Raw genomic sequence first — 144,179 nt, forward strand, 5'->3', positions numbered from 1 at the left:
AACTAATACAAGATCCATCCTTACATTCTTAGACGGATTCTAAAAATCTGTCTGTTTGGTAAAACTTTTTAGTTGGGATTTACAACCAAAATCAATGAACTCTATAATTTAGGCAAATATCTGAATATCGAAACCGAACTATATTGTCTAATGTCTAAACCACAAACTGAGAGACAGTTATCTAGCTTCCTTCTTAAAATTCAATTCTTAATGTTGGCTAATCCTTTCCTCCCTCTCCTGTCCACCCTAACCTGAGATGATGATGATATACAGGCTTTAACAGATCATTCCGGATAAGCAGAAGTTTGACAACTTATTTTCCAGAAAATACAGATTACAATCTCAAATTCTTCTACTTTCCTATTTTTGAACTAGACGGTAGATTGAAAACAGATTCCAAGAGAAGCTATCTTGATAGAAAGGTTTTATTTTAAGGCTTATCATTTGAAACAAAGTATTTAAATATTCTTTAAGATCTGTATATACATACGTTTTTCTTCTAACTGACTTCAGGGAATTGATGTTGCATTTATCTCTTAAGGAACACACACAAAATAGGGGCTTGGGAGTCAGAATTCCCAAATTCCATTCCCATTTCTGTCACTGTGTGATCTTTGGCAATTCCCTTAATGTTTCGGTGCCTTAATTTAGCCCTCTAGGAAACAGATAAATATTATTCCTATCTGACAAAGGTATTGTGAGAATTCTTATCTCAAGACATTTTACAAACAGAGAAGCCTCACAAGTCCTAAAAGCCCATCTGGTCCCTTTTATGATGCTGCTGTATGTAAAGTCCCAGAGTGAGGAAAGCCTGTGGGCCCATTCTGACTTATCTATCCTTCCTCTAAGCCACTTCATTCAGTGAGAGGAGCTCTCAGAGGGTGTTGCAGGCTGGAGGGACCATGTAGAAGCTGTGAAGCAAACTGGCATAGAGGGCTCTTTTTGTTTTTAATCCTGATTGAGTTTGCCACTGTCTTAATTTTGACAAAACAAGTCTTTGGGGTGTAGAAACTGTAGCCATGTGGGTTGCATGCTGCATAGTGTAATGTATGTGCTTGCCTGTAAATTGTAAACACTGCATGCATCCAAGCATGTGAAATCTAGTGTACGTGCTCGTGCTCCAGCATATGCAAAGCCTGGCCAAGAATCTGCGATGCTGTTCTGCCTTGCTTGCAGGTACAGTAAACCCATGTCACTCTATGCTGTAAGGGCTGGCCTGCACTGTTTTTACATTGGGGAGAAGTACAGTGGAAACATCCAAGGGGATACGTCTCATTAATAGAACCAAGAGTTTGAGATGAGTGTAATTTGGAGAGTTCTGGTCCTGCAGGCTCAGTTCTCAAGTCTTTCTTGTAATTGCTATGTTCTTGGCTGAAAATTTACAAAGCCACTGCATACAAGCAGTCTTGGGAGAGGGATAGTTAACAGGGAAAAATTTGTACAGCAGATAACTGGACAATGGACCTTGAATACGGTGGCAATGAGCTGCTAACGAGTTACTCTGCTACTTGTTAATTAAAACAGAAATAACTAGCTTCCCTCAGCTGGAACTCACAGAGAGGCAATCACATTCTTCTCTTGAAATCAGTTGTGATTAAGAGATGCAGGAGCCATGAAATTATGTACCAGAGATTTCTTTAATAGCTTTGTGATTATTATTGTACTGTCTCAAATCACTTGTTTAAGTTGGAGACTAAGTTCATATCAGCGTATCTGAGCAAACAGCAATGACAGAGGTAGAATAAAGTGTTCCTATCAAAACTGGCGACTCAGCTCTGAAGATTCACTGTTTTTGAGACAAATGTGGGGTGTATTTTTAGGATGGAAGAGGGGTGTTAAGATTTTGATACGTGTGATTTTGTTTTCTTCTGATCACTAGGAATATAAATGTCTAGAGATAACAGTAAAAGACTGAGATCTGGTTTCTGGTTCTGGTTCTGCTGCTACAATCTTGGGCAAATCACTTACCCTCAGTGCATCCCTTTCCTCCATCTGTCTAAATGGGGATTTTGCTTACCTTACAATGGTATTTGTGAGACTTAGCTAATGATTTGTTAGATTGTTTGAGACTCTTGGATGCAAAGCGCTACCAAAGGGCAAAAAGTAAATAAATTGAGGGCCCTTGTTCTGTTAAATCACCTTAGGCATCTGCTGCATGGCAGCAAGTTCTCAGTTCTTGGAACTGAGATGCACATTGTCTCCTAAAGGAGATGCTCTTTTCGTCTTGAATCTTAAATGTCTTCAAGGAATCTACCCCTCCACCCCCCCCACACACCCTATGTCCCAGTTTCATAACTACAGGGGAAATCTTGGAAATCCTTATCTGTTCTTGTTTTGCTTAGTCCCTGCCGGCCTATCACTGAACTAATCAGCATAGAGCTTTTCTATGTCCATGAGTGAGGTGCTTTAAATGTGCCTGGTTCAGTAGGCATTGGGTTAGATATTTCCTTGGCATATGTCCACAGAAGTCATCAGGGGTTAATTTGACTCCATGCATTTTTAAATCACAGCAAAAAGAAACAAAAATCCTACTTGATTAGGTTAATCCTTCTCTCTCTGTAGCACGTGAAGCTGCTGACCTCTACTTCACAGATCGCAGCACTTCACAGCACCGCTGATGCACCTCATATGGTTGTCAATCTTTTCCCTTTCTCCCTCTTCCCTTCCCCCCCTCCCTTGAAAGATTCCATGTTATAACAACTCTTCTTCTGATAGAGGGCTGGATTCACCTCCCTCTGGTGTGTGTTTGTGAGAGAGACTTAAATTACAGCTCTCCTAACCTCTGATAGCCCTTCCACAGTTTTGCTAGCGCAATAGCCTTGGGCCAGAAAAAATATGCAACTCATTTAAAATAAGAATTACAGTGCTGGTAAAGTACTCCATACACTTTGTCTGTGGATAGCATTACTGAGCTGCACTTGGCAGTAGCATCTATCTTATTTTTTAATAGTGAGTCTGTATCATCTTGGTCTCATCCCCCTTTTGAGAGGAGTGCCACAGAACTGCCCAGCACTCTGCTAGAATCATAGGGCTACTTTCTGATTTGGAGTTCTTATAGCTGTGGCTGCATTTTTTTTTCCTGAGTCTTTTTGTGACCAGAGTCCCCCAAGGAAGGGGGTTTTCCTTTGTGCCTTTGCTTAGGAGCACAGTCGTTTTCTCATGTTGGATTTGTAACTGACCCAGGCAATAAGTCCTGGGTAGGAACATTTGTCAGAACAGATGAAAGAAGTTGTAATGAAAAGAACATTTGATGGTAACAATGGCTGTCAAACTAAATCTGTGTCAACTTTAGCTGTAAGCATATTGACTACTGGTTCCCACAATGACCAGTGGGCAGAGCTCCATCCTGACCTAAATGCTGGAGGACATTTCAAGGAGCAGGAGTAAAGACTGCTGGTAATTCTTCTCCATCCCAGCCCTATCCATCACTGAGGACAGGTGCAATAGAAAATGGCAGTTCCCCAGTACAAAGCCACGTAGGAGAGAAGAGCCTTCTTACCCCGTCTGACCTACCAGAGGAGAAGCATTCCATGCATCGATTGCTAGAGGATCTCTCTTAATTCTAGACTGTGCTTAAACTGAAGGTGCAGTTAGCAAGGTAATGCTTTACTGATGTGCCATGCCAGTGAGGGCCCAGCAAACTAGTTCAGGTAAAATAAGAACCATGCTGAAAAGTGAAACTGAATGTTGGTTTGTTTTGTTTTGTTTTGTTGAGAGCCTTAGCATTCCAGATGTGTTGTCCCTGATCCACCAACTAATCTGGGACCAGGAGATAGATCCCATGGCAAAGGATACCTCATGGAGGCCCAGTGTGCTAGGAGAGGGAATAAAAAACTAAATGCTGGAGAAGTGCTGAGCAGCTCCTGCTGCTCACAGAGAGGCCAAATGGCAGGTATGTGCAGGAAGCTGCTGCAGAAATCTCACAGTAACTCCTGCAGTGCTTTCCCTCTATGTGTTCAGGGGCAGCTCTGTGTTTTGCTGCCCCAAGCACGGCAGTCAGGGAGCTTTCTGTGGGAGGTCCGCTGGTCACGCGGATTCGGCGGCAGTTCTGCGGGTGATCCGGTCCTGTGCCTTCGGCGTGCCCGCCGCTGAATTGCCACTGAAGCCACAGGACTGGCGGACCTCCTGCAGAAACGCCGCCGAAGGCTCTCTGACTACCACCCTCACGATGACCGGCAGGCCGCCCCCCCGCGGCTTGCTGCCCCAGGCACGTGCTTGCTGCGCTGGTGCCTGGAGCCGCCCCTGCATGTGTTCATCAGTTACTGCTCCCAACGAGAGAAGGGAAGAAACTTACTTAAAAAGGGAAAACATTGGGGGGGGGGGGAAATTAGCTCTCCAGCTCCTGGAGTAATTTTTCCTTGGTGACTAACGAACCAGAAATGTTGTGTAAAACATTCTCGAAAGCTGCAATAAAGACTTCTCTCTGAATGAAGGGCTGCTCTGATTCAGCGCTTGCCATTTCTGAGGGGTTTGTCCAGAATGACCCAGCTGCCAACCAAGTAACTTGTAAAATATGAGTTGGGAGGCATAATTAAGGTGAGCTCATTTGATCAGTGAAGCAGTTGCCAAGGCAGGGTAATAATAATTACTTCATCTCAGAGAGGCACTGCGTCTTGCCTAAATCAAGAAGACCACATTAAATTGGAGTGAAAATTGAAATTGGGCATCATAACTCCAAGTGGGAAAAAAAACTGAAGGAATGTCATAACTTGGTGAAGAAGGAGAAATAATAAACAGTGGAAAACTGTTTCTAAAAGGAAAATATGCTTTAAAAGTATATGAAAGCATGGAAAACCACAGTTAGTCTCACAAATGCCCTTAACTCGGCCCTGTATCATCACCCAAAATGAAGAGACAACGTAGTCCTCAGACAAAGCAGCTCTTCAACACACACAAGCTGCAGGACTGCACTTTATCAGTGGAGTATCCTATAGTGAATTTGTATCTGTGTCTATAGGGCACCTGTGATTCACCTTCCATCTGCAAAAGGAATATGAAATTTGGCATATAACAAGTCCCATGAATGGCAGCAAAGTGGTCAAAGTATTGCCCTCCCCAATACCACTTCCAGAAATTCATAGATTCCAAGGCCAGAAGGGATCATTGTGATCATCTGGTCTGACTTCTGGTATGGCACAGGCCATAGAACATCCCCAAAATAATTCCTAGAAAAACATCCAATCTTGATTTTAAATATTCAGTGATGGAGAATCCACCACAACCCTTGGTAAATTGGTCCAATTTCTGCTAACAATTTACACCTGATTTCCAGTCTGAATTTGTCTAGCTTGAACTTTCAGCTATTGGATTGTGTTGTACCTTTCTCTACTAGATTGAAGAGCCCATTGTTAAATATTTGTTCTCCATGTAGATACTTATTGAACTAATCAAGTCACCACTTAACCTTCTCTTTGTTAAGTTAAATTGTTCCTAGATGAATACATTTACGTTTAGCTATATTAAAATGCATATTGTTTGCTTGACCCAGTTTACCAAGCGATCTAGATCTCTCTGAATCAGTGACCTGTCCTCTTCATTATTTACTACTCCCCCAATTTTTGTATCTGCAGACTTTACCTCTGAAGATTTTATGTTTCTTCCATGTCATTGCCTCTTTTGGTTTTTCTCAGACTTTCAAGACCTATTATACCCTGGCAAAGGAGCCCCCTAACCAATTCTCATGGATTCTGGGTATCTTTTCATGAAAGGTAAAGATGTGGAGGCAAAATCTGCCTTATTACTGAAATTGGAGTTCAGCCTTACCTAAGCTGTCACTACAGTGTCTGCAAAAGAACCCAACACCTTGATTTCTCTTCCAGATAAAAAGTTTTTTAAAAATCTTGAGAGAAAACTAATTATCTTCAGGTCTATAAGGGACACCACCACATTAGAGAGAAACTGAGAACTGGGTTAGAGACTGACTCAGGGAACTAATAATGGCATGCTGACACTTGCTTTCAAACCACTGGATTTAATCCATTCCATCCCAGTAGTGACTAAAAGCTGTTACCGGCTGGAGGTTGTTTTGTGCTCTGTGTGAAATGAGTTGTGGGAGTGAGGAGGGGTGTCAGTCCATGTCCTTCTGGGCAGACAGACACATAACAAAATTCTACCACAAGATGAACAGGAGAACTTGTGGCACCTTAGAGACTAACAAATTTATTTCAGCATAAGCTTTCGTGGGCTACAGCTCACTTCTTCGGAGATGACCCATAGATGATAATTGAGATGACCCATAGAAGGTGTGAGGAGAACTTAACATAGGGAAATAGATTCATTTCCCTATGTTAAGTTCTCCTCACACCTTCTATGGGTCATCTCAATTATCACTTCAAAGGTTTTTTTCTCCTGCTGAGGATAGCTCATCTCAATTGATTAGACTCTTCCTGTTGGTATGCATACTTCCACCTTTTCATGTTCTCTGTATGTATAAATATCCCCTGTCTGTGTGTTCCATTCTATGCATCCGAAGAAGTGAGCTGTAGCCCACGAAAGCTTATGCTGAAATTTGTTAGTCTCTAAGGTGCCACAAGTACTCCTGTTCTTTTTGCGGATACAGACTAACACGGCTGCTACTCTGAAACCTACCATAAGATGGTGTAGCGGGGTGGTCACCCACTCCTGCCCTGAAGAGCTTAAAACAGCCCTGGGAGAGGGCTGTGGCAGGGCAAAGCAGTGAGCCTGGGCTGATTGTGGAAGCAGCCGCAGCTGGGCCATGCTCCAGTGAGGCCACATCTGGCCCTATAAAGGGGCTGCTAGGCTCAGGGCTTGGCTACACTTACAAATTTGCAGCGCTGCAGCAGGGTGTGAAAACACACCCTCTCCAGCGCTGCAAATTGCGGCGCTGCAAAGCGCCAGTGTGGTCAAAGCCCCAGCGCTGTCCGTTATTCCCCACAGGGAGGTGGAGTACGGACAGCGCTGGGAGAGCTCTCTCCCAGCGCTGGCGCTTTGACTACACTTAGCGCTTCAAAGCGCTGCCACGGCAGCGCTTTGAAGCGCTAAGTGTAGCCACAGCCTCAGAGTCTCTCCTCTAGCTGTGGAGGGAGACAGGCCTGGCTGCTGGGGAGTGTACCAGGATGCCTGAGGTGGAGCAGGGCTGGGGAAAGGTGAGAGGAGCTCCTGCCTGGCAACTCCCCAGGCTGCTGGCCTTGTGCAAGGCCAAATAGGTTCTGAGGTTGCAGGGGGCAGCCCAAGGGTAGGCGGAGGCAGCAGGTCCAAACCCCTCTTGTCTGTGATGAGTGGCTTGTACACTGCAGTCTGCCCCAGTGAACGGGGGCTAGATGGTGACTGGCAGTAGCCTTCTACTGAGGTGAGGTAGTGGGTGGGGGTCCCCTGGATGGGGAGACCCAGAAACTGTGGGGATACTGACAGGGGGCAGCCCCCAAGAGAAAGGGGCACCGGGGTCCGGGAGGGACATGGGGGCTAGCGAAAGGCGAGACAGCGGGTGAGAGAGGGCGCTCTGGAGAATGGAAAGCTAATTCCCTGGACGACCATCAGGATGTGCCGCGCCGGTGAGTCGTTGCTCTGTTACAGTGGACACGTACTGTGACAGTTATACGAGAAGCCATAGACCAAAAGGGACCAGAGGATGAATCACTTTCATGCTCGAAGAAGCAGTGTCCAGGTCTGGGCTGAGGCATATTGTTGAGTGAAGAGCACTTTGAGAGAAGTTTGCGCTAATGCTGATGTGTCTGAGCCTGGTCTGTGGCTTGAGGGACTGTCACTACCAAATTCACTAAAACCTGAGAACTGCCCTCCCCAGAGAGAGGAGATTCTCACCCCCTGTTGGATACAAGGTGATAATTGTTTACAGAGGACTTTCTGGGGTTTCAGTGCTGTATTCTGCTCCTTTAGGGCTATGATCAGAAGACTAAACTCAGTGTTGTAAATTCAAGCCTATATCTGTTATTAATAGAATCAAATTGCCCATCCTGGGAAGTGGAAGCTTTTCTAATGCAGACACTTAGTGTAGAGACCCTTTCATTAGACTCTATTCTGGCCCGTCATTCTTTGCCTCTTCTAAAAACATAACTAGTAATAGGCCAATCTCTAAAAGGCTTTCAGATAAGATCCGCAGTCCCCCCAAGACTGGGATTCTGATCCAGAGCAAAATAGCCTGGAAATTAGGCTTTGCTGGGAACCAGTTTTTCTGACCATTTTACTGTAAGGGTAGTCATATTACTACTGATTATTGTTAGCACGTCACATCTACAAAGAGCTGTAGGAGCATAATCCTATGTGGATCTACACAACCCCACAGTGATGTAAGTATGGTATTGTACCTGTGTCACAGATAGAGAAAATGAACTTACTTGCCAGTGTCACCTGGGGAGTCACTTTGGGAGTTGGGATTAGAATTTGGCAGTTCCTAGCTCCTAGTCTTTGTCATCACAGTTGATTAGATTTCCAGATCATAAGGGACCATTGTGATAATTTAGTCTGACTTCCTATATAACACAGGCCATAGAACCTACCCACAATAATTCCTAGAGCAGATCTTTTGGAAAAACATCTAATCTTGATTTTAAAATAGTCAGTGATGGAGAATCCATAGTGATCCTTGGTAAATTGTTCCTTTAGTTAATTACATTGTTAAAATTTTACACCTTATTTCCAATCCAAATTTGTCTAGTTTCAGCTTCCAGCCATTGGATCATGTGTTAGCAATTGAGTCCTTGGTGATGAACTGGGGACATTACATATACTGGAATGGGACACAACGGAATGGGTTGGGCAAGCTGAAGCCAATGTAGAAGGAGAACTTTTGTTTTCACACACAAGGCTGGGGCAGGGAATGCATGGACAAGAAGGGAGGGAACTCAATAGGGAGCTGAGAAAAGGCCACATTTTTCCAAGCTGTATCAGAGACGGGGAGAGAACTTGCCCTGTCCTGCAAGATGACGCATGAGTTCTGTGAAGTTCTGAGCAGCCTCTGCTTCCATTGACCTCAATGAGAAATGAAATTGTTGAGCTCCTTGCAGTTTCAGACTCTTGTGTCATGGAACTGCACTTGTGTAGCAAGGATTGTGTTGGGGTCAAATAAATGAAATTACCTGGGTAACCTCCAGGATATAGGAAAACGATAAAAGTGCTTTTTTGTGCAGTGAAAACTGCTAAGACATAGTGTAATCATGGTAAGGATTTCATATAAAGGTGTCACTGCTTTCTAAAGAATTCTTTCCTCAGACTTTTCTGAATGGGATAATTTATCACCAGAGATTAATTGCACTTAATTATATTAGTACAATGAATGGCTCACTGCACTTGTCTCTCTTAATTCTCCTGAATCCATTTCATGCCACCCAAGCTGCCTCACTGCTTGCCTCCTTTGTGCTTCTCCCACTTATGCCTCACGCAGCCCCCCATATGCCTTGAAACCCCACCACCTCGACCTAATCTGCCATGCCTCCGTCCTCTCCTCCGTCTTTCCTTAGTACACATCTCTCCTGCTGGGCGGCTATCTACCTTTTAGTGCTGCTTCTCTCACTGCCCAGTACTTAGCAAAGAACTGAAAATAATTGCAAGATGGCAACAAGCTAGTGATGAAAATCATGATACTTGCGCAACGTGCTTAACTACACTATTTGTTTGAGTTACTTGTTGCCTGCCATAACTCCTCCTCTTGCCTATGGATTGTCCATTTAGGTGTAGGCCCTCTGGAGCAGGGGCCTTGTCATGTTTTTACCTATCTATAAAGTGTCTAGCACACTTGACACTATATAAATAATAGTAATCTATTCACTAATTTAGTTTCTCTAGTTTGAGTAATTGATTACATTGCACATCTATAGTGCTATATAAATCATATTGATTATTGTTCACCAGCTATTAAGTCCCTTTGTAAAAGGGTAGATAGAATGTATAAAATTTACATCCAATGACTAATTTGGTATTCACCTGAGCAACAAGAAATGGTATTCAGATTAATCAAATTATAAACTGCTGAGTGCATAGAGCCATAAAGATACTGTACAATCGATTTATATTTGATTTTTTTTTGGCAGCGGGATATTGGTAATAAAAAAAAATCCCCAAATGAGTCTTCTTCACTAAAGAGAACATGTCTGATTATTTTCCTAGTTTGCTAATAATAGTTTGCTAATAATTGTATTAGAGTTGCCTTAGCACAGGATGACAATTTAAATCTATTCAGAAAAAAAATGACTTTTTTTTCCCTTTTCCAAAATTATTTTTTTTAAACTAGTGTATTCTGGAAAATCTAATGACCTTAATGTGAATAATCTTGGGTTTATGTAATTGACTACAGCTAGTTTTTAATTTAAAATGATTTGCACACGTTTTCCAATACAGCATAAAGGGGTGAATTTGGTTTGCTGTGATTTGGGGGGTCATATGTAGGGATGATTACTAAATATTCCATGAAAATTTTTGTGAATCCTAGTAGCACCACAAATTTAGGGCAAAGGATTATTGTCCAAAAGCTTATCCTGGATGTGCTGGGTTTTTTTGTTTTTTTGTTTTGTTTTTTTTACTGTTTCTAAAACATTTCCCATGCAGTTGGAAAGAGAAGAAACAATACCGTGTGACTTAGGTGGCCAAGCATACAAGAAGAATAGTGACTGGTCACAATGAACAACCCCTAAACAACCCATAGTCTGAAAATGACTCGTTCAGCAGGTTATTTGGTGAATATTCAGGAACAATTAATCCAGTTGAAGAAAATGAGCTCTGGCTTGTGAATGCCTTTCTAACTTAATAAGGAGAAGGCCAGATTTTTCTAACTTTAGGCACTCAAATAAGTGGTGTGGTGTTTTTGTGCTTTTTTGTTTTGTTTTGTTTTTTTCTTTCCCCCAGACATCCAGAGCATGTAAGGTCCCAATAGCCTTCTGTGAGGACTATGGGTAAAATCTGACTGGCAATGCAGCCCTCGTTGGCAAGATGCAGTCCAGGGTGCTTTGCATCAACTAGACAAAGACCATAACCACTATTAAAATTTACACTTAAATACAGGCACTTAATAAATGTCCGTGTTGTGTTTAGGCAAGTAAGTTCCACTCCTCATTATGCCTCCTGAGGCATTTATGAATGAACATAATGATGATCGCGTTACTGGCTGCTCATTTGGGCTTCTGGGACATTTGTCACAGGAGAGTGACTCATTTGCTCGTCATCAGAAGCTCACCCTGATCAGCGTTTTGCTGGGTTTTGTCATGAGCTCTGATCTTCACGAACGTTACTAATATGTTAGTCGAGCAGAGGAGCACCTGGAAGCATGCATTGGCCAATAAGGTCCCCAGGCCCTCACATAGCTCATGTTTATGAGAGCAATATTGTCATGCTTGTATGTCTGAGCATGGTTATGATGTGCTCCCATTAGTGACCCCTATTCTGGGTGGGTTAGTTGCTCAAGGCAGAGGCCTGATGCGCAAATTTTTCTTCACAAACATTTTAAATGTTTCGAATTATAGGAAGGAGTACAATGCTGGCAGAGGGAACCTTAAAGTGCCGTGTTCTAAAAATGTAGAGTCTGATTCTGTTCATGCGTACACTCGTGTGAAATGCAGGGCAATTGATGAGTCACGTTGATGTAATGGAAAGAATCCAGCCCAGTTTTCTTTAAACTCTTGTATAATTAAAAACGGCTTCATATTTTTTTTTGCCAGTTTAAAATGATACTGTGCAGGCCCTTGGCTTCTCCCCACCCCCACAAAAAAGATTTGGATATGTGAAGGGATTAAAAAACAAAAAGGGCCGTTAAAGCAGCCAGGGTAAAATTACAAGGGTCATTTAATCCTCATGCTTCAAAGCATAAACTGATCAACAGCTGCGGTTAGATGATGTTTCCCCACCCTGTGTTAGAGTATTGCACAATTAGGTTCATGCTGCTGGTTTTATGCCTTCTGAAACATCCATGCTGCGCCATTCTCTGAGATAGGATGCTGGGCTAGATGGACCATTGGTCAGTTACAGGATGGTAGTTCTTATGTTCATAATTCAGCTTTTGCTAGTTTGATGTTTTTAAAAGACCACAAGGGAAAATGCAGGCAACAAGATGGGCCCGTCAGAGCCACCTAGGATGCCTGCTACTTAATTCACTTGGCTTCACTATTGTCACATTAATCATCAGTGACCAAATGTAGAAACTTCTCTTCCTGAAACTCTGAGTAGCTGGCAGTCGGTGTCTGTGCAATGTGCAGAGGCAGATCTCTTTGGGGGGGGAGGGGGTGGAAAGGCAGGGAAGTGTGCTAGATGTTGGAGCAGCTGCCACCCAGAAGAGACAGTAAGAGGGGAAAGTTCAGCCCCTGCTTTGGAGGAGCGCTTGGACCGTGTCAGCTGAAAACCCTGGGTTCTCTTGGCCTCAATTTTGGGATCACAGAAGCTGCTCTTGGCTAGAAGTCCTTTTCCAAGAATCAGAGGGGTAGCCGTGTTAGTCTGGTTCTGTAGAAGCAGCAAAGAATCCTGTGGCACCTTATAGACTAACAGACGTTTTGCAGCATGAGCTTTCGTGGGTGAATACCCACTTCTTCAGATGCAAGTGGGTGAATATCCACTTCTTCTTGCATCTGAAGAAGTGGGTATTCACCCACGAAAGCTCATGCTGCAAAACGTCTGTTAGTCTATAAGGTGCCACAGGATTCTTTGCTGCTTTTCCAAGAAGGCTCACTGATGTCCCTGCTCATTGGAAAGGTTTGTTTGGAGGTAATGAGTCAGAAAATGAGCATCACTCGTGACCATAACCTTTTCATGAAAATCTCCATACCATGTCAGACAGGTTGTGTGTTTTGCATTGGCCGTCTTCTTGGTTGTTCTGAGACAAACATGCAACAGAGGCTCTTTATGATCATGAAACTCAGGGCAGCCCAGAAGGGGCCCCCGAAATTGCTTTGCCCCAGGCCCCCTGAATCCTCTGGGCAGCCCTTATGAAACTCTGAATTTCCTTCTTCCTCTTTATATAGGGATCTTGACAGGACTGTTTTAGTACTTGCAGGGTAGATCTAACTGGGCTACAGCTGTGTTTTTATTTATCTAGGCTGTCTGTGAAGCAGCTGGTTTAGCTCTAAAGTACCTGAGACTTTTTTCTTACAGAGTGTATATGGGTCCCTCTCTGAAGTGATGCAGAAGTGGAAAGAATATCAGCTCCAGTGCCTGAAGTATCTTGTTGAGACGCCTCCTCTTGTGGCAGGTAATGCTTGGCAGGAATGGGATGTTTACTTTATAAAACATCTGCTAATTGGGGCAAGGAAACACAAAGTCCTCCCTTTCCATAACTCCATTTCCATTTCCAATCTCTCCAGCCCACTGCTTGTGTTGGGCTGCTTCCTGGGATAACAGGTTTCCCTGCAGGCTGTGGGAGAGGAGATTACATGGAACGGTTCTGCTATAAAACTTTGCATGGTGTCAAGTACCACGGTGTTAGTCTGTAGCCACAAAAACAACAAGGAGTCTGGTGGCACCTTAAAGACTAAGGGATTTATTTGGGCATAAGCTTTCGTGGGTAAAAAAAAAACCCACATTTTTGCATTGTTGCATCTGAAGAAGTGGGTTTTTTACCTACGAAAGCTTATGCCCAAATAAATCCCTTAGTCTTTAAGGTGCCACCGGACTCCTCGTTGTTTTTGTGCTATAAAACCATTCATCTCCATGGCCCAAAGTATCTTGCAGTGCCAAGCTCATGTTTGGTTCCAAGGCAGGTGGTATTGTCAGTGCAGCCTGCAGGATGAATGCCACCCATGGAGTTCTGCAATGTGCCCTGCAGCCTTTCATGTGGAGGAGCAGCCCAAGGGAGACAATAGGTCCTAGCAAGGAGTGTTCTACAGGGATCTTCAAGGAGAGTCCTGCATTGGACATATAAGGCCATATTCCATTTACACTCGGTCCCCTTAATATACACCCACTTTAAGTGCCCTTTATTTGTCAGAGTGGTGTAAAGGGGCCTTAGTGTAAATGAGAATGCAGCTGCCCTCATCTTCAGCAAAACATTTCAGCCTATAGAGACCATGAACTGCAATCTGTTCGGTGTTATGCTTGGCAAATTGCTGGGACTTGCTGACAATGCAGCCCACAATTGGACATGCCGTGGGAGCTCCTAGAGTGCCTGTGTGCTACAGTAAAGCTCTGAAAAGAACCGCGCGAGTCTCAAATTACATTTATAAAACACTGTTTTTAAAAATGTTATTCATTTCCCCATAGCTGCCTCTGTTAGTTGTATTGCTGCAATGGCGTGTATAGTGATAGCAGTAGTGGGAGGGAGACATTCATCTCCCTTTGTTCCATTATGCTCAGAGTGATCACCTCCAAGACTGACGGTTTAATAAATGTGAAGCTGTAGTGTTAGCACATTGAATAAGCTGTAATGCTGATCTATGGTAATTTATGTGGGCATATCAGCAATGTATCAATGTATTAGTTTAGAATTCACAACATCATGATAGCAACCAGTTCTCAGAGAGAGATTATATACAGCATTCATAACAAGAAGATGAGCTGCTGAGAGAACCAATGTGAGAGACTGGGCTATACAAAGGCAGAGAGATGAGGAGGATACCTGGCACCGGGGCAGGATGGAAGCTTCTAGCTTCAGGTATTGTGGCACCATGGCATGAGATCTTTGCGATGTCACCTCCACAATCATCCTGCCCATTTGTTCAGTCAGTGAAAGAGCAGCCTGGGAGGTTCAGTCCCTTCCCTTTATTCTTGTAAGGGGTGAGGATAAATGGTATTTACTTCCCCTTCCTAAAATAAAATAAAACCTTTTACAGTTATGTGGTGCAGCTGCTTTGCCTTCATTCCTTCTGTTTTCCAATGGTTGCTCTTCACAGTGATCATGGTTCAAGGCCAATGCTTGATCCCATTCTCCATCTCTCTGCAGAAGGCAAGTTCTGCAGCAGGACATTGGATGACTATGCCTGCTGGCCTGATGGGCTACCTGGGACCTATGTGAACGTAAGCTGCCCTTGGTATCTTCCTTGGGCCAGCACAGGTAAGGACCTGTCCTTTCTGGGCAAATCCATCCCCAAATGTGAGATGTTTGCCTCGCAGCAGCCTGTTAAACTTTTACACAGCCATTGCAGCTGAGACACTTAAAAGCTTTCGATACAAGGATACTGATCCTAGTCCATCCTAGCTAAATACTTGGCCATTTTCCTTTTGCGGTAGGCGGTAGAAGAGGAGGGTGGCATTATGCTGTGATTGTGTGCCAATCAGTGTGGGTACCTCAATGGCAAGGAGCTAAGAATCAAGTAATATCTTATACAAACCAGAACCAAATGTGATGCCTCTTAGATGCAAATCTAAAAACCTAGATAAAAGTTGTTAAGAAGAAAGATAGAGCAACATACAGTAGATAAATTGAAATGGAGGAGAAAGTGTTTTAATGTTCCTTCCTTCATTTTGCATTAATTTCTGGGATTCATTGCTCTCTGGTTTATTAGAATGTGGTTTGTGAAGAGGTTGTCACTGGGAAAATTCTGGCCTTAAAAATCTATGATGGGACCATTATGATTATGTTGTCTCATCTCCTGCATAACTCAGACCATGGAATTTTACCCAGTGATTCTTGTATTGTGCCCAATGAGTTGCAGAGCATGTCTCTTTAGAAAGACCTCTAATTCTGATTTAAAGAGCTTCCTTTGTGTTCCCCTCCTGCTTGATGATGACTCTGTTTACTGCTTAAATGCAAATTAAGTAGAGCACACATTTCTTTGTTTAGGACAGACCTGTTTGCCAGCTTCTGTTTGGCTGGGGCGTGGGGTTTAGAACATCATAAAGGGGAATTTTATAACTTCACATATGATGCTGCCACACCTATTTTACCAGGACACTACTGATCAGCAAACTGAGTTTTCAGAGGCATGCCTTTTACCAAGATTATTACAGGAGAGATATTTTCTGTCACACAGTTACTCACTCCTTTTTCCCTTGCTGTCTGTAATGACCTGTATACTTTTCACATTACTCGTTTACCAGTACCTTGCTCACACTAAGGCCATGGCTACACTTGCAAATTTGCAGCGCTGCAGCAGGGTGTGAAAACACACCCTCTCCAGCGCTGCAAATTGCGGCGCTGCAAAGTGCCAGTGTGGTCAAAGCCCCAGTGCTGGGAGTGCGGCTCCCAGCGCTGTACGTTATTCCCCACAGGGAGGTGGAGTACGGACAGCGCTGGGAGAGAGCTCTCCCAGCGCTGGCGCTTTGACTACACTTAGCGCTTCAAAGCGCTGCCGCAGTAGCGCTTTGAAGTGCAAGTATAGCCATAGCCTTCATATCCATGTTGGAGATAATCTTTTCCAAGTTGTTTATTTTGCATTTGTCCAAGGTGAATATCATATTCTTACTCTGTCTATATTTCTGATTTCCTTACAGCACTTTTGTAGTATTTCTCTGCTGTTGGTAGCAACTGTCAACTTAGTATCATCTGTGAATTAATATGCTGTTTGTTTAGCCCCTCGAGATCATTAATAAAGATATTAAACCTTTCAAGCTGTTTAAAGATTTTCTTTTTCTAATGCACAGAATCAATGTTTACCTTCCAATTACCTGACCTAAAAGCCCCTCAGATGCTCCAGAACTCTTTCCAATAGCTCTAATCTTTTTGGATATCTAATAACCTACTTATAGGATTAAACGCCTTCCCTCCAGCAAACCCATTTATTTTCAATCTTTAAGACTCTACGTGCAGTCATTTGACTGCACTTGAAACCATCACTGCAGGAGAGTCAGAATTTAACGCAATACTGTGGGGAATAAGTTATCAGAATGTGCAATATCTTTCATATACTTTTGCAAATAAGTAAAAAATGAATTACTCTGAAAGAGTATTTGAGTGAAAAAAAATAGCAATGCTTCGGACTTCTATGGAGTATTGCACAGGAAGGTGGCAAAAGGACGTTAGACACAAATTAAGCCTCCCAATCTCCTTCCCTCTTCATTGCTGGTTATCCCCATTTGACATAAGGGAGTTGGGGGAAGGAAGGGGAACAAAGAAGTAACACAAAAAGTGACTGTGAGAGCTGGAAATGTAACCTAGGAGTCTGAATTCCCATGGCCTGATTCATCACTGCACTGCACCTTGTGGAGTCATTTACAGCACTGCCAAGTTGGGGGTAAAATGCTGCCAGACTAGAAGGGTAGTGTGCTTATGCTTTCTTTTCCCTGGAGAAAAATGTTTCAAAAGATGCAGTGCAACAGTGAATTGGGCCTTCAATTCCCTTCTATAACCACTGAACCACACTCATTTTTTATTCTTACATAGCAATGCATTCCCATAAATCCAAAATAGACTCCAGCACTTCTGGGTGTGGACCCCTAATTTTCTATTCTACACATGCTGAGAAGGGAGACAATAACGTTACAAATGAGGCTTTGTTCAGGAAGCATCTCGAAAGGCTCTTTGGTGAGGTGTGATGTTACTGAGTGGGAAGTGCAACAGTTAACTGTAGCTAGAGAAGTGTGAATCTTAAGCTATGTCCTCACTAGAAATGCTGCCGTGGCACAGCTCTAGTGCTGCAGCTGTGCCCCTGTAGTGCTTCAGGATAGACACTCACTACAGTGGTGGGAGAGGTTTTCCCATCGCTATAGTTGATCCACCTTCCCAAGAGGCAGTAGCTAGGTCGACAGAAGAATTCTTCTATCAACCTAGTGCTGTCTACACTGGGGGGTAAGGTCCACCTTAACTACATTGCTCAGCAGTGTGGATTTTTCACACCCCTGGGTTGAACTAACTTTTTAGTGTCGACCAGGCCTTAAGAATATGCTTGACTTTATGCCTGGGGGTGGGGGTCAGCCCATTGATGGAGGTTAGGATAAGCCTACACTTAATGCTACAGCAGCACAGCTGTGGTGCTTCAGTGTAGACACTCACTACAAGGATAGAAGGGGTTCTCCTGTGCTAGGTCGAAGGGAGAATTCTTCCATCCTAGCTACTACTTCTCAGGGAGGTGGATTAAGTCAGCTTAACTAAGTCTTTCAGGATGTGATATTTTTTTCGCACCCTGTGAGATGTAGCAATGCCGCTGTAACTTTTCAGTGTCGACCACTCCTTAAGAAGTAACTTCTCTTGTCAACAGCTCAGTCAACTGCAGGATTTTCTTCATCTTTCTCTCAACATCTGCTATTGGCTACTGATCTGGTATAGCAATTTTTATGTTCCCAATTTGTGAAGTGAGGCTGTAGCCATTGCAGATGCTATGGAGAGTGTGAATGCTGCTCCTGCTGGGGATAGAATATAGAAAGCAAAGTAAATGGAAAAAACTAGCAGTATTGTTTGACCTGGATAGTTATCACATTAGGGCTTGGGATATATGTATTTTTTCAAGTAATTGCTTAATATGATCATTTTGTGTTAAAAGGTAATCAGATTCCATTTAGCCAGTTACATTAACAAGCCTGAACTGGTGCCAGTTGGCATAGAGGGCTGGAAAAAGACCCCACACTGAGTGCTTGCAGTGAGAGATTTTGTAATGCAGGAACTCTTCTTGTTCGTACTGCAGACTTGGCCAGCTTTGTATTTGAGCAGCTACTCAGTCTCTCATTCACAGGTCCCATTCTCCCTCACTCTGTTCTGGTGGTCTATCAGTCTTAGCACCAGCCTGACTCATGGCTTTGCTGTCAGATGTAGCTCTGCAGGGTGACTAGCAGGACAGGAAGTTGAAAATGATGTGAAGATTGTCTTTTCATCCACTTAGCCATGAGCCCAATCCCTGATGCTGTCAGCAGTCTCCTCTTCCCTCTATCTGCAGCCACCGACTTTTCTCAGGGAGGTGTAACTGTGTCCCCCAGCATGGTAGCTTCTGAAACTGTCTGCATCAAACTGGTAGCCTATACTATAGTGCCTTGACCAGGGAGGGTCTGAACAGGCCTCTGTTCTATTCTAGAGTAAATAGGGGGAGTCAGAGAAAATTCTCCCATCTTTAAGGGGAGGCAAAGACCTGCATTTTCAAATCCATGTTCCTAAAATTAGGCACTTAAATCCATATTTAGATACCAAGCCAGGAACATTCAAAGGAGCTGAAGAGAATTAGGATACCCGTTCCAGTGAATTAAACAACAATGGCCTGAATCTGAGAAGTGCTAAGCCATACTCCATATCAGTTTTTTTGCCTGCTGCCAGACTTAGACCAGCAGTTTTCAGTCCCAAGCTGTCTGGGCTGACATGTGAGTTGATCAGCTAAGGTCCTGGCTGAATCTGCTGTAACCCATAGTGGGGGTTTGTCACTCATGAGCCTGAGACCGGAGGAAGCACTAGGCCCTAGGGTTTAGTGCTAGTCAAGGACTTGGGAGACCTGGGGTTTAGTCTGTGTTCAACCACAGACTTCCTGTGTGACTTTAAGCAAGTCATGCAGGCCTGGATCCACAAAGGGACTTGAGTGTTGTGACACCCACTGTTGCAGTGCCTAGAAGATCACTAGTACAACGCTGCAATCTGCAAAGCCTGGGATTCCTATACGATGAATGGAGAGAAATAAGCACCTAAAAATGCAATCCACCATAGCCAGCATGCTAGGCGGGAAGTCACCTAAGCTAGCCACTAGAAGATGCCAACAAGAGGGGTATGTCCCAAGCCCTGGACCTCTCAGGGTTTGGCACCTAAGTCCAAGCACCTATCTTTGCATTCAATCCCCAACCAGAAACCTCTCTCCTGGAATCAGGTGGCTTAAGTGTCTAAGTAGTTTCTTGGGAGAAGGAGTGAGGCACCTGCATCATGCCATACGAAATGAGAAGGGGTTAGTGATGCCTGCCTTGTGACTTTTAGCTCAGGGGTTAGCACACTCACCTGGGATGGCGGTGAATCCAGGTTCAATTCCCCACTTAAGAGCAAGTTAGACAAACACCTGTCATGAATGGTCTAGATAATCAGTCCTTCCACGAGTGCAGGGGACTGGACTAGATGACCTCTCAAGGTGCCTTCCAGTTCTGATTCTATGTGGAGCTCCATCAGTCTCTCCTGTTGAAGCTGTTCCACTTTGGATAAATAATTAGTCACTGGGCCAGACAGAGTGCAAATTACTCTATAGCTTACTCGTTAGCGTACCCATCTAGGAAGTGGGACGCCCAGGGTCCAGTTCCTCTGCTCCAGGAACTGTTTAATTATTGATACACAGTGGAACAACTTAAACAAGAGAGTTTGAGGGACCCTATGTCAGAATATCTCATACCTCAGTTGATTAGGGCACTCTCCTGGGAGGTGTGGGCTTCTCTTGTTTGAGTCCTTTCTCTCTTTCAGGTAGAAGGGGAACTGAACTTAGATCTCCCACATCCTAGCTGAGTGCTCTAACCACTGGGTTACAAGGAGGGCACTACCACCACCTCCTCCGTCTCAGGCTGCATTTTGAATGGCCCGGACCCAGTAGGTGCTCAGGGCATACTTACCAGACCAGGTCCCCCAGGGAATGTAGGTGTTTGCCTGCCTATCTTCCTCTGGTTTGTGCATAGCTCTTGAGCTTAGGTGGGAGATAAGTGTCTGGATGCCTAGAGTGAAGCAGCAGTGCACATGTGCATGCTGAGAGGCAGAAACGTAGGCACCTAGGGAATTTCTACAGCAGGAATTTAGGTGCCAAGTGAGTGTAGGCACCTACAGGGTTAGGTGGCAGGTGAGCGGGGGGGCATACTGGATCACAGTGGAGCCTAAAACTGGGAGTTAGATGCCTAAGTACCTTTGTGAATCTGGGCTGTAGTGTTTCTGTAGCTCAGTTCCCCATCAGTAAAATGGGGATAGTAGTGCTGCCCTACTTCCCAGGATGCTTGTGAGGATAAAATGCATTAGACTGAGAGAGGATCAGATGTGGTGACGGAAGCCATACAGGTACCTTAGCTAGACAGACTGTGGTTTAGAGCAGTTCATGCTTCATTGCATGTTGAGTGGGAGGTGAGCAGCTGCTGTGCACCACATTCCAGCAGAGAGGCTCAGCATCACAGTAGGGATGAGCAGGCCAGCGTACCAGTCACTAAAGTACTACCTTATTCCCGTCTTCATTATATGAAGTACCAAACATCTGCGTCCCCTGGTACTTCGGCACAAGCTGGCACTGTGTGTGTTCTGCAGTTGTCTAGATAATGTTTCCAAGACGTACTTTGGGGGATGCTTCCCTGTTTTCTATTCTTGTGGGCAAGTCTCGGCATTCTGCTATGGGGAGAATTTGCTGATTGCAGCATTTCAATCAAAATACTTTAAAGAAGATGTGAAATTATTTTTTTCCTGTTGAGGCTGTGTAGCAAATGTTCATCTGATTTACATGAAGCAGGACTTTTATATTCCTGCTGCATGAAGCTCAGATTGGGCCACCTGACACCATATTGGAGTCCTTCTACCTAACTGTTTAGTTGCTTTGATAACCCGGAGCCATCTCCATTTCCTATCTGCCATAGGTACTTATATTTGCTCCATCACCATAGCAGCTGAGCACCTCATGATCTCTAAGGGATTTATCCTCACAATACTGCTGTGCTCCAGGGAAAGACTATTATCCCCATCTTAGACATGAGGAACTGAGGCACAGGGAAGCCAAGGTCACACCGAAAGTCTAGAGCAGAGCAGGGAATTTAATCTAAGTATCTCAAGTCCCAGCCTAACACCCTAAGTGCTGGACTATCCTTCCTCCTTCCTGTGATTCATTTTCAGTGCTCGTGGACACAACCTGTTCATCTTCTCAGGAGCCCAGTAACACAATGCTTAAAGAGCCATTTCAGATGAAATAAAGCCTAACCTGAACTGTTGCTCAAAACTTAATCTTCAAAGTCTGAGGACCCTGGGATAAATTTTTCTGTTTTTTATTTCCATAGCCTCTGCATCTCCTGGTCTCAGACAGGGCTGGGTTGGAAATGTTGAACAAGTGTGAAACAGTTCTCTTGTGGTTTTCCTTAGTCCTGACAGAATGTTCTAGAGAACCTGTTCCCATGAAGTTTCCAGCCCACTCTCTGAAGTCCAGAGAAGCCAAGGTTAAAGCTTTGGATCAGGTCTTTTGTGAACACAAAGGCTTCAGAGAAACTTCTGCCTGAGCCAAAGCTTTTGAGATTTGATCACTAGTAAACCTACAGAGTGACATTTTGCACTCAGTTACATACAAGTAACCCTGCGGAAATCTGGTAACCATAAAACATGGCTGAAGATACTGTGACCGTTTGTATACACTGAAGTCAATCATTTGAATGGGTGCAATTGGGGGGGAAACAATGTACCTTGACGTACTATCAGTTAGGAATATTACAGGAAAATAGCAGTGCCCCTTTGAGAGAAAGCATCCACTTCCAGTTACTGTCACTGGCTATGCATCTCAGTATTGTTACTTTTTTAAAATTTAAGGCCAGTTGCCAATAATGCTGTATGGACCTGGAAAGCTTGGAGCAGCAAGTACAATTCATTTTACATTTATGTCCTTTGGGGTTCTGATATTTTATTGTTTAATGGCACTAAATCCTCTTAAATAGAAAATCTTCCAGAGATAGTGGTTCCAAACACGACTTATGTGCACAGTAACCACATCAGTTGTTTTTTATGTATACTGGGGCACATAAAGGTTAGCTGCAGCCTGGTGGAGCGTAGCCATGTCTGAGTGCCATATGACAGCTAATGTGTTCCCTCTCTTCTTATTGTTTCAGGTAGCTCAGAAGTTAGTGGCTGTGGGTATGTGTCTGTTCATTTAAATTACATTATTTGAAACATAAGCATTAAGTAGATTATAAGGAAACACTATGTCCAAGATCTTTGGTTACTACTGATACACACATTTAGTAGTTATAAATAGAGATGACACCAGCTCACAAAATTCAGATCCGGTGCCAAACTCCCCCGAAGTTTGTGGATATTTGTATCCAGGGTTTTGGTTCAGGAGCCATCCCTAGCTATGCTGTCTGATTCAGGTGACCTCCTAATCTACTATGATCCTGGATAACTTTCACTTAATTCAGTGGGCTGCCCAGTAGCAGAAGGCTGTGCAGTGGCCTTGTAACCAGTCAAGACAGTGGTCCCCAAACTTCTTCTGTCACCTCCCTCCACCCTTACCAGTAGTGGAATCTATCCACGCCCCTGCCCTCCCTCCATGAGCTGTGGTTGGGAGCTGGGAGCCAGGGGCCAAGCCACAGCTATACTCAGGGCCCAGGGCAGGGAGCAGAGCCATGGTCAGGGCTGGGAATCAGGCTAGGGTGGGGGTAGAGCACCCTGCCGCAACCCCTTGAATGTTCCTCTGCTCCCCACCTAGGGGGCACGTGCCAGTTTGGAGACCTCTGAGTCAAGATGATAGCATAAAAATAGAACTCTCACACAGTGCCTGTTAGAACACTTTTATGCAGTAGAGACCAAACAGATTCCAAATTGTGGGATTGGAAGGAGCAGGATATTTCCCCCAAAAGTTTCTTTGGTTTAGGCCTCCACAGCAGTAAGATCTCCTTTATTATATATAAACACCCTCTAAAAGGAGTTTCATGTAAAATGTGGTATAAAGTAAAGGCGGGTAGAGGGTTCACTACACTTTTCTTTCCCTCTTACACCAAAATTAAGTTTGTAGTAGGCTTTCAAATATGCTAACTTGATCTCAAAAGGGGCTAGAAGAGATGTTAATTTGCATTTGCCAACCCTGTAAAGCAATTCAAATTTTAAGTTTCCTTCCCTGGACTAAAAGTTGTCTCAATCTAATCAACAAATTCACTTTGCAAATAATATGAAAACTCACTTACTGACAGGACGTTTACCTCTGACTGTATCAACTACATCTGTTTATAAGATGATAAACTCTAGAACATATGCCACTCTTGTTTCAAGGACAGAAATATGGACTGTTGAAATAAACAGTCAGAAATTTCATTATGAGAGATACAGTGGAGGGATGTATGTGTCACAGCTCATGGCAACTGCACCAACTGCTTGTATGTGTGGGGTGGGGAGATGTTGAAATGTCAGTTCTTTCTTATATACTTGGTAGGACTGTGGTGTTATCCAGGATTATTTTTCAGAGTGGTCTTTCCAGTTAAAATAAATACAAATATATTATAGTTATTATATTATACAGAAGTACAACTCCCCACCAGGGCCGGCTCCAGGCACCAGCATTCCAAGCAGGTGCTTGGGGCGGCAATCTGCAAGGGGTGGCAGTCTATGCGTTTTTGGCCCCAAGCAGTGCACCGAATTGCCACAGCGGATGGCGGGGGCAGTCTGTGCGCCATTAGGGCGGCACGCGCGTTTCTGCGGCAGCGGCAATTCAGTGGCAGCTTCTATGTTCAGCTGTCCATGGCGGCGCAGCTTCTGTCTTCCAGCTGAAGACAGAAGCTGCCGCCGAATTGCCGCCGCCGCAGAAACGTGCGTGCCGCCATAAAGGCACATGGACTGCCCCCACCGTCTGCGGCAGCAATTCGGCGCGCTGCTTGGGGCGGCGAAAACAGTAGAGCCTGCCCTGCTCCCCACCAAGATGTTTTTTCATTAGAAGTCTTAGGTGAAGAAATATATAGCATCTCATTACATGGGACAATCAACTTTACATCTTTTAATAGAAACAAAGTATGCCCTTGCTAGGTATTGATGAAAGAGAATGTTAATCCAGTCATTAGTTAGTAACTAAGGTTCTGAATTAAGCATTAATCTTGTATAGCAAGTGCTTTGCTGAAAAAGGGACTAAGGCTATTATCTAAATATCCATTTTCCTTATCTGAAAGTTACCAGCTAGTTGGAAGATTCACTTTCCAAGCCCCAAAGACTAGATTCTTTTTTTAATTATGTAAACTTAGTATTTATCAGCAGTGTTTCCCTGTTGAATTCTAAGAGTTTGTCTTCCTCTGAGACAGACAGACACACACACACATTCTAATTCTGATCTCTTTGGTGTAAATCAGAAGTAATTCCATTGAAATCAGGCAGAGTTACATACATGTAAGAACAGAATCAGAGCCCCTGTGAATATAGATTGCCAGGATTGAATGAGTTTGGAATTCTTTGCCTTTTTTATTTGTGTTATTCCTCTTAATTTTTTTGATCCCTTACATATTAGTATATAATCTTTATTGAAAAATACAAAGATTTTCTGAGACAAAAATCTCACTTTTCATAGAAAGATGTACACAGACGTATATGTACAGGCAGTCTAGGACATCCTAGTAATTGTTTTATTTTATATATATATATTTAAAAATCCATCCCCCTTCCATTTCAAAACAGTTTCACAAACACAGTTTTAACTTTAAAAGTGCTAGGCTGTGCAAAATGGCTGCAGTTTTCCTTTAATCTCGCACACAGACTCTCTTATTTATCTGCATTGGTACCCTTTCCCTCTAATATTTTGCTGTGAACTTCCCACTGAGAGTTTTCTATGATAGGCAAAATCCTCCATGCCCCCCTCACCCCCAAGAGATCCTGTCACTTATTCTGGAATTATGGCAAATAAAGACTCATCCTCAAACACACTCAAAATGGTGACTTTTAGAATTTGTGTTCTTCCTTCTTTTTCAAACAAAATTTAAGGTGAAGTCCTTATGGGTGGCATGTTTATGAGAAAACCCAGTTTTATGGCTCCTTCCATGAAGATAATGACAGTGGTGCTGGCTTCTTGCCAGCCTCATTTGCCCTTTCTTGCGCTAATTTATTCTGCTTTCTGACAATCAGAATAACAAGATGTGAGTTAGGGAAGAAGAGGAGCAAGTGCTCAATCAGCATAATTGGTCTTTCAGCAAAAACTGGCTTGCATATACACAACCTGCTTGATGACTGTCCCTAGAGCTTAGTGAAGTGGGGCAACAATCTCTGTCAAGTGAATACAAATGCAGAGACTCCTGTGAGATTGTCCTGACCCTCACTGTGGATGAGTGACAACAGGCCCTTCCAAGTTTATACAAATGAGCAGTCAACTAGCTGTGGATTTTGATGTTTAAAGAGTGTATTTTAACCTCAGCAGGAGAAGAGGAGCTCTCAAAGCCATAAAGAGACTTTTTACCTACAGACAGTGAAGAACACGTGAGAGGAAAGGCAAAGAATGCAGGATACACTGACTGTAGAATCTTGTAGGAGACTCCAAGCTTACGATGAGGCTATGGGATGGAAACCTTTAGTGAGATAGGTTTGAGTTTAGTAAAGTTGGGTTGGAAATTAAGTTTGTAATAGATGTGTTAGTACCGTCCATAACGGTAGTCAGCGTAGGTAGCAATACCTACAGTTAAAGCTGCTTGATGCTTCCTAAGATCCTATATTCAATTGTTTATAACTTTGCCAAACTTTAACTGTTTGAGTTGAAATTTTCCATGCTGAGCGTCTGCATAGAACTGAATTATTTGTGGAAGTTTCAGCCAAAAATCTTCAGCTTCTTCCCAGACTGAGATTAAGGAAAATGGTGTTTTGCCCCTATTAAAAAGAAAATCTGTACAAGCTTTTTGGTCAGAAGCTTTAGCATCTCCCTGCTTTGGAGGATGGAGTTGAAATTTGGAAAGGGGTATTTTGTCCTGATGTCAGATGTGCCATGACATCCTGTGACAGACCATGAGACCTCTGCCTTCTTCAGCATGCATGATGGATAGTATTCTGGGAATTAAATCAGGGTTGTGCAGTGAAGGAGACTGTTGTCTTTAGGACCCTACCTTGTCTACTGCAGAAGTTGGAAGGTGACTAATGAATGAGGCAGGGGAGTGCTGTAAGAGAGAGGACAATCTCATGGTTTAGGCAGTTGAATGCTGCAGTGGAGAACTGGATTCTATCCCTGCCTCTGCCACAGAGTTCCTAGGTGATGCTGGCAAGTCACTTCAGCCAAAATGTTCAGCCAAAATGTTGACAGGTGCCCACTCATTTTCTGGGTACCCAAATGGGGATGAAGATAATGCAACTTCACTTCACTGGGATATTGTGAAGGTTAATGCATTGATCTTTGTAAAGAACTAAGATACTAAATGAGAGCACCACAAAACGGTCCATGAGAAAATTACTAATTCTGTGTTCAGTGCAGCAGGGCCGCCCAGAGGATTCCGGGGGCCTGGGGTCTTCAGCAGCGGGGGGCCCTTCCGTTCCGGGACCCGCCACCGAAGTGCCCCGAAGACCCACGGCAGGGGCCCCCCCGCCACCGAATTACCACCGAAGCGGGACCCGCTGCCGAAGTGCAGCCCGGTCTTTGGCAGTAATTCGGCGGCAGGGAGCCCCCACCACGGGTCTTCGGGGCACTTCGGCGGCGGGTCCTGGAGCAGAAGGGCCCCCCGCCGCCGAATTACCGCCGAAGACCGGGCTGAACTTCGGCGGCGGGTCCCGCTTCGGCGGTAATTCGCCAGTGGGGGGTCCTTCCGCCCCAGAGCGGAAGGACCCCCCGTCGGCGAAGACTGGGAGCGGGAGATGCTCCTGGGTCCGGCCCAGCAAGAGTTTTCCGGGCCCCCCAGAGCGAGTGAAGGACCCCGCTCCAGGGGCCCCTAAAATCTCTCGTAGGGGCCCCGGCGGGACCCGGGGCCTGGGGCAAATTGCCCCTCTTGCCCCCCCCTCTGGGCAACCCTGCAGTGCAGAGGTTATATGGGATGGTTCAATAAGGCCTAGAGCCACACACTGAGTTGTAAGGATAAAAGAAATAGGGAATAGCTACCCATTTCGTGAGCACTATTCATCTGGGGCACTGAATGAGGCAGGGAGGGCCTTGTGGAAAAATAGTGAATGATTATGTAATTAAAAATTGTATGATGATATATACAGACAAGGGGGCTGAATTAAAATATTGCATTGGCGACTTTAATACTGGCATTTCCTAACTCTGGAGTGCTTGACTTTCTACCTTTAATGTAGTTTTTGAGTATAATAATAAATATTGTCTGCACACATAAAATACAGGATCCACTGAGGAACCAAAACTGCGTCCTAATATAAAGGGAGTCTGATGCCCCATTTATGGGGAACAGGGTTAGTAGTTAGCTTACATAGAACAGAGAATGTTCCAGCATGGAGCTCCACGAAATTGTGGAGGAGGCACTGCTGCCTTCCTATCCACAGCAACCGCCTCTTGATTATGCAGCACGATTCCTTTCTCCCTATCACCTACCCCTTTAGAGCAGAACTTTACAATACACAGACAGAATAAATAGAATACAAGATTCAAGGGAAAACAAATGCTTACTGGATATTTAAAGCCAGAAATACGTGATGGGAAATTCCTGGTGGGTTATATGATCAATTGCACCTGTGTTGACCAGTGGAAGATTGTTCCTCAGCATCTGTTCAGCCCAGTTTTAAATATCCCTGGTGCAGGAGCTAAGAATATAATTTAGGATACTATGGTGATGAGCCCACTGTAAATATATGGCTGGTTAAATAGGTTTGCAGTAAAAGCTGGAGCCCCTCTTCCCCAACAAGTTGAGACTGCTCATGGGTTTCGTGCTGCTAGCTGCAGTTTGGACTTAGTGCATGTTTATTGCAAAGAAAACCAAGTATGGAAGTGAGACATTTAAACAGTAACTTCCCCAGCAAAGAACTGACTGCATGTACACATCCAGCCAGCTGTGCGCTCAGGCCACATTGAACGATAAACTCAGCTAGGAATGAGCTGAGACGAGTTCTTTAAAGGAGAAGAAACTCTCCATTAAAATGTATTGTCTTCCCCATTGAAGGTCAAGTCACATGATCAGGGATCACATCAATCTGTGGCAGCAAATCATTCTGTTGTTACTCATTCACTACAGAGTCTCTGCTGCCTTCGAGAGAAAACTGTTATCTTTTCCAGAACATTGGGAATTAATGAAACTGGCTAATTCTAGAATGTCACATTCTTTGTGGAAGTTTAAATATGAAAGGTCTACACTGCAGTTCAGAAGTGTGATTCTAAGCCTGGGTAGACAGACCCATGTGAGCTCTGCTTGAGCTAGTATGCTAAAATTAGCAGTGAGTATGTTGTGGCATGAGTGGCCAATCAAGGTAGCCTCCTGAGTTTGGATCCTGGGGTTTGCATGGGCTTGGGTGCAGCCAACTAGCCCATGTCATCACCAGTGCCACTACTGCTATTTTTAGTGTATTCCCAGCTGCGTTGTAGACATACCCTTGTTGATCTTAAATTCTATATAATTACAGTACGAAAAAACGGACCCTGAAGAAGCAATAAGGTATTGCCATTTAGATCTAACTTTTTTAAAAGATGGTGTACTGAGCTTTGGGTCAAGGCTGATCATTACACGCTGGGTCTCATAGTCTCTGCATCCCACAGCGTGTGGTATTAAAAACAAGAGGCGCCTGGGCCTCATTGTAGGACTTCTTAGCCTCCTTTGGCCTGTGGATGCATCTTGGTCACCCCACATTTTAACTCCTCATCTTGTAAATGGTTTGGGTAGAAAAGTTTTGCAATAAGCCAATGAAGTAGACACACAGCGGTTAAAGTATAAAGAGTCGTATGGTCCAGATTGGCTTATTACTGCATTTTGTTTTGTAATATTTTAAAGATAAACTTGTAGCATCTTAAAGGTGAACTGCTAAGATGGCCTTTCATTTGAATCCAAGGTTACTAACACTTTCTGTGTAGATTCAAAGCTTTCCTTTATTTCAGCCATTATTCTGACTTCTGGAGTAGATTTAGTGGCTCTAACATGAATGTCCTCTGCAGCAATTCACCTGCCATATGTGTCATCCACTAAATCTTGAGGAAAATTAACCCTTTTTGTTCACTACTGTTCACCTAACAAGCAATCTCTGGCAATGCAGCAATATCCCCTACAGTTTTCACAGGTTATAAATAAAGGGAGTGGATGATGAAGCATTCAAACAAAGTGGTTAATGAATATGAAATATATTACATGCACAGGCTGCCTCTTTCATAGACACAGAGAGACACACACACTTACTGAAGAAAATTCTCTTCCAGCTTATAATTTTATATTCTAACTATAATACTAATAACAAAGTACTATACTCCGATTACCAACAAGCAAGCCAGTTACCAATTTCAATACCAGTTACAATACTAAATGCTGATTAGAATACCAATTCCAATACTTATTACAATACCATTTATCAAGGCAATTACCAGTTGCAGTGCAATCACTATATTATATTATTTTGTATTATGTTAAAATAATTTTTAAACTCTGATTTTAAAATCAAATTTAAAAAGTGAAAATTGAAACATTTTGGTTTTATCAAAATGTTTTGATTAACCCCAAATGATTTGTTTTTGTTAATTTTGTTTTACAGAAAATGTTGACTTTATTTTCCAATTTGGAACTCTCTTTTTTTAAATGTCAGAATTTCCCACAGAACAGAAATTTGGAATTTCAATCAGCTCTAGTTTGTAGTAAGCAGGAAACTGGTTGGCTTGGTATATTGATAACAGGTTATAGGTTCAATCTGGATCAGATTGATAGTTAGTGAAAATTGTAATCAAAAGGGTATTTGATGACTTTTGTAAAATGAATTAATGCTCTCAGGTCAGTTTCTAGTGGGTCCATGTCCATGTTGCACTGCTGTCTCAGCAAAGGGCAGGGGCTGAATTGGCCCTGGTGATCAAACTATGGTACCTTCTCAACCAAGAGGTAGTCTAGATTGAGGCTGAGGCATGTTAGCAAGCTACAGTGTTTGGGAAGCAGTTTGCACTGCTGCTGTACCTGTTTTGTGGATAAGTGTTGAGTCTCCAGCATGTTTTCATACCATAATGAGAGAGTCTGTTCTAAATACATGGATAAGACTTTTACCAGCACAAAGTTCCCTTTATTACAGTGTATCTGAAAGCTCCCCCCTCTTCCTACTTTTATTTTGATGGTTCAGTATAGTTCTATTTTATCATGTGTCTTTTAGTCTTGTCTCATAACACTAGGCTTCTAACAGCCTCTGAAGGGCTCTCATTTGTTGTTGGTTTTACTCTTTGCATGAGTAAAAAATGTGTGGGCAGCTTAGAGAGATTTGTGGCTCAATTTTTAGAGCAGAGGTTTGGCCAAGCATCCACATTTTTGTGTGCGCATCTTAGCATACCCCTTTCAAGTGTTCCCTGTTATCACTGTTACTAATTTTGGGACTAATATAGGCAAAGAGCAGAGGGGATCTGTGGTTTTTGTGTTCCTCCATCTCCTGAGCAAATCTGGGTATTTGCTTACATTCCTGGTAAGGCAACTTCATACTGGCTCAGCTTACAGGGAGACCTTGGCAGGAACCTGCACATATGCATACATACTACAGACGGGCTTAAGTCACAACGTTCAGGATCAAACTTTCCTAAAGTTCTGGGGTGTTTGAATCTGGGCATTCAGTTTAGATCCATTTCTTCTCCTAACAAATATACATGCAGTTTCCTCACCAAACAGAGGTTTGTTTTCAGCCACAAACTCTGTGGGTTGTTGCTGCTGAACAGTTGGAGCGGTCTTTGGAGTACTCTTTGTAATGTTGTTCTTGGAAGCTGTACACAGTTGGCTGTGAGAATGAATGAATTGCAGTCTTTGTTACAGGAAAGGAGCAAGGTGAAGAACAGCTGTAATAAGGCGACAGGTGACGGGGAGAGGGTAGGCTAAGCTTCGTAGTTGTTCTATTCTTCTCCCCAGTAAGTCTACGTTCTTTCCCTCCTTGTTGTTGGCAGTGCTCCATGGACAAGTTTACCGCTTCTGCACTCCTGAGGGCACTTGGCTGCTGAAGGAGAATTCCACCCTGCCATGGAAGAACATTTCTGAATGTGAGGCATCAGATGGGGTAAGGAGAAGAGATTTTGCCTATAAAAAATGGAAATAAGTCAACACTTATGTATTATTCCTACTGAAATCAGCTTTTTCAATCTGATCTCTCTAACAGGCCCCAGTGAGTCTAACAGTAAGAAATTTTATGGCTCTCCATTTAATCTCGCTTAGTGTTTGGTGTAGATAAGAGCATTGGAAGAAGTAATGCAGATAAGCACAGTGCTGATCCAGTAAACAGATGCTCAGTTCAGCCACACAATGGTACCAGACGAGGAGCTGCAAAGCCTTAGAAGAGAACTGAGTTGCCTTTAGTTTTCTGCACAGGGATGAAATACAGTAGTGTTAACTCACTCTGGTGAAGACATTTAATGTTCATCTCTTTTGTTTTCTTCCCACAAGGGAACGCTGTCAGGGCAAAAATAATGTCCTTTCCTGTGTTGCTAATAACAGCTTGCATGATTAAAATTAACTGAACTGTTAAAAAATAATCCTTTCCGCCATTTACCTTGACAAACAGGAAGGAACTGGTTGAAAATCTGAAGTTGGAAAGCAGCGTGGGTAAAAGTGATCATGAAATGACAGAGTTTATGATTCTAAGGGGAAAACAGGAGAATAAAGACAATGGACTTCAAGAAGGCAGACTTTAGCAAACTCAGAGAATTGGTTGGTAGGATCCAGTGGGAAGCAAGTCGGAGAGGGGGTGGGAAAAAAGAGTTCAGGAGAATTAGTAGTTTTTTAAAGAGACATTATTAAGGGCACAAAAAGCAAATGATACCAATGAATAGGAAAGTTAAGTAGTATGGTAAGAGGCCACCCTGGCTTAACCAGGAGACCCTCAGTGACTTGAAACTAAAAAAAAGTGTCATACAAAAAATGGAAACTAGGTCCAAGGATACATATTAAAAAAACCACAAGTATGTAGGGACAAAATTAGGCCAAGGCAAAAAATGAGATTAAACTAGCTAGGGATATAAAGAGTAAGAAGAAAGCATTTTACAAATACATGAGAAGCAAGAGGAAGACCAAGGACAGGGTAGGCCCATTGTTTAATGAGGAAAGAAAGACAATAACAGAAAACACAGCAATGCCCAAAGTGTTAAATGCCCTTTTTGTTTGTTTTCACTAAAAAAGTTACCAATGATCGGATGACAAATATAGCAACATCAGTGTAAATGAGGTAGGATCTGAGGCTAAAATAGGAAATTACTTAGATAAATTAGATGTCTTCAAGCTGGCAGGGCCTGATGAAGTACATCCTAGAATACTTAAGGAACTGGCTGAAGAGATCTCTGAGCCATTAGCCATTATCTTTGAGAATTTGTGGAGGATGAGAGAGACTAGAAAAGGGCAAATATAGTACTTATCTGTGAAAAAGGAATAAGGACAACCCAGGGAATTATAAACTGGTCGGTTTAACTTTGGTACCCAGAATGGTAATGGAGCAAATAATCAATCTGTAAGCACCTAGAAGAAAATAAAGTAATAAATAGCACTCAACATGGATTTCTCAAAAACAAATCATGTGAAATCAACCTAATATCCTTCTCTGACCAAGGAACAAGCCTTGTGGATAGGAGGGAAGCAGTAGATGTGATATATCTCAACTTTAATAAGGCTTTGATATTGTCTCACATTACCTTCTTGTAAACAAACTAGAGAATCATAGCTTAGATGAACCACTATAAGGTTGGTGAACAACTAGCTGGAAAACTGAACTCAGAGCGTAGTTATCAATGAGCCACAACTGAGGCAGAAGAGCATATTGAGTGGGGTCCTGCAGTAATTTGTCCTGGATCTCCTTCTATTCAATATCTTCATAAATGATTTGGATAACAGCATAGATAGAGAGTACACTTATAAAATTGGCAGATGGTACCAAGCTGGAAGGGGTTGCGAACAGTTTGGAGCACAGGATTAGAATTCAAAATGACCTTGGCAAACTGAAGAAAAGGTGAAATTCAATAAGGACAATAATGCAAAGTATTCCATTTAGGAAGGAATAATCAATTTTACAAATACAAAATAGGAAATGATTGCCTAGAAAGGTGTACTGCACAAAAGGAGTTGGGAGTTATAGTGGATCACAAACTAAATACGAGTCAACAATGTAATACTGTTGCAAAATAAAACCACATCATTCTGGGATGTATTAGCAGGAGTGTTGTAAGCAAGACACGAGAAGTCCTGGTAATTCTTCCACCTCTACTCAGCTCTGATAAGGCCTCCTGTGGAATAGTGTGTCCAGTTCTGGATGACACGCTTCAGGAAAGATGTGGACAAATTGAAGAAAGCCCAGAAGAGAGCAACAAAAATGATTAAAGATCTAGAAAACATGACCTACAAGGAAAGATTGAAAAAACTGGGTTTGTTTAGTCTGGAGCAGAGAAGACTGAGAGGGGACATAACAGTCTTCAAGCATCTAAAAGATTGTTATAGAGAGGAAGGTGATACATTTTTCTCCTTAGCCACTGAGGACAGGCCAAGAAGTAATGGGCTTAAATTGAGATTTAGGCTAGACATTAGGAAAAACTTCTTCTGTAAAGTTAGTTAACAAATTGCCTAGGGAGGTTGTGGAATCTCTGTGGTTTTTAAGAAGAGATGAGACAAACAACTGTCAGGGATGGTCTGATACTTATTCCTGCCTCCATGCAGGGGACTGGACTATTGAGGTCCCTTCCTGTTCTACATTTCTATGATTTGTGCTCTTTGTCTACTTTTAACTGAACTTGGGCAGCAAAGTTAGACTGGTCAATTTCACTTCCTGGCTGTAATGCACTAGCTCTTGGGAGAAGTTAAGAGCTCTCAACATGTTCTAGGACTAGCCCTTTGCCTCTGACCTATTTATTGAGTGCCCAGTCCCTGTCTCAAGGAGCTCCACACTCTAGTATAGACACGGACAAACAGTCCAGACATAGGAGATCCCCAAAGCTATCAGGGGTTCCTGTTCTCCCAGAACTCCCTGTTCTGCAATGCCACAGCCCTTCATAGGGAGCAGGAAGATTGTAAATTGGAAAGGGTTATGAAAGGGAAGAAGGGAAATTCAATACATCTGAAGGAAAGTTTAGGAAATGTAAGTGGTCCCCTAAATTGCAGCCCCATCCCTTTTCCCACTCCTTCAAAGCTCTGTGGCATCGAGAGACAGCTTTAGCCTAACAGACTGCATGCCTGGTCATTTTTAATTCCACTTGCAGTTTAAGGCTTCTTCCTTAACTATATATTGAGAGCTGCCAAGTAGACACATGCCTTATGGCAGCACTTGGCCATTTGGTACATAGCTCATTTCCATAAAATACAGTGCTTGGGGGGGCAATTATGTTAAACCCTAAATACATTGTGTCACCTCCTGATATGGAAATAGCTTGCAATTTTTATTTCTATTTTCCACTTTAGCAGATGCAGAACTCCTAATTGCCTGCTTTTCAAATATGTTTATGCATTTGTATTAAAGTAGATGGAATATATGGGCTAAAGGTGTTAACATAACCCAGTTATTGTCCAACATAAACTGTGTTAAAGAAGGTTTGGGTTTGGTTTACAGAGACCTCAGTCTGCTTATTACCCCAGCAAACACAAAATTAAAAATCATGTTAATCTCTTATTAAAGATAAAGAAAAGAAGGAAAAACAATTAAGGCATTTGAAATGTAAAGTATTAAGTAAGGCTTTTATTTTAACTGCATCCCTTGTTCCCTTTCTCTGTAGCTGGAGAGTGTTTAGAAGGAAAACCCCTCTTGTTTGACAGACTCTTAATGAGTATCAGAGGTGGTAATAACTGTCCTTCTGGGGAAAAGAGAAGAAGTTAGTTGAGATGGGCTGGAGCTGCTGCTGCTGTTGAGAATCATTAAGAAAAGGATCGATACTAAAACAGAAAATATCACGGTGCCTCTGTATAAATCCATGGTACTCCTGCATCTTGAATACTATGTGCAGATGTGGTCACCCCATCTCAAAAAAAATATAATCGAACTGGAAAAGTTTCAGAAAAGGGCAACAAAAATGATTAGGGGTATGGAATGGCTTCCATATGAGGAAAGATTAAAAAGACTGGGACTTTTCAGCTTGGAAAGGAGATGATTAAGGGGGGATATGATAGAGATCTATAAAATCATGACAGGTGTGGAGAAAATAAATAAGGAATTTTTCACTCCTTCTCATAACACAAGAACTAGGGGTCACTAAATGAAATTAATAGGCAGCAGGTTTAAAACAAACAAAAGGAAGTATTTCTTCACACAACCTGTGGAACTTCTTGCCAGAGAATGTTGTGAAGGACAAGACTATAACAGGGTTCAAAAAAGAACTAGATACATTCATAGAGGATAGGTCCATCTATGGCTTTTAGCCAGAATGGACAGGGATGGTGTCCCCAGCCTCATTTTTGCCAGAAGCTGGGAATGGGCAACAAGGGATGGTTCACTTCATGATTACCTGTTCTGTTCATTCCCTCTGAAGCACCTGGCATTGGTCAATACTGGGCTAGATGGACCTTTGGTCTGACCCAATATGGCCTTTCTTATGGTCTATGTTAAAGTTTGATCCTGTTTCATATCAGATGGTGTTTGGGACTCAGCTGGAGTTGGTAAGGGTGGGAGTGTCATCTGAGTCCTTCTCTCGAACCCAGTCTGGTCAAGATATCTCTCAGGATCAGGATGATGAAGTCATGGGGTCCCACAAGGTGGTGGTGGTGGGGTGATAGTGAAGTTCACTCCAGTAACCCATTTTTCTCCCCAAAGTCTCGTAAGGACCCACCAAGGGAATGGTGGGTGGAATAGCCTATCCCCTCATTATTTTGTTCACGAATTAGGCCTAGTTTTCGAAACATGAGGTTTGGTTCACTGATTTTTGGTTCCACGCTTTTCTTGTTTATAAGGGATGATCTTAACACAATCCTTGAGTTATATTGGTATGTTTTTTTGTTTGGACTAATTCAGTCTTTCTGTCTCCCTTTCATCCCTTTTCCCATCAGTACGTGTTGTTATAGGTTATTGTGACATCTTATGAACTTTTATGTACTTTTTACAGTTGAGCTCACAATTTAAGGTAAATTTTAGGCCCAATTATCACAACATGTATCCAACCACCGAGGGCTTAGTTTGGGTAAAAATCACTGTCATGTTGTGGCCATCCCCCAAACACAAACCCACTAGGAATGTTGGAGGGAGGCTCTGCACAAGGATCACAAGCTGATAGGGTAATGGCAAAAAGCTAAGGTTTGTTTTAATGTAACATCCTCCAAGATGAGAGAGGAGGCATCATGTCCTTTAAACATTAAACATCAGTTTGGGCTGCATTGATGTTTCAAACTGTTGAGTCTCAGAAGTTGTGCCAGGCTGTGACCCTGACAAAGTCTTTCCTCCTGGACTAAGCAGTCTTCAAATCCTTCCTTTTAAAACTCTCTTATTCCACAAAACCTGTCCATGATGGCCTCTGCACTCAGTCTGAACCCTTACATGCTGTGCCGTGTGCCTCTGAATGGTTTTATCTATTTCTGAAGCAGGGAGAGTGTCTTCTTTTGTACAGCACAGTGCACATTGCTCACTAATTGTAGTGTCATCAACCCAAAGTGGCGAAATAAAATGGATGAGTCTTGGAAATAGGTTTGTGATTAGAGATGATTCAGAATACAGGATCTAAATCCTGCCCCACAACCCAAACATCATGATTCAGGCCTATCTCTAGCTATTGCATGTTCTACAAAAATCTTTTCTCCCCAAGACATGGACCAAAATTTTCAAACTTGGGTATGAAAGAAGCCACTAAATATGGCATTAAGGAACATAGCTTTAGGCATTCCCGCTTGAAAATGCTGGCTTCAGAATTTATATCTGCTATTGCAGAATTGATGTGTCTGTCTGTATGGCAATATAGATAGGAAGGACAGTGTCCTTTGGATTTGGAATTCACTTCCTTCCCCACTCCCTTCAGCCTTGTTCTGTAATAGCCACGTTTTATTGACTTTCTGGGCTTGCTGCAAAGCTCTTGTATTTAATGGGAGTTGAGGTGGGATTTTTGTTTGTTTGGGGAATGGGAAAGGTGGAAGATTCTGATTTGTAATGTGTGCCTCTGAGTACCTAATAAAGGGATGGAAAAATAGTAGGTGTCATCAAAGTAGGGTTGGTGGGAAGGTAATGCGGAGATGGGAGAAGAGAAACAGGTCCAACGAGTGCTGTCTTTTCTTTCCTTTTATGCTGTCAGGATGCACCAGAGGAACAACTCCTATACGTGTCAGTCATCTACACCATTGGATATGCTCTTTCATTCTCTGCCCTGGTAATAGCAACTGCCATCCTTCTTGGATTCAGGTAATCCTGATGCAGTTCAAAGCAGAGTGGAAGCAGCCACGCTGTTCTTCCAGTCTAAACAGCATCAGACTTTTGAAACATTCAGCTTCTCCCTTCTACCATCTCCCTGTTCTACTCCTTTCATCCTCTCACCCTTCCCTGCTCCCCTCTTGCACCTTATCTCTCCCAAACATATTTAGCTTCTAAACTACTAGGAGTGCTGGTTGAAATATTTTCCACAAAATGAAAATTTGTCAAAATATGCTGTTTCACTGAAGCTGAAATGCTTTGCGGAGGTGTATTGGTTTTGACAAAATTTTCATTGGAAGGGATGAGAGGACAGACTGATTCTATCATACGCTAGGGTGGTGAGGGGATTGGCATCGGAGGTGGGGAAACCCATGTTCAAGTCCCTGCTCTGCCTGATTCAGAGCAGAATTTTTCATCCCAGATCAAAATGAGATCAGAATCAGGGACTCGAACCTGTCAGACGAGCCTCCCCACATGAACACCTCAAGGTTTTGATCTGAAAACAGACACTTTAATGCAATTCCATTTTTGCCAAAATATTTGAAAGATTTTTGTTCCACTATGGAACAATTCCACACACACCCCCCCCAAACCTGCTAATGGTGCCATGAAACAGAATTGCCATCCTCTGGTCAGCTCTAGGTATTCGTTTCTTCTAGGTATGACTCCATCAAATTCTGTGGAAGAGCATAGAAATTAACAGAGTTTGGTGACTGAGAAGCCATTGAAAGGACCCTGGAACATATGTTAGATTGCTTAGGTTTGGTCAAAAAAAATGCTGGCAGCCTGACCTAGATCATACATCTTTCCATAAATGCACCATGCATGCCTGCTGCAATTTCATTGACTCTAGCCTGGTTTGTCTGAATTTGGGGGATACTGAGCACAACAGGTGCAAATATGGGGGCATTCAGAATGACAGGTAGAAAGTGCAGGAAATGCAGATATTTGATCTTGGTCTATTGTATTTTATCTTTTTTTAGCTGAGAAACATGGGACCAGTGACTGCTCTTTGCATTCCAAAGAGAGCTTAAAATGACCACAACTGAGTTGAAATTTGTGGGAAACCCAGAAAGACAAGTTCTGCCTCCGTCAATGCCATGGGAGGATTATGATGATTCACATGTTTAGGCATTAGTACAGTTTAGGGATTCAGAGTCACTGCTCTCTGGCTACCACTAAATCACCCCTGCCAGAGATGACTTCTCCCCAGAATTCATAAAAATACTCTGGAGGAGCAATTTATTTTGCTGTTGAAATGGTGCAGATTGAGCCAACATGGCAGGTGTTTTCAAAATCTTTCTGGAGGAGGATGTCCAAAACTCCCAACCACAGTTCAAATCTCTCCAGCTGAGCACTGTGTTCTGCTGTCAATCCAAGAACAAATAACTTCAGTTTCAAAAGTGCTAAGTGACAAATGTACTTGCCTTTTGCAACATTTATGAAACTTGAGCACAGTAACATAAGAAAATGAAAAACTGAATAGCAACAATGTTAGAGGCTTCACAAAAACATGAAAAAAGGAGCCATTTTAAAGTCTTTAAATTTCAAAAAATGTTTGTTCAACTTATAATTATCAGGACAAATTCTAGTTGTCAGAAGGACTTTTCCCTTGGAATTAACATCCGCATGTTGTTGGACTCTGACTGCAGCCTCAGCTTCTAACTATCCACAGCAACCTTGCGTGCTTACAGAGCTGGGAGCAGAAACCTGGTTCCAAACCACAGATTTTTCCACCTTGAGCTGAAGGAAGATCTCTGTTCGCTATAGACTATCCTTTATATTAATTCTAAGGTGCAACCAGCCAAGAGAGGGCAACGTGCTCACAAACAAGTAGTGTCCAGTCCTGCTCCCACCGAAGTCAATGGTAGAAACCTTCTATGCTTAACAATGGAAACAGGATAGTCCCCATACCGCCCATTGAAATCAATGGGAGCAGTATTGGACACCTAAACTACCCACAATGCAGATAATCAGTAACTGTATTTACTTACAAATTATTTTCTTCATTCACCTCTCTCTCTGTGTGTGTGTGTGTGTGTGTGTGTGTGTATGTGTATGTGTATGTGTGTATATATATATATCTGTGTATAGATGGTGTCTGACTTTTCAAGCAGATTTAAGAATATGGAAAGTTTGAAGGGGTAGCAACAAGCTAGTTTTGAGCTAGAGGGTGACCAAAGTTAAACATGGTTAAATTGTGAAATGACCTGTAACTTAAAAGTGGCTTAATGAATCTTCTTCAAACTTTGCAGAAATGCTCTTTTTTTGCCTTCTGAAGAAATCTAGAAAATTTCAGGCCAAATCTATTTTCCAAGCCAACGTTGCAGAGCTGAAAAATTAGGACTTTAAAATATAGGCGTAACAACAGTTCCTCTATAATATGCTCAGTATATTTTTCAGAAATAAAAAATAATCACTTCCAGCAGAGCATAGCTTAATATGAATTTTCTAAGTGGCGCTGCCTACTTTCTTGATCCTAGTTGTGAGAATGTGTCTTTGTTTAAATGGAAAAACAAGTTAATAGAGTTCCCCCATCTCTCCCCTCTGCAGCATGTGTGCTTCTGCTTACATAGAGTTTGTCACAAGCTGAGGGAGGAAATATTAGTGGGAGAACTCTGGTAAAATATTGACAGCACTTCATTGCTGAGTTTCAATCACACAACTCCGGTTTCCTTTGCCCACCCAAAACACATTTTGACAGGTAGCAATTTTGTCTGGCTATTGAAATTCACGAAGATGATGATCTTCCGTCATTGTTTATCATCACCACAAAGGTGAAAATCGTGTTTCTTTTAGACTCATGGAAGGCGTTTGTGATCCTCTCAGGATGCTGTTGATGAATATAGTCTTCTCTTGTTGTCTGTGATAATTAATATGTATGATAATTTCCCTTCACGGGGACAGATACTTTAACATAGTCTGCTGCTGTGCTGCGCACCAGCACATGAACCCTTCCAAAGTATTCCTGTTGCACTCTTGTTTTCTGTGCTGAAGGATCACTTAAATCGTTTAGACGCAGCATTATGTAAAAAGTTCAGTCCTTTAGCTCCCTCAGCTGTGATCACTGTAATTAAGGTTGTAAATTGTGTTTCATTATAACTCCCTATTTTTCACACACTCCAGTTGTTCTGAAATATTCACCTTTTGGGCGGAAATTTTCTAGGTCAGGCTTCTGCCTAAAGGTGAATATTTGTTAGAGAGTTTCAGATCCCCGCAGCCATTCGCAAGTAATGAGTTACCAGTGACTCATCTGCATGGGTATCCACTGATTTTTGAACAGAATCTATCAATTCCACTCTCACTCATACCCATGGTATCATTGCAGCTTACACACACTCACTGACTCAGGCTTTGCTTTCTTGTTACAGGCATTTGCACTGCACTAGGAATTACATTCACCTGAATCTCTTCATGTCTTTTATCCTACGTGCTGTATCTGTCTTCATTAAGGATTCTGTGGTGAAGTGGATGTACAAAACAGCTACGCCTGAGCACCAGTGGGAAGGACTCATCTCCTACCAGGTAGGGGCAAGAGTCATGTTGCTTCTGAGGACAGTGGTCCATCATCTGCATGAAACTTTCGCTTTGTACTGAGGTTTGTCCAAAATATTTTCTTCACTTCCACAGGGTTTTCCTTTGAGTCCCTTGGCAGACTTCATACAGTTCTAGTAATGCAATCCCAGTCTTGTTACCTATGAATAATTGCTACCCCATTGTGTTTCTTGTCCTATTGAAGGTTTGTCCCCATGGGGCAGAGAAAACATCAAGAGCAGTTCCCCCCCACCCATGTATTGGTAAATGCCCCATACCTCTCCCCCCTGCCTCCATACTCACCATTTCCAGTGATGACAACAGAATATTCTGACAGATGTTCCATTGCAACAGGTGACATTGTCCAGCCAATCATGTGACCCAGTGAGCTGGTCATTCTTGGGGGACTGTATAGTCCTGCTAACTATGGTGATTTGATTTGAATGTGAGTCCAAATCTGGGAGGAGCTAAAGTAACATGTCACTTAAACTTTAGTCTGAATATAGAAAGTATGTAAATATTCTGTGATGATGCTGAAACCAGAGAACTGCTTTCTCTCCCGTTGAGAGCTGATATGTAAAATGTAACCAAGTTGTGAGAGACAGTGATATGGAAATTAAATGGGAGTAGATACTTATCGGCTGTGATTCTAGGTCATATGCAGGAGGTTAAAGGCACTGGAAAATGGAAAAATCAGGAAGGGGTTTTTAATCTCTCTTTGAGCACTGTGATAGGAACCGTAGGCATTTTTTACTTTCCACTGAACGGGGATCACCTGTTGGGACCAGATGGGTGCATCCCACATGATGATCAGTTTCTTGTGATTTGTAACATGCAGACTTTGGGGTGTACCGACAAGCTGATATAAAATCATAAATGTGAGGATTGGCAATGACCTCCTGGATTGTCAGTCAGTCCCTCCCTTCAAGCAGGCAGGGCTGAGTACTTCTGCATAGTGTGTAAACAGTGCTGTGTAGTTCAGATTTGTTTTATGATTTGATGGGCAAGTGAATTTGTTAATTGTATTTGTTTGGATTCCTGAAAAGTTGTAAAATTCAGAGAAATGGCCAAGAGGGTTTTGCAGTCAGATATGATGCATCAGGGCAATATTGCTCTGGTATCACACATCACTTGCCTTTGAAGAATTCGCAGCATTGTGGCATCAACTGTGTGTTCTGGAATAGTGGAGTTCTTATCTGTAGAATATAGTATCTGTGGACCTGAAATTTTTCAGTGACTGATTTCAGTAACTGGAGACAATCTTGTAGCTACTCTTCTCTTCCCTTCTCCTATACTGTACTGGCAAACTACCACTTAAGGTATACACAGGGGAATATTCAGAGCAGTAGATATGTAAAGAAACAAGGGTCAATGTTCTTCTATACAGTTCTCTGCTTTCGAATTCACCTGCTGTGTTTCTGAAGTACAGTAGCTGACCCTTAGTTATCCCAGTGGTTAGGTGTGATCCATTTAGTGAAGATATGTTTTGACTAGGAAGAGGAGTGTACAGTTAATCCTGTTCTTCTGTTCATGTTACTAGAACTTCGGGGGGGGGGGGTTGTCTCCTTTTTTTCACCACCCCTGCTACATTCACTGACCTGTATTTTCTGCTCTCTCAGGAGTCACTCAGCTGCCGCCTGGTTTTTGTGATGATGCAGTATTGTGTGGCTGCAAACTACTACTGGCTGTTGGTGGAAGGCATGTACCTGTACACACTGCTGGTCCTGTCGGTCTTTTCTGAACAGAGAATTTTTCGGCTTTATCTCTGCATTGGCTGGGGTAAGTCAGTCTCTTGTTTTCTTTCTCATATTATCTACTGGTTGCTGAGTGCATTTGCCTACACGGTCACTGTGGTGACTACCCTATCTCATACTTTGTGACAGGTGAAATAGGAAAAGCTATCTGTCTACGCATATTCTCTTCTGTAACTGTTGGATTCAAATCCTGCTTCCCATTCCTTTTCTGTTCCTAATATCTGACCTGATGCTTTTAAAATCCTTTATAGATATTACACTATTTTAGTTTCTTATATGAGAGCCTTTAGCTGAAAACAGTGGCTATGCATAAATCTCGTACATTCATACATTAGGCATCATGGGACATCTATATAACTCCATGAAGTCACCGAGACCCTGCAAAATTTACTAACACCTTCAAACTTCTATAAACTGAATGACAGATGCACAATGCTTTACCGTTGTATGTTAGGGTATGGCTACACTTACAAATCTGCAGCGCTGGTAGTTGCAGCGCTGGTCGTCCAGCTGTGCAGGGCCAGCGCTGGTGTGTGGCCACACTCACAGCTACCAGCGCTGGTGTGTGGCCACATTTGCAGCATTTGCAGCGCTGTTGGGAGTGATGCATTATGGGCAGCTATCCCAGCATTCAAGTGGCAGCAACGTGCTTTTCAAAAGAGGGGGTGGGGTGGGGCGTAGTGTGACAGGGAGCAGGCGAGAGAGAGAGAGGGGATTTTTGGAGCCAACACTGTGTGTTACCTTCCTGCCTTGAAAAATCAGAACATGTTCCCAATCCCTTACCCTTAACTCTTAACTGCAAACAGCCTGCAGCCAACGGACTCCCTCTCTCCCCTCTGCCCCGTTTCTGTCAAGCAAACACTCACTCCCTGCCTGCCTCATTATCTCATTTGATTGTTCACAGATTGATCACAGCAAACAGGAGCTGTGTTTGTAGATAAGCAGCTCCGGGATCAATGGATCAACGGAGCTACGGAGCTCTGAGTTCACAACAAAACAAAGAGAGGCTGCATAACAAAACAAAGAGAGTAATTTATAAAAGCATTCTGGGATATCTGCTAATACCCTGGAGGCCAATAACAGTGCTGGTGTGTGGCCACACTTGATGACCAGCGCTGCAGCACCAGCGCTGCAATCTTTATTCCCCATGCTGAGCCAGGTGTATGGCCAGCGCTGCAGCCAGGGAGTTGCAGCGCTGGATGTGCCCTGCAGGTGTGGACACTTACTAATTGCAGCGCTGGAAAGCCTCCACCAGCGCTGCAACTCGCAAGTGTAGCCACACCCTTAGTTGCTTGACGTGAAAGACCTTTATGCTGTATAACTGTAATAAGATGGAACAGGGCAATCAAGAATAGCCCTCATGTCAAAATCTTGCTTTACATAACAGCAGTTTTCATCTGAAGACAGCAGCACCTCCAGGAGGAAATGCTAGCCACTCCTAGATGCAAGCGAGTGGATTTCCTTGTATGTACAACGCAGGGTTATAGCTCATGCAGTCAACATCTATGTGGAATATTATTGGGACTGCTAAATGAAGGTAATGATAGGTCAGCTCTACTGTATGGGCAGAACAAGTGGTTATCTTCTGGAAAGCGATGGAATGTGACTATTGTGCATGTGCATGAGCGAGATTAGGGGTTGTGATGAGTAGGATAAGTTTCAGTCCCTTGAGCCTGAGCTGTCTGTAATAGAAATGCTAAAGGTCTGAATCTTTCACTCTCCAGCTAAGCTTCTCTTTGTTAAACTAAATAGATTGAGCTCCTTGTGTCTGGCACTGGTAAAGCCTGTTTTCTAATTCTTTAACCATTCTTATGGCTCTTCTATGAACCCTCTCCAATTTATCAACAGTTTTAATTGTGTTACATAGGAACAAAGGACCGGAAGGGATCTCCTGCGTCCCTGAGCCCAGTCCAGTCCTTTGCTATCACGAGCAGCCCCATCGTGTACTCCTGTTCATAAATTTATCAAGCTCCATCTTAAAACTGATTAGGTTGTTTGCTCCCACAACTGCTGCTGGAAGACTGCGTTCTTTCACATTTTCTGTATTGGCCTTCTGTGAATATGCTAGCAAATGTGTTGACTGGTGAGATTCATATAAATGATCCATTGCAAATTACTAACTGACCTGTATTTAATACACAGTGATATATGAAAGGTGAAAGACTTCTGGTGTGTTGATGGGAATAAATAAATATGAGGAATAACAAATCTCTGCTGTAAAAGCAGCAAAGAGTCTTGTGGCACCTTATAGACTAACAGACGTTTTGGAGCATGAGCTTTCGTGGGTGAATACCCACTTCGTCGGATGCAATGGAATCTCTGCTGGAATGTGCAAGCCAAAACAGTGCTGCTGTATCCCTTTCTTTACCATTTTATATTGTGTGCATAGCAACAGAACCTACATGCTGTGTAATCATTATTAAAATCATACATAGCTCAAATCCTATGAGCAGTCCTGCCCCTTATAAAACTTATAAGGCATCCAACTCACCAGGGAGCAAAACAGAACAGAAATGAAAACAAAATTATATTCTGCAAAAATGCCAAAAATCCTGTATAAGAAATAGTGGGGAGGGGCGGAGGGAAGTATTTTGTCTGAAAAATGTCTGCTTTCAGTTCAGCCTCTGGCAAGAACAAAAGATGAAAATGATGAAGAAAAATGACAGTCCTGTTTGTTCTCCCTCATCTTTCAAGTTTTACTACTGTCAATTTATTTAATTTTTGAGTTTGTGAAAATGACTGGCAGTGCCAGTTTGGCATTCAATGTCTAGGCATCATCCACACTTCCTGCCAGCACTGTTGACTCCTAACCTGCAGAGTCCCTTACTATTCCAACCCTGGGTACTTGTACAAAGCATTGCCAATGCACCTTCATTCACAAATATAGCAGCCTCTACTACTCCTATCCTGGAAAGTGCCCTCAGAAGAGTTCATAACTCGTTCCTACGTCAGGCTTAACGATTGTGAATGTAACTACTGACAAAATGAAGCAAGAATAGATTTTCTTCCTGTCTCTCTGCCTTGCGCATTATTCTTTCTTCATGAATATGTAACCCTGGTTCAGATCTCTTTATGCCATGAATGCTCAGAAGGTCTTCTAAGTAGACTGATTTTTCTCAATGTAATGTTCATGTTTGCCCCAATGAGACAAGATGTTCCTGTTCTAGGTGAAAGAGTCCTGTAGCTTGACATAGTTTATCAGTTGTTAAAAGATCACCCTAGCAACAGAAAGGAACTAGTAGATTAAGAAAAAAAATAGAAGTGACGTGTGTTCAGTTGCTAGTGCCTCATGTCATCCATCTAACAATGGGAAGTTATGGACATGGGTCATGGATATGCAAAGGCCTTGAGGACAAGGATCTCAAAGGTTGCCATTATCTAGCAGTACAGTACACATTGCATATGATGAATCACACCTGATAAAGCTGAACCAAAACACAAGCACCTTCTGTTTTTTACCAGAGCTGGTTGAATAATTTCTTGACCTCCACTAATTTTTTCACCACTCGCCATTGTTAAATGAATGTTTTTACATCAAATTTTGGTTTGTTCTGAATATTTGTTTATTAACTACTTCTCCTTTTTTTTAGTTGTAATTATAATTGAGCCACGTGATTGGTCACAGAAGCCTCGCAGTATTGTTTCTGCTTCCTGGTTGGATAACACTAATTTTTCTGTGTGTGATCACATATATATATATATATATATATATAGGTTTGCGCTTCTCCCAGACATCCACATGAACAGAACCATTGGAGTGTTTATGAGCAACCACTGAATCCAGCTCGCTGGTTTTGTTCCCCTGAATGTTTGCAAATACTATTTTTTGCAGTATTTGCTCTGCTGTAGTTCTTGTGCTTGGCAAGTGCTGTGCATGAAGTCACAGAACAAATAAGAGCTAAATAGGCTGGGCCAAATTCATCCTCATGTATATGAAGATAAAGGAATTTACACCCTAGATAAATTTGACTGGCACTTTAGGGGCCTGATCCTCAGCTAGTGTAAATTGTTGTAGTGGATCTGGCCCAGATTTTAGGCCTAAATGCTGAGCTTTGTTAAAATTTGTCATAAGCTGGGCAGCAGCAGCTAACAAACGCATATTGTTCCCAGAGATGTACTGACATGAGTCAGTGATGATGATTTGAAACCCATGCAATTTCTGGGTGATAATATAAAGAGGTGGTGGTTAAATCAAAACTACCATGTTCGTTTAGTTTCTGTTAAAACGTGGGGGATGAAAATGCTTTCCAAATGAGGTGGAAAAAAAGCAATCTCAGTGGGGTGTTTCTCTGTTGTGCCTCTTGGCAAGGTTAATAAATAACAGGCTGTAAAATGCTAAATTACAAAATATTTTAAAATAATTTTTCAAGTGCATGTTAGCAAAAGGTTAATAATTGACGATTATTATTGTTACTATTATTATTTATTATGATGTGCTCCATTCACATCAATGCAGATTTGAGTTTATTTTTCTTTGGTTGTAGAAATAAGTAATTGATTTTTAAAAATTCTGTTCCGTTCATTATTATAAAACAAATAGTCATATAGCAAAACTGGAAAACATGTAAAACCTTTCCTGAATGATGTAAGTAAAATAATGCAAGGCAAATTTTCACCTCATTTCACAAATCAGGAGTCATTTATGTGAACATCACTTTTATATTCACAAGAATCCCTGGATTTTTTTGTCAGGAATCTCCTTTATTTATTTATTTATTTATTTTTATGGCTACATCCTTGTAGAAAATAGTGGGGAAAGTGGAATATATGGAGAGAGCAGTGTTATATTTTTGCTTGTTTCCATGAATTATTATTGTTTATATTACCTTAGCACCAAGGAGCTCCAGTCATGGACCAGAACCCCATTGTGCTAGGTGCTGTACAAACACAGAACAAAAAGACAGTCCTGACCCCAACGGGCTTACAGTCTGAATTGTGCAAAACATTTTGTGATTTCACACATGCACTCATGTAATGTATTGTGCATGCTATGTAAACCAAAGCCCACAGCTTCCCCTTGTCACTACCATGTGCAAAGCTGCTAGAAAAATTATACTGTATCCAGAACAGAAGCAGTAGCAACAACAAAAGAACTCTCTTATGGGCCATATTGGCAAATGGCGGGGCAGGTAGATGAGTTATTCCCTTCAGTCTAGAAGGCAGCACAGCTGTAGCTAAGCAGAATATTGACTCAGAAGCAGCAGGCTCATTTGCAGTGGAAAAGAGACTGTTGTTGCTATTTATTTCTGATACCGCCCACAATGAGCTGAATGCTCCACAGACATAAGAGCCCCAAAGCGCTCTTGCTCCACCAGAGACAAAACAGACATGGAATGCAGGGGGGAAGGAATACCAAATGTAAAGTGGTCATGGTGATGGTGACACATTGGTATTTTTTGTTTGTTTTTTGTTTCTTAAAATACATAGATTATTCCTAATTACAGCATTCAAGGCAGCAAGACTTGTTCTTTTAGTCCGAGTCTGAGAGCAGACACTGAACCCAAGTCACCCCGACTAACTAAATCAGCACTGTATAAAATAGTCTATGAGAACAGCAGATTACACTTCAACCCATCCATACGCCCACCAGCAGTTACTGGAACAGGGAACTTTTTACATTCAGAAGAGGAGGAAAATGATGATACCCGAGCAACATCCCACAATTGCAATGTGCAGGGAGAATGACACAACGAGGCAATTAGCAGCACTAAAGACTAACAGGAATATATTAATAAAAAGCCAAACAGATTCTCTGAGCTCCTGTAGCAATTTTACACCCAGCTGTGCTCACAGGAGGGAAGCTGCCATTCAGAAAAGTTGACAACAGAAACCTACTCCAAGGAAGAAAGAGCTGCAGGAATGAAGCTATTGAATACAGGAAGCCAGACTAGGCTATCAGTGTCTAAAGCCAGATTGCAAGGAAGATCGGTTTGGAAGAGATCCAGGAAGAACACTTTCTTTCAAAGTCTTATTTAGACTCAGTGTAGCAATTAGATATGTTTGTTCCATTAGCCATTTCCTTTTAAACTTGCTTCTTCAAGTAAAAGACTTTGTTAAAACAGGGATATCAAGAGCCTTATTAAAAATACTGCAGCATTCTACACTAGTGGCCACAAGCTCTGCAGTTGCAAGCTGCTGCATTTTGAACCATTGCTCTTGTTGCTTCAGACTTTCCAAACAGATTAGGGGATTTAGACACACTGAAGTTGTGTGTGTCTAAATCCCCTGGTTGACTTTGAAACTCTCAGCCACTTTTTTTTCCTCTACACAGAGTAATTGCAAACTTTATATCAGAAGGACCTTTATTTTAGATTAAGGGCATGGCTACACTGAAAAGCCTGCCGTGGCCAGGGATAAGGTACGATGGTAGAACTGCATGTGGAGCCCAGGCATAGAATAGCTGGGGTGGGTGGGAATGTCAGGCTGAAAGTGCATTGGTGGAACTGTGTGTAAGAAGTTTTCCTAGCTTACAGCGCTTAGCACAATGGCACCTGCTTTATTACTGGGGTTCCTAGGCTATATGTGATATAAATAAATAACAGTAATACTCAACCCAGTGTTATAAACCCCTCAGTTTCATGAGCACCAAATTGATGGAAACGATTCAGAAATAAAAATTAACTGTGTCAAATGTGATTCAAATTATGAGGTCTATTTTTGGAGAAAAACTTTTGGGTCTGTAGCAATGCAGATGTAAAGTGTAACCATGAATCTAATAAAAGATACCATTGATCTTGTTATCTCCTTTTTAATATAATTTGCAGTTATCTTATCCTGTGGCTGCCACTTAAAAAATCATAACATTAGAGATACCATAGTTTTTCCTCTGAACTGAGAATAGATAGTTGGTAAATGTTGACTTGCTTCCATGGGGTACTGTGATGCATGTAATCTTAGAAATGTGTGGATAGAATTAAAGATCTGCAACGTCTAGATCTCTGATCCCAATGGACATACTGGGGAAAAAGAGAGGGAGAAAAAGCTGTGTTCCCTTCGCTAATACATTACCAAGCCATTAACTCACTTTGACATCTTTTCATAGTCTAGCCAAACCACTATACGTACACCAAAATACATCGTGGGTTTGTTTCTAAATCATGTGAAGTTAAGGTTTCCCTCCTGTGAACATGCACTCTTGGTACATTACACAAAAGTTACCCTAGACTGAGTCTTCGAGCAAACCACACGTGCTTGGGGCGTGTCTAGCCTAACAGTCACAATCATGTAAATTAACTCAAGTTAATTAGCAATCAAGACCAGGATCACAAACTCTTGTCCAGGCAAAGCCTTTGTGATCTTTGAAAACTAATTCATTTAGGAGATGCTGGAGACATTACTGTTTTTCGGTGCTATAAATCACAAGAGAAACACTGCTTCAGATTATACAGTCCATTGTAAACTGGATTTATGTGGATTAAGTAATATCGTGGGGACATACCCTGACCAGGACATTACAACAATAAGAGACTCTATCCCTCATAGCCCTGCTACTCTGAGAGTCTGTCCTAGATTATATACTGAGCCTAGCACCTCCTGGAACAGAACTTTTGAAGTTTGGTCAGTGCTGCATGTATATTCAAGCAGTACAGTCAATATCAATTAAAACTCATAAATTTCCACAATACTGTCAAATCTCAAGGCCTTGGATTAAAGTGCAGTGACATGGGACATGACTGATGTAGCAGCACTGGATAGCAACTGGAAGGAGGCGGAGGAGATGCCAATCACCATGTTACCTTTAATTAATTGAGTACTTTCTAATCAGAATACTGAAGTGGTTCAGTAATGACAGGCTTTGTCTAGCTTGGCCCTTTTAAAATATATCACTAATAATTTGAATCTCACTGAATCAAAAAATCAAGTAATGCAATTAAATATGGAGAGATTTCTGATGCATCCAGGCTATGGAGATCTCCACAAATCATAGCACTTATCACTCTAAACATCTGTTCCTTTACTGAACTATATCTTGTTCTCTCAGAGTGTGCATGTTTCATCTTGTAAATTTCATATTAGGGTGACTTTTAATCCAGCCTTAATTCCCTGCAAAGTCAAGAAGGGAAAAATGCAAAGACTAATTTAATAGCTTCCATGAATCAAAGACTCATTTGGGATTGAAAGTGATCTGCAGTGGGTCGCCTAAGCCACTTCCTAGGCGTCCTAGCACAACTGGGGGCTTGTCTACCTGGCCCTGCAGTTCGGACAGTGGGGGTGTTAATTGCATTGCATCCTAGCGTGCATCACTGTAACTCCCCTATATGAATGCTGTGGGTGCAAACTAACAGGTACCTAACTTACATTAATGCAGTCCTGTTTGACGAGGACTAGGTTACTGCAAACCAAGTACCTTGAGTTTGTGTCTGCAGCGTCCATAAGGGGAAGTTACAGGGCAGCACTTTAGTGCACTCTGTAATTCACCTCCCTGTCGTCTAGGAGGTGCTCTGTAGCCCAAACTGTGGGGCCACATAGACCGTTCTCACTAGCCCATCCTGACAGATGCCCGCACAATCTCAGGATTGAATACCTCCAGTGATGGTGATTCGACAGCCTTCCCCTGGCCGGCTCACTCCATTGTCCTTATGATTACTCTAGTTATAGAACGCTTCAGAAAGTTTCCTTGCTGCTGCTGCTGCTGCTGCTGCCTGTTACTTCTCATTCTGTCCTTACTGACAAGGAAGGGTAATTGACCCTTTGTCTCTTTGTAACACCCCGGTCTCCTGGGTGGCTGGGAAAGAATACAGTACAACACAACTGAAAGTTATTGCAGCATAATTCACATTGCAGATACTGTTTTGAGCTTTCCAGACCACTGTGGATCATAACACTTCTTTCACTCTCTCCCCCTCCCCACACCTTTAAATACACTCCATGGATTATACACCACCTTACTTGGCACTAATGAGGGTAAAAAACCTGAAAGGGTGTGCAAGGAGGGACAGATTCACAGAGAAATTATGGAAATGTGACACCTTGTTCATTCTTGAGACAGTGTTTCATCCCTCTTTGTCTAATGAAACATTTCCCCCCTTTGCATTGTTTCTGGACATTTCCAGCACTATCAGTTGACAGATGCACTTTTTAAGTGTATATTTAAATGTGGGTAAATGTAATGCAAGTGAAAGGCGTTGGATTGATGGCCCTTGAGTCTGTATAACAGCACTGCAAGCTTCCCCCAGAAAACACCTCCCATTCTGTATTCACTCTGACCTAGTTGGAGCTCCCGAATTTGGTCTCCGGGGCCCATTCAATGAAAGCTACCAACAAGAGGTCCAATTAGTGCCAGTTTTGGAGGTGGTTTTTGTCACACAAACACCTGTCCACTCGGAACTAGACTGATCCCCCTAACTCATTTTATATAAGCCACTAAATAGCTGCATGACGGTAACTTAGCAGCATTGCTGACCTGGAACAGTGATGGGTAGGTACACTGGATGGGAGCTGCAAACCTGTCACTGGCTAATTATGTTGCTCTTAGTCATATGAGGTTTTAGTCCTTCCTGCTTTTCCTTGTTTCTGATTGTCAGTATCTATCTTGTCTCCTCTCTTCTCAGGTGTACCAATGCTGTTTGTTATCCCCTGGGGAATTGTCAAGTACCTTTATGAAGATGAGGGGTTGGTTCAGTTCTAATATCTAGCTGATATTTCATTTGTGGAGTGTGTGTGTTGGGGGTCATTTTTGGTTTGGTTTGATTGTTTTGGCAATGGCTGATGTGCTGAAATCCCATGTAGTTGCTTATGTTGTGTATGAAGCTCTTGCATAACATTTCTGAAAGACACACAAGCTCATTCCTGGTCAGAATTTTCCATATGTCTGTTTATCTATTCCTCTGCAGGTCAAAGAGAGGTACATTTGTATCTGTTTTTCAGCAGCTACAATATCCATTGTAGAGGTCGTCATACCTGATCAGACTATCTTTGATAGTCTGCCTCTGGCAATAGCCTCTTCAGGATGCTTCAGAGGAAGGCCAAAACCTCCCACAAAGTTCTCTGTTTGTGTTATTCCTTCCTGACCCCTGTAGTGATCATCTTATGCCTTGGAGCAGAGATCTGATTATCCATTCTTGTCTTAGCTTCCATTATTCAGGCCATTATAAAATACAGCCATGTTGTCTGTCTGGCTGCCCTTGCATTGCAGAGAATTGCACAGGTTGACTACATTGCATAAGGAAATGGTGTAGAACTTGAAATACTTGTTTTGTTAACTTTCACAATAGCCGCTGATTTGAAAAATCAGTGACATCATTTAATTTTACCAAAGTTTATTTCTAGCAACAGGCTAGTAGCAGCTTTCCTCTAATAGGGACTGGCTGGGAGCATGGAAATAATGTGATGCATGGCCAATGTCCTTTGCGCTGATAAACAGTTCTACACTATTTATTTTTTATTCTGCTTACCACCTTTTGGGCCCTGTTGCCACTCAGTTTACCCTCCCCGCTGCACCTTCCTAGAAAACCTTGTTTAAACACAGTCCTTTCCTAGGCAGGTACCAATATGGTGTGAAAATTCACTGTAGTTGGGCCCAACATTGTATCAACTCTCCCCTTGACCGAGTATTCAAGGGATGGGATATCAGGAATCAGTTTTTATTTGTGTCTTTCATAATACAAAATGGTTTGCTCAAGTCACCTCTAACTCTTCTCCTTTCCAGGCTAAAATAATCCTAGGGTTTTCTGACTGTTCTGTCCAGGTCTGTCTCAACTGTATTCTGTAATAAGACCTTGGCTCCAATGATGTTGCAAGTTTTGTCCAAATGATCAGTATAGCTTTACAGGGCTGCCGGGGGGTGGGGGGGGAGTGGGGCAATATGCCCCGGGCCCCGCAGGGGCCCCCACGAGAATATAGTATTTTATAGTATTACAACTTTTTTTTATGGAAGGGGCCCCTGAAATTGCTTTGCCCCAGGCTCCCTGAATCCTCTGGGCAGCCCTGTAGCTTTAAAGAGCTTGAACAGCCTGTCTTTCTGTTGCTGTAGAAAATGTATTCAAAGTGCTCTCCCTCAGCTTTCTGCATTATGCAATGCTCAGAGCTGACTTATGATTTCTATTAAAAAAAACCTGTTGCTGGCTGCCTTCAGCAGACCCTAAAAGGGGCAATTTTGCATCTTATTAGGTTTTCTAAATCTTGTATAAATATTTGTAAAATACTGTAATAAATCATCTTGTGCAGCTTCCTCTCTGAAGGGCAAGATTTCTATGCCTCAGGCCTCAGGATGGCATTTGTTAGTGCGTCTAGGGATATCTTTTATGCCATTTGCCATAGTGCTGCCACTGTGGATGTGCAGAAGGCTGTAAATTTCATTTGTGACTCAACTATCTCCCCAGTTATGAGGCATAACTAGAAATAAATAAGGTCAGGGCTACAATGGCTCAATGTTCTAGGCAATCCTGAGAATGTAACCACTCAGAATAAAGGATTGTAGCCTGCAAGGACAGATCTACTTGCAAACTGTCTCCTTCCCGCCTGACGAGGATTGCCACAATTGTGGCCACAATTGTGGCTACAACTGTGAAGTTCCCCTAAAAACTGCCATTCATTAAAAAGAATTGATCTATTAAAAGATGACATTTTCAGCTTCCCTGTTTTTTAAAATCTATCTCTGTTTTTGTGGGTCCAATTATATGTGGGTGGAAGTGAAGACAGGTTATGTTTCTTAATTACAGGAGTGCACCCACAAATCTGGTACTTACATTCATCGCACACACCCACGTCTGCACCATCAGTTAATTGCGGATGCAAAATGCAGGGACTGGGTTGCTGCTTTTTTAAAAATCAGAGTGTTCAGTTGCACCAAACCAAGACAGAAGTGCACTGAAGATTTTTCTTTTTTTTAAAGAAATACAAACTTGAGATGCAAAAGCAGAGTTTTTGCAGTGGTATTCGGTTAGTTGGATCATTTCCCCACTAGGGACCAAATGCTGTGAGTTGCTAAACGTGGCCTGAGAGGTGGTGAGCATACTCAGTTGCCAGTGAATAGATCCAAGTCACGACAGATGTTGATGTTTCTATTACTGTAACAACTCCAGAAAGTACAAATAGACAAGGAATCACATACAGATGTCAGTTTTATTTTCTGGACGCTTTAATTGTGCTGGTACGTTAATTGCATTGTAATGGCATTTTTATTGCATAAATCTGTATAAATCTAAAAATAGTTAAAGCTGATCTGTGCTGTGGAAACCAATTAATGCACGTATAAATGTAGCAGAGTTAATATAAAGAACCATATCTCAGTCTTTGTCATTACTAGGAACCTTAAAAATTCTCTGTTTCTACTGCAGCTACTCAGAGAAATTAAAATGTTATCCAGCATGTCTCAGAAGTATCCACATAAAATTAATTTTAAAGGCTACATGAAGTTGGTTCCCGGTCACACATGCCAGTGAAGTGGTTCTCCTGTTAACCTAGTTCCAGTTAAGGTGCACTGACTATTCTCAAAATATACACTTGCTATTCATCAGTGGCTAAAGTACTGTAGAACAGGGTCTGGTGGTAGAACTGACGGGTTGAAAAAATATATTTGTTGTGTGCACCAAAATGAAATATAGTTGAAAAACAGCAGAGATCTGTTACACCTGCCAGATACAGACATTTGTGACGCTACAAGCTTAGCTGCTTCACTTTTCTATGTGGTATTTTAATGTCTCCATCACTGTGACATCTAGGTGCAACTGCATAGCTTATGGCTTGCTAGGATCTCCAGGGTTAAAGTTGAAGCTAGCTTTCCCATTACAAGTCTCCTTTTCTTACCCCACTAATACCACCCAAAATGTAATTGGCATATTATTGTGCCTGGGATAAATGAAGTGGCTAATGCAGGGTGAATAGATTACTGTAGTTTTTGGCAGATGAGACTTGAAAAGAAATCAAGTGTAATGAATCTGTTGGGAACATTTTTTTATTCTCTTTATGGCTTGTCATATCTCAAAAACAGTGTGGTGTAGAAACACCATGTTTGAATCTGTTGGGTTTGATAAGAACTGGTGCCTTTTAATAATGTTGAATGGTTTGATAGATTAATAAAGTTATTAACTCCAGTTTATGAAAATGTTAGGAATCCTGCATGCTGCTTGCTCATAACTTTCTCTTTAAAATTTCTTTGGGACTGAAACCTACATATATATTGAAAGAACTGGATATGCCCTTTGTCCTGATCTCCATTAAATAGCCCAGGTTGGAGTGAGTAAACAGGTGCTTTTTAAATATAGATGCTTAATCTTAACACTGAGGGGAGGGAGTGAGAGAGAGGCTGGAAATCTGACCAATGCAACACAGTTCCCTTCTATAGCAGCAGTTCTCAAACTTTTTAGCAACCCGAGGGCCCACTTTTTTATTTAATTTTTTTCAGAGACCCCCCCCAAGCCCTGCCCCCACTCAGCCCCAAGCCCTGCCCCCACGCCACCCCTTCCCCCCAAGGCCCCACCCCCACCCCACCTCTTCCCACCCCCTGCTCACTCCACCCCCCCTCCCTCCATTGCTTACTCTCCCCCACCCTCACTCACTTTCACTAGGCTGGGGCAGGGGGTTGGGGTGCAGAAGGGTGTGCAGGCATGGGAGGGGGTGCGGGCTCTGGGAGGGAGTTTGGATGCAGGAAGGAGTTTGGGTCTGGGTTGGGGAGTGGGCTCCAGCCAGGCGGCGCTTACCTCGGGCAGCTCCTGAAAGTGACCAGCACATCTACTGGCAGCGGCTTCTAGGAGGGGAAGTTGGGTCTCCGCGCACTGCTCCTGCCTGCAGGCACCGCCCTCGCAGCTCCCTTTGGCTGCAGTTCCCGGCCAATGGGAGCTGTGGAGTTGGCGCTTGGGGTGCAGGCAATGCCAGAGACCCTCTGCCCCATTCCTGGCACCTCCCTCCCTGGAGCTGCAGAGATGCGCCGGCCACTTCTGGGAGCCATGAGGAGCCCTGCCTTAGCCCTGCTGCACCGTCAGACTTTTAGCGCCTAAAATCTCCATTTGGCTTCAGTAGCCTCTGGGAGAATAGAGGAAGGAGGAGGAGAAAGGAGTTGAGGGAGGGAGAGGAGTTGATCAGTGGGACCCGTGGACCCCTGTTGGAGTTACACTGTTGTATAAGATATTCATCAACAGCCAAGTAACAAGAAGACTTTACTTTGACACTTTTAAGATTTTTTTTTTTTTTAAAAAGTGTTGAATGGAAAGATGAGAGTAGCTACCATGCAGCAAAATATTTGATTTTTAACAAATTCCTGCTTAGCCAGATGACATATTTGGACCATGGATTCAGTGCTGTAAATCTTCACAATGACAGAAAATTAAGTAGGAGGATTAGTCATCAGAGTGCAAGAGAGACAGGCTACAGCATCCAGTTGGGTGCTGTAATTTAGTGTGAGGCATTCAGATGTTTCTAAGAACCACAAGTAGCTGCATCTGTTTCCATGTCAGCATGATGTGCCTTTCTGGTATCTAGTTCTCATCACCTGCATTGCTGAGACATGTGATGAGAGAGAAGAGACTTCATGCATATTCTTAGCTTTTTGTTTTGTGTTTAACCTCCCTGCTGCCTCCCCAGTTGCTGGACCAGAAACCAAAACATGAATTACTGGCTGATCATCAGACTGCCCATTCTAATCGCCATTGGGGTGAGTGACCAGGAACAGATACAGGGATTCAGCATATGTGTAATGAGACAGATGGAGAGACCAGAGCATTCAATGCTGGAGGATACACTTTTGCTAACAAAGCTACTATACAGCAGCTCTGCTCTTCACATGTAATAATGAGGAGGAAACTACAAGGAGGGTTTGGGAGCCAAAGCTGAGAGATTGCATGGTGGGATGGGTTAATGGTAGAGACAAAATGTGAGAGTCAGTATGAAAGATATCAGAGGGGTAGCCGTGTTAGTCTGGTTCTGTAAAAGCAGCAAAGAATCCTGTGGCACCTTATAGACTAACAGACGTTTTGCAGCATGAGCTTTCGTGGGTGAATACCCACTTCTTCGGATGCAAGAATGAAAATGCAAGTATGAAAGATGTATGGGTGATGCCCACTGGCCACTGTCCTATAGGAAAACTGAGGAGTTCCTGGTCCTCACTTCAGTTCAGAAACATGATCATGTGAAACCAATTCTGTTTCTGGCCAAAAACACAGTGCCAGACACTTGGCTACAGCAAAATGACAAATTCCATGGTATTTTAGAAAAATGCCAGATTCCTCAGTCAGAATTGTGAAGACCACAGGGCACGAATTGGGATGAATAAGAGAGTTTATACACTTAGAACTCCTGATTTCAGCTGTCTGCAGACTCAGGCAGGCATCACTTCTTTGATTTATGCTCAGCTTACATGTTAAAGGTGAACTATCCAATTGTAAAAGCTAGAAACAGATTCTGGAGCATGGTTCTGTGGCAAGAGCTGAATTCCATAGCAAATTCTGCAGCTGCAGAATCATGGAATACACAGGGCCCTGTCTATAGACACCTTGACACTATGTATGTTCATTCATATGTCTTGTCTTGCACATATACTTCCTGATGACAATGTCAGCTACTTCTTTCTTTTCTCCAGGTGAATTTCCTGATCTTTATCAGAGTTATATGCATCATCATTTCCAAGCTGCAAGCAAATCTGATGTGCAAAACTGACACAAAATGCAGGTAAGTTATTTGGTGGGCTAGCACTTGCTGTGCTTTTTGAAAAGGGAGACACAAGCAGGAGTGGAGTGCCATAGGAAGTTAAAGATTTCAGGCACTGGGTGGCATGTAGAAGGCATTGCACGTAACTATGATAGTCCAGAACAACTGACCACAGATGAAGCCCACTGGTGGGTACAAAGCTTATGGTAAACCTGCCCTATCAGTGCCTTTGTTGTACCTGCTCTATGGATTAAACAGAGGACTTTGTCTTCTGCGGCTGTCAATCCAGAACCTACCATGAGCACTGAAAAAAAAATCCATTTGGCAATTATTTTTAAGAAACATAGAGAAAAACACTGTTGTCCTTGTTTCCATCACTGCTCTTACTTCCTCTCTCCACTAGTTACTGTGCCCTCTTATCATGACCTATGTGTCCTCAGTTTTCTGAGCATGTGTGTGTGACTTTTTGTCTGGTACATTATGTGAGGCTTACTGCATGAGTTTAATTTTTACCTTGCAGACTTCTTTACATGTGGACTGTTTGTGGCTCACCTGGACAGCTGTTCACACCACCAACATTCATGGGCATATTCTTCATCCCTTGGTTTCTGTGTCTTTGGGGCTTCAAGATCCTTCCCCCAGATTAATTTTGGGAGGCACACAAACTTGTCCCACCTAATGATGTGCATATCATGATACTGCATTGGTGCATGACAGCTTGGGTCATCACAATACCCTGTGACCCACTGTCGTCATGTTTTGGTGGAACAGTATGATGTCTTGATGCAGCATCATGATGCTCTGTTCAATGGCCCAAAACAAGGACCCAGCCCCCAACTAGTCTGGATTTGCCCCGGTATGTCACAGACACCTTAGTAGTAAAACCCTCACCTCCACTTAGAGAGGACTCTCTAAACATTGATATGATGGGTGACTAAGTCTAGGACCAAGGGAACATTAAAGACCTTGCCCTTTCTAATCACATTTTGTTCTCTCTGTTATAACAGTTCACCATAGCAATCGCTAATCTCCTTCTGTTCTGCCAGCCTGTCTTTGCACATGAAATCATGGCTGTCTAATGGGTATTTGGTGCTCAGCATGAGAGAAGGGACTCATTTTGGAGGGTTAAGAGAGATAAGATGGATGTGGGTCCACATTATCTCTCGCTATCACAATCTCTGTGACCCTCATGATAGGGAAGTTTATGGATCCTTAACTTTGATACAGTGGGGCCCTCTCTGAGTGATGTTTGGTTTTGTGGCAACACACCCCAAAAAGGTTCACTATAAGCAGAAGCAGCAAAGAGTCCTGTGGCACCTTATAGACTAACAGACGTTTTACAGCATGAGCTTTCGTGGGTGAATACCCACTTCTTCAGATGCAAGTGGTGGAAATTTCCAGGGGCAGGTTTATATGTGCAAGCAAGAAGCAAGCTAGAGATAACGAGGTTAGATCAATCAGGGAGGATGAGGCCCTGTTCTAGCAGTTGAAGTGTGAAAACCAAGGGAGGAGAAACTGGTTCTGTAGTTGGCAAGCCATTCACAGTCTTTGTTTAATCCTGAGCTGATGGTGTCAAATTTGCAGATGAACTGGAGCTCAGCAGTTTCTCTTTGAAGTCTGGTCCTGAAGTTTTTTTGCTGCAGGATGGCCACCTTAAGATCTGCTATTGTGTGGCCAGGGAGGTTGAAGTGGCCAGGGAGGAAAAGGATAAATGGACACAAATCAGATATTAGGAATGGCAATATACAAAAACCTGTAGGAGAACACTTCAACCTCCCTGGCCACACAATAGCAGATCTTAAGGTGGCCATCCTGCAGCAAAAAAACTTCAGGACCAGACTTCAAAGAGAAACTGCTGAGCTCCAGTTCATCAAATTTGACACCATCAGCTCAGGATTAAACAAAGACTGTGAATGGCTTGCCAACTACAGAACCAGTTTCTCCTCCCTTGGTTTTCACACTTCAACTGCTAGAACAGGGCCTCATCCTCCCTGATTGATCTAACCTCGTTATCTCTAGCTTGCTTCTTGCTTGCACATATAAACCTGCCCCTGGAAATTTCCACCACTTGCATCTGAAGAAGTGGGTATTCACCCACGAAAGCTCATGCTGTAAAACGTCTGTTAGTCTATAAGGTGCCACAGGACTCTTTGCTGCTTCTACAGAACCAGACTAACACGGCTACCCCTCTGATACTATAAGCAGAGTTTCACTCTAACAGGAGAAGACTTGCCTGGCAAAAGAGCTCCTCCTCTTCACCCAGGAATACTGAAGTCCTGTAGCCTATCCTTGCAGTTTGAAGGGGCATTGACAGTTGTTAGGTGGGAGCCCTGAAAAGTTCCATCTTCACTTCAAGAGCCTAGAAAGATCAGGCTGGCTCCCATGATGAGAACAAAACTGGAGGCCAGGGATTCCTCTTCACTCCTCTCCAAGAAGTTAGTGGTAATTTCTCCTTTCTGACGTTTCCTGAGGAGGTGGGTAGGGAGTGAAAGGCATTGATGCAGTTTGAAAGGTCTTGCACTTTTGCTGTGTTCTTTATAGCTGTTGTTTGGTAGTTTAAATACACCAAGGCTAGGTGCCCTAGAAATGCACTGGATTAGATTCAAGAGTATTTGGAAAGCAATTGGGCCTATCTGTGCTGGTGTCAGGCAGGATAGGTTCTCCTTGTCTCTCTCAGTACTTTCTCTTTTCTCCTCCCTGCCACTCCTCTTGTTCATGGAGATCTTGATGGCAGCAAATCCCTTTTCCTGTGTGGAGGGGCTGAGGTTGTTGGGAAACTTCTTGCCTACCCCAGAGAATTTGAGAATCTTGGGAAACTGGCCCTTTATTCCCCGCAAAGGTGTTTCTCCCACTTTTGCAAGACTTCCTATCTGAGTAGAACCATGTTGGGACTCCCTTCTGAACCTATTAGCATTATTGATATGCCAACCAGAAGGGCTGCTGCACAGCCACATAGGGCACCTCTCCCTTTCCCCCATGGGTGTCCCAGAGCAAGTTGAGTCTCTTCCATATGAGGAGGCAAGAGGCTGACCCTGGCTTCCTCAGGTGGCAGTGCAGAGCCCTAATTGCAAGGCAATTATGGCTGCTAGGAGATTTCCTTTTTAAACCACCCTCTCAGCCACTCCATGGAATCCCCTGGCTAGGTCCATTGGTGCTCCTACATCTCCCACTTGCCTGTAAGTGCACGCTGATGTAAATAGCTGCTTTGGTTCTCCATCTCTCTGCTTACATATCACTTTGAAACACAGCATCCAGGGTGCCAAACTAATTGAGAGCCTGCCTTCAGTAGACTTTGAGAGACCTGAGACTCCATTGGAGCCTCTACTTCCCATTTCCTCAAGGAACAACTTGCATCTTGTCTGCAAATGACAACTCCTCATGAGATGCTGATAACATGTGAGCTGGTTCTCTGGCCTCAGGCAGCCTAGGAATTCCCTTCTTAGGGATCTGGCATATTTCATTACCAGGTTGTGTTGCTCAGTGCCTCACTCCCCTCATCAGTGTTAAGAACCATTGGTTTTGGAAGCATTCTTCTCCTCCTGTGTATTCATATCTCTGCTCATTGCCCTTGCACTGGGAGATGTTTTACTTAGGTTTTTCCCTCACTACTGAGGTCCCTGGTCTTTGGAGCTTGCCTTGTAAACATCAGCAATCATTCCCTTTTACTTTAAGTTCACGTCTCTCATTTTACAAAGCTCAGTGACTTACAGTTAATGTTAGCTATAGTGCTTTGAAGATGTCATGTGCTATGTAAGTGCTAAGGAATATTAAATAATCCAATGTCAGCACTCCTCTTTATACAGTAATTTATAGTATTCTGCATGCCCATAGTGCCTTTGAGCCAACAATCTGAATGTGCTTTACAAACATTATTGAATTAATCCTCACAACCCCATATTGTCATGTGGAAACATTATCCCCGCGGCACATGGGAAAACTCAGGCACATTGTGGTAAAATAACTTTCCTGAGGTCACCTGATGACTCCGCGAGTCAGAAACAGAACTAAGGAGTCCTAACTTCCAGATTTCTGTGCTAAATCATTAGCCGCTATACTGCCTGCTATGACTTCCCTTTCTTTATTACTTTAGATTGGCCAAGTCTACATTGACTCTGATCCCGCTGCTGGGGACCCATGAGGTCATCTTTGCCTTTGTTACTGATGAGCACGCCAGAGGAATGCTACGCTTTGTGAAGCTCTTTTGTGAACTCTCCTTCAACTCCTTCCAGGTAACACCCAGGAAATACATATTCAACCCAGTTTGTATGTTAAATGCTACTGGAGACCAGTTTGTCTTTCATGGCAGTTACCCTAAATTTCTCTCCTACTTCAGCTCCGGATGTTAGATGATTATGAACCTAGAAGTAGGGTAGCCAGAGTGCTAAAATCAGGTGGCCAGAGTCCCGGTCCTGGCATCCACACACACTCCTTTTTAGTGCTTCCTAGATCTCCAGCAGTGATCTGATCCTTGCATCCGCATGTTAATTTCTGTTTTATATGCAAAACCTAAAAACAAAAAATTTCCCATGGTCTCCTGGGAAACTGTAATGGTATCACCCAGGGCAAATTATATGGCTGCTACAATACCTTTTTGGAAATCTGACCCTTGAAAGGCACATCTGTAGGACTGTAACTGTGCATGTGGAGAGGTAGTTAAGGAGTATGGATAGAAAGGATGTGGGGGATTCTGTAATGATTCTTTTTCAGCTGTTGTCTCACATGTGACCACTTTATAGGAATCTCCCCATTTGTGGTGGGTGGCCATTATTCTTCTAAACTTCCCACAGCCACCTACAGCCTGCATTCAATGTCCCCATGAATTGCTGATGTATGGAGTATTATAGGCCACGGTCAGGGAAAGGGGAGAGTTTTAAGGAGCAAGGGTTGGGGGAACCTAAAATGTGCTTGTCCTGTGAGAGCTGTTTGGGGTTATGTCATCAAGATATTTCTCAGCAGAGAGGAATAAACTCTCATCCACTTTTCTGTTTCTTCCTCTAACTATGGAGCACTCCATGTTGGAATGAGATTCTCCTCCCCCTGCAGGTTTGACTAGCAAAACTTGGAGCATTTCTGTGGGCTGTTTTTCTGACTGCTGTTCTGTTGTCTTGTTGGATTTCAGGGACTTATGGTGGCGATTCTCTACTGCTTTATCAACAATGAGGTACGAGAGACACCAGACCAGCTCCAGCTTGCCATATCAGCATCCACTGCAGAAAAAAGAAATACAATTAATAGTTAAAGACCATTTTTTATCAGTTTAGGTTTGTTCTAGGGTTCCTGCATACAGTAATGACCCACTGGAGGAAATTAGAGGGTGATTTCTCATCACACAGACTATGGGAAATGTTTCAGGCTACATAATTCAGGGATAGTTGTGGGCAGAGTCCTGCAAGTTTCTTTGATGCAACCTTTTCATAGGTTCATCTAGTCTGAACTCCTGTATAACACAGGCTATAGAACTTCCCCTAAAACAATTCCCAGAGCATATCTTTTAGAAAAACATCTAGTCTTGATTTAAAAATTGTCAGTGATGGTGAATCCACCATGACCATTGGTAAATTGTTCCAGTGGGTAATTTCTGTCACTGTTAAAGATGTATGCCTTATTTCCAATCTGAATTTGTCTAGCTTCAACTGACAGCCATTGGATTGTGTTGTACCTTTCTCTGCTCGATTGAAGAGCCCATTGTTAAATATTTGTTTCCCATGTAGTTACTTAAAGACTGTAATCAAATCACCCCTAAACCTTCTCTTTGTTAAGCTACATAGATTGAGCTCCTTGAATCTATAACTATGGAGCACATTTTCTAATACTTTAATCATTCTTGTGGCTCTTCTTGGAATTTATCAATATCTTTCTTGAAATTGTGGACACCAGAACTGGACACAGTATTCCAGCAGTGGTTGCACCAGTGCCAAATACAGAGGTAAAATAATCTGTCTACACCTACTTGAGATTCCTGTTTATGCATTCAAGAATCACATTAGCCTGTTTGACCACAGTGTCATACTGGGGAGCTCATGGTCAGCTGATTATCCACCATGACCCCCAAATCTTTTTCAGAGTCACTGCTTCCCAGGATAGTGTCTCCCATCCTGTAAGTATGATCTACATTCTTTGTTCCTAGATGTGTAGTTTTACATTTAAACACATTAAAACGCACACTATTTGCTTGCACCCAGCTTACCAAGAAATCCAGATTGCTCTTTATCAGTGACCTGTCCTCTTTATTATTTGCGGCTCTCCCAATTTTTTTGTCATCTGCAAACTTTAGCAGTGATGATTTTGTTTTCTTCAACATTATTGAGAAAAATGTTAAATAGTGTAGGGCCAAGAACCAATCCCTGCAGGATCCTCTAGAAATACAACTATTCAATGGTCATTCACCGTTTACAGTGACATTTTTGAAACTTATCAGTTAGCCAGTTTTTAATCCATTTAATATGTGGCTTGTTAATTTTATATCGTTCTAGTTTTTTAATCAAAATGTCTTGTAGCACCAAGTCAAACACCTTACAGAAGTCTTGATATATTACTTTTATCAATCATACTTGTAATCTCATCAAAAAAGATATTATTGTATTACTGTCCTTTAATTTTTTATTCATTGAGTCTCATATCAGCAGCCCCATTATCTTCCTCAGGATCAATGTCAGACTGACAGGCCTATAATTATCTGGAACATCCTGTTTACCCTTTTTAAATATGGGCACAACATGAGCTATCTTCCAGTCTTCTGAAACCCAGTGTTCCAAGACTTATTGAAAATCAGCATTAATGGTCCAGCAAGCTCCTTGGGCAGCTCTTTTAAAACTCTTGGATGCAAGTTATCCAGATCTGCTGATTTTGAAATATCTAACTTTGTAGTTGCTGTTTAACATCCTCCTGAGATACTAGTGAAATTGAAACAGTGTTATATGATATGATCACATTGTTTGTTTTTCCCCCCCTCAAATACAGAACAGAAATATTTATTGAACACTTCTGCCTTTTCTGCATCATTATTGATAATTCTATCATTTTCATCTAGTAATGGACCAATATCATTGTTAGGGTTCTTTTTGTTCCTATTATATTTAAGGACAATAAGAAGGATATTTTTAAGAATGCTGGCCATAGATGTCTCCTTATGTCCCTTTGCTTCCCTTATTGATTTTCTACAATTCCTAGCTTCTGATTTATTATTCATTACTATCAACTTCTCCTTTCTTCCATTTGTTATATATTATTATATTAAGAAACCTTGTGGACCTGGTAGAACTCAGTGCTGGAAATTTATTTGTTTGATATCTTTGAAAGAGATTATAGCTGACCCCATCAGTTTGCCTTAAAAGTATCTCTGCTTTATTTTGAGGAATTTGGAACCAGAACCATTGCCTTTTGGTTCCAAAAACTCAGTTAAGGCGCAGTTGGTAGCTCAGAGAACAACTCTTTTAACTAACCCCTCTAGTAGGTTTCTTATCCTCTCTGTGGCCCAGGAACTAGAGGACAACACGACTCATTCAGACACACTAGTCAAAATTAGTCCATTACAGCAGACATGGGATGGCGAGTTTCATGCACGCTAAGCTTCCACATCTGGATGTGCCATATTCTGGTCCCTGCTTCAATTTAAGATATGAAAATTAACTGATGTATGAAGGTACTAGGCACAATGGTTTATTTTATGCACATAGATTTTTATGCTTAACTGCACTGCATAATCAAAGGTACCGTATAATGTCCTTCAATATCTGGTGTAATGCTGTTTGGAAGGACACTGTCAAGGTATCTTTCATCACTGGCATTTTTCTTTAACTCACTATTATTGTCAAGAACCTATTGGGAGCTCAAAACTTAGATGAGGGTTTCTATTGGATTTATCCTTTATTGATGCAATTCTTGAGCCTGCTGTTTGCTGAAGTAAATAGTTGCTATTTCTTTGCCTTGTGGAATGAACATGTTGAAAATCCAAAGGGCCAAATTCATCCAAGATGTAATACCACTTAAATCAATGGAATTACACAGGGATGAATGTAGCCTCAGATCTTTAGGTGTTTTCAGTTATAAAACATGGAAGGAAAGTTAGCTCCTGGTCTACAATACGAATTTATGCCAGTATAACTACATTGCTATGGGGTGTGGAAAATCCACACCCCTTATACCGACCAAACTCCCTCTGTAGACAGTACTGTGTCAATGGGCTTCTCCCGTCGACATAGCTACTGCCTCTCAGGGAGGTGGAGTACCTACACCAAGGTAGAGTCTTCACTAAGCGCTACAGCGGCACTGTAAGGGTAGACAAGACCTTGGACACTTTGGCTGTGCTTGCGTTAGGAAATTGATTTATTCCTTTATTGATGCAATGGGTATGTGCAACTGTTGCTGCTGAATTGGTGCTAAAAACTAACTGCAAGTGCAGACAGGGCCAGACCATATTTAGAACAGTTTCAGAACTGCAGCTGAGCACTGTTTGGAGCAAGGTAATATAGACTAGGCTTGCTGGTGCCCGCTGCATAGCATAAACAGGTTTATTTATAGAGATAAGAGTAAGTGCTGTCATTATTTTACTTATGAAATAATGGTGTGATGGACCAATAAGGTAATTAGGGAGACCATTTGAAGCAATAATAAGGGAGCCTTAAAACCTTGCCAGTGTCCTTCAATAATGTGATACGTTATATTTTTTCCTGTCCCAAAATGGGATTATTTCAAGACTTGATTATTTCTGTATTAAATGCCTTTGTTTCCTTCTTTGCTTGTGTAAGGTTCAGACAGAGTTTCGGAAAAGCTGGGAACGCTGGAGACTGGAACATTTTTATGTCCAGAGAGACAGCAGTATGAAACCACTGAAATGTCCAGCCAACAGCCTAAGCAGTGGCGGCACAGTGGGCAGCAGTGTCTATGCTGCCACTTGCCAAGCCACGTTCAGCTAGGATTTCTACAGATGAAAATAGAGATGAGCCAGATTACCCAAACTGAACTGTAGGAGGCACCTGAAGACCCTCAAATACCCAGGCAAGCAGCTTAAAAATGTCTGCTGGACCCAGAGACTTAACCTTCTGTTGCTCATTGCTGCAGGCAGCTGGACAAGGTTTTCTAAGGAAAGCAGTCTGCTAATATAATCAACACATCAGAGGATAAATTGAGCATGTCTAAAGTAAGTTTAAAGAGTTTGTTCCTGTTAATACACGAGGCCTCCAGGTGTCCAAAACTTAAGCAGTGCATTGATCCAGTCACAAACCATAGGGTCAATGGCTTATTACTGTAGGTGGGCGAGCTCAGATCCACTGATTAAATTACAAGAATACAGGACATGACTATTAACAATAAACCATGTTTGTACTTTTACTGGGAAAGGTGAGGCTGATATTCACTATTTTTAGAAAGAGACATTAGTGGAGTTTGAACATATTTCCTCATGGCACAGTCACTGGGCCACAACAGTTAAATGGCAAGAGCATCCCAAAATCAAGGTTGGAGGTGTGCTTAACTGTTTGATGCGAAGGGGCAAATATGGGGTATCCATACAGCCTATAACTGGAAACAGTAATGTGCACACGCCTGAATTTTTTTTAAGCTTAATTTGGAGAAGTATGTTCTGTGTATATTAGGGGCCTATCCTCCTGTTAATGAGTATGTGTTCTTTGGAGTAACGTTGACGTTGATAGTGTAACACCTGAACATTAAGCTTTTACATAGCACTCTGCACTGTCAGTTGGCTGCATACATATTAATATGGATGGAAGTAATGAGTTGCACCTCAGAGTAAGTGGCTGACCATGGATAGTTTTCTGTGGATGGTATGCTCTGTTTCTTGGGTGTACAAACATGCAAAAGTTATATTGTGGCCATTACACAACTTGCAACATTTTCTTCACTTTGAAATAATAGAATTCTTGGAGTTCTCTAGTGTACTCGCTTAGTTTCCTTGTCTCTTGCCTTGTTTATTTTCTTTTGGCATGATGTATCTTCAAGGCTCTTTTCTCATGATGCCAGGAACTAAAATATTAATTGAGTTTATTTAGTAACTACACTTTCAGCACTGAGGACAGCTCTCTGCTGTACTTTCTCTTCTGTGCTGGAGCTATTTAAATTTATGCTCTTAATGAGCCTTTAGAATATCACCACTTACAATGTTGCAAGACGAAAGGAACTATTTATGTAAACTCAAAGCTCTTTCTAAAAATGAATGAATCCAGCCAGAGGACCAATCAAGGTGGTAATTGCCCTCAACTCCCGCTGAAGTCTACAGGAGCTGAGAGTGTGCAGTGTTGTGAAGGGCAGAGTGTACATGAGAACAGTAAGAGAAGCTATATAACCCTCGCTCCAGTTGCTTGGGCCAGATCTACACTACACACTTACTTCAGTATAACTACCTTGCTCAGGCGTATCACTTCTCTGAGCAACGTAATTCTAACAACCTTCACCTCCCACCCCTCCCATGTAGGCAGCACTATGTCAGCGGCAGAGCTTTGCCTGCTGACGTAGCTACTGCCTCTCACAGAGGTGGGGTAATTAAGCTGACAGGAGAGCTGTCTCCCATCCGCTTAGAGCATTTTCACCAGAAGTGCTGCAGCACTGATGCAGCTGCACCAATGCAAGTCTGTAGTGTAGACCTGCCCTTAGTGTGAAAGGACTTACTCCTGTAGTCCTTATTCAAGCAAACTGCCCGGTGAAGTCTGAGAACTTTTTATATGTAAGGACCAAAGGATCAGGTCCACTGTTTATAGGCTTCAAATAATCTAATGACTTATTTCATGCTGTATTTCTGGCAAAATACTCCTCCTCTCCCTACATTGATCCCCTTACATACCACTCTGAATGGTATTTCTCTGTCTCTTTGGCTGTAAATAAGCTTTGATTGTATTGGTTAAGACCAAAACTTTGACTCCTAGTTACCTTAGAGGCCTGCCTCTCTTCTCATGTTGTTTACTCCCAGTGGCATTCAGCCAAGGTACCCAACCTAATATGTATCTCATGTAAATGTCCTGCAGGTGGCAGGGCCATCTCAATCTTTGAGCTAGAGTCACAAAGGGGAAAAGAAGTAGTAGTAGTAGAAGAAGAAGAAGAACCAGCCCCCCATAATCTTTATTGTAGTGGTTAGAGCTCCTAGGATGTTGGAGATCCAGGTTCAAGTCCACTCTGCTTAATTGTGGAGCTGAGACTCCCAAGACCGCCCGGCGGGGGGGCAATTTGCCCTGGGCCCCACCAGAGTTTTTCGGGGGCCCTGGAGCAGGGGTCCTTCACTCGCTCCGGTGGCCCCAAAAAACTCGCGGGGCCCAAGCCCCCGGAGCTTCTTCCGCTCCGGGTCTTTGGCGGCGGGGGGTCCTTCCACTCCGGGACCTGCCTCCAAAGTGCCCCAAAGACCCACGGCGGGGGGTCCTTCCTCCCCGGGTCCTGCTGCCGAAGATCCCAGGCTCCCTGAATCCTCGGGGCGGCCCTGGAGACTCCTACTTCCCAGGAGAGTGCCTTAGCCACTGGGATATAGTCATTTTTTCTCTGGTTCAATTACTATTTATTTAAAAAGTGGAACAACTTCAACAAGACAAGTTCAGTGGTTAGGGTACTCAGATGGGAGACTCGAATTCAAATCTCTGTTCCACATCAGGCAGGGGAAGAAATAAAATCTGTGTCTCATAGCCCATCGGTAACCTGGGAGCATGTGGGGTAGGTAGCTCGGCTCCGGCAAGGAGCTGCCAGTGGAGCTGAGAGACCGCACTCTCAGCTCCCCACACTGCTCCTCTTAGGCCGATGGAAGCACTCCTGGTGAGGACATGCACCACTGCAGTAATTACTGAGGTGATTGTAAGTCGACCTAAGGTTGACTTTAGTGTAAACACACCCTCTGTCTCTCCTGTTGAAGTGGTTCCATTGTGTATAAATACTTAAATAGTCATTGAGCCAGAGAGAAAGAAAAAGTGAGAGAATGAATTTCTGAGAGAATGAATAGGCTGGTGGTTGGTTAAGCCATGTCCCTGGCATATAGGAGAGTCAGCTTCAAGACCATGTTCCAATAATATTTAATTAATAATACAAAGTGGAACAGCTTCAGCAGGAGAGATTGAGACACCCATCCCAGGATATCCAACAGCCTCATGGTTAGGGTACATTCCAGGTCTCCCACATTGTAGGTTTCAAGTCCCTGCTTCAAATCAATCAGGCAGAACAGGGATTCAGAGCTGGGTCTCCCACCTCCTTATCCAGTGGTCTGTCTAGTGCAATGACACACAAAGATGCCTGGCAGCCACACCAATGCTTGAACTGTTGGCTCTCTTTTATGCAAGGCCTGAACCGGTAGGCATGCACCTAGTTTGACACTCTAGCTCATGCCTAATCCTGGTGGGATTCTCAAACAGCTCAGCTGTGTCATGATTTAGGGTGTTTTGTACATGCTAACTGGTAGAAATGTAGGTACCATGGGAATTTAGGCACTTACAAGTTTTAGATAGTAGCTGAGCAGGAGGTTTGTGAATGCCATTGGCACCTAAAGTAGCAGTTAGACACCTATGTCCTCTGTGAATCTAGCCTTTAGACTCTGGTTTGCAGACAAGCAGAGGGAGAGAGAAAGCAGTCTGTTGAGCTCAGGACACGCTGGAAGGCCCATATATTTGCTCAGACTTTTTCCTGAGGTGGGAATATTCAAAGGAAATGGAGATCTCTACGGTGGTGAAGATTTTACCAAGTCATGTCATGCAGTTTATAATTGAACGTGAATCAAATTGTTATGATTTAACTATTTCAGTTTCAGACCCAAATAATTCAGTGATTTAAGTAGTCTACAACCATGCAGTGAAAAAATAAAATATAGCAAATTTCCAAGAAAAGTTTTAGATTGAGCTGCAACTGTCTCCCTTTACACTATTACTTCCTGTGAATAACAGATTTTTGAAACGTTTTAACATAATGCAAATTTGTATGTACTTTATTAATATACATTTACATGCACATGGGGAATTCTAATCTAGAAAGAAGAGACTGGACCCTATTTTCATAGAACAACTAACTAATAACGTCCCCTTTGGGGAAGTTTCTTCAAATTAGCGTCACAAAGCTTACTTTTAGAAACCTACAAAAGCATAGGAACGACACTGCGATTTGCAGTTCGGTGCTTAGGCTTGCTATACAATGAATGGGGTGAGATGGGCACCTCAGATTGCGATTCACAAATAGATTAGGCTGCTCCCTACTTGCTATCTAAGAGGTGATGTTGATGACAAGGGTGTGGCCTAACCCTTGCTCCTCTTCATGTTAGGCACCTCAGTCCAGGCTGCAGGGAGGCACTTATCTCTGCTAGCGATCCACAGCCAGGAACCCCTCTCCTGGAGTCAGGCAGTTTAGGTGTGCTTAAGGTGTTTCCTGTGAGAATGAGCCAACTACTAGTTGTGGGACAGGCACACAGGGATTGGGGGTGGGGAGGTCGGTCTCTGGTTAAAGCTGTTCTACTGTGGATAAATGAGTGTCATTGATGAGCGAGCTTGGAAGAATGACACTGTATCCTGGCGATTAGGACATCCACCAAAGGCGGTAGAAGACCCAAAGTCTAGTCCCTCTACTCCAATGACACTTTATCCATAGTGAAACAGCTTCCACCAAAGAAACCAAGGGATCTGTATCCCCTTTTTCCCCACCCCACTATATTGGAATATATCCTAGCTCAGTTGACTAGGACACTCTGAGAGGTGTGGGAGACCCCCTATTTAAATGCTTTCTTCATTTCAAGCAGATGGGGAATTGAATCGAGTCTCCCACATACCAGGTCAGTGCACCAACCACTGGGCAAAAAGTTAAGTTTGGCTGCTCCTCCTGTTCAGATTCTGAATGGGACCTGATCTAGTAGGCAGCCTCTGAGCACGTGTACTGAATTGAGCCCTGCATGCATGCCTTGGTTTGTGAATTGTTCTGGTGCTTAGGTGGGGAGCTAGGCATGGGGACACCTAGAAGGAAGCAGTAGTATGCCTGCCCTGAGGCTGAACTATAGGTGCTTAAGGAACTTTTAACATGTATGCACCAAATGAAGGTATGGCAGGTGTTTGGCAGCTTGCACTGGAGCCAAAATTGGGCCTTAGGCATCTAAGTCTAACATTTAGGCACCTAACTATACCTTTGTGAATTGAGCTGTTCCTAATTCCCTTCACATAGGCATTAGCTTACAACACCATTTTTTTTAAATCTTATCCAGTGTAATTGGTTATTCCTACAAAAGCTCAATAGTATCTTGTGAGCATCAGTGTCGGTGCATAATTAACCTATATCAGTTTTAAATTTGTTGCCTTTCCATTTCATTGATGGGGTTACTGCTGTTGTATTGAAAGGGTAAGCAGAAGCACCCAACCTATCTGCTGTATACCTCTGTCATGTCCCCTTATTTTAATTCTCTCAAAACTAAACAAGCCCCCATCTTTTCACTCTCCCCCCCCATATGTAAGGCCCACCCTGCCTTATTTTCCTCACCCCACTCTAAAAGCCCTGCGAGGAACTTAAGAGACCTGATGAAGGCAAAGTGCATGCTTAAGTGCTTTGATAAACAGGACCGGATTGACATGAAAGCCAAAGCTGTAGGATCCCAGTGAATGGGTAGCATCACAATAGGTAAAATTAATGACTGACAAATGCAAGATACTGCACAGCCAAAGGCATAATTTAACTACTCATCCATGGCTGGGTTCTAATTTAACTGTTACATCTCATGACAAAGCTTGGCTATTACTGTGGACAGCTCAATGAAGCGATTAAAAAAAGTTGGGACATTTACAGAGTAGGATAGAAAAATTGTAGTGTAAAAATGTTATAATGCCATGATCTAATTCAATAGCATACCTTGCCTGGAATAGCACGTTTACTTCATCAGCTGCCTCAAACGATACATAGCAAAACTGGAAAGGGTGATGAAAGTGATTACAGGCATGCAGAGATTTGAGTTTAGCACAAATGGATGACAGGCACTTACAAGAAATGTGCTTTTGTCAGTGACTGAGAACTTGCTCCATCAATTAAGGGTTGAAAGTTTCACACTTTTCTTCCTGTTGTCATTAAAGGGAGCACTCCAAAACCCCCTGGAATACCTAAAAGCATGCCTAATACTTTATGGTAAAACACAAACAAGAAAAAATAATTTTGGAGGAAACTTTCAGGCATCCTCTTATTTGCCATAAAGAAAATATAAGCTCTCATTCCTTCACCTCTTGTGCAGATCATCTTTCAGAGACAAAAAAAAATTATTTGTCAGATACATAAAGTTATAATGAAAAAAAAGAATCCTCACACCAGCCTGGTTCTTAGTGACCCAACATGTCAAAATATTTAGGCTAATTTATTACATCCTGCCTTGGGGGGAAAAAAAAAATTTTCAGACAGGGCCTAGATGGTTTTCACACGTGACCAGCGTCTTCAATAAATCCTTTTGCTATCTTCTGTTACGTGACTGCTGCCTATGCTTCAGAATTTGCAGTACCTTTTTAACCTGCATTTATGAACCCCGTGAATGTGTATTTTTTGTGCCTTGTAGCAACATGCTTACTCACTGTGATTATAATTTATTTCAAAGTGGTTGGAGCCAGACTTTAAATGCACATATAGCGATTATGTCACTAACGGTTTTTAGTGAGTGAAAACTGTCTATTCTTGCTGCTACAAAGAATGTGTACTCTTTCATAAATGTTAATTTGTAGTTGAATGTGATTTCTTCGCATGTAGAAACAGAAAGGCAGCTATAGATGTAGTACATGTTGAACATATAAGCTCCCTGTGCACATTAAATGGATGTGTAGTTTCCTTATTTTTCCTTGGAATGTAATTCCCTTGTCACATAAATCTGTTATTACTGGTGTGTGTTTCTTTCTTTTGGCTACTTTTTACACAGTTCTTGGTGGAATATTCAAGGAGAATTAAGTGACAAGTTATGATTCAAAGAAACAGAAAAGCCTTTATATAGTGGATATTAAATCATTTATTGAAAGTCTATGTCCTCAAGCGGTTTGCCTAAAAACATCATCTTCTGCAGTGTTAGTAACTTTCCTGATCTCTCTGTAGCAACAGCTACTCTGTTAGAATACATGGTGAACGATAGGACCCCCACTGGAATCAGATTGGACATATGAATTAGTGTTTTGAACAAAAGTGTACAAATCAGAAAAGATATTTTACTGGTATATGTTGATACCTCAGTCTCTTAGAAAGAATTACTAAAATTTCTAATCTAATCAGTCTCATTATCAAAGCAAACAATCCAAAGCTAGAAGTCTAATCACTAGCTAGAGAGCTGCATGAAGAGCCTCAAACGTGATTGGTGTCCTTCCACTCAGTGAGAGCATCTCACTATCTTCCACAAACAAGAATCCTTGAAGCACTTCTCTCTATTCCCTTTCCACCTCCTGCTGGTAACTTGGACTGCAAACAGTCATTTATACTATATATCTTTGTTACACAAAGGGAATAAATTACAATCACATTTAAAACATTTGATTTTCTTTTTTATGGGTATGGTCCCATTATGATACAATACGTTCGAGGCAAACATACTAACATTAGTCAGTATTGCAAAGCCATGGCACAGATTATCGGAGTAAACTCCTCCATGGAGACTTGTACTAGAGAAACCTCTCCCTGTTTAAGGGATGGTAAAGTAGAGCATCTGCCAGAGGCAAGGACCACCAACAATTCAAGCTTAATGCCCAATGATGATAGACGTTGTCTCTGTCCAGCCAGAAAACAAAATGATTTCTTGGAATGGGAGAAATATTAAATATTAAATGCATATGTAATAACCAGGACAAAACAGCATTATTGTATTTTTTCCTGTGTTAGATCTCACCCACCTACAGTTGTGAACAGCTCAATAACTATAAAGATATCACTGCTCATTACATAAGCAGTCTTGGCAGAGCTTGAAGCTCTAATGGTTATTTTTCATCTCCTGAAGCCTACATTTTACTTTGAAACCAGAAGTAACTCTTGGACTGGATTCTAAAGCAGGATAATTATTTTATAATAAATCACATTCCCATAAGGATTAAGTAAAATGGAAAAAAAATCAAACCTTATGCTACAGGCTGTAAACTTGGCTGAGTGCAGAGTATAACCCATCCTCCATGCAGCATTACAAAGGAGGCTAGGTGCCTTTGCAGTTGCATAGGCATTCACACGATGTGTGGGGTGCTGGGCTCAATACTGCCTCTGTTGAAGAGTTTATTCCTTAATCTACATAATTAAGAATATTATAGCAAATTATGGGTACCAAGTCAGCTGACTTTCCCGCACCATCCCCAGTTCTGTGCCTCATTTATCATCATCCCTTAATAAATGGCAGCAATAGCAGCCTGCCGAAGTGCAATTACAGTGATAAGGGAAGAAGAAACAGTTATTAATCATACTATTAAAAGCCTAGCTAGAGCTAAATAAAATCTGTTAATTGTTATTGACAGTGTTTGAGATTCCCCAGCAGCTAAATTTACCCCTTGCTGCGCAACTGTGTCCCAAATTTCAACTTTCATTTAAAAAACATTTGGTTTCTGGCAGAAAGAACCTTGAAAACATGAACTGAATGTAGAGGTACAGAAAGTCTGACAATAGCTCAGAGGTGTAAACTACCCCATTCAGGGCCCTGGCGACTCTGCTGTCCTGTAATTTGGAATTTTTCCCACTATATACCACTCAGCATTTTTGCTGTGGAATTTGCTATGCTGTTGCAGTCAGGCACCCATAGGACATGCCTGCAGCTGCCTTTTGATCTTCAGCTTTCCCCACAACAGAGAAGTAACTGGATTATAGTCCATGTTCCCTGCACTGGGAAGGCAGCGGGTCAGTCAGCTCCCACTTACCTTTAGGTGGGGGAACAGTTGAGGCCAGGACAGTGGGCTCAGCCCCCCCCCCCTTAATCCCATCCTCTCCCACTGCACAGCATAATAAAAAAAAAACTTTCATAAAAAACGGTTGGAAATAGTAAATACAACACATTTTAAATCCTTCAATATTTTCAGCTATGACACATTTATATGTATGGGGGAGAGGATAAGAAACAAGAATGAAGGGTCTTTCAGGGGCAGTAGAATTAAGTTAACACTGCTGTGAAATTTGGTCCCAGAGTAGCTGGGGTCCTGACTCTGAAAGCCAGGCTAGGCATGGATTCTTCATTCGGCTGCTTAATATTAAAAGGGCAATCTTAACAGGTTAAGTGTTGTCATTGGTGGGCCAGCAGCATAAGAAAATAAAGGCAAGGAGATTCAGACTGCCCTGCCCTCTGAGGTACCAGAAGCCTTAGTGTCCAGCAGTTGTGTACAAGGCCAGCTCAGTCCATTACAATTGGCACCACTTTGTGGCCATAACTTCAAGCCAGCAGCCGTCAATGAAGGCATTTCACCTGGAACGGAGCTGGCTACGTTCTTACTGGAGCCACCTCGAATTCACTCCCTTAGCGAGGAGAGGCTCCGCCCACGAGGGACAGTTGGTTTGGCAGCGCGACGCGGATTTAGTTCACACCTGCGGGGTGCGCCTGAGGCCCGGCAGCGAAAGGAGGCACCAGCTCCCGGAGGGGAGGCGCGCACACAGCTCCGGCCAGTCAGGCTGCGCCCCCAGGGCCCGGGCGCAGCCGCAGCCGCCCGGCGGCGGGCCCGTAGAGTAACTCGCGCTCCAGCTGCTCCGCGGTGAGCGTGCCCTGGATGGCCTGGCAGCCCGGGTTGAAGACGGAGTAGGCGCTTCGCTCCCCCGGCCGCCTCTCGCCGGGGCCGCGCATGCCGGCGTGGAGCCAGTAGAAGAGCGACAGGACGAAGCAGGGCAGCCCGAACTGCAGCTCCGCGGCGAGCCCCAGCAGCACCAGCCAGAGCAGGACCTTCAGCCAGGCCACGTGGCTCAGGAGAGCCCGGGCGCCCCACGGGGCGGGGGCACCGGCAGCCACGTCCTGCGGGGGTCCCGGCCGGCGCGTCTCCTCCTGGGGGGCAAGAGCAAGCGGGGTGTGGGGGGGTGTGCGGGGGGGGGGGGCACTGCGCCCTGCGCGGGGCTGCCCCGCTCCCCCGGACCCTCCCCCCCCCGCGGCCTCCCATGCCCCGCCCACCGCGCTGCAGAGCCCCAGGAGACCGAGCCTCCCGGCGCCACCGCGCGCGTGGCGGACGCAGTGCCTCTAGGCCCCGGTCCCCTCCCCCCTCACCTGGGCGGGGCGGTCCCGCGGGCCGAGGCCTGCTTCCGGCCCCGCGCGCTGCTCTGGCGCCGGGGCCGCCGTGGGCTGGGGGCCGCGGCGCGCGGCTCGGAACTGCGCCAGCCTCCGTTCCATGGAGACCCGCGCGCTGGCTGCACCTCCCCAGGCAACCCGTTCCTACGTCACTGAGCGCTCGGGGGAGGGGCCACCCGCCGCCCCGCCCCCAGCAGTAGGGGGCGGAGCTATGGGGCGGGGGGTGGAGTCCTTGTCTCTCCCCTCCACGCTAGGGGGCAGAACCAGGCACCTGCTGGGGCGCCAGGACTGAGTCGCTGGGGGCCGGAGCCAAGGGCTGTTGCCTCAATGGAGGCAGATTTAAGGCCCAGCCACAGACTGGCAGGGGGGCCCCAGTGCACAGGGGACTGGCACAGATGAAGGACCCTCCCTAGGGGAGGCGGATGGATGGGACCAGAGGTGGGGCCCATCCCCTTCTTCCGCAGCGGCCTGGCTGGTGCTCAGCCCCATACGTTTGCAAGGAGGAGGGGGCACCTGCAGCTCTGATCAGGGTTTGAGTTGGACTAAGCTGTTTGCCTCGGTGCCAGAGAGCGCGAGTGCCAAGGATTTGCTTGGGTTAGGCTTGGCTCTGTAATGGGCTGGGTCATTTGATGGGTTTTACAGTTGTTGCCTTTCACTGATTGGTCTCCGGCCTTGTGGTATGAGACAAGGCATATGGTAGGCTGGCCCATGCCTTTCTTTTTGTAAGGACCAACCTATTTCAGAGGGAGGGAAGTGGGGATGTTTTTCCAACTCCACTTTCTTTTAGTAGTTCTAGTTTTGCTGCATACAACATTGTTACACATAAAAATATTAAAATAATTGTGTGTACTTACATTATTAAAAAAGATCATCCTCGCTCTCGCTATCCTCAGTGGTCTCTGTTACCTCAATGTGCTACATTCCCATGCTGAACTGTTGAAGCATATCCTGATGTGGGACAAAAAATTGGAACATAGGCTATGTCCAGTGGGCAGGCCAGAAAGTTCACAAATTTAGGTATGTTTCCTTAATTGACAGAGTAGGGGTAGGAGGATTCTAAAATGCAAAAGATGTGCATGTACATTGACCGCCAGTCAATCACTAAAAATACTCCTACAGCCATTTTTAAACTATAACTTTGTGTTCAAGACACCTATGACAAAAAAAACCAATAAGCGACTGCCAAATAAAACAAGCCCTTGACTCAAAACGTTAAAGCAGCTTTAAAAAAAAAAAAAAAAAAAGCAAGCCCAATTCCACTGGGCTGGCTTGCAAGAGCACAGATGCTCATGGGATGCAGCCTTCTGCTCCTCTCCTGCTCCCAGTGCCCCCACAGGTACTGCATCCCTCCAGCCTAGGCCTCCTTAGAAAGAGGGCGGCATGCAGGGGACATGAATCTCCAAAGGGGCTTAACAAAAAAAAAGTTTGGAAACCACTGATCTAATGAGAAGTTCCCCTTAAATGACTGGAAGTGATCATGGCAAAGGGAGAGAGAAACACAGTAAGAAGTAGATGTTAATTTAATAGCAGTGGTGGATACTGAAACAAAAACAACACTTGTAGTAATATCAGGTGTTAAAGAGAAGCCCTTTAAATGCTTCAAAAACAAAGGCTGAAACACGGCTTTTAAGATGGAAAGCAGCGTATAGGCATGGGCGCAGGTTAAGAGGCCAGGGGAGGCTAAGCCTTCCCATGCAGGATGCGGCACACTTCCCTTTGGATGCACACCACCAGCCTGCCACCTATGGAGCACCACAGCCTAAGTGGGGCCTAAGGTTGAATGTGGGCAGGGCCTCAGGGTGGAGCAGGGGGCAGGGCCACAGTCTGGGTGCTGGTGAGCACTTCCGCCCCCTTCTAGGTGTCTGTTACAGCTGTCCCCCTGCTGGATTCCTTCCCCCCCCTCCTTTCTGTTTGTGCTAAGTGCCCCCCCCCCCCCCGGCCATTGAACTGCTTGCTACCAAAGTCACAGCCTGGCCCTGCTCATGGGAATGGCTTGTGCAGACTGACTGGAGCCATTGCTCTGCTCAGGGAGGGGGGCTTCTTCTTTGTTCAGACCCGGCTCGGTGTAGGGTGCTCTGCCCAGGAATGCAAGACCTAAAGTGGCCAAAATAGTTAAGCATATGAGTCATACCTATGACTCAGAACTTGCCTAGACATGTTCTGTGCTCACCTGCAGTTTTTCCCTGCCTTCTCTCCTCCCCTGTATGAAAAGGAACCAATCAGAGTTACTGGCAGGAAACTGCCTGAGTTTGCCTTTAAAACCAGACATTTTCTGATCAGACCCCCAGAGAAGGTCCTTGCTTTGCCACCTGGTCTGATCAGCTAGGGGTCTTTGGGGGGCCCTCTCCCCGCTCTTGTTTGTTTTTGAGCATACCCCCGTTTTTAAACTCCCCTCCCACGAACAACGAATTTTGCCTGGAGATCTCCTGATTATTGTAAGCGAATCGAGTCCTCTCCGCATCCTCCGATGCTACTGCTGTTCCTGCCTCTGTGCTTGCTGCTGTCCTGGGGATTGGTAAGAACTCCCTCTTGCAAACTCCCCCTGTCCTAGCTGCTGGCCTTGTTTCCCCAGCAGACAGACCCAAGTTAACTCTGTGTTCTGTAACTGCTCTGCTTCTAGCTCCGCAGCGCCTTTGCTGCTAGAAATAAGCCTGTGCCGCTGCTAAGCTGTGCCTCTCTGGACTCTATCCTGGGCAGCCTACTTGCAGTCGTCCCACTGCTGCAGCCACCACCTTAACCCCCCCCCCTTGGAGCTGTATCCTGGGCACACACCACTCTGCCCTCTGGAACTACCCCTAGTATAAGGTGCACCCATTAGGTTAGGTTTAGCCTTTAGTCTGGATAAGTTGTAATTTCATTTTGCATAGCTGTGGTTACGTTAGGTTTGAAAATTGTTTGCATTGTACTCTGTAAGTTAGGCTTAGAGAATTGTTGTATTGTGTTTTGTTACTTGCTAATTTGTGTAGTCTTGGTTAAGTTAGATCATAGATAAAGACCTTGCTGTGTTCTGTATAATTGTGTTTCTCCCCGTGCCCCCCCCCCAGCTTCCCCAGTCACTTGCTGCTTAAACTTACAGCCTGTCTGTTCTCTCTGTCTCCCTGACTTGTTGCAGTCTTTCTCTCTTTGCTGCTTAAACTTGCAGCCTGTCTGCTCTCTGCGTCTCCCTGAGTTAAATCTCCCTCCGCAGTGCTCTCCGCTTCACCACGTGCTTCTCTTCCTCTCTCTCGCGCTCTCTCTCTCTCTTTTAATCCCTTTCCCCACGGGTTCACCCCACTCCTACTGCTGCCAAACCTCAATTGTATTGCTGAAATCTAGCATAAAACCCCATTGGTTACCCTTTTTCTCTGGTTATTTAACACATTTTACCCTTAACTGTTAGTTGGTTATATGCTGCTGTGACACACCCTTTACATAAAAATTGTTAGCTACCTGTTACATTTATACAGTGTTAATTGGTTACCAACTGTATTGTACCCCACTGTATTGTACCCCATTTACTATTTACTAAAAGAAACCCCTCCCCAATTGTCTACCTTAACAAACCCCATACCCCTCACTATTGAATTTTCCCTGTTTTTGCATTTTTCTTAATAAAGCTTATTTTGCACCCCACCTGTGCAGTAGTTGTCCCCCAAGATCCCCTACCTGCTGGCAGGGTCACTAGGGAGCTTCCGGCCCTCAGGCCCAGCCTCCCCAAATGCGGGAGTCACGCGCCACCCATGCATGCAGGTTATGCTTAACTGGCATAAATGGCAACAAAACTATTTTAAGTCACAGAAGCCTATGGGATTACAAAGACCAATTAGCACCATCTATGAACTCACTTTTTAGACCTAGTAAAATTGAACTAGCCTTTTTTTTTTTTAAATACAACTTAAAAGCATGGAAAGCTGGTTCAGTCATTATTTCAACCTTCTGCTGCTGTCATTACACCTCTGAAATACAAACTATCTTACAGTAGGTGGCTGTGGGTTTATTATCTCTGTGGCAGTAATGCTCTGTTACCAACGAGATATCACTTCCATTCTATTCTGTAGTTTCCAGTTGTTTATAGCTCTTTCAGAAATTACCTTGGGTGGTTGGGAGTGGAGTGGGGTGGGGGATGAAATTTCTCATGCTTGGTGTTTGGAAAATTAAATACAAATCCATGGTGCTGTTTTTCAATTATTTTAGGGTGGGGGAAATTTTATTTTTCAACTAAGATAGTTCTCAGCTGCATATTTTACACTCTCAGTTACAGATCAACTTTGTTTTAAACATTAAGCCTCACACCTGTGACATGCGGAATCAAAAATTTTTCTTGTTTAAAGAAAGGTGGTCTTCAAATAAAATTCCAAATGTTTTAAAATACCATGCATAGGACCTTGGTTTACTGCCTGATGTATCTAGTATGTGGAATAAAATGTCCTTCTGGTGCTGATGAAGATATCAAATAGCGCACACCTGAAGTACTGAAGTTCGGACAAAAACATGAGCACTTAAAGAGATGAATCCATCAGCAGCGGTTAGTATGAGAAAGACACATATAATTAATCTTTACACATATAATTTATGACTTATTAGTTTGGTATTGAACTTATAATTATTTCTGTCAAAGTCTCTATATTATATTTGTTATGCTGTTTTCTTTTGGTATGGGGCAACCCACTTTTCTGACTGTTAAGGGCAGTGAAAGGTTGCTATGAGAACCTTAACTTGGAATGTCTTAACTTTTGTGCAATTGTAACTTCATTCTTAACTGTATATTACAAACACAGAGACTTAATTCAATCCGTATTAGTGTCCACCCACGCTAAGTGACCATCCCTAAGTATCTCTTCAATGTGACCAAGAACTGCTTAAAAATAGTCCCCATGGCAAAACCACCTGGGCAACCTCTATCTACAACTATAATGACCATATGGCCTGTGTAGCCCAACAAGCCCTAACACTGGCTCCTCAGGCAGTTTCATTTAAAGCAAGCAGCTGATACGTAGACTCCCATTGTTGCTGGGAGCTTTGTGAGTTTCCAGTTAAAGTCCAACATGTTTATAAACATCATCTGATTAGCTGTTCAAAGTAAACTCAGCATTTGAAAAGGCCACTGCTTTAAGAGACTTAAGAATAGTTGTTTAATATTGTATCGTTTTCAAAATATGTTTATGCTATACACACACACATATACACGCATGGCAAGATATGATCAGGCTATGGCAGATTTAGTTCAAAGTGAGGCAAGTATCTCTTATTCTTTCTGCACTAAAAGGATCTGCTTTTAACTCAGTTTCTTGGCTCCTGTTCATGTCTTTTATCTTTGGCATGTCATTCTTATAGCTACTATCACATGGACAGACCAGCTCAAGCCCATCCCTATAGGCCAATTCACTTGTATGTGAATAGCAAAGGAGTTAAATATATCAGTATATGTTCAGGCCAATTCACTTGTATGTTAATAAGCGCTCAAAGGAGATGTTAATTGTATTGTTTTTACCTATCTATATCCTGTTGTTTACTATTATATTTACATTATGCATGCCTGGTAATTAAATAACCCTAGATCAAAGTTTGTGATAATGTAAGAGTGTATTCAGGTGTCAGAACTTTGTGAAAACCAATGGAATGTTGCTTGTATTGTTTTCACTTATCTATTCCTATTATAATGTAATGGTAGGCATTTCCATTATGTGTATCTCTGTGATTAAATAAATCATCGAATGCAAATGAAGAGGAGTGCTAAATTCAAAGCCATGACCATTGTGTGGGTACATACACTTGTCAGATTGTTGTCTGTGAAAAGAAGCTAGAAATACTGATTAAAAAAGTTCCTTTATCTCTGGACTGTTTGGGTTCTAACACAGTAGAATAACCGAACAAGAAAATGGAGATCCCTGAAGTTATTTTGGGTAGCCCTGGAAAGACTTTGGGGAAACTGGCAGATTACTACATCTCTGTTACCATTTTGGACTTACAATCTTTGACTTACCTGTTAATGTACCTGCGATAGCCTCTCAATAACTCTTTTGTTTTTCTTGGCTAATGAACCTTTGGTTTACTAGAGAATTGGTTGCCAACATTGTCTTTGGTTTGAGATCTAGAATACCAATTGATCTGGGGGTAAGTGACTGGTCCTTTGGGACTGGAAGAAAACTGATGTGGTGTGATTTTTGGTTTATGTGACCATTATCACTAAGTCCAGTTTGGCTGGCTGGCAGGATGGAGAGTCTAAGGGGGCTGTCTATGACTTTATGGCAAAATTGGTATAGTGATCCAGGAGTGCATATTTGTTACTGGTTTGGTGAAATCTAATTATAGATTACACCACCAGTTTAGGGTGTCTGCCCTGTTTTCTGACATCTGACCTGAGATTGGTGCTCAGAGTGGTGAGACACTGCAGACAGCGTTGACAGCTACAATAATATATGACAGTCCATCTGCTTTCAAAAACAGGAGTAAGATCATTGTAAGAATTTGGATTTTACTTAGCTTTATGCCAAACCATGACTGCTGTGTCCTATAAATGCAAAGCAGCTGTGATAAATGAAGTAAGTGTGTGTGTGTGTGTGTGTGTGTGTGTGTGTGTGTGTGTGTGTGTGTGTGTGTGTGTGAGAGAGAGAGAGAGAGAGAGGGCGGGGGGGGGGGGGGTTTAGCTCCCTTTGATGAACACCCAGCCAGCCAGTTAGCTGTAAAATCACTCTTGGTAGCTGTTCTCTGCTTGCTTTACCTGTAAAGGGTTAAAAGTCCCCCAGGTAAAGAAAAGAAACTGGAAACCTGACCAAAAGAGCCAATGGGAAGGTAAAACTTTTAAAATTGGGAAAGAAACTTTCCCTTTGTCCGTTGTTCTCTCTGGGCTGAAGAGACGGGCAGCAGGAATGCTGTGTGAAGTTTGAACCAGATATGAAAACCATCAGATCCTATCTAGAACTACTTTTAATAACCCAAATATGTAAGTAAATTAGGAATGTTTAGGAAGACGCGATTAGGTTTATTTCCTTTTTTTTATTTTATTTTATTTTAAAGGCTTGTGGACTCCTCTGTGCTAACCCCGGACGCCTTTGTTTGCTTGTAACCTTTAAGCTAAGCCCTAAGAAAGCTATTTTGGGTGCTTAATTTTTGGAATTGCTCTTTTAAAAATCTAGCAAAAGCTTGAGTTCCAAATGTATTTTTTTCCTTTTTGTTTTTAATAAAATTTACCTTTTTTAAGAATAGGATTGGATTTTTGGTGTCCTAAGAGGTTCGTGCATGTTGTTTGATTAGCTGGTAGAAACAGCTAGTTTCCTTTATTTTCTTTCACAGCTCTTCCCTGGAGGGGGCGGGGGTGTGAAAGGGTTCGAGGGTACCCCAGAGGAAGGAATTCCCAAGTGCTCCTTCCTGGGTCCAAGGAGTTTTTTTGCATTTGGCTGGTGGCAGCATTTACCAAGCCAAGGCCAGAGAAAAGCTGTAACCTTGGAAGTTTAATAGAAGCCTGGAGTGGCAAGTATTAATTTTTAAAATCCTTGCGGGCCCCCACTTTCTGTACTCAAAGTGACAGAGTGGGGATTCAGCCTTGACAGCAGCACGGTGACTGATTTATTTTTGTCCAGGCAACAAACAAGTGAAATAAAGGAGACTCTTATTCTTTAGACATTTTCACCTCTCAGCAATTCTGCAGGATACCTGTGCCCTTAACCAAGTGTGAACATCTTCATAGCTATGATATAAAATAATCTTTAGAAAATCAGAGTCACACAGGTCATTAGAACAGGTGGGACACTGGCTGCATTTTGCTTCATTTTCCCTCTTCAAGAACTTTTAAAACTAAAACTGGCTTTGGACATCATATACAATCTGCAAGACAGCAGGAATAAACTGAGTGATGTAAGGATTGACAAAATAAGAACCTACTCCAATTTGTGTCCAAAATGTAAAATGAATCTTTTTTTAGTGATCGCACAAGGGTCAATTATTTTTTTCCATTTTCACAAGTCTGCATTTTCTAGTTCCTTCTGGAAGCAGAAGGGCTGGAAAGCTAGTTGAAAGGCTATTCTTGAGGTATTTTGAGATGACTGGAAGCAGGAAGCAATAGAAATTTCACCAGGAAACCGCTTCTTTACAAATTTCCATCCTAACTTAGCTGGCCTAAAGGGATGGAGAAAGCCCCTATGCACATATTAGATCTGGTCTTTCTGAAATTGGCACATCACTAAAACGGTACCACTACACCACAGCACCAGCAACCCATTTCTTCAATAATAAAGCCTTAATCAGATCTTTTGTCCAATAGAAGTCAAATCTTCATGGAAATGCTTCTCCAAAGCTCTTTCAGCCTCACAAAAAGTGTGAATTCTATCCAATTTTGTGCATGCCATACTATTCTGAAATAATATTGATGATCAAATTCTATTAATTCTCTTGAGTACAGATGTATTCCTCTAATTAATTGATAGGCACTTTCTCTTTCATGACATCAACATCCACTCATGCGGACAAGCTAAGTGCCATTCATTCAGGCAAAGGCAACTGATTATTAATATAATGATCTGACTTTATTAGTTCTATGGAGCTGAGGGAGAAAAGGCTGCAGTAGCTTTAGTTTGTGAGGGTTGTGAAAATGTGTATTAAATGGAATGGAGTGGGTAGACTTGGACTTATCTAATTCCTTACAGAGGTTTTTGCATATGTTATTTAGAGCTGATTAGTAAATGGAGAGAAGAGACATTTGTTTTGTAAAACTTGTAATTTAGATTAATTTTTCCTCCTAAAATTCAAGTATTGGAGAATTAACTTTTAAAGAGACAGATTGAATTTTGGTTCCTTTTATATTAGGCCCCATCTACACTGGCAAGTTTCTGCGCAGTAAAGCAGCTTTGAGCGCTGTAACTCCTGAGGTCTACACACTGCCAAGCCACTTAGTGCATAGAAACTGCACAGATGCAGCACTCTTAAAAAAAAACAAAAAAAAAACCATCTTGACGAGAGGCGTATAGTTTTCTGCGCCGGGGCTACAGCACTGCGGTGCCAGTGTAGACACCGTGGTGATTACAGTGCTGCGATTGGCTTCCGGGAGGTGTCCCACAATGCCTGGTCTCACCTCCCTGGCCATTGGGTTGAACTCTACTGCCCTGCCCTCAGGTGACCCCACCACATACATTCCTTTGCGAATTTGAAAGTCCCTTTCCTGTTTGCTTGGTGATGCATGCAGTGGTCTCAGTGCATCTTTCCAGGTGGCCATGCCTGCTCCACGCAATCCCCTTCTTGGAGCAATGCTGAGCTGCTGGACCTCATCAGCATTTGGGGAGAGGAGGCTGTGCAGTCACAGCTGCGCTCCAGCCATCAGAATTATGATACCTATGGACAGATTTCATGATGCATAATAGAAAAGGGCCATGACCGGGACACATTGCAGTGCAGGGTCAAAGTAAAGGAACTACAGAACGCTTACCACAAGGCGCGGGAGGCAAACCGCCACTCCAGTGCTGCGCCCACTAGCTGCCAGTTCTACAAAGAGCTGGATGTGATACTCGGTGGTGACCCCACCTCCACTGCAAAGTCCCTGTGGATACTTCGTTGGCTTCGTTGCCAGTCGAGAGTGGACCGAGCCAGGAGGAGGCAATCTTGGATGAAGTGAGGGATGCGGGAACCAGAGGCAGAGGATGACTCGGAGGCCAGAAATGCATGCAGTCAGGAGCTCTTTTCTATCCTGGAGGAGCCTAGCCAGTCATAGCAGTTGGATCTTGGTGAAGTGCAAACAGGAGAGGAGGCCCCTGGTATGTGGATCTGATTTGGGAATTGCTGAAGTGAGTTGTTGGGGGCAGGAGGGTTACAGAAAGCAGGCTTGTCTCCCACCTCAAGCCTAGTTTGAGCGGTGGAACAGGCTGTTGATAGACTCCCTCACTTCACGTGACTCTCCCTCAGAGATCTCCAGGAAACTCTCATGGAGATACTGGGCAATCCGCTCCCACAGGTTCCTTGGCAGAGCTGCTTTGTTTCTTGCCCCATTAATGGTAACTTTCCCGCAACACTCTGCCATCATGGAGGCGGGGTGCGGGAGGGGGACGGGGACCATAGCTGCACACAGGCTAGCTGCATAGAGGCCAGGGCAGATGCCGCAGGCTTGGAGAAGACCCTCACTTGATTCCTTGCTCACCCTCAGCAACGAGGTATCTTCCATAACGATCACCTCCTGTGGAAAATGTGGGGACAGGAATGATTATCAGGCCCCTGCTACAGTGCTGGCTCTCCCCAAGGGCCCAGTGCTCAGTGTACAGCAGGGTCCAGGAAGAGTGATTTACCCTGCCCCTGCGGCTACTCACCATTCTGGGGGTCTTGTGGCTTGTGTGTGCTTACCTGGGATTAGCCAGTTAGTGACAGGTGTCTGAGGACTGGCTGTGTTTTAAAGCATTGAAACAGTGTTGTCTGTGTTGCAAACAATACTGCTTTTGTAAAATGTTGCATTTACACTTCACAGAGATGACCTTGGGAGCACGACTTCCCTCTTTGTTATCGGCAGCAGAATGGTTGTGAAGAATTAGAAAGTGTCCAAGAAGGACTTTACGCATGAGGTTATGATGCACTCCGCCTCTGAGAAAAAGGAATTGAAGGAGTGGTGGGACAGTGAGAAGAGGGAACGAAAGGAGAATGCGGCACACCAGAAAGAAGCCACGGAGTGGCTCTTAACAATTATGGAGCGCCAAGTGGACATGCTCCAGGCAATACTAGTTCTTCAAACCAAGCAGCTCCGCACCCGCCCTCCCCTGCAGCCCCTGTTGCAAACCTCTTTCCCATGCGCCCCCACCACACACACCACCAACACACTCTTATCAACCTCCTGGCTCCACTCTCTACCCGCAGCATTCCACTCCTCGCTCCTCACAGTCCAGCAGTGTGGACTCTCAATACCCACTGCACGCACCACCCATCCAGTGGTGAGCTGCAGCCGGTTCGCACCGGATCGCGCGAACCGGTTGTTAAATTTAGACGCCCAGTTTAGAACCGGTTGTTCCTGGAGGAACAACTAGTTCCAAAAGGGCTTTTAAATTTAATAAACGCTCTAGCAGCTCCCTGCCCTTCCCCCAGCCCCAGCTCACCTCACTCCGCCTCGTCTTCTAAACGCTCCTCCGGCTTCTCCTCCCCCTCCCCAGCTTCCCGCGAATCAGCTGTTCGCGCCGGAAGCCTGGGAGGGCTGAGAAGAAAGCAGAGGCTTCCACCAGGTGAGTTTGCGCTGGGGGCGGGGGCGCCAGCGGGTGGAGGGCTCCAGGCGCTGGGCTGCCAGGCGAGGTCGGGGCCGGACCTTGGTCCCTGGGGCCGGGCGGCGCGGCGCAGCGCAGCTCCTGGCCCCCGGGGTCCAGCTGCGACCTCGCCAGGCAGGGCAGCGCGGCGTGGCTCCTGTTCAGCCCCCGGGGTCCGGGCCGGGCGGCGCGGTTGCTGCCCCGGGGTCTGGTCCCCGGGGTCCGGCCCGGCAGCGCGGCTCCTGTTCGCCCCGGGTCGGCCCGGGGGCGCGGTTCCTGGTCCGGCCCCGACGTGGGCTGGGTGCCTCCGATCCCAGCCCCAGCCCAGCTGGGCCCCCAGCTCCAGGTAGCAGGGTAAGGGAGCAGGGAGCCGGTGTGGGAAGAGGGCAGGGGAGCTGGGGGGGGTGATTAGTGTCAGAGGGCAGGGAACAGGGGGATTGAACGGGGGCAAGGGTCCCGGGGGGCAATCAGGAAGGAGCAGGGGTTGGATGGGGTGGGGGGGCAGTTAGGGGTAGGGATTCCAGGGACAGTCAGGGGACAGAGAGAAGGGGTGGTTGGATGGGGTAGGGGTCCCCGGGTGCCATCAGGAATGAGAGAAGGGGTTGGATGGGGTGGCAGGGGGCAGACAGGGGACAGGGAAGGGGGGTGGATAGGGCATAGGTCGGGGGGGGCCTGTCAAGGAACATGGGGGGGTTGGATGGGACAGGAGTCCCCCGGGGGGGGCATGACCCCTCCTGGGGTGAGGAGGAGGAGGGAACCGGTTGTTAGTATTTTGGCAGCTCATCACTGCACCCATCCATCTGCAGTTTGGCCCTGCTGAAGTACAGCACCCGCTGCATCGTACTCCAAAGGAGAAGGTTGGGTATGATCCCTGGACATACACAAATTTGCAGCCGGCTTGGGACCTGTCCTCCTCTTGAGACCTTCCATTCCCCCATCTTCCTCCCTGCTGATTTTTTTCATTTGACTCTCTCCTCTGGTTGTTATGTTAAGGCCCCTTCTTGCATCATGTGCACCAATCACCTCCTACCATTACAAGCACTGCAGTCACAAGCATAGCAACAAATAGTACTGGCTTTCAGCTTCAAATTGCTGCCTCAAAGCATCCCTGATCCTTACAGAGGTGGAAAATAAAGGTGGTAGAGAGGACAGGTAATTTCCAAAACCACAAAGGGAGCGAGCATCAGAAGAGGCATTAGAATTCAGGAGATTTTCGTTCCAAGCTCCATGTTTAGACCATTAGATCATCTCTCTTCTATGGTCCTTGCTGACTCTGGAGACAGTAAATGCTATACATGTGCAAAGTATTCACATGAAAAAATACTGTAGGTTGAAAACAAAGGGCTGAGCAGCAATGTGGGTTTTAATAAAAAAAAAACCCAAAACATAATTTTCAGAAGGCTTTTGTTAAAAGGACACCAACTTGACTCTAGCTATTTTTTAAAATGAGCATCTAAAATACTATATCTGCCCCCTTAGTCCTCCTGCCAATTTTTGTGGGTTGACAGTCAATTTTTACAATTTGTCTATTTTTCAAGTTGATTCAATTGCACAAACATACACTGATCTGCCACTCTAGCATTCTCCTACAACTAGCTTCACGCATACAAGCACTGCTATGCAAACCTTCTTGGTAAAAAGATAGGCTCTTGGTTTTTGGAGGAGTGGAACTTTTTAAAGGGATCTGGCTCTGCTATGGCAAGACATAGTCCAAGAATATTGTTCTGTCATCATATCACACTCAACATAATAACAGAAAAGCTGAAGATGATAGCCTCAAGTTCCTGCTGATGAATGTAACATTAGCAGTGAACAAAACCAGAATCATTCATGATCTGACTTTGGAAGAAACACCATATGTTGCCTGCATCATTGAGATCTGGTTTGATGTCATTATCAGGCTGTCTAGAGTGGCTCACAATGGTGAGAGCCAACCTCAGGTCAGACTGTCAAGAAACAGGGCACAAACCCCAAACAGATTGTATGTTTTATAATTAGTCGACAGCCCTACTTGGGTTGGTGAAATCTAATTGCAGTTAACTCACGTGATTAACTCAAAAAATTAATCACGATTGAAACAATTAATCGCAGTTAAATTAATCTGGCAGGTAAATATTTTGCAACACCAGCTACATCACTGCCAGGCAAATGCCTGTTCTCACATTCAGGTGACATTGTAAACAAGAAGCGGGCAGCATTATCGCCTGCAAAAATAAACTGATTTGAAACCCCACTATACCGCGACCCCCGCATTTAGCGCGATGGGATTTTTTTGGACCCCAAAGGTCGCGTTATAGCGGGGTTTCACTGTATTTCTTTTGGGGTTTTTTACAGTGCAAATACTTGTAATCAAAAATAAATATGAAGCGAGCACTGTACACTTTGTATTCTGTGTCAAAATTGAAATCAATATATTTGAAAATGTAGAAACCATTCAAAAATATTTAAATAAATGGTATTCTATTATTAACAGTGCAATTAATCGTGATTTATTTTTTTCATTGCTTGACAGCCCTAGTATTTATGTCATGTATTTGAACAAGTGTGAATTATAATTGTTAAAAGCAAATACTGATATTAAATATTAAAACTAATATAAAATAGAATTTTATCTAAAAGAAAAAGTAAACAGAGTTGTCCCAGTATTATTTCCACTTCATGTCAATATTTCTTTTTATTGTGTTTCCAGTTTGTTTTGTTAATATACAGTGATCTAAAAAGAAAGCAAAATGCAAATTAAAACAAACAGTGAGGGCAAGATTCTCAGCCAGTATGAACTGGTGCAACTCCATGGACATTAGAGGAGCCAATTTACACCCGCTGAGAATCTGGCCCTGACATGTTCTGATTCAGAATTTAGGTTTAAAGCCAAAACAAGACACTGAATTAAAACGTCGGTTGATTCGTGACTCTGAAGGAAACATTCAGATTGAAGGAAATGAACAGCTTTTACTGTGTGTCTAACACAGCCATGGTTTACTGTAGGTCATTACCTCAATGATATAAATTCAGAAGAACTGTCCCATGGTCCTCTCCAGAGGTACCAAACTAAATTGATGTAAAATACTACCTTGTTATGAAAGCTTGCAATTGCTTCCCATGTTTTGGCCAGCGGAACATTTAAGAGTGAGCACTATTTATGCAGTTCTTCCTTCTGAGCTTGTGTAGGAACAGGTATAAAAAAATACAAGCAGAAGTACGGCAATAGTAAAAAGAACAAGATCAGGGCCCAGGTGAGCCTCCTCCTAACCAAGTCAGCAGCAGCAGTATAAAGTCTTATACAGAAAAGAAACTCTGAGAAAGTGAACCTCTGTAGATTGTTTTCTTGCCTATGTACAAAATACCTTTAGCTCTCACTGCTGCTACAATATGTATATCCACAAGATGGCAATGGTGGTATATTATTGGCAAGGAAAGTCTGGTTAAGAGTATCTCACAGAATTTCAGAGCTGCTTGTGTTTGGGGTAAAAAAACTGGTAGGTGAATTTTGTGGTTAATGTTATGTTCCAAGGAGACCTTTGAGAAAAAATGAGGATAGGTACATATTATAGCCTTGTCTTTGTAGAAAGTGGTGTATGGTGTGGGTCCTCCATAAGTGCTCCCAGCTCCTTCATTTGCCTTGCTGAGGTGACGGCAATTAGAAAAGAAATTTTGAGGGAGAGGTGGAAATGGGAGGTGGTCACCATTGGTTTGAACGGGGGTTTCCTTTGGGTGTTCAAAACCAGGTTATGGTCTTACTGGGGGGGGGGAAGGGGGAGAGTTGTCGAATAGAAGGAAACAGGTTGTATTGTCTGGAAGATGTTGCAGAAGATGGAGGCCTTGAGCTCCCATTCATGAATGAAAAGATAATCTGTGATGTGCCAGGGAAAAAGACCACCCATTATTGGGTTAAAAGCATGGCACCCCTTTGGTCTCATCAAGAGGGTGCACTCTCTGAAGGGGCAGGGGACTAAAACAATTGAAGAAGTTTTTGAGGACATCTTCCGGGGGATAGAGAAGCGCTTATCGGAGTACAGAATAGAGCTGAAAAGCCCAACTGTCCCCTCATCCATGCCCCTAGGAAAGTTCCCCTTCTGTTAAGGCAATGGCTAAAAGAGGTGCTGGATAGGCTCCTTGGACTGGGAATAAGAGCAAGTGGAAGAACCAACAGAGTACACTCATTGGACATTGTATTTTGGGGTGGGAATGCTTCCTTTATGGATAGTTCCAAAATAAATTAATATGTAAAAAGAGAATATTTCCCACTACCTACAAAGGGAGACATTTTTGGGGAGATGGCTCATGCAAAATATAGCGGCTCAGCAGGGCCAGTATACTAAAGGTTGCAACGTGACTTCTGTTTAAAGGTTGACCTTTCTGAGTCCTCTAAAATTGCCGTGCTTAGCTGGATTCCTTTGAAATGTGATGTGCCTCAGAAGGGTGCAGGGTAGGGTTAGTGATCCAATTTGAGGTGACTTGATGCAGAAGTTGGAAAGATATAAGCCCAGTTTCTAGATTTTTAAAAAAATTATTTTAGCGAAGAGCTAGAGGTCAAACTATTGATGTAACGTGGGTCAAAATGGTCTAAATCTGTCAAGTTTTACCCAAGAAGGTCCATGGTACCCAATAAATCTTTGCGGGGGGGGGGGGGCACATTGAGAATGGTATTTAAGAAAATGTACATTTTACAGTGTTTATGCGCCAATACGGAAAAATGGCCAGAAAGTTTCCATTCTCACCATTTTATATGCTTTAAAGCTTGACTCTTATAAATGCTCTAAAATCTAAATGGTTAATTGGATTACTTTGGAATTTAGCATGCCTCGTGGGGACGTGGGATAGCATTAGTGATCTACATTTTGGGTCATTTGACTAAGGGGTTCCTGAGTTACAGGCCTCCACCCCAAACTATTAACCTGAGAGCTACAAAGACTGGATGAATCAGACTGATGGCTGTGAACTCACCCTTCCAGTAACTTAACTAAGGATAAGTTAATCACAAACTCCCATCTAAGACAAAAGGAGTTTGGGACATTATTGTTGGAAGTTGCTAAAATTTGTGAGTCATGGATGGCAATTTTATTTGGGGAGGGGGAAATGTCTAATTTTTTTCTCCCCAAAACTTTGATTACATCTGAGTGTTTCCTGGGTTTGGGACTGTAGCAAGGGGAAAGGGGTTGTGGGGATGAATGGAGGGGGAGGGAGGCTTGGCATATCCAGCTCTGCCTGTGCACACCAATCCCCTGCACCTCCAAGTTCTGCCTGTGCATGCCAACCTTCCTGCACAACACAGCTCTGCCCGTGTGTCCCCTGAGCCCCCACCTTCCTGTATCTTCCAGCTCTGCCAGTGCACCCCAGCCCATGCACAAACCCTGCTCCTATCTACCAATTCACATGGTTGTGCGCTCTTTGGGGCAGGGACTGCACCACTATACTTAAGTTTGTATCACAACTTCTATTTCAAGGCTCATGCAACTGTAACTCTGTCCTCTTTCAGCAATCCCAATATGTCCCATAAACACACACACCTTCACTCTGCTAACCCTATAGTTGCTGAAATGCACAAGCTTTCCACTTCCTTTTACATCCCATTTGCTCTTGCCCATAGGATTCCATCTAACAGTATTAAAGGAGAAAAAAAGGTGGCTCATGCTACCTTCCCTCTGCCCTCTTCAAGCATTGTCTCAGTGTGCACATATTCACAGTGGCCCTTGGCACTATAAGATTCAGGAGGTTCCAGATCCTGCCGTACACTCCCTCACCCACTTAGCCAACTCCCGAGAAATAATAGCACATGTGTACAATTTAAGAACCACACCACAGACTTTTACAACCCCCTTGCGCTTATTTAAACGATACCATCTCAGCCTACATTTTCACTTAACCATCATTAGTGCATTAGAATCCTCTCATAGTCCACCTCGCTGCCGACAACAACCTTTGTAATAAAAGCTCTATGCCCTGCTACCAACATAGTCCGCATTTAGAAATGATGTGTGCTGCATCCTGAAAGTACACATGCATCTCTTCTTTTCTGTCACACATGTGAGGTGCAAAACATTGATCTCCTCAGATCACAGTCACAGCTCTGTCACATACCTCGAAGTAATCCACAGCTCTTGCAAACACACCTCCACCAAGTAGAGCTAACCACTGCCTCCACTACTCAGTACCGGACACAGAACACACACATTTATCTGGAGTGCATGAGACAATAAATGCTTAGACTGCTCTCATACGGGAGTGTGCTACTGACAACATCCTTTGTAATAAATCCCCTATGCCCTGCTGATTGTACAACAAATACAATTCTGCATTGAAATAATTCATACTAGATCCTGAAGGTTAACACGCAGCTTTTCCCTTTGCTCACACACATCAGAGAGTGTAAACCACAGATCTCCTCAGATCATAATCACAACTCTGTCACACAGCCCAAAAAAAGCCCGACATGTCCCCATCTAGGGCCCTATTAAATGAATGGCCATTTCACAGACTGTAAAATCTGCTCTCCCCCATGAAATCTGGTCTCCCCTGTGAAATCTGGTCTTTTGTGTACTTTTACTCTATAGCAGCGTTCCTCAAACTGGGGGTCCTGACCCAAAAGGAGGTCAGCAGGCTATTTTAGGGTGGACCTGGTATTGACATCCTTACTTCTGCACTGCCTGGCCAGAGAGCAGTGGCTGTCATGGGGGCGGAGGAGGCTTCGTCACTTTGAAGGGGGTCGTCATGGGCGTTACATGTTTATATTTTGCCATTTTTAAATACATATTCATGCTTTGTTACAACACCATGAAATGTAAGATTTAAATATCTGCAATCATGAAATTCAACATTTTTTAAATGCTAGGACTGTGAAATTTATGAAACTGGACTGTGAATTTGGTACGGCCACACTCATCACAAAGACACCTTTACCAAGCAATGCCAACTACTACCTCCTCCATTTAGTGTACGTACACCTAACACACTGACTGTACCTGGAGTGTATGCAGGTGGTTCCCATTGGCTACTTCCAGTTCCAGAGGACCTGAGGGAAGGTGGCATGGGCAACCTTTTCTCCCACTCCCCGATTCTGTCCTTGAATAATATTGGATGGAAGCCTGCGGGTGAGAGTGAATGGGCTGTAAAAGGACATGAAGGGCTTGTATATTCCAGTACCTGTGGGGTTGGCAGAATAAAGGAATGTGTGTATATTAATGGGACGTATTGGGGCATTGCTGAAAGAGGGCATCCTTAACTGTGCATTTCCTGGTTTTCAGAAGTTTGAGCTTTTCTTAGCTCAGTGTTCTGCCAGAGGACAACATACCACCAAGTAACCTCAACTGTGCGATACTGTAGTTTTTTGACATGGCATTTTCTATGCTTGATGCATCAACAGGTTTCTGGCAGGTGCCAGGCTAAAAAAACCCAGAGCACACGTTTCTTCTTCGAGTGATTGCTCCTATGCATTCCAGTTAGGTGTGCGCGCCGCGCGTGCACGGCTCTTCGGAAGATTTTTACCCTAGCAACTCCGGCGGGCCGGCTGGGCGCCCCCTGGAGTGGCGCCGCTATAGCGCAGGATATATACCCCAGCCGGCCCGTCCGCTCCTCAGTTCCTTCTTTCCGCCCGTGACGGCCGTTGGAACAGTGGAGCACAGCTCAGATGACCTCCACTTCCCTAGCTACTCGTAGTTTTCTCTCATTCTGTTTATAGTTTATAGTTTATACACGGTCAATATGCCCTTTTGGAGACTGCCATTTAGCGCGTGTTTGCCACCTAAGGTTTCACTGGAAAAATACAACAGACTTTGGATGGTATAGCGGATACTAAAGTTTACACTGATGACTTTTTGATCTGGGGGAAAATAGTAGGAGACTAATACCAGCGGCTCTAGGTTGAAATGCTGAAACAAAAATGAAAATTCTGTGCAATGCAAATACCATACCTGGGAGACATGTTAACACTGCAAGTTGTACAGGACGATCAAAGTAAGGTTAATGTCATCACCAGGATGTCTGCCCCAACAGACTAGCAAAGAATACAAAGATTCCTTGGAATGGTGACCTATGTAGGGAAATCTGTGCCTAATCTAGCTGTCCAAACAAGCAACCCAAGTGCACTACTGTGCAAAGATCTCCAGTGGATGGGGATACTAAAAAGTGTGAGAAATTGAAGGCGTTTAAAGAGGCCTCAGTTCAGAGGTACTATGGGAGAGATTTGGGGGTTGCAGACGCACTCTAGAGCATACAAGGAGTCCAGAGCTACATTTTGTACATATTAATCTGAGGAAAAACCAGTCTGGGCTCAGATGACATGTAGACTGTGATTGCCAAAGCTGCTGCTCAGGCTGAGACTCCACAGACAGTAATGAAGGCTTTTAGCATAGGGTGGCCGAGATAGGATATTCCCAGCTCTTATTATCAATTTAAGGGGGCTGTTAAAAAAGGATACAGGAAGATCATTAGGAATTCAAAAATCTAAGAGAAGGGCCAAGATGTTTTATACTGGTCTCAAATGAACAGCGACATTGAGGAAGCTGTGAAGAACAGGTTTAGACATGTAACCACTAGTCTCCATTATCCCCAATCCAATAGGTTGGTAGAAAACTGTCAAAATAATAAAGCACCTACTGCAAAAGGCCGAGCCTGCTCCATATTTAGCACTGTCAAATTACAGAACAGCACCAATGAAACATGGGTTGTCACCTGCTGACATTTTGTTCAACAAAAAACTGAAAACACAAGATTGCCTGCATGATTAGAAACTGATGTTGCAGTCATTGGGGACTTACAGGTGTATAAAGGGACAGATAAAGCAAAATTTAAAAATAAAACATAATTTGGGTTCCCAGGAGCTGCCACCGCTTCATGAAAATGATTCTGTGTAGCTCTCTGATGGTAAAAAATGGTTGCTAACAGCAATGGTGTCACAAGAGGTTGCCCTGTGGCCATATGAGGCTCTCACCCCGGACAGAGACATACTGTGGAGGAATAGGTTTCATCTTCTCCAAATCCCAGAAGGGAGGGAGATAAGGGGCACTGAGTCTGCAGTGTTGCCTGAGAGAGTCTCAGACAAGCAACCACCACAGCAGGTTGCGGTAACGGAAGGACATGGAACCACAAACACAAGTGGATTTGCTGCGTCCCGACAGCAGTAGCGCTGAGGTTCCAGGGCAGGCCTCCAGGTCCAAGCAATAGCTCAGGGCACCTCAAAGGCTAGTAGAATGTTGTTAGTGTCGTTAGTTATTGGGCTGGTTATAAAAGTGTTTGTAATTATGTGCTATATTAATATGGAGTTGTAAGTGTTCTTGTTATTAACATTTGGCTTGGAAGGGAAGATATGGTATTGGGGACTGTGCCTTTAAAGGCGTACTTGTGGCACCTTAGAGACTAACAAATTTATTTGAGCATAAGCTTTTGTGGGCTACAGCCCACTTCATTGGATGCATAGACTGGAACATGCAGCAAGAAGATATTTATACAAACAGAGAACATGAAAAGGTGGACGTAGCCATACCAACTGTAAGGGGCCAATCAATTGAAATCAGCAGGAGGAAAAACAACAACTTTTGAAGTGATAGTCGAGATGACCCATAGAATTTGTGAGGATACTTAACATGGGGAAATAGATTCAATTAGTGTAATGGCCCAACCATTCCCAGTCTCTGTTCAAACCTAAGTTAATTGTATCTAATTTGCATATTAATTCGAGTTCAGCAGTCTCTCTTTGGAGTCTGTTTTTGAAGTTTTTTTTGTTGTAAAATTGCCACCTTCAAGTCTGTCACTGAGTGGTTAGAGAGGTTGAAGTGTTCTCCCACAGGTTTTTGAATGTTATGATTCCTGATGTCAGATTTGTGTCCATTTATTCTTGTGTTTAGAGATTGTCCAGTTTGGCCAATGTATATGGCAGAGGGGCATTGCTGGCACATGATGGCATATATCACATTGGTAGATGTGCAGATGAATGAGCCCCTGATGGTGTGGCTGATGTGATTAGGTCCTATGATGGTGTCACTTGACTAGATATGTGAACAGATATGTGGACAGAGTTGCAAGGATAGGTTTCTGGGTTAGTGTTTATGTTGTATGGTGTGCGGTTGCTGGTGAGTATTTGCTTCAGGTTGGGGGGGCTGTCTGTAAGCGAAGACTGGTCTGTCTCCCAAGATCTGAGAGAGAGTGAGGGATCATCTTTCAGGATAGGTTGCAGATCTTTGATGATGCGCTGGAGAGGTTTTAGTTGGGGGCTGAAGGTGACGGCTAGTGCCATTCTGTTATTTTCTTTGTTGGGCCACGCTCGTGGCTTTATTGATCATTCTCTGCCCCCTCCCATCTCACCACCTTTTTTTTTGCTTCTCTAACTTTGTGCTGTTGCGTTGATCCTGTTCCTGTTACTCATATGTTTTACTGTGTCTTTGCTCTAACTCCCCCATCAACCTCCTCACCACAAGGTAATTTGGTCATTTTTTTGCTTGCCCAACATTTCCATCTTGATAGCAAACATCTTGAGCTCTATGTAATTTACCTTTTCAATGTTTTCCATTCACTTCAGTTGCACAATGTGTATTTGAAGGCAGAATTTGGCAGCGATACATTCATTTTCCACAGTACTTTGTGAAAGCATAAGCTCTTTGTATTTCTGTGTTGAGGACTTTGCCTGAACCTAATTTTTAAACTATAATTAGATTAAAGATACTTATTATTTTAGTGACATGGGATTTTCTTTTTATTCAGATTATTGAAAATTCCAAAATACTTATTTTCTTGTGAAATCAAATCCTGCTTGCATTGAAGTCAATGAGAATTTTACTAGGAAGATTTAGGAGGTGGTGGTTTGAGAATTTTGCACACAGCTATCTTGAATATCTGATCTTGTCTCCCCTAGCAACATTCTGATCTTTAGTGTGACACTATATATTCAGATATATACTGAGACATTCAATATCTTTTACCTTAGAGCACATAATTGAAATCTTACCTGCATTTTTACATCAATGACAACATTTTGTTTTAAAAAGGCAAATTGTCTAGTGACAGGGACTGGAATCAGGGGTTCTGGATCCCGATTCTGGCAACACCTCAATGTGTGACACTGGGAGCACTTTAGAAATGTGAAAGATTACTTAGTTCATAAAGTGCTTTGAGATCCTCAGATGGAAGGTCTGATGCAGAGACAGGCTATGTGAAGAACATGGGGAAAATTTGTATTATTTTTTTGAAAAATAGGCATCACTCAATTTCACTCACTTACTTTTGTATTGTTACCTACTGAGATTGAAGGCAGGGGTGCTGGAACTGGGGGTGGGGTGGGGGGCTAGAGGGGTATGGCCCCATCACTTTTTCAGGCACCCATGATCCCCCACTTTCAGGGAGCATCTGTTGCCCGTGATTGAAGGGGTTAATGTATTTCCAGGGACAGGGAAATAAGAGGGCTTTGGGTCAGATAGGCATGTCTGGGTTGGTATGAACTATCAAGAACATGTACATGGAGGTACCTTGGAGAGACTGTGGAAGACTAAGGACTGGTCACTAATAAATGCCAGCCAAGAGAGACAGAATGTGTGAAACCAGAGCGATTGCTACTTGAAACAAAGAACTGAAGTGTGAGCAGACTTTTAAATCCTAGACATTTTGGGGCAAAAGAGGCAGGTTGTGCTGCCAGCATGTAGCCACGTGTAAGATTTCCTTTTCCATTCTAAGCAGAGAAACCTACATACTGTATTCCAGTTGACTAAAATAAATGCTGTCGTCTTTACAAAGACTGTTCTCTATCATGGCAAACATCTGCTGATTGCATTGCTTCTAAAGGGGTAAAGTCTCCAACAGGGATTCAAGCTCTTTTGGACTCACTGAAGGAGCCAGGGTGAGAAAGAAACAGGAGTGCTGAAGCTAGAGGTCCAGTCTCAGAGTAGCACAGCGCAGTCTCCCCACTTGCAAAAAGTGCAGGCCTCAGGCCTATCACTAAAAGGGGAACCCTCCCAGGAAGGCTGAGAGAGGCAAGTTCACCCTGTGTACTCATGACAAGCTCCTCTTTTCCTTTCAGTTTAGGCTAGACTCTCAGGAGAGACACATACTGTGCTGTCTCCTCAAGCTTTACTTTTTCATTGTCTTGTTTTGCTATTCTCTGGTTGGTTTTGTTTCTGTTCAGACTTTACTCAGTTTCACTTGCAAGTTCTCACATATAGAAGGGTGGACTCACCACTGGCATGCTACCTCATAGCTGGGCGTGGCCTACAAGCTCCAGTCTCTATCACCCCTGCGGATGGTCAGTCCAATCCCATGGTGGTATGACTTGGCCCTTGGGCCCTTCCAGGGTAACAGAAAGTCCAACAAATAATTTGACATCCATACAAAAGATCTTTCACCCAGTTTCTGGACCTCATGGACTTCACATACTTCTCAGGGTCTTCATGCCACCTTACTAGTGGGTGTTAGGGGAACCCAGGCCCACCCTCTGCATTGAGTTCCAGCCTAGGGACTCCAGGAAGAGCAGTCAAGGTTCACTCCACCCGACTCCTTGCTGCTACCTTCCTGTCCTCCTTTCTACCAAACCTGTGAACTGGCCTCTCCAACAGTCTCTAAGTTCATCCTTCTCTCAGGGCTAGGACTCATGGGACTCACCCTAGGAATCCCCTAATAAATCCCAAATCAAAAGTGTAACCTTAAACCAATTTCTCCCCCCCGTCAGGCTTGCCATTTCATCCCTTTCTATTCCTCAGCTGAATGCCTCCCAGAGCTCTCTGCACAGCTCCTCCATGACTCTCCTGGCTTCTTGCCAGACTTTGCTATGCAGGAGAGGATTCCAGGGCCAACTTTCCCCAGGCTTCTTCTTTGACGCACGTCTCTCCACATATTAGTCCCGGAGCATGACTGTAAAATTCTTCCCTCTCCCCCTATAGCCCCCTTCTGACCCAGACTCCCTGCCTCTATAGAAACCACACCGCTCTTCTCCCACCTGGGACTCACCTTTAGTTGGGGCTGATCCATATTCCAGGTTTAGCCAGAGGGGTTAATTGGCCTCTCAGCCCACATTAACCCCTTTTAAAGCCGGGATGGGACTATATACCCCATCACATCACCCAATGTTGCCATGCTTGGGATCCAAATACTGCCAGGGGATATTGATTTATTTTTTTTAAAAGTTTGTTGGAATGAAAAAAACCATTCCTATTAGTTTTAGGTTTTGTAAAATCTTGTTTTTACAAAACTGAAATGTTGCTACCCAGTGTGACCTGACAGAGACACATCATCACGTATCTGTGCCTGCTTTGGTTTCTTGTAGAGCTCCGTAGTTATTGTATTTCTATCAGATTCTTTTCTGGGACTCCTTGATACACATGCTAGGTCAAGTTACTAAGAGACACCTCAACAAAATACAACAACTTTATTTTTAGGTGAAGTATTATTTGCCCCTCCAGTAAAGACAAATACGGTAACATTGGAATGTCCACAAACCTGGAGTGAAATGTTCTTATCTGCCTGTACCGCAACCAGAATTTATATTTAGAAACAAGAAATCATGACTGAGATTACAGAAAGTGCTTCAGAATTATGACCACATCCCAGAGAACGTGTACAAAGCCTTAGTCCTGCTTGAAAGAAATGTGCTAAAGATCAGGGGTCAAATTCTCCCTTACACAGGAAAAACCTGAATAGGGGACAAGAAACTCCATGAGCTTCAATTCACAGGCTTCCGCCGTATCATTTTATTGGCGAGGGTGAAGATGCTTCTTTGCCCTCTGCAGGTCTTGGGACACTGGGCCTGTACCTCATCACTGCTTCAGAAGCCATGCTCTCATGTGGTCCTTAACAGTCACTGCCCCCAATTTCCTCCTCAGGTGGATTTACTTGGAATAGGATACAATACAAAAAAATGTTGTCTGGGTCAGCATGATCTTATGTAAGTTACGTCCCCAGAGCCAAGGCCAGGGGTGAAGGTGGGGAATAATGTCTCAGAACAGCCATTCCCACACCCTTAGAATTTGAAATCTGCAATGCATTCTTAGAGGGGTTTCCAGAGGATCACAGAGTATGTATTCCTCTCTTCCACACAGCTCAGATGTGCCAGGTCTGGGTTCTGTCCACTCACAGAAACAAAGGAAACACTCAGGCCCCAGCTTTTTATCAAACAGGACACAGAAAAGCTACTAAAAGCGTGAACTGTAATTGTAAGGAGGTTTCTATTTGGGATTTCATACAGATTGCAAACAGTTGATGCATCGTTTTCAGGAAAATCGTACTTTCAACAGCACAACCCTATTTGCAGGATATTACGATAGTGATGGGAAATCATTCCATGCCTAGCATCCTAAAACAATATAATGCAGTGGTTTTCAACCTGTAGTCCGTGGAACCCCACGGGTACATAAACTATGTCTAATGAGTCCGTGAGAGGTTGTTGTTACCATAGAAGAGTGGTTTTCAACCTGTATTCTGCAGACCCATATCTAAGATTTCCAAAGGGGCCCATGCCTCCATTTGAAATTTGTTAAGGGTCCACAAATGTAAAAAGGTTGAAAACCACTAGTATAATGCAATATTTAATATATTCTGGGATACCTTTCCACCACTGAAAATGACTGAGATCCAGTGAGATATCAGACAAACGTCCTAAGCATATTAGTCAATGCTGAGGAACAATTCAGTGAGCCCCATTTTTACAGACTTCTCTGTTAACTGTCATGAAGGCAGCAAGAGGTATTTGAATGACAGGATCCCATTTCTGAATCTTTTTGAATGAACAAAACTACTTTGTAGATGAACATTTTTTCCCCAAAGACTCTAGATGTTTTCCAGGGTTGTTTACCCATTCCCATAAAGGTCTAGTTTGTGTTGACAAAGTCTTGCTTGTTTTCTCCCAAATTGCCACTTCTTCAATTCACAGGCAGCAGTAATGTTACACAGGGCTTGCCTACACAGGGGATTTTTGCACCAATGTACTACACCACCAGCTACATTAGTGAGACCCCGAGTGTAAATGCACTGCAGCGGTGTAATAAGTCACTTGCACTGGTATGACCTACCCATACAAGTCACTTTTTACACAGGTGCAGGGCATCTATGCTAGGGGGTTGCGCTGTACTAGGGTGACCAGACGTCCCGATATTATCGGGACAGTCCCGATTTTAGGGGACTTGTCCCGCGTCCCGATCTTCCATCGGTCGGGACGCACTTTGTCCCGATATCGGGGAACCGTCTGGTGGAGGACGCAAGCTGATGCTGCCGGCACCGCTCACCTCTTCTTCCTGAGCCCTGGGGCAGTACAGTTGAACTCCTGGCGCCCGCCCGGCGGCAGAAGCCTGCAGAGTGCTGCAGCCCCACTCCCCAGGCATGCACAGAGGCGCCGAGGAGGTCTCTGCTGTGTGCTGCAGGGGTGGGGCTTGTACGCGCCGGCAGCGAGCCCCCCTGCCCCCCTCAACCTGATCCGACCTGCGCGACCTTAGGAGCCAGAGGGAGGGGACCTGCCTGCTTACTGGGAGCCGCTCCAGGTAAGGCTAGCACTGCTGGGTCTCACCTGGCCCCCTGGCAGGTCCCTCTGGCTGATGTGGGGGGCTCTCCGTGCTGCTACCCTCCCTCCCCGAGGGGGGAGGTGGAGACAGAGCAGAGGCAAGCTGGAGCGGGGCGTGGAGCTGCTGGTGGGTTCTCAGCCCCCACCAATTTTTCCTGTGCTCTGGCGGGTTTTTTATTTTGTTTTTTGTTTCGCTCCGCCGCCGACTTCTTTTTTTTTTTGCTCGACTCGCCCCGCCCCCTTGCCCCCCCCCCCCCACGTCCCGATATTTCACCTCTGTCATCTGGTCACCCTACGCTGTACACTGGTGGAAAAATCCCCAGTGTGGACAAGCCCTTGAAGCAGGTTGGGCTCATACATTGCTTGGAAGGTTGATGAAGTTTGAGGAGCTAGTTCTGGATTTACCATGACGCTGGGCTTCAAAAAGCTTGTACTTTCCTCTGTTATTCCCCACCTCCCAAGCCTCTCCTGAATCTCTCTGCTGATTTCCCGCTTGCCTGTAACAATCTCTGTCTGAAGAGGCAGAGATTAAGTTAAACCAGAACTATGGACCTAAAATCCCCAGACCTTTGGTGAATTTTGGACCCAGACCCAAAACCGAACATTGCAATCTCTGGCCCAGCTTTTTACTGAAAAAAAGTTAGCAAAAAACAGTGGCACCAGAGATCACTTAATAAAGATCAGCACTGCAACCCAGCTTTGTAAAATGTAACCATTTCCCCATAGTGTATGCAACACAAACACTGCCACATGATGCTAGGCCTGGAGAACCAGAAAGTGGAACTGACTAGTTATACTGCCCTGCTGAGTAGAAGGCAGAATGTCAACAAACAGCACAAAATGGTGAAAATGAAATTCAATTTCTAAACATCAATAATCTAAGATATGAATAGCACATTGCTACTAGGCCTTGACAACTGACCTTCTGCGCCTACCATGTCCATTTGGAACTTCAGGGTGAATAGAATTCAGATCCTCCTGTTCAAAGTAAATCAACTGTATACACCAAAACCCAATTTATGCCACTTGAGCAAAAAGAGACTCTCCATTAGCTACTTGAAGTATAGGGGCTGACATTTATGTAGTTCTGAATCTAACCCAAAGAGGGCAGCCACTCACTACCAGTTCATTACAGAATAAATATGATTTATAAGCTCTGCTGCTAGCATTAATGAGATACTGATTTAAATGTAATTTTAAAACCTTGTTTCCTTGATATGCCAAAGAAAGTAGGCTTCTAAACATACATTGTCCCAAATAAAGACATAAACCAAAGAGAATCTTGTCATCCCCAGGGAGGAACTCAGGAGATTAGACTAATTGAGTGAGGTCTCATTTTTCACTTAGCCTTTCACTGGGGACAGCTGTTTTCCTCACTACAACCTCAGTTACCCTCTGTGCTCATCATTTACTTCTGAAGCTGTTCGGAAAAATAGGCATAAGCACCAGTCAAATTGCTCCCACTAGCAGGAGACTGAGCATCTCCCCATGACAACATGAACTCCCACAGGCTGAAAGTAAGCAAGAGGACAGATTAAGGCTAAACAGGGTGGGGGTTTGGATCTACCATAATTTCAGACCCTTCCTCAAAATCCCCCCCTGGAGAGAATTCCCCCCACCCCGTATGGGGACCCTTGTTATTCTTCCATTACCAAATCCTCAATCTTCCTTCCATGTGAATCAGGCCACTCATTCTACCCAGGCAGCCAAACAGCCTGCTGCAATCTCTGCTGTCTGACAATCAGTCTCTGACTCAGGGCTCACTCCAGGGCCCGTCTAACCTTGAGGCCTGGATCCCAAGGATCCTACTTCAATCTGCCCTTACCCCCGGGGTTGCTTCCAGTAGCTCATTGTGCATCCAAGTGCTTTTCTTGGGCAACAGTTGGAACGTCCAGCCTCAGGGACTCATCACTAATGCAGTCTCTGAACATACTTTTAAAACGCCAGAGATGTTTTGAATTCTTGGTGACTGAGCAATCCAACAGCTATTGAACCATCTGTGCATAAGTATCTGCCCAGGATGGATCAAACTAATATATTGATAGAACCACAATAGGTTCCAGTGGCATGTAGAGTTCCCAAATGAAATCAGAGCCCCATTGTGCTAGGTGCTGTACATAAACGCACAGTAAGAGAGAGTCCTTACCCCAAAGGATTTACAGTCTAAATAGACAATAGTTGGGAGAGAAAACTGAGACATGGAGGGGGAGACTTGCCTAAGGCTACATAGCATATCAGTGGCACAGCTGGGACTAGAACCTCTGTTTTCTGAGTTCCAGCTCAGTGCATTATCCACTAGAGCAGGCCTGCACAACATGCATCCCGCGGAGGCTCACTGTGCGGCCCGCGGCTGGGAATCAAAGGGCTCTGAGCTGCCCGCAGCCGCAGGGAGCCCTGAGCCCTTTAAATCTCAGCCGCTAGAGCCGGATTTAGGCCAATTCAACAAATTCCCCTGAATCGGGCCCCGCCCCTAAGAGGGCCCCACGCCCAAGCCCCAGTACGGTGTACCGGCAAAAGCCAGTGCGCTGTACCGGGGTGGCCCAGTTTCCCCAGGGGGGCAATTTAAAAGGCCTGGGGCTCCCAGCAGGGGCTGGAGCCCCAGGCCCTTTAAATTGCCACCAGAGCCCCACTGCTGGAGCCCTGGGGTAGGGCTGTGGGGCTCTGGGGTCTATTTAAAAAGTCCGGGGCTCCCGTCGCTTCTACCGCCCCGGCCCTTTAAATAGCGGCCAAAGCCACACTGCTTCCCCAGGGCTCCCTCAGCTATTTAAAGGGCTGGGGCGGTAGAAGCAGGGGAGCCCCGGGCTCTTTAAATAGCCCCCAGAGTCCTGGGGTAGCAGGGGGGGGGCTCCAGCTGCCTCTGCTGCCCTGGTCCTTTAAATAGCCCCCAGAGCCCCGCCACTTCCCCAGGGCTCCCGCGGCTATTTACAGGGCTGGGGCAGTGGAAGCAGGGGAGCCCCTGCCCTGCCTGCACCAGTTCCTGTCTGCAGCCAGCCCTGCACCTGCTGCCCGCAGCCAGCCTGTCTCCAGCCAGCCTTGCACCCCCTGCCTTGCTTCCAGCCCTGCACCAGCCCCTGTCTCCAGCCAGCCTTGCACCCCCTGCCCTGTCTCCAGCCAGCCCCTGCCGCACCGCCTGCCCTGCCCGCACCAGCCCTGCACCCCCTGCCCTGTCTCCAGCCAACCCTTGCTGCACCCCCCTGCCTGAAGCCAGACAGTCCCGCACTCCATTGTCTCCAGCCCTGCCAACCCATGCCGCACCCACCCCCCCGTGGCCCTGCCTGAAGCCAGCCAGCCCACTCCACACCCTCTGTCTCCAGCCTGCCCCACACCCCTTGCCCAGCCTGCAGCCAGACCCTACCTCCAGCCCCCTCCCCCCCACCTCCAGCCAGCCCCATGTCCACTGGTGCCCTGCAGTTCCCAGGGAAGTAACCCTGCACACCTGCTTCAATGAGGTGGGCAGGGAGCAGCTGGGACCCACACATGTGCACCCTAGCACACCCTCAGGGAGTGGCAGAGCTCATTTCTAGTTCAGGCCCATCTTTTAAAAAAATAACTTTAGGTAGGGTTAACATACATCTGTATTTTCCCGGACATGTCAGGCTTTTTGGTTCTTAAATCGCCATCCGGGAGGAAAATACGGACGTATGGTAACCCTATTGGTACAAAAAATACATACTGTGGCAGAACTTTTTATAGGGAACCAGTTGCTAAGAAATGAAAGGCTTTTTTTTACTTTTTTTTTTTCCCAGTCATCCCTACCGGGGCCCCGCCGAAAATGTTCGAATTGGGCCCCGCACTTCCTAAAGCTGGCCCTGCCAGCAGCGGCCGGGAATCAAAGGGCTCTGGGCTCCCCGCCGCCACCAGAGCCCTTTGAATCCCAGCGGCAGCTGAGATTTAAAGGGCTCAGGGCTCCCCGCGGCTGCAGGCAGCCCAGAGCCCTTTGAATCCCGGCCGTGGCTCCAGCGGATGGGCTGGGGCTGGGATTTAAAGGGCTCGGGCTCCCCTCAGCAGCAGAAGCTCTGGGCCCTTTAAATCTCTGCCCCAGCCCCACAAAGCTCCGGGTTCCCCCAGCTGCTGGAGCCCCGGGCCCTTTAATTTGCCCCTGAGGGCTCCCAGCCACCTCTTCAGCTGGGAGCCCCTGGTTGATTTAAAATCAAGTATCACCTCCCCACCCCCAACCTTCCTTTTTGGCCGATAGCTGTTTTGGTGGGGCGGCGCAAGGTCAGAAGCAGGCTGGTTGAGAGGCCCATCTCCCTCAAAACTGGTGTATACATAGCAGTATTGCCAACCCCAAAGGCTGAAAACTCATGAAAGTTTAAAAAAAAAAAAAAAGGAACCAAACACACAATAATCTTATCTTTTGATGTTTGAATTCCCCCTGTCCATCCCAGCGTATGCATGTGGCCATTAGCGTTGCCAATGCTCCCAAATGTGTTAAGGTGATTTTGGCCCCCACGGCAGGAGATCTCACCCTCATATCTGCCTATCCTCCCGCTCCCCACATCAGTTCTGCTCCCACAGCCTCCCCTCTGCTCCTGCAGCTCCAGGGGCTCTTCACCTCTCTTCAAAGCCTGCAGGGATGGGAGTGTAGGCAGCATTGCCAACCTCAAGGCTGGAGTTTTGGCCGATTGCATAAGAAAAATAGCCACCAAAGTAGCCAAATGACTGATTGGGTCAAACAGCCCACATTTTCACCATTTCACATTCTTTGTGTTCCAGACACTATCCAGCAGGAGATTGTTCATTTGTGTAAAGTAAAATACTGATCTTGGAAATGTAAACGTAAAAACAACAATAATATTTCTATCCACCTCTGGTTTTATAAACATCTTTCTTTTATGAAATGTAAGTTTGGAGGCAAATGTAACCTGACAAAGCAGCCATTTAAATCACAGCTACTGACAACTCATGCTCTTCCTCGTCATGGCGAAGGCCCCAGGCAGGGGGCTGTAGTGGGAGGAAGGGAAAGGGGCCAGCTGATCTGTGCTTCTGTTCAACCCCGGCACTGGGTGAGGGGAGTTCCTTGTCCTTCTGCTTCCCAAAATCACTCCCCAGCAGCCCCCCCACAAATGTTCCTCAACCCCCCAGTACCCACCCTTGTCCCCCGTTTCCCCAGCAGGGCCACCCTGCCCCACACCAACCCCCAAGCAGGGGTCCCCACTTGTACTTCAGCAGCTCCCACATTTTCTCCCAACAGGGAGCTCTGGGCGCTGCCCAATGCCAACTCTCAACAGGGTGCCCCAACTGTCACCCCACTATCCCTGGCCAGGCACCAAGTGGCATATGGAGTCTGAGCCCCCTCATATCAGCAGGATGTGGCCCATAGGAAGGGGTTATCCCTAGATCACATGATGAAACCCCTTAACGAGCCAGTCCAGGATCCCACAGGGGACGGGGGTGCGATACCCACCATGTGCTCCAGGAGCTCATTTGCTGTTTCTGGCTTTGCAGCCCCACCTCTCGCCATCACCACAGAGACAATGCACTACTCACTTCTGCTCTCTGCTCCTCTCTGTCAGACATGGTGCAGGCCAGGCTACACTCTAAGGTGGTGCTGCACTGTAATTGTCCCCTATAGACCCTGCTGGTGTGCTGTAAAGGGACCTGTTGTGTTAATGTGAACTTGGTACCCTTACGGCACACCAGCAGGGTCTAAACAGGGCAGCAGCACATTAGGGAGGGGCACGTAGAGTGCTCTAACACACAGCCACTTTGTCGCCATGCCGCTGTGTAGACAAGCCTTAAACATTGCCCTAATTTTGGCAGAGGCACCAATTTTCAGCCCCAAAAGTCACCTGTTGTCTATTCCAGATATTTTCTTGCTGAAGCCTTCAAAAAGCAGCCTAACCGGCAAAAATCACCAAAGATTGGGAACACTGGTTGCAGGGACGGGGGAGGAGCAGAACAGCCATACCTGTTGGTCTTGGGAGGAAAAGTGCAGCTGTCCTGAGTAACAGGGCTTTTTCTACTCCCTCTTCCCCCATCCCTTCCTGTGACAACAGTGTCAGCTCCTGAGAGCAAAGCTAGAGCTCTGCCTGATTTACTGCAGTAACTCTGGTTGGCTGCTCTTCCCCAGGAGGCCAGACAATAGGGAAAGCAGCCAATCAGAGGGGGCTTTCTCCCAGGCAGGTCTGAAATTTGCCAGAAGGCTGGAGCTGTACAGGGAGATTTTGGCAAATCAGTAAAGTGCCTAAAACCACAATGGCTTATTGCTAAAAGCAGCCTAGTCAGCAGTCTCAGCTTGACCACGGCAGGAGGGGAGGGTGTTTTTGGGTGCCACAAAAAGGTCAGCTTGACCCTGCATCCTTCCTAATACAAATTGTGTTGAAGTTGCTAATATATGCATTTTAGGAAAGCAGGATGTGCCCCAGAAATGTTTATTGGAGCCTCAAGGCTGCAAACTCTGGAAAAACCCACACCTAGTTAATCAATAATCAGAAGGAACCTCTTGCTTGACCATTGAAACTGCTTACTTAACAAATTTTATTTAAGGGACATGTCATTCTATTACTAATGTACAAATAAGGGGAAAAGTTTGAAGTAGTTGGACTCTTTTGGGACTTGTTTGGACTCTCCCTCTGGATACGTCTTGTGGTCCCCACCGGCAGACGGAAAATTTGGCCACCGGAAGCCTGCCCTGTGTCACTCAAGAGCCCACACTCAGCTTTGGTAATTATCAAGGGTTGGGGGTGTTTTACTAACCTGTTGCAGACGTGTGTAAGTGCTTGACACTAAGTAAAGTTTAGCTTTAAGTGAAAGCACTCTTGTGTTGTCCTGTTTGTGCCAGCCATCTATCGGTTGGACGGCTGTGTCTCCCCTGATTTATTTCCTAACACCACCTTGCACAGAGTAAAAGTTACCAAGAGCTTTGGGTTAAAAAAAACCCAGGTAACAGAGCCTCATTGTGAGCTTGACTCCAACCCCATCTGAAATCTTGTGGCTCACAAAGAAATCAGCAGAGCTGCTAACACTGATATAGTGAAAGGCAGTGGTTTTACACACACGCTTCCTTCCCGCTCTCCCTCCCTGAATGCACTGTCAATGTGGCAGAAGGAGATTGACTATGCTTTTGACACAGCCAGAAAGTTGAAAGAAATAAGAGTGGAGAAGAACCCAAGTATACTCATGTCAAGATTACTTTATAGTGTACAGAGGAGAAGGGCTGAACTGCAGAAGTCCACAAGCAGCTCCACAGGAAAAAGAAATTTTGATTTGCACAAATATTCCCAGTACTGCTAAAAAAAAAAAAAAAAATCAGACAAGTCAAGCCACACTTTCTACATGCTGGGGGAAACCCAGATGTATCTGACTTCAGTACTTGAACCAAAACTAGGTAGACCAAAAAGTAGTTAGACTGATGAGACTCATGTTAAGAGCTAACTAAGTATCAGGGAAGGGGAGTGAAAATAGAATGATTATGTGTTGTAAGACAAATGCTGCCTCAGCAGAAGTTTAAACAATCATTTTTTGTTAAGTCTATGAAAATAGTTCTAAGCAATAGTTTTCAACCAATCATGGTACATAAGTTAATGTTAAAGTCTGTCTATTAATAAAGGATATCAGAAAATATAGTACAAAGTATAAGGAGAAAGTGAAAATCAGAATGTTTACAATGGTTTAAGGTTATAATTAGAGAGGATATTGAATATAATTGTAGGGAAGCTGAGAAATACTTTATAGATTCAAATATCTGGGGGCTGTGGATGGGGGAAGATGTGGAACACATCACATGGTAAAGACAATATCAATATTCTAAGAAATGGGTAAAAAAAAAAAGAGAGAGAGAGAGAGAGAACTAGGAACAATCTGGTTCTCCTGAAACATCTGGGTTGTGTCGACACAGCATTTTGGAGCGAGTCTCCTAGCCTGGGTTGACAGACATGGGCGGGCATACTAGCACTCTAAAAACAGCTGTATAGACAGCGCTTTGAAGTTGCGACTCAAGCTGGAGCTCGGGCTTTGAAGTCCAACCTGCTCCGAGTCCAAAGCTCCAGCCCAAGCCATAACTTCAAAGGACTGTCTATATAGCTGTTTCTAGAGCGCTAGCACAAGTCTGGGAGGTTCACTCCAGAAAGCAGTGTAGACACTCTAGGGGACTAAACCACCCAATAAAACATAAAAGGTGCTAACTGCTTTAAAAAAATAAAAAAAGGAGAAGATATCAGTGACAATGCTTCAGGGAATCTAAAACAAAACAAAAATCCTACTTAAAAGGGAATGGGCATCCCATGTGTACGGAACGTCTTTCGGTTCCCATAAGAGGAGTGTGTGTATACTAATAAGTAAACAAGTAGCAGGGCAATGTAGAAGGATCAAAAGAGATGTAGAGGGCTTCGTGGTTTGTTGCAGTGATGTGCAAGTCTGTTATACTATACGACATATGCCCCAAAAGAGAAGGATACCTTTTTCTTCAATATTATTTTTTGAATGATTGCAGATGCCCAGAACTCATGGGTAACGCCCAGAACTCAAGGGTATATATATAAAACCCTTAAAATACTGGAATCAGCAAATACAGAACAGGACACGATGGCTATTTAGAGGTTTGCTACACTCTGTTGGGAGGGACTTCACTTTTTAACCCAATCTGCCAAAACATATAGTAGAATAGTTGTTACAGTAATACAACAAAAACAGATTTTTAAATCAAGAGTCTTCTACACAAAATCCTTAATGTAGGGATTTAAATACGACATATCTCTGACTATGCACTTATATTCATGAAAAGTTAGTCCAAGTCAGGATGAAGAGAGAAGGGCTGGAGATTTGGTAATATATTGCTAGAAGACAAATATTTTGTGAAAAAATGGAAAACCATATTGATGATTATATTAAGAACAATCCCTTATAGGATATATCCCAGGGAACTATGTGGGAGGTCTTTAAAACAGTAGCAAAGGAACATTATCTCATACAATAGTTATTTGGCTGGGTAAGGGAGGGACCAAAGGCAAAAAACAGGCAGCCTTAGAGGAACTAACTTATGGTTTGCAGAAGCAATACAACATGACTAATAATGCAGACTTGCTCCAAGAGATTACAAATGTGAAAATAGTATTAGAGCCACTGATAACAGAAAAGCCCAGCCAGCTCTCCTATTTGCCAAAGAAAGGTTGTACCAAGAGTTGTGATGGATTCTCCGTTAATTTTTAAATCAAGATTAAATGTTCTTCTAAAAAATCTGCTCTAGGAATTATTTTGGGGAAGTTCTATGTCCTGTCTATGGCCTTGGAGTCTAGGAATCAAATGGGGGCACAAGTCAGGCAGGTTACTAACCAGACTGATTTCTAATAGAAGACCCAGAACAGCCATGGGCTACTCAAAAAAACACCACCGCAAAAAAAAAAAAAAAATTTACAAGGTACTAACTAAATATTTTCAGGAGATATAGAATTAGCTGATATGTAAACACAGAACACTGTACTGCTGGATCTTATACTGTCCAGACTCCCTCGTAATGAAAGAGAGCTGCTAGGTGGCCCATCAATACAAGAAAAAAAAAGAGAGATGGTGATTTCATTATTGAAATCAGGGAGCAGTCCTGGACAGGATGGATACATCTCTGAATTTTGTGAAGTATTTAAAACATAGGTAACTTCCTTATTAGTGAGTGCACTTCAGTTTGAGGCAACAGAGTACTTATGAGACAGCTTATCAGACAGCTGTAGGTTTGCCAGCTAAACCAAATAAGGATTTACCAGATCCAACATCTTATAGGCCTCTCTCTTTAATAAATATAGATAGTAAGGTTTTGACTAAAATACTGGCATCCAGATTAGTGACAATATGCCTAAATTGATGAACAAAAATCAAACTGGCTTTATAAAAGGCAGATGCCCTTTAAGTAATATCAGAAAATTTCTACAATGTGGTAAGCACCCCAGAAGCACCAAACAAGACCTACATTCTAACCATGGATACAGAAATGGCTCTCAACTCAGAAGAACACCCATTTCTATTCAGAATGTTGGGAACACATTCAGAAGTGGATGAAAGTAATCTATAAAAAATCCTAATGCATGTATTTGGGGAAACGTTACAAAAAACTGAGCTGATACCACTTTGCAGAGCAACAAGACAAGCATGTCTCTTATCAACTTTGTTATTTATTTTGAATTATTGAACCATTATCACAAAAGATCAGGGACACTGAAAAAATTGAGGGAATATATGTATTGGGAATAGAAAACAAAGTTTCATTTTATGTTGACAATTTATGCTTTTTTATACAAGATATACATCAAATATAGCCATTATTACAAGAAATAATTGAAGTGTTTGGTCAGGAATCAATGTACAGACTAAACTACTCTGAAATCAGATATTATGGCTCAGCTCCAAAAGATACTTAAAAGATGATAAATGCCTACTGACAGGGCTGGCTCCAGGCCCCAGCACGCCAAGCGCGTGCTTGGGGCGGCATGCCACGGGGGGTGCTCTGCCAGTCGCCAGGAGGGCGGCAGGCGGCTCCGGTGAACCTCCTGCAGATGTGCCCGCGGAGGGTCCACTGGTCCCGCGGCTTCGGTGGACCTCCCGCAGGTGTGCCTGCGGAGGGTCCGCTGGTCCCGCAGCTTCGGTGGACCTCCCGCAGGCATGCCCCCCGCAGCGTGCCGCCGTGCTTGGGGAGGTGAAATTGCTAGAGCCGCCCCTACTGAAAGTAACAGATAATAAAATTAGGTACTTCGGCATTAACGTATCACCTGTGGTAGGGGAGCCATTAATATTGAGCCATTAATGAAAGCTATTTACAATGACTGAGACAGGAGGACATTATTGCCATTAGAGAGACGTGGGTGAGGTAATATCTTTTACTGGACCAACTTCTTTTAGCAAGAGAGACAAACTTTCAGGCTACACAGAATTCTTCTTCAGATCTGAGGAAGGTACTCAGACTGTCTCAGCTAAATAATTTAGCATATCTGTTTGATCTTGTATTGGAACTGACAGCAACAATAACGCTGAATACATTATTACCATTGACATCAATTAGTAGTACTTAATGAATGTCCTGCCTAGGTCCTCTGTCCTTTCCTTATGATTCCCTTGGCGCCAACTGTCAAGAAAATTTTTACAATTATTCAAAGATTCCTGTGGTCAAATTGAAAGGATCAAAACAGAGTGGCTGTAACATCTAGTTGAGATGGGAGACAGGCACTACCAGATTTCAAGAGATACTATAGCATGGCACAAATCAGGCCAGTACTGGAATGGATCCCCAGTAGAGAAAAGCCATTGTGCATACAGAGAGAATAGAAACTGGCAAACCCAATTATGTAATTATGCAATTAAATGTATGTTAGACCCATATTCCAAAATTCTGGACCCTGTGAAACATCACGTTACTTACAAGTGCAATTATTAAATAGATATATGAGAGGCACTCAACCAACCAAAAAAAAAGCAGATCTTAATATCATCAAAAATAAGAAATAATAGTGCTTTCATACCTGGGCTAAATAAGAACTTATTAAAATGTAAGTGCAAATACCACTATAATAAGTGGAAGGAAGGTTGGAAAATCTTAAAACAAAGCAGATGTAAGCAATATATTAAAAGAAAAATATAAACTTACATTGCACAGGTTGCTTATTTTACTTAAGCTTCCAGAAAAGAAACAAAACTACCTGCATTAGAAAACATACAAGAGTTTGAAGTTTCAGCAATCAAGATTGTGTCTAGAATGTATAATTTCATGACTATCTTTTTAAAAGACAAACTGCATAAAGCTATTAAATTATAGGGTAAGACTGCAAATATGAAAACAACAAAAGATTAGTCTGGTGGCACCTTAAAGACTAGCAGATTTTTCTGGGCATAAACTTTCGTGGGTAAAAAACCCACTTCTTCAGATGCACTTCACTTCATGCATCTGAAGAAGTGGGTTTTTAACCCATGAAAGCTTATGCCCAAATAAATCCATTAGTCTTTAAGGTGCCACCGGACTCTTCATTGTTTTTGTGGATACAGACTAACATGGCTACCCCTCAGATACTGAACAAAAGATTGTTGAGCTGTACTATTCGGTTCACAGAATGTATGTTTCTCCATTTCTGTATAATCAAAATACATATTGCCCAGATATTTGTATAAAATGCAACACAGCCAGATCCTCTTTTATACACATGACATGGGAATGCTGGATGGTAGAAACATTTTGGAAATCCCTCCTAAAAGAAATAAAAAGCACTAGGGATAGAATTTGCACAAGACTTAAAAACATGGGTATTGGGAGTTGGTCTGTTAAAAAAGATTTGAGCCGGGAATAAGGAAACTACTTTTATTCTTGCTCTTTATGGGGGTGGGAAATGGAGGGAGGGAAAATGAGCAACAATTGTAAATCCGTGGACCCATGCAACAGGTTTTACTCTGGCTCCTGGAAAAAATTGTTAGCGAACTCTTCAGGAATGAAAGGCTTAACAAGTTTTGTGAGAAAAATGCCAGACAAAACTTCCCTCTACTCTCTCCCACACGCAAAAAAGGATAAAAGTAATAGTGTACTTTGCACAGAAAAACACCATAGTAGAAATACTGAAGTCATTGATATGCTTTGATATGGACACAATAATCGAGAAGGGCATACAGAGAGGACATAACCAAATTACACCCTCCTCCTTCAAGTTTTCATACTTCCTATCTTTCCCTGAAAATATACTATATGGAGATATACCTAACTTATAGAACTGGAAAGGACCCTGAAGGGTCATTGAGTTCAGCTCTCTGCCTTCACTAGCAGGACCAAGTACTGAATTTGCCCCAGATCCCCACGCGTCCCCCTCGAAGAGTGAACTCACAGCCCTGGGTCTGGCAGGCCAATGCTCAAACCACTGAGCTATCCCCTCCTTCACAATAAAGATTTTTTAAAAGTTATTGTGAATGTTTAAATGTACATATAATCAAAGTATGGTTTTTAAAATAATTTTAAAAGAGGGGAAAGGAAAATGATATAAGAATATATGGTCAATATAGAATATTGTTAATTTTTAAATAACTGGCCTATTATACAAGTCACAACAATGTAACAAATATTTTATTGTAAATGCCCAGAAATGTCAATAAAGTCTTTTCCCTATCAATAGACAAATTAATTAAATAAAATCAAGCTGACTGTGTTGTCATGGGACTTCCATTATGTTTAACCCACGTTTTTATTAACAAGGCCTGGCTTTCCCCCACAAATACTCAGGTTTGTCACAAGGTGAATATATTATCTGACCACTAGTTGGCACTGTTACTTCACAAAAATACATAGTTTTTAAATGAAGATAGCAGAATAATATAAATAAATTAAACAAAAACAAACAAACAAACTACCTCCTCTAAAACTTTTGAGGCTTAGATTTCATTCACCTACATCTAGGTTGAGGGGTGTGTGTGTGTGTGTGTGTGCGCGCACACACACAACTGGAAAATCATCCTCTTCCCCTACTTACCTGTCTCAATCAACTAATCAACTTTAGCAGGTAGACCAAATGGTGTTTGTTGAAGGAGAGAGGGAAACAACAGACCCAGGTGTAATTTGTCAGGAGTAGTATAGTCAATGGCACTGAAGAGGTGAAGACCAGGCTGGGGATCCAGGCCCTGGAGATCTCTCTAGGCCAGTGAGCTTAAATAGCAGCAGTATTTTGTGTTTTCACAATCAGCAGTTGATCATGTACCTTACCCTGGAGAGCTACTTTTTCCTGCCTCAACCTCTCACTACCAGAGAATACAATAGAGACTCTCATCCTGCTCTGACTCTTGCAGGCTCTGCCTATAGCTATCAGTAATAAGGCAGGTGCCACTACTTTCTCCTTACAGAGCTTCCTCCTTCCAACTCCATGGAATATGCATGATGTTGGACTTCCCCACCCTTCCCAAATCTATGTGGATCCCCAGTGATCACTCTGAGGCACAGGACATCTGGGCAAAGGTTGTGTGTCTCTATACTGGCTCCAAGAACCCCTGCTGGCCCTCTGGCAGTCACACAGGACCTTAAAGGATGCATGTAATGAGGCCTGAGGCTGCGTTAATTTTTTTGGTTGATTCCCTGTTAGGCTTGGAGAAGAGGACATGAAACCCTCCTGGTTCTGCTGCCCCTGGCTCTTCTCTGCATACTGATCCCATGAGAAACTCTGCACAGGTTCTGGGGTAGGAGGTGCCATGAGAGATCTTCCACACAAGAAGCTGGAAATCCACGAGTGGAATACGCCCTCCACATCTAGTTCCTGGGGTGGACATTTTAACCCATAAGAGCTTAACTTATGTAACTGATCCTTTATAGTGAATATCTTGGTCCTGCTTTAAAGAAAATTCACTGTCAGACAGAATTAGGGCTAACATTTCAGTTGCATAAAAATAAGCTTTCAGGAAACCTAGAACCAATAGAAGTGTTTTCCATGATCAAAAGGAAATAAATAGAAATGGAAACAGATTTTAAAATAAAAACAAAACTATATATCCCCTGCAATAGTTCCAGTAATGTAATCCTTAAGGTTGCCAACACTCCAGGATTGTCCTGGAGTCCCCAGGAATTAAAGATTATGTCATGTAATGAAATCTCCAGAAATTTGTCCAACCAAAGTTGGCAAACCTAGTATCCCTGGGCTACTGCATGAGAACCATAAACTGAAATTGACTGTAAACTAGAGTGAGCATCAGAATGGAAATCAGAAAATTCTATATTTAAATCCTGTCTGTGCTACTGGCTCACCATGTGGCCTTGAGCAGGTCACATCACCTCTCCATGTTTCAGTTTCCCCATCTGTAAAATATCATCCACCTTGTGTGGCACTGTTAAAATTAATTAATTATAAAATACTATATAAATGCTAATTATAAACAAAAGTTGGACTGACATCTATTTTCATTGCCCAAACTGGAAAATATGCAAGATGTAAACGAACAGCATAACTGGTAGAAAAATCCTTCCATTTTAATAACCTAATCTGAAGAGCTGTTAGAAGTAGAGAAGAAATTGTTTTTTTAAGAGTGCTCTTAACGTGATAGCATCTGTTTAAGAAAGTTCTTTAGGTTGATCTACAAGAACCTCATACAATTAAACTTTATGTGATTGCTTTTCATATGTACTTCGTCGGCACCATTTTCAAAGATTCGTGATAGCAAATAGCTGATCCCGAGACATCCAGGGTCATTTTAAGCTATTCACACAACTGATTGGGTAGATATTACACCAAAATGCTCTCAGTAGTTTAGTGGCCACTCTGATCATCGACTATCATCAGATCTCTTTGTGGTTGTTTTCTTTTGAAGATTCTGAACATTAAACAACTCAATGCACTGGAGGAAACAGATGTAAAGTTGCTTTAAAACATATGTAATATATTGAATAATCTCTCTCGTCTCTTAACTCTGGAAAGCAACTGAAGACTGGATGACATCTCCAAGTTTATAACAGAGATTGCCTCCTGGTATTCAATTGACCTCATTATCACAATCTACAGAAAGCCTGTCCCTTATTTCACATGAAAAAAAGTTTCCATTCTTTAAAGATAAATCAGATTAAAAAGCTTTTAAAATTGTTAATGAAGTAAGGCTTGAGGAATATCCTTCTGTGCAGCATAAACAATGACTCTGCTAATATCTCATGCCATTGAGGAAGAAAGATCACTAGCAGACCTAAGCCAAGATGTTGTGGGAAATAAATAGAAGACAACAACAGCTGGAAATATTTGGCTCCTACAGTAAGGTTTTGCAACCCTTTGGATGATGGGTTTCAAAGCTTAGTTTCATGCGAACCATGTAGTTAAAGCTCACATGGGAAACCAAATTAGTAGCATCAATGTGTGCAACTAAGAACTTGGGCACTTGGTTATTCTGTCACCTGAGATGAAGAGTATGAAAAACAAAATCTTCCCATAAACAAGTTAGTCTCCTTGTCTGTAAAATTCACAGATGACAGAGAAATGCAACTCAGCTCCAGAGTTAACGTTATGTTCATGGATCTGAAATTTAGATAGCTACTATATTGCAAGAGCGCTCTTGTTTTTGTTCTATTCCAATGGTTCCCAGTTTTTTCTGGCATCAAATCTATTCACTCACACACTGACATGACCACATTTAAGGTGGATAAGGATAGTGAACAAAATAATTTATTATTTGTATTGTGGTAGCACGGAGGAGCCCCAGCTTTGGATCAAGGCCCCATTGTGCTAGGCACAATACAAATACAAAATGAAACGCTATTACCTGTGTCAGGTCTTTAAGGCCTGGACTATTTTACTCGCCTGTCAAGAAAAGCCAACCAACCAAACTTTTGTTTGGATTAAATGGGTGCATAGAATTTTGCAAGGGTGTAATCATAACAGTTCAAAATATATAGGCTCAAAGTGAGAAAAATAAAGTGAAAACAAAACCTCCCGGTAGCTAGCAATGAATTTTCCTACCTGAGCCTCGAGCACACACTAGCAGGCCAAAGCAAGTACTTTAACCAGTTGTCTCTATAGGAAAAAGAAACTGGTCATGGATTACTGAGATTATATAAATTGGTAGATAAGTGGCTGATTGCAGCACTATGAAATATCATTGAGTTTCACTGGGTAAAAATGAAAAGCTGAATAAAAAAACACCTAGAGAGGAAAAGTATAGACTAACTATTTCTGCCCCTTCCTTCTATTTTCTATGAAGGATGGTCAATCACAGTGCTATTACAGTTACTCAAAGAATTTCTGCCATTATGGTTGTGTAATGCTAGGGTACAATGAATATTTAAGGAATCCAGAGAATGTTCTTCTCCCATGGTATCATTTGATGAGACTTTCAGAATGTTGGAGAGAGGAATAACTGAACAAAAATAAGCTGTTTGTATTTAGTACAGCATGTAAATTGGTAAATTGTGCCCCAGACCTTTACTTAATAAACAATTATGTGTCTCGTGAAATGTTTCAAACAATAAAATAAATAGTCTTTTAAGAAGTAAATCATCTGTGTAAACAGAGAATGGGAAATGCTATTGAATTACCAACCATTTTCTGAAGAAAAGGAAAAGAAATGATCAAGATCTCAGCTTCTTGCACTGTTCCAAAGATCCAAATACACACATAGCCTAGGAAGTGCATTGTAGAGCATGGTGAATGGCTGTCCTGACTCCCATCTCTGCATAGGGAGAAATGGGTTTGTGAAACATTCTAAATCTACAAATATGGCAAGGAAGGAATAAAAATCAATCAAGGGGAGCCAGAGACACCAGGCCAGCTTCAGAAACATAGCTTCCAATATATTGGGCTTTTCCCTCTCTGACCATCCTCTCACACCTTCTTTTCCTCACCATGGGCAAATGGACTTCTCCCACTAAATAGAGACTACAAAAAAACCTGGGCATAACTTTTCTTATAAAGAAAGATACAGATACACTGACTTTCCCAGTGGAAGGGAGGTTGTGGTCATTTCGTGCTGCTGAAGCCTTCCCAGACAGAGACTTTCCACTTTGGGATTCTTGCGTTTGGGGATGTTTTAATGTCTTTATTGTAATATTGTTCAGTGCCCCGGCCACTTACATGGTGAGGTTGGTGTCTAGAAATAAAATATTTTATTTTGCTTTGGAATGGTACATTTTACAAAAACTAGAGGAAAACCATGCTGCACTCATGAAGCTATCAGACAATGGGGCCAAATTCTCTCAGGCCTGGTCTATACCTAAAATATATATTAACCCAGCTACACTGTTCATGGATGTGAACAATTCACACCCTGAGAGAGACATAATTAAGCCAATCTTAGCCTCGGTACAGACAGTGGTAGGCTGGCGGAAGAATTCTTCTGTCAACCTAGCTACCACCCCTCGAGGGAGTGGATTTACTACAGCAAAGGAAAAATCCCTTCTACTGCTTTATCAAGTGTCTATACTACAACTGTGCCACTGTAGCACTTGTAGTGTAGACCTAGACTCAGTTATATGAATGCTACCGCACTGATTTTGATGAAGTTGCACAAACATAAGTCGGAAGAGAGTTTGGTCCAAAGAGAAGTGCGCTAGATACTGAATCCAAGAACCAGCTGAAACTACTAAACCACCCCATATGCAGCTAATCTGGGATTGGACAGCACTTCTGAGCACCTGTTGTGCTTTTTCTGCTCCATTGTGGGCCTGCCCTTAAGAGATGTATGTAGTATTCTGTGCCACGTTGTAAAGTCAACACTGAATGTGTGATTAGCACACAGCCTGATTAAATTATTTCACAAGATTTAAGGATTACAAAAGTACATGACTCGCTCGGTAATGAGGCATTAACATTTAGTGGTTCACAATAGGAGAGATTCTTGTGGTTGCATGTAAGTTAGGAGGGGTGGAAAGCAAACAAGTTAAAACTGCCAAGAGGTAATCATTTCTTCAAACAAACAAATGGCTATTCCAGCTACAGAAGAGGGAGATATACCCTTTTTATCCCCTAGATAAAAGCAGTGTTGGGACAATTCCAATTATTGCAGCAATCAGCAGGCACAGCAATGATACAGAATGAGAGGAAAGTGCAGAACTCTGAGATTTGTGTCACCAATAGGATTTGTATTAGATCCCCTTTCCCCAGTTAGGGAAAATATTAAGAGGGACAGCTGACTTTCTGGGTCAGTTCGCAACCAAGCTCATTCCATCTAACTACAATACGCTTAAGAGGGTCGATGACAAAACACACAGGAACGCTGCTGTCTTGACTGCACTAAAGAGTTATGTAAATCAGACCACCCCTAGTTTGCAAGACCACCAAAGCAGCTTGTGGAAATGAACATGCCTCTGTTTGCACAGGACAGGGAAAGCCACTGGGAGAGTATGGCAGAGAAGGGCTCATACATACCCTGGCTCCAAAATTAAACCAAAAACTTTTTGCATTGACATTTTGGCTCAGTGATTGAGAGCTGTTGTCTCTTTTCCTGAGCTTTGATGGACAGGTGGGGATGATTCAGCGGGTAAGAGAAACAGCATTGTTCAAAGTGTATAAAAGGAAAGCAAGAGACTCCAAAGAAGCTAGCTACCATCTCTGTGGGGATCTTGAACATTGTCATGAACCTCAGTACAGGATTAAAACACAAGAGGCCAGATTCTGAGGGTGTGTAAATTGGCACAACTCCATTTAAGTCAGTGAGTCAGATCCCAGAGATGCACCAATTTATATCAGTTCAGGATCTGGACCAAGATTAGAAAGTCTTGAGGGGGAAAAAATCAAGGCAAACATGCACTCCATTTTTAACAGTTGTGAGAGATGTGGAATGGAGAGCGTCTGCCTTAAAGATCCTACACTTGAATGAGACTGACTAAGGGTACATCTACACGGCAAAAAACAGGGCAGCTAGTTTCAGAGCCTAGGTCAACTGACTTGGGCTTGCATGGCTTGGGCTATGGGGCTAAAAATAACAGTGTAGATGTTCTCACTTGGTCTGGAGGCTAAACTCTGAGACCTACCCAACTCACCTGGTTTCAGAGCCCGGGCTTTTGTAAGCCCCATAGTTTAAGCCCTGTGAGCCCAAGTCAGTTGACCTGGGCTCTAAGACTGACTGCTGCAGGTTTTTGTTTTTTGGGTTGTTGTTTTTTTCCCCTCTCTTCAGTGTAGACATACCCAGGGATGTAAAGTCACAGATGAAACAAATGTGTGACAAACAAGAAAATCTGAACAGCTGAGGAGGAGAAAAACATTAAGGTCATAGGAATTCCTGAAAGCACAAGAGGTAAAAACCCAGTGACATTGTTTGAATGCCCCAACCACAAGATCAAAGATTGAGAGAGCTCATTTTATAGGATATCAATATGCAGACTAAAGACTGCCAGTCACCAAGCTCATACACACACTCGTAGTATTGTATCCCAGTAAGGAATGAATAACATGATTAACTGGACTGTTCATTTTTGGATTATTTTTTTTTGTCGTTGTTTGGTAAGTATGCAAATATATAGAACACAAGAAGCAAATTTCCTGTAAAACAACTCCACTTAACTTCAAACATATGCTGCAACTCACGAGGTTCTCCAGAGAAACATGTAGCTTTTCCACCCCTCAAAAAGATTAACAGTCAGGGACTTACCAAAGAAATTGAACTAAATGCAGAGAAGGACTGGAAATAAATTTTTAGCTGTGTCTCTCTCTCAAACCTCAGACACTCCCTGTTTCTGGAACCTGACAGTGCAAAATGCAAGTGATGTGTTATGGGATGCAAAGGATTGCTTTTAAATGAATGCAGATACCTAACTGTCCATGACTTACAGACAGGTAGTGACCCAACAGTCTCACAGGCTCTGTTGTGGCTTTTCACTACAGCCTTATTTTGGGGATGATGCAGAACAATCCACCTGAAAGGGAGCCCTGGGAAGCATAATGCCACTTAGAGCAAGCTAGTTCACAAGTGAAGTGTGCCTGTGTTGCACCTGTTATCCCTTTCAACCCAAGTGGTTAGCCAATAATCAAGGTTTTGCAAGTTGTTTCCAGTAGGAAGAGAAATAATATACACAATAATATACAAATAATATACACAACGTCCTGTTTCTCGGAACACAGTAGGATTCATACAGCAGGAGACGGGTTTTTTGCTCACAGTTGCAAGCCTCTTTCCAGCCAGCACTCCACTCAAAAGCTTTCTTTGTCAATGGTTTCTCAGCATCATGCTATAAATGCTTCTCTGGCTGTCCCTGGGTTTCCTTCTGTGTGTGCTTCTGTGGTGCTGCCTCACTCACACATCCCTATAAAACAACAATATCCCACCCCCAGCATTTGTATTCAGCCCCCAGACAAAATCTCCATCCACATAGCTAAGATTCCTCAATGGTCTTGAATGTGGCCTGTGTTTTGCGTGGTGGCTCCTAATGTTTCAGCTACCCGTTCCATAAAGGAACATAATTGCCTTTTTTACATTTATTCTGAATGAAGGGTAGTTATTACCCAGAGCTGGAGAAATAACTGATTTTTCGGTTCGCCGGCAGTTCTGACAAAAAATTTTTTGAAAAAGCTCAGTTTGACCCAAATCAAATCTAAAAGTTACAACAACAAAAAAATCATCTAGCAAATTGAAATAAATCCATATGGGGTCAAATGAATTGACCCTGAATGGATGCTTCTGGGTGGCAGTGACCTCCCTTTATTACTGTTAGCTCAATGGTTAGAGCACTTACCTGGAATGTGGGAGACTTCACTTCAGTTTCCCCTCTCTGCCTGATGCAGAGAAGGCATTTGAACTTGGGTTTCCCATATTTCAGGACAGTGGCCTCACCACAGGATTAGAGAGTATTCTAGGGAGGAGCTCTCTCCATCTCTCCTGTTGAAGCTGTTCCACTGTGTAAATCATTAAACAGTCATTGTGGGAGACCCACATTCAAGACCCTGATCCAACAGCTATTTAATTATGTATACAAACTGGAACAGCTTTAACAGGAGAACCGTCCAGCGTAGCCAGTGGAAAGTGGATTAGGGCTATGTCCCTCCTTCGGGATGGCTTGTGCCCCAGGAGCACCAGCAAGGACCAGTTCCTGTGCTCAGGAGGGAGCAGGGACCATGAGTGGCCATTGTGGCGGGATGCAGGTGCAGGACAGGCTTCTTGCTTCCTCTTCTTTCACTGTGCACTTTCACAGAGGTCAACCACCTTCAGGCCCAGAACATTGACATGGATGGAAGTAAAGATGGTCCTGAATTTAAAAAAAACAAAATACCAACTCCAATCTTACCATTTGGAGCCAACTGTAGACACAATATTTTAAGGTAGTAACATGCAGTAAAACAATTAAAGGTGCTCCAAGCATATACCAGAGTTCTCTAGTGGGAATTTCCAACATTTTTATTTTTAATTTTCCATTTCCTTACATTCAAATATCAAAGAATACATCTTAAGTGTACGCAGCTTTGAAGAAAGCAGCCAAGCAAGGAGTTAACTATAAAAGAACACACAACCATCTGTAATATGACAATTACATTAAGTCCTCTGAGAATTGGTCTTTTGTATCTATACTCTGTTTTTTTTTTCTTACCAGCCAACAGTAATTACCAAAGGAAAAATAATTCTTGGGAAAAATTATTTCATTAATCAGTCAATGTAACATTTAACTCAGTCACGAGCTTAATGTTTTACATTGCAATACTCGGTGGCCTGTTATGATCCAAGTGCTGGACATGTATTCCACAGGAGACTCACTCCCCTAGGATTTCTTGGGTTGGAAGAAAGGGCATTTCTCTTTGTGGATGGAGTTACTAATAGACATACAGCATTATGGTCAAACTCTGGCAGTTAAAAAATTGTTATTTATATTTAGAAATCAAAACAAAGTGCCTCTCCCCGCTGCCCTATAGGCCCTAATGCCAATTAAAATCTTTTTTTAAAAAAGCATTAAAGAGACATTCCATTCAGAAAACCCCAACAAAAATAATCAATCCAATCAAAGCAACAAACCATAGAAGTCCCACATCATACAGCAGAATCTATTCTCTCCCTACCCTCACCAGCTCTACATGTCAGGGCAGCAGATGCTGGCTATTTCAGACCAAGGTGGGAAGTGAGTCAAGGGGTCCTCATGCAGAGTGCTCTGCAGGAAGTGCCTACGCTTTTAAACTCAGGAGGCTCCAGCTCAAGCACCTTCACTGACTGCATCTGTGGCAGAAAGGCATGGGAAATAGAGTCTCTGAGGTATGCTGGTGCCAAAACCAACATCTCAGGCTCCATCTGGAAACCAGTAGATAGGCAGATCAGAGTGGGATACCCTAGTTAAAGGGCCAATTGCATTTTGCCCCTGTCTAAGCTTCCAAATCAATTTAAGGAGTAACCCTATGTAGGGTGCATTGCAATAGTCTAACCTAAAAGCATGCATGATGGTTCAAGGTCCACATCTGATGGAAAAGGTCATACTCTGCTGGCCCCACATAGATGGGGGTGAGGGGAGGGAAAGAGTGACCATAGATGCTTCTGGCAAAAAGATAGGTTAGAAATGGAAAAGGTACAGAGACAGGCAACAGAAATGGTTAAGGGTATGGAATAGCTTCTATCTGAAGAGAGATTTAAAAAATTGGGACTGTTCAGCTTGGAAGAGAGATGACTTGGTGGGGGGGGGGAGGAATATGATGATGGTCTATAAAATCATGAATAGTATTGAAAAAATAACTCATTATTTACCCATTCACATAACAAAAGGACCAGGGTCACCAAATGAAGGTTTAAAACAAACGTACGGAAGTACTTCTTCACACAATGCAGGGTCAACCTGTGGAACTCGTTGCTGGGGATGGGGTCAAAAAGAATTAGATAAGTTCATGCAGGAAAGGTCCATCAATGGCTATTAGCCAAGATGGTCAGGGATGCAACTCATAATCTGAGTGTCCCTAAGCCTCTGATAGCCAAATGATGGGACTGGATGACAAAGGATGGACCACTTGTTAGTTGCCCTGTTCTGTACATTGGCTTTGAATCATCTGGCATTACCCACTGTCAGAAGACAGGATTCTGGGCTAGATGAGCCATTGATCTGACCCAGTATGACCATTCTTATTCTCTTATCTAAAAACACCTGTTAGTCTAACCAGATCACCAAACTGCAACCTTGATTAACAAACAATGAACTGAACAGTCAACTTGACCTTCATTCAAGGAGGCATTAATATAATCACAAATTCCATTTGCCTAACTGAGTATGCCTGCACAGCTCCAGAGCAGCAGGACTTACTTAGTTTACTGTCCTTGCTTTTCAAAGTGATGTGGGAGAGCAAGCTGGATTGTTCTTTGTGCATCATCAATCATCATCATCATCAAAACACTAGTTGCTGATGGTTGCATGGGCACAATGAGGCACTGCAGGATTTGGGGGTAGGAAGAAGTCCTCTGTTTGCATGCAGTGTGAAATAGCAACTAAATTAAAAATGGGTTAAAAAAAAAGAAATCTTTCCACTTTTCAGGGTGTTTCTAGTGTTTGACCTAATTTCATTAAAAAAAAAACAAGTTTTTTTTTTCATTTCAGAAAACGTAGTTCCTAGTTTGAAGTGAAACTGGAGTCCTGAATGTCTTCTCTGATCTTGATCCATCAGTGAAAAGGCTTTCAGATGTATATTCCTAACAAATGTTTTGATGGGGTAACTTCCATTATGAATTCAGAGTTTTAATGTTTTGTCTCCATTAGTGTGCCCCCTTTGAGCTGGATTGATAAAGATTTAAATTAAGTTAAGCAAAAATCAGGCCACAGAACTCTTTAAATAAATTAGCCTCTTCACAGAAATGGAGCGGGGTCCTTCACTCACTCTGGGGGCCCCAGAAAACTCTTGTGGGGCCTGGGCCCCCGGAGCATCTTCCGCAGCAATTTGGCGGCGGGGGGGTCCTTCCACTCTGGGACTCGCTGCTGAAGTGCCCGAAGACCCGCGGCGGCGGGTCCCAGGGCAGAAGGACCCCCCGTCGCAGTGCCAGGTCTTCGGTGGCAATTTGGCAGCAGGGGCCCCCCGCCACTGAAGACCCCAGGCCCCCTGAATCCTCTGGGCAGCACTGCAATAAACAGAAGTTGGCGTAATTCTCACTTAGTTCAATTGTCTCTTTCAGAATAACGCCAGTGAGATGTTATTTCAATGTTGTCCTGTTATCAAAAAAAGACAAATCATTCTGATAAGAGTTTGAGTGTGAAAAAGGTGCGTTTGCTGCAAGACATGTAGGCAGACTCACACATTGCCACAAGATATAGCCCACTGAAAAATCAACTAAGCAAATTCAGCAGAGTTTATGGGCCAAGTTCTGCTCTCACTAAGACTGGTCTGAATTTGGAGTAAACTGGCATCAGCCAAAGCAGCGTTTGGCCCTCTGACTTCAAGGAAGAGACTTTTTTTTTTGTAAAGCATAAACAGTCCTCGGCATTTAGCAGTGTATTGTGTCTGATTGAGCACATAAAAAAGTAACGACAAATTTCTAATGCAGCAATTTCTCCTCTGCACTCCTTCCTTGCCCTGTTTGTCTCTTATGATGCAGTCATACTCCACTTAGTAGAGCACAGGAACTGCCATACTGAATTGCCATATTGGATCAGATCTAAGGTCCATCTAGTCTAGTATCCTGTCTCCGACAAAAAGCAACAAAGAGTCCTGTGGCACCTTAAAGACAATGCTAGATGGTCAGAGGAAGATGTAAGAAATCTGCAATAGGCAGCTATGGGTTAATCTGCTCCTCACATTAAGTCTCATTCTGATCTCTAATAGAGATTGGCTTAAGCCCTGAAGTATGAGGTTTAATGTCCCTTTCACAATGTTTGTTAGCATTAACTATTATACCTCCCTCCTTCAATGTCCCCCTTCTCTCCTCTGGGCTTGTTTTGGCACAATCAAGGTGGCGTACAACTATTCTACTAGCCCTACAAAGGGCCAGGGAACCCCATTACACTGGAGATATTCCCTGTTGTGATGATCTGGCTGGTATCCGGTCACTGGAGCAGCATAAAGGGGCGCATGCAACCCAATTGTGGCCATTATTGTAAAACCTTGCTATCAAGATTCATGTGTATTCTGGCAGTAGAGAAGAGGTTAATTGTAACAGCACTGGAGCGTGTGACCCCATGGAGGCAGCTCTGAAAATTAAGCCCACTATAAAATGTCTCAAAATATTTCTTGTGACTTTCTCGTCTTTGGGAAAATAAGGTTATTCCCCTTGTATGCAAAAGAAAATAGCTCCAGGCAAAAAACTTTTCCAAAGGAGAAAGCTTCCTGACCATCTGTTTTTAACTGCATAAAAGACATCAGTTTTGCTGCAGAATATCAACAACATCCTTAGATATAATTTCATTCAAGGTTAAACTTTCATTTCCCTCACCCCCACTCAACCCGGCACCTGTTTGGAGCTGCAGTATTGTTCTGGTCTAAGCTGGTAGTTTTCCATTGTCTTTACAATAGCTCAGAAGCTGCATTTTTCTTCAAAATATACAATTCAAGACTTTCCAAATGGAGGGTCTCATTCTGTGTAGTACCCAGTACCTAACCCTGGTTGACTTGAGTGGGAGCTGCAGGTATTCAGCATCTCTCAGGATGAGATCCTGGATGCACATTTGTTCAACCTATCCAAGGAAAAGAAGTCCTTTAAATTAGCTGCCCCTGCCCACAACCCCCACAGCCTCTTACAGAGATTAATGTTCACCCTATCCTGTAGGTATAAAAAATGCTGCCATGTTCATGTGAAGTCATAAGAGGATGGCTGCCCTGATTTGGATTACACACAGGGGTCCCATTAAGAAAATATTTTCAGGGACAATTTTTAAATAATATGTGGTTTGGGGGGATGCAAGCAGGACCGGCTCCAGGCACCAGTGCAGGAAGCACGTGTTTGGAGCGGCCAATGGAAAGGTGCGGCACGTCCGGGTCTTCGGCGGCAATTTGGCGGCGGGTCCCTCAGTCTCTCTCAGAGGGAAGGACCAGCCTCTGAATTGCCACCGAAAAGCAGGGCCGGATCCAGGGTTTTTGCCGCCCCAAGCAGCAAAAAGAAAAAAAAAACAAAAAAACAACCCATGATCGCGATTTGAAGCTCCACTGCTGCCACTTCAGTCTTCGGCGGCAATTCGGTGGCAGGTACTTTGCTCCGAGAGCAAGTGAGGGACCTGCCCCTGAATTGCCACCGAAGACCCAGACATGCCGCCCCTCACCATTGGCTGCCCCAAGCAGCTGCTTGCTGAGCTGGTGCCTGGAGCCGGCCCTGCTGAAGAGTGAAGCGGCGCAGTAGGGCTGCCACTGAAGTGCCACCTATTGCGGCTTTATCTTTTTTTTTTTTGCTTTGCTGCTTGGGGTGGCAAAAAAGCTGGAGGTGGCCCTGGCTGCAAGTTCCCAGATGCAGTGGGTAGAGGAATGTTATGATCACCTTGGTGAATTTGAGGCAATTTTCTCCATAGAGGAGAAGGGCAGAGAAAATAACTTTAATATTAAATTAGACTCTTAATCATTAGCAGCATCTAAAAACCCTGATTACTTAAAAAATGTCCTGTATCTCAAATCTTTTCACCCTTCCCCTGCCCCCCAACTCCTTCACTTCTTCCCTTCCATCTCTAACTTCCTGTCTCAGCCAATATGATTACCCTGCTTCGCTACTCACCCTCTCCAAGGGTCCCCCTTGGATTTTTCCTCCTCTTCACTTGCACAGAGTGTGGACTCAGCCATCACAAGATCCTGGCAGCATGGCTCTCAGTTGCACATAGAGGGCCTAGTTCATTATTGTATGCACTCTGCACTAGTGTAAATGACTATACAGGTGCAGAGGAAAGTGGGTATAAGAGGCTAACAAATCAGACTGGTTTGCTTTGAACCAATATAGCTGACTGCACAAGGTGCAGGAAAATTATTAACTGGGTGCAGAAAAAAGTAAGGGCTTCTCTTGGTATTTCCTGGTTCACTCATGAAAACCCAGGATTTAATGTCATGGAATGATGTATTTTGTGGACTTTATCTAATGCATGCCATTAGGAAAAGACAGACACACAGAACCAGAAAACTTCAAGAGATAGAGGGTTTTGGTTTTTTTCCTAAACTAACCTTTAAGGTATTTTCATTGTGAATGCCCCTTGAAGTCAGGTTAGAGGGGGGCATTTTGAACAGAAATCTAGTTTAACTTCATTTGGATATTTCCTTTGCAATTCACTGTTAACATCTCAGGTCTTGATATAATTTCCTCTCCCTGTGCGTTGGCTTCATTGACTTGTTTTGCCACTTTTTCCTGGCTGGGACCATTCTTTCATTTAACCTGTTACCCAACACTGCGAGGAAAGGTTAAACTACTGCTTCTAGTCTTTCTGTAGCATCAACTTCAGGCATACCCACTGCCAGAGAAAACTCACAGTTCAGGGGCTTGTCTATCATGCGTCTCTCTTCTATTTGTAAGATCCAGCCTAAAAGCAGCACGTGCTGGTGAAAACAGATTCAGACCACAGTGACAGTACAATGGAAATCTTGGGTAACTCCTTTCAACTTCAGTGGAGTTAATCCAGATTTGTACCAGTGTAATAAAGCAGAACTTCACTTTTTCTTTGTTCTAAGGCAAAGGAACAAATTTACAATGATTTTTTTCCTCCCTCTCCACTCAAAATGGTACTTAAAAGCCAGATAAATATTCAGAAGTTTGAGACACTAAGAATCCACGTTGGAAGGATTTGAGTTTCTATCTACTTTTAACAAACATTGAATTCCATGGAGGGCTATTAAGGAAACAAACTTATAAGACAGCTGCTTCCTTTCTTTCCTTATCTGGAAAAGGGTGGCAGGGAATCCTGCCTTCCAGTAGGCCTTCCACCAAGCCCTTTGCAAAACATCTCACTTAAGGTTAAGGAATTGTTCCCTGGGAACAGGACTCTGATCTGGAGTCAGTCCAGTGTGGCACTCCGTCATTCCTTAATCAGAGGTTCCCATCTCCTCCCACAGCCCTCTGCCTTGGAGATTCTGCCAGCCCACTCGGAAGCATAAGGACACTTATGAATGGCAACACACTGCACTTCTAACATTGTGACTGCTGACAGAGGTGTGAGACAGACTTTGCAGAGTCTGATGAGAGGTGCACAAAACCTGAACCAAATAATTATTTACATGACATCAGGAAGGTTTGGGCTGGCTCTGAGTTCAGAGCCATGGTCCCAGAATTCTAGCACTTTATCAATTATGTATAAAAAAATTATGTAATAAAATTAAAACAACTACATTTTTGTGGGAAGATGTGAGAGTTGTTTTTATCCAATGAAGTAACATCACTGCTATAAAACAAGGGGTCGTGATGTCACAGCTGGTAAATCTTGAAACAATCATAACAAAATATTTTTGAGTTGTCAGTTCAAAAGCTCTGCATTGCTAAAGAAGTTTGCACTGAAAGGAAACTGCCCATGGTAGTTGGTTCAAGGTTTTTCTGATGAGAAAGCCCATCTTTGCATGGATACATTTTGAATAGAATTTGATATCAAGATGGGATTTCTAGAAATCAAAACTGGCATGTTTGCTAGCAGTGAAAGCAACCATACTAATGGCATCTCTTTATGAAAGATCAGCATCAGAGACTGTAGCCCACTTCCATCCAGCTCTAATGCTGAGAACAATCAAAGGCAGAGCTATATTATTACTGCATTGAATATGTTAGATGACAGAACAAGGAGTAATGGTCTCAAGTTGCAGTGGGGGAGGTCTAGGTTGGATATTAGGAAAACTTTTTTCACTAGGAGGGTGGTGAAGCACTGGAATGGGTTACCTAGGGAGGTGGTGGAATCTCCTTCCTTAGAGGTTTTTAAGGTCAGGCTTGACAAAGCCCTGGCTGGGATGATGTAGTTGGGAATTGGTCCTGCTTTGAGCAGGGGGTTGGACTAGATGACCTCCTGAGGTCCCTTCCAACCCTGATATTCTATGATTCTATGTTCTTTACAGTTTTCAGAGTACAGATATTTTTCTTTGTGACTGTCTGTGAAGTGCTAGTGAATGGTGTCAGTGTATTTCATGACTGAGACTGGTGAGGGAAGGACCACAGAACCCAGACATTAACAGAGTATGAGGGATAAAAGAGAACTGCAGGGACAAGTGCAGGTCACAGGTCCAAAATGAGGGAACCAGAAGGGAGCACTGAGCAGAGAACCTCAGATAACACTCACTACTATGAAAAAGTGTCCGAAGAGAAATTGGATGCAGCACAGAGGAACTGCCCTGATGTGTGCACAAACAAACAATAGCGGGGAAAAAGGCCCTGAGATGGGGTGTGCATACCTCACACTAGCCAAGGGGGTTAAACCCACATTATGGACAGCAGAAGTCCTGCCCCCTAGGCCGGACTGGGCATGCTCCAGATGCTGCAGCAGTATAAAGGGAGGAAGCCCAGATCATTTGGGGCTAGATGTTGGAGGGGAAGGACCTGTGCTAGGTGGTTCAACTGAGGACTGGCTATGGCCCCTATCTGCAGAGACCAGAGGACCCAAGGACAGGCTTGGACCCCTGTGACCAATGGAGCCCCAGGAAGTGACCTGTGCGGTGGAGCCTGGAGACCCCAAAGCCTCATGGACTGCCACACCAGAGACAATGGTAGGAAGTGACCCAGGGAGGGTAATGGAGTGGTATCTCCCACCCAGGTAAGCTCAGCTTGTTTTGGTGGGATTCCCCACTGACCCAGTGGCAGACCACTCTGCCACTGCTGGACTGCTCTGCCACTGCTAGGGCCCTGGGTTGGGGCCCTGAAGAGTTGGGTGGGCCCAAGCCCCCCTGCCTGGGCTGCTAACCTCCTCACCCCCCCTTTGCTAGTGACCCCTTGGGTTCTGGCTGCTAGGCCCCTCTGCCAAAGGGCTGCACTATTGACTCTGGCCGCTAGGCTATTACCTTTACTCTGATCCTTAGACTCTGGGGTGGTGAGGTCGGAGATGGACAAGCAGACTTAATGGCGATGTCCACATACCCCCTGAACTCCCTTTTTGGGACAGGGTGTGCATACACTGCCACAGGCCCCATCACTGCAAAAAACAACAACAAAAAACACATTGTTTCTTCCTCCTTGACTAATAGATGGCCACTTTGGCCAATGCCAGGAGGAGGCTGAGGAGAGGTCTTTGGACCTGGTGGTGTGATGGATGAACAGCATGCAGGAGAACTGGTATGTGGGAGACATACTGCAGAATGGGTAAACATGAGCTTCTCGGACACTTCTCCCTGCCAATGCACCTCAACCTGGCATTGGAGGAGTCACTTGAAAGGGAAAGTTTAGCCTCCAAGGCATCATCTGTCCAAGCCTTGTACTCTCTGCTGAGCTTATCAACAAGGGGACCAGTTATGAGGATGGATTTGTGATACTGGCATCTACCTACTGCAGATACTGAATCCACCACCAGATTCAAACCAGATCCTTATAAGTGTACAGCTCCTTATCTCATTACCAAGGTCTGAACCTTCTAGTCCTCCTAAAGTTCTGTTTCTGACTAAAACTCAGCTTCTGAGATTAACCCTTTTCTGGAAATCATTTACACTATATCTACATTAGAAAAAAGTCACATTCAACCTTTAATCGCTCAGGCTGCTAGAAAAGCCTCCATAGATCGTGCAAAACCAGATTTCCTGTGGGATTTAATGTTCCAGCTCACAATCAATTTGCAAAACCATGGATAATTATTAAACAGGCAGGAATACTGCTGGAGAAATTTCAACAGGACCCAAAGGAGGAAATGTGCAGTAATTACCCTCACTCCCGCATAACAAAGGGTTATTTTTTTTAAAGACAAAAGGCACTGGAGCATTTAACTTTAGGGGCAATCTGGCTGTCTGAAGAATGGAGGAGAACATCAGAAAGCAGGATGGTATTGCTGCCACTCACTGTCCTTTTAAGCCTTAACGGTGTGATCTCACTGGTGTTAATGGTGCTCATCACTCCACAGCATCAGAGCCATAGTTTGTGTTCCTCACAGACCTCCATCTACTGAGAGTCTTTTTAATTCTTCTAAATTATTGATATCATAATGGTGAAGCTAGTGCTAAGAGACCCTGAAAAAGTTTGTCAGTTTGAGTTGGGAAGCTAAGTCCTCCTTACTCCTTGTGATGGGGCCACAATCTGTTCATGTCCTCTGATGCCCCATAAACTGCTTTGACCAATTTTTGTCTTGTGGACAGGCTGTATTTTATTCTAAACCCATCCTCCAACACCAGTACCATGCAACCTCAGTTTTAACTTCTACTTCTTTCAGCCCTTCTTGTTGGGGCCCTAGGAGGAGAGGAGGCCTCCTTCTCTCTAGGGAGTGCCTTTAGTCCAGGCTCAGTTAGCCCTGTCCTGCTCCCTCTAACATTTTCTTCCTGGCTTCTTCTCAGATAGACCAGCTGAGGGTTTACCTCCCTAGCCTCTCCTTCTGATTAGCTACTTATTTAATCAGCTGTTACTGTGGAAACTAATTGAGGCTACAGTGATCAGAGTGCTGACCCACCTGCCAGACCTTAGAATTTAGTCACTCTCCTATTCCTGATCCTTTACCATAAACTATACTTTTTCCCTTCACCTAAAGTCTTGTCATTCTTATCTGGATCCTGTCACAGTAGCAAATCAGTTTGTATGAGACCCTTGAAGTGCAGACACAGTCAGGATCCAGAAGTTTACTTTCTTTCCTTATAAACTCTAAATTCTCTGGACAAAAATCTTCCTCTCAGATCAAGCCTTCAGGTACTGTACATACACATAGGAAGACAGCCATTTCCCCCCTCCTCAAGAGCTTACAGTGTAAATAGGAAAGACAGAAGGGTCAGAGGAAGGAAGCATCATTATCCCACTTTTACAGCCAGGGAACTGAGGCACAAAGAGGGTAGGTCATAGACAAAGTTTGTGTCAGAGCTAGGAAATAAACCCCAGTCTCCCAAGTCCCAGTCCAGTGGCTTAACCATAAGCCCATTCCTGTTCACAACACATTTCCTCCCCTCAGTGTCAGGAATGCTCATGGGGAAGAGGAAAATGTGGGCATCACGACCCACCTTGCATATTTAAGAGAGAATTCTGCCTAGTAGGTACACTTTAAACGAGGATTATCAATTTAAATACTGCATTTTCTAAAATTAATATAAGCTCCAAGGTCTAGCTTTTAAGATATTTAGGCATTGCTGCTCTCGGCATTGCAATGCCAAACTGATTAAAACCTAAATCTCACTTTCAAAAGGGAGTTAGGGATTTAAGAGCTTAAATCCCATCAACTGTCAATGGGACTTAGTATCTGAAGTGCCTAAATCACATTTGGAAATTAGATTCAGGTTCCTAAATCAGTTAGGGTTTGCAATGCTGAGAGCAGCAGGGCCTAAATATCTAAATCTCTGGACCTCAGCCCCTATGACACACAGATCTGTGTATCCCTTAGCCCAGATACATTTTTTTTCTGAAAAGTATGGGGGGAAAATGACACTGTTACTTCAACACAGCAGGATATTCAGAAGCAGCAAAAGAATATTTAGTTTCAAAAGGCCATTCTCCCTAGTATAACAGTATTACACTGTATTAGAAAAATATACCCCTTGATCTGTTACATGTTTTTTAAAAAAAAGATCTGAAGTGGTGCAAAACAGCTAAGTCGTATGGTAGTCGGGACCTTGATGAGCCTCTGAACAATCCCCTTTTCGTCAGGATCCAAAATGGGTTTTCACAAAGCTGTTTGGAAAATGCCTGGCTATTTCTGTTCTATAGCAATTCAGTCATGGAAAGTTTTCCATGTACCACAGCAAGGCCATAGAGAAAACAATTTATCATTGCACGAACTGAGCTTGCACAATAAAAACAAACAGGGAGTGATACATGACAAAACCTTGAAAGCAGTGTTTTGGTTCTTAATTACCTGGTTAGAAACTCTCTGTGGAACAGTTTGTATGGGCCGATAACTTTCCTGTTTAGAGAGCAAGAATAACTGTGACCATAAAGCAAACTTTGTTTGGACTCTAATCTTGGTTTTATGATGGGTGGCTATCAATGGACTTTTCCTCTGGAGTTTTAGTTTCTCTATATAGAAAGAGAAATAATCCATTTCATTTTCTTTTGAGACAGTCTTACATGATTTACTGCTTCCTATGTGGTAGATTTGGTGCTGAAGATAAAGGGATTGATTCTCAGTTACATTAATGCCCCTTTTTGCCGTGCAGGCAACATAAGGGGCCTTCAAGGGGGAAGAACAAACCCCCTCCGAATACCCTCGCCACAAAAGGCCGCCCTAGACTGTGTGGAACTGGCATAAAGTCTATACGCTGTTGGCCCCACTCCCAGCCTTCAGTGCAAAGGACAGCTTGAGGGTGGGGCAGTAGGGCACTACACCATAGTCACTCTCTGCTTCTCAGGATTACAGGGCTGTAGGGTGCAGACTGCAAGGGTGTCTACACTGCCCAAGTTACACCGTGGCCGCGCTGCGACGTGGGCAGTGTAGACGTGCTTTATCACCGGGGCAGAGCTCTCCTGGCCATTTACAAAAACCCACCCTGAATGAGTGGTGGTAGCTTTCCTGCCGGGAGCACTGCTGTCTGTACTGGTGCTTTTCAGTGCTAAAACTTTTGTCACTCGGGGGTGTATGTTTTTTCACATCCCTGGACAAAAGTTTTAGCGCTGAAAATGGCAGTGAAGACCCAGCCTAAGTTAAAGCAGTTCTAACTTTTACTGGGGAACAGACAGGCCTCTGCATGGCCCCAGAATACAGGAAATGCAAATGTGGCTTGCCCTGCCCCACACTCCTCTCCAAGTGGCTTGCCCTGCTCCAATAGCAGCAACGGAGTCACTGAGAATCAGGTGCAATGTTCACGTGTGACACATTTTCATGCATTCTTTTGGTTTTGTCATCACAAAATCACTGAAATATCCAGGAAAGGGCCATATTTTAGTCCCATCATAAACATTATCTGATACTTAAGACTTCTTCAAAGCAGCATACACACTGGACCAAACCCAAAACATCTCACCCAATTAGGATGCTGTTAACCCCAATGGAAAATATGCTGATGGAATGTTTGCTGCTGCCGGGGGTGGAGGGGTTCATGACATTTTGTTCCTGTCGTATCAAATTATGTTTTATAAACGTGCCTTCAAATTATTAATTTCTCACCAAGAGCACATTGGATATTAAAAAACAGTGCCGTTACTTATTACCACACATTCAGCATCTTAGTGTCACACAAAGATAATTTCAGTTAGTATGTAAGCTACTCCACTAAACCTACAGGAAACAATATATCAAAGGGCAAAACTGGCTTTGACTTAAAGCTACGTACAGTGTCAAAGATGTCAAGCTGGAAGCACACACTTAGTACAGGGTAGTCTATCTTGCTGTAGTAAAGGTGCTTATGTTTAGTTTTATGTATTTAATTTTCAGGGAAAAGAGCAGACTTTGTTTTCCAACAAGCCATGAACAACAGACTATGAATACTAGGCATTTCAATAGCATCTTTCATCCAGAGAGCTGAAAACACTCACAAGTCAATCCCTCCTCCCGGTCAGGTCATTCATGATCCCCGTTTGAAAGGAGTGGAAGTTGAGGCAGAAAAAGTTGAAGTGATTTGCAGTAAACCAGAAGAAGAGCCAAGAGTAGAACCAAGAAGCCCTCAAAGCATTTCTTTTCTCTAACCACAGTATCAAATGCATCTTTTATAAAAGGAGGGTAAAACCAGAACAGACACACAAGTGATTTCTATGTGGAACAGCCCTCAAACTCCACATATTACTTAAGTTACAAGGAAATACATAGACCATTACTGCTGGGCAAATATTAAAATGGTTGGAGATTGTTTGACTAAAAATACAAAAGGCTTATGTTGTGTTCTCCTCATTTCCAGAAGGAAGGGTAGCACTTCTGCTTCTGAAGATTATTCTAAACAGAACCCTCAAATGTTTGGACATAAGAACTGTCACTGTGAAAACACAAGTGAAGCTACAAAGTGCATCGTGACTGATTTTGCCCAATTAGAGTTTAAAGAAAAATGGTAGAAACATTCCCTTATGGGTCATTTCTAACCTGGCCTTCCGAACACAGGGTAGTATTGGAGTCTAAATCCAGGAGAGCAAAAGTCAGTTTGTGGCTTCACCACAGTGCCTTTACTCTGACTAGTCTCCAGAGGACAATCTCTTGCATTAGAAGATTCATGGAGTGGTAAGAAGGTAATTTTTCATTAAACAGTTCAAAAAACTGCTTGGAAAAGCACTAGAGGGAACAATTCCACACTGGCCCTTGGTTTATTTGTTTGTAACAGTGAACCTGAGGACCCACTTCATGATTCTTCAATGTGAGAATTCAGCACCACTGTCCATTATCCCTCCCTTTTAGCCTGATGATTAAGGTCTTGGAAAACATATCCTATTGAACAGTTTCTTCTTCGGAAGTTTATTGCAGCATGTTAGGAGGTTGGTGACCTGTATCTTCCCCCAGAGAGCTAAACACCCCTTTATTCCAATCCTCTGTTCAGTTATGCTAAAGTTATGGATGCCTTTGCATAAACTTAATAGACTCATGGAGCCAGATCCTCAGTTGGTGCAAATCAGCTCCATGGAGCTAAGCTAAGTTGTAGCAGCTGAGGGTCTGTTTTACAGATCTATCAATGTATTTGCGTTTCATCATTTTTGGTTTTTAATAAGCGTGACGTGGCTTTTCCCTCGCTTGTGATAAAACACCCACTGATTTCCATAGCTGCCCCACGTACGCATCTAAAAGCAAAATTTGCTGCTCTGTACATTATATATAAGAAAAGGAGCAAATTCTGTTCTCAGTCACACCAGTGTTAATCTAAAGTATTTCCATTGACTTTACTGGAACAGCTCCAATTTATGCAGGTGTGTGGTTTAGTCCACTGCTATAGAAAAGACAATGACAGCCATTTCTTGTGAACATTGCTCTGCCAAGAAGTCAAACCCTGAACAAATGGGTTTGAATTACCAGGAATGTGAGGAAGACATTCTCAAACTTGCTTCTAAAAATGTACTACAAAAATTACAAGCAAATCAAACCATTCATGTAAACCCCTGCACAAGGGCCTACAAATCAATATTTGTTCTATTTTTATGGACAAATTCAAGGCAATTTTGTGTGCATAGATAGTGCCAGCAATGTCTGCAGACACAGGACTTTTAGAAGCCTGTTTAATAATATTGTACAATACACTTGAACTTCCACAGTGGAATAAATACTTTAAAAATCCTTAGTCAGGGCTTTGCATTTTTTTTTTTAAGTTTCCTCTTTCCTTGCCAAGTTAGGACAAAATTCACGTCTCATATCTACATGGCAGATCCTAGCTGTAAATTTGGCTTTCCATACATGCCTTTCAGGCCATATCTAGACTATGAAAAGAGATTGTGCTTTAAGATGTGTTAGCAAAAACATTTTAACCAGCATGATTTACACAAGATTATGCACCCAGGGGGGTTGATCAAGACCAGCTGACTCTTTTAAAAGACAATTTATCCTACCTACATTCGATGCAAAGTTAAGATGTGAGAGCCAATGGGTTTTAAAACATACCATATTTTTCTAGTTTAGTCATGGCCTCAGATAAAAGTACACATGTGGAAGACAAAAAACTGGAGTTGAGATCCACTCTGGTTCTGAAAGGAGGATGTTAGCCTTATTTTTTTTGTTTAGCACCAGCAGTGTGCGCAGCGCTGTTCAAAATGCAAAAACCAAAACAATACCTGTCCCAAAGATCTTCCAGTCAAGCATACAAACAGAGGAGACAGAACACATTGCGTAATCCAAAGGAGGAGGAACAATTACTTTAATTTGTTATTATGAACTCACTACTAGGTGAGTTTTTAGCAAGTATTTAAATAATACAACAAGGCATAGATTATCCAACAAGTTAATGGAATACATTGAAATAAACTTTTTATTACAAAAGGTGGATAAAACAACTAGGGAGATGCTGTTTTAGATTTGATTCTGACAAATAGGGATGAACTGGTTGAGAATTTGAAGGTGGAAGGCAGTTTGGGCGAAAGTGATCATGAAATAAGAGTTCACAGTTCTAAGGGAGAATAGCAGAATAAAGACAATGGACTTCAAGAAGGTAGACTTCAGCAAACTCAGACAACTGGTAGGTAAGATGCCATGGGAGGCAAGTCTAAGCCCTGGTCTACACTACGAGTTTAGGTTGAATTTAGCAGTGTTAGATCGATTTAACCCTGCACCCGTCCACACAACGAAGCCATTTTTGTTGACTTAAAGGGCTCCTAAAATCAGTTTCTGTACTCCTCCCCAACGAGGGGATTAGGGCTGAAATTGATATCGCCGGGTCGAATTTGGGGTAGCGTGGATGCAATTCGATGGTATTGGCCTTCAGGAGCTATCCCAGAGTGCTCCATTGTGACCACTCAGGACAGCACTTTGAACTCAAATGCACTAGCCAGGTACACAGGAAAAGCCCCGGGAACTTTTGAATTTCATTTCCTGTTTGGCCAGCGTGGCAAACTCAGCAGCACAGGTGACCATGCAGTCCCCCCCAGAATGTTTCTACGCTCCCCCTATCATCTCCGTCCCTGAGGTTATCGCAGATTAGAAGGTGAAAAAAAATGCACTCGCGATGACATGTTTTCCGAGCTCATGCAGTCCTCCCGCACTGATAGGGCACAGCGTAATGCATGGAGGCATTCAGTGGCAGAGGCCAGGAAAGAATTGCTGTGTTTGCTTAACAGCAAAAGTATCATGCCTCGCTAGCGATCCTGCCCAAGCCAGGTCGTTGTGTCACATGCACTCCGCGCTGTGTCAGCCTTGGGGGCATGACCGCTTTGTGAGCAGGAAGGCGATCGATATAGACATTGCATTAGGTAGCTTCTGTAGCTAGAGAAAACATTCCTGTGCATTCGGCAAAGTCTGTGGGGGAAAAAAGAGAAGCCCTGTAGTGTAGTGGTTATCACATTCACCTAACACACAAAAGTCCCTTAGTGTAGTGGTCATCATGTTCACCTAACACACGAAATGTCTCTGGTTTGAAACCAGGCAGAAGCAGGTCACTGTTCCTTTTTCTGACTCCCCTCCTGCATTTTTAGTTTTAGAATAGACCATGCTGTGAAATTTTACTTTGAATTATATCCAATTATGAGTTAAATAATATGGAAGCTCTCTCTAAGTTATAGTATCGAATTCCTTACTCTTTCAGCTGCTCTGATAAATTAACATCTTTGTTAGGGGCGGGGGAAGACTTTTATAGAGACTAAATGCTATCTAGGACTTTGAAATAATCTTAACGTGGCCCATAGAGTGCAATCCTTCGTTCTGGATTTGTCATTCCACAAGTTGAACTGCTCCTTACTACTGTCCAGTCTTCATGAGCCATGGGAACAAGGGGCAGGCTGGGGTAGGTGCGACTGCGTGGTGCTGCCGGCTGGGAGAGCAGCCTGAGGCAGAAGCCTCCAGCTCGCATGATATTCCAGGCAGGACTGAATCTCCATGAGACAAAACTTAAGAGAATGACCTGGAGTCACTCCCATTTGGTGATCTAAGAGGAGGATAGCCATGTCTATCCAGGCACCCCATATCAACCTCACCGAGGTCTGCCAGCTGAGTGGGGCTGAGCGGGACCCCGGCTGGCAGGAGCCGGCAGACGGAGCCCCAGACCAGCAGCAGGTTGAGCGGCTCAGCCCACTGCCGGTCTGGGGCTCCATCTGTCAGCCCCACTCAGCCCGCTGCCTGCCTGGGGTTCTGATCATCCAGGCAGACAGTAGGCTGAGCGGGTCTGGTGGACGGGACCCCGGAAAAAAAGGCACAAAGCGATTGTCTGCCATTGCTTTCACGGAAGGCGGGAGGGAGGGGGGCCTGAAGACATGTACCCAAAACCACCCACAACAAAGTTTTTGCCCCATCAGGCATTGGGAGCTTAACCCAGAATTCCAATAGGCAGCAGAGACTGCGGGAACTGTGAGATGCTCTATAAGTCGATGCTAGCCCCGGTAGTGAGGACACACTCCACCGACTTAATGCGCTTAGTGTGCACATATGCAATAGACTGTGTAAAATTGAATTCTAAAAAAATCGACTTCTATAAAATTGACCTAATTTCATAGTGTAGACAGACCCTAAGGGGGAGCGGGGAGGAGCATTCAGAAAAGTTGACAGTTTTTTAAATGCAACATTACTAATGGAACATGCGCAAACTATCCGGAAAGATAAGAATCATGGTAAGAGTCCACCCTGGCTTAACCAAGAGATCTCCAAATGATCTGAAACTCAAAAAAGAGTGACACAAAAAGTGGAAACGAGGTCAGATTACTAATGAAGAATATAAAAACCAACATAAGCATGTAGGGATAAAATTAGAAAAGCCAAGGCACAAAATGAGAT

The 144,179-nt window shown here is 43.5% G+C and overlaps 2 protein-coding genes across 2 annotated transcripts; one reads left to right on the forward strand and one right to left on the reverse strand.

Moving 5' to 3' along the window:
• Positions 1-13,047: 13,047 nt before the first annotated feature.
• Positions 13,048-67,909, forward strand: LOC123356907 (glucagon-like peptide 1 receptor; the record flags this gene model as incomplete). Its single annotated transcript, XM_045000163.1, has 12 exons — positions 13,048-13,144; positions 14,831-14,941; positions 31,443-31,552; positions 37,731-37,837; positions 41,218-41,371; positions 43,000-43,159; positions 52,686-52,746; positions 57,655-57,724; positions 58,649-58,737; positions 62,807-62,945; positions 63,836-63,877; positions 67,464-67,909. Coding segments are annotated over 12 exons (1,308 nt in total), but the record flags the coding sequence as incomplete, so codon positions are not given.
• A 7,545-nt stretch (positions 67,910-75,454) lies between these two features.
• On the reverse strand, positions 75,455-77,959 carry LOC123356908 (SAYSvFN domain-containing protein 1-like). The gene is made up of 2 exons (XM_045000164.1): positions 77,837-77,959; positions 75,455-77,620 (listed from the first exon to the last, which is right to left on the reverse strand). Exons 1-2 carry the CDS (start codon positions 77,957-77,959, stop codon positions 77,252-77,254), a joined length of 492 nt encoding a protein of 163 aa, XP_044856099.1. The 3' UTR covers positions 75,455-77,251.
• Between the last annotated feature and the right edge of the window lie 66,220 nt (positions 77,960-144,179).

Source organism: Mauremys mutica, unplaced genomic scaffold (genome assembly GCF_020497125.1).
Source record: "Mauremys mutica isolate MM-2020 ecotype Southern unplaced genomic scaffold, ASM2049712v1 000037F_np12_subseq_17987338:18197016_obj, whole genome shotgun sequence".
NCBI lineage: Eukaryota > Metazoa > Chordata > Testudines > Geoemydidae > Mauremys > Mauremys mutica.

What these genes read in the sequence shown, in the direction of transcription:
- LOC123356908 (XM_045000164.1), bottom strand. Translation starts at nt 77,959, where the DNA reads ATGGAACGGAGGCTGGCGCAGTTCCGAGCCGCGCGCCGCGGCCCCCAG. An exon ending in CGCGGGACCGCCCCGCCCAG is followed by an intron (nt 77,621 to 77,836) that starts GTGAGGGGGGAG and finishes CTTGCCCCCCAG; the next exon opens with GAGGAGACGCGCCGGCCGGG.